Here is a 133,939-nt window from a genome sequence, read left to right on the forward strand (position 1 = left end):
TCACTATTAGTTTTCTGGTGTCAAACCCAGCCAGTGCTCATCAAATATCCAACTTCAGACATTTGCAGTCAGAAAACATTAATAAATATCTAGGCATCCTATAAAACAAAGTTCTAGGACTTCTTAATGAGATCAGAAGGACACAATTCAATGGAATACTGAGGCAGCAGCTAAAATTGTCATTGCTTCACCTGCTAAAGAAATACACTCATTAGCCTTATGGTTTCATTTAAAATTGCATCCAAATCTTGAACAATACAGCCCTTTTGACATTTCACTCTACTCAATTGCATATCAAATGTCATAGTTTGATATTTACACATAGGTCATAATCATCCCACAAAACCTGATCAAAAACAAAACCATATTGCAGCTCCTCCAGGCCAGCATGCTTTGGCTCATGTTTCTCTTTCCTGCCTTTTTGAGGAAGGCCTAAAAGGTTAGATAGTGCAGCAATGTTGAGCTGCAAATAGATCCAATCACCAAGCATGTCTCTGAACTGCAGTGGGAACACTTGCAGCATACTTCAGCTTACATTTGTTAATTGGGTCAGAGCAATGAGCTTTGAACAACTGCACATTTATGCAAGAGTTAAGACTTTCAATAAAGGCTGAAATCATCTATAACTATCCAAGATTATGAATATGTGCCTAACCACAAGCTTTGACTACATACCAATGATGCAGGTCTCCTAAGCGTTCTCAAGATATAGGAACCTTATTTCTCTGAGTCTTGTGTGGCTTGTCACAAGCATCCTTAAATATTGCTGCCTTGTAATATTTGGCTGGGAGCAGTATCTGAGTACATGTGCAGCCATGGTTTACCTTGGAGTGTATGCTTGTAAAGAAACATGTCGATGCATCATCCAAGAATGTGGCATTGATCCCTTAAGATAGATTGGGAAGCAAGTGCTGATATGTGGCCTTCCTGCAATATAAACATTAGATTCAGTTCAGGTGTCTGCATCCAAGTGTTCCTCAATGATATGTGTGCTGTGAGTCATTATTTGCACCTGGCTAATATACAGATTTAATATCCTATTTATGTATGTAATGGAGAGTGATTGGAGATGAGCTTTCTTGCTCATAGATGAATCTAGTACTGATCAATGGACAGAGGTGCAATAAAATCATACCTTGGCAGTTCTCAGACAAGCTCTGCTTTTCTTGGGGCCTGGGGCTCCCTACCCCAACAGCCATCCGATCCAGGACTCTATCCTCTACAGGAGTTAACCAGCTGTGCTTGGATGGTCCCCTTCCAGTCTGGAGTATTGTGAACCTGTTCCTGTTGACCTTCAATTGTGAGAGGTGGGTGAATTGATATGATATTCTTGAATGATTGTGTGGAATTGCCTAAGAAGCAAGTATTTTTTATTCATTCATTTGCAGAACATGGATGTTGCTGACAATGACAGCTTTCACTGTCTGTCTCTAATTGCCATGCGAGGCAATCACATTGCTGGGTTTGGGGTCACAAATGAGCCAGATAAGGATGGCAGGTTTCTTTCTTTATAACAATTCAGCAGTTTCATGATTACCACGTGAATTTAAATTCCTCAGTTGCTGTGGTGAGAATTAAACCCATGTTACTGAATCAATGGTCCAAACCCTGGCTGCTAATCCAGTATTTTACTGCTGTGCTACCATACTCCTTTGAGAACAGGGATTAATGGAATGAGGGACAAAGTGTACTGCTGAATGTGTGTGAATGACTGAGTGAGCAGTTATTTACAATTGCAGTTTTGCAATAATTTCTCTATGTCAAATAAAGAATTACATAAATGTAACATTTGAGCTCATTGGATAAAAGATTATGGGTACCAAAAACATTGTCGCTCTTCTACTTACACTTGGAAAACTAGCCAAACATCAAGGGAAACTTAGAAAACAGCTACAATTCTGATACCTGACTGACAAAGTAAAAAAAAAAGTTGCTTGGGTATAACCTGCTCAGCAAAGCAGAACAAATTCAATTTGTCCATTTACTATCTTAGCCTTTTCCCAAATAATTAACAATAATCATTTAAAGTTCCATTTGATTGCCCTGTTAAGTGACCTGCTCATTCAATGTTTAATTTTGGTTTTGCCAGACCCAATCAGCTCCAAATATAATTGCAGCCTTCAGCTAAACATGAGGAAAAGAGCTGAATTCCAGAGATGAAGTGAAAATGACTTCTTCACAGTTGCATTCAATCAAATACTACCTTCGTAAGGTCTAGTAAAACTGAAGTCAATAGCTGGATTTATAGCACAGCTTAGTACAAAGAAATATAGCTGAGATTGTTCAAGGCCAGTCACAATCCCAGAGCAATGCTGCAGCAGTTCCTCAGGGCAGAGTCCTAAAACCTGCTAACTTAAGCTGCTTCATCAATACTCAGCAGCTGGGGGAGGTGGTGGAGGTTGAAAGATAGGAGGAACACCACTGACCAACAACTTAACAGGACTAGCCATACAAATACTGTGGCGAACTATCCTGTGGTGAGTTGTCAAAACCTTTATCTACAAGGTAGAAGTCAGTGTGATGGAAAACCCCAGCGAGTGCAACTCCAACAGTGTCCTAAGCTCAGCACTATTCAAGCAATACCGATTGCTTGATCAGAACCCAAAGGCAATAAGGGATAGACAATGAATACTGGTCATGCCACCAATGTCTACTTATGAATTGTTTTTTTTTAAATTTATCTGCTAATAATTGTTAAGCCACAGTGCATGGCAAACACTGCTGGTCATATGAAATACAATTTAGCACTTTAGTAACTCCTGAATGTTGCCAAATAGAATCTCATGTTAGCACCTTTCACTCTTTTAGTCTGAGGTTTTTAAAAATCACAGCTCATATGGACAGCAGTTCATGGCATTTGAAGCATAAAATATTTATTAATGGTGTACATTTCATTTTTACTACAGTTCAAGGTCTTACATCATTTCTCTCTTTTCCATCACAAACTTTACCCATTTCTGAACTTCTCCTGCCTCTTCCTCTCTCACCATCACCCACCATCCCCCCCACATACACTTGATAACACAAACATCAGATAGCTGTACAAAATTAATTGCTGCCTTCCTGGGAAACTTAGAGTACAGCATAAAAGGAGACAGATCCTTTGAAAGAATATTTAACTAAATATTGATTTTAAGATAATCCACTTAAAAGCATCAACAGCCTTACAATCAAACCATGTGGACATTAGTCATCTTCACTGTCTTTATTCAGTTTCATTCGGATATTCTTCCGATTTCTTTTTCTTCCACTATGAAACACGACTGACTCATGCTCCTTCTCTTCTGTTGTCATCTGTTTCCTGTCCTTTGACAGCTCCCCTACATCTTTATCATGCCACCAAGCTTCTACATCCTCCACATCCTTGACTTCACTGTAATCCAAGTGTGCCAGATCCACCTGCCCAGGATCTACTGGACTGAGTTCATCTTTCTTTTCTCTCTTCTTGATCACATCAAGCTTATTGCCAGGACTGTCCTGTTCGGTCATCTCTGGTTTGGATGGCTTTGTGAAAAGGATTTTACCAGCAACACTGTCAGATTCTTGATTGCAACAGGAAGTGGAGCTTTCATTGAAGTCTGTTGTAAATTTTTCTTTTCTTTGTTTCTTCAAGACATCCATGAACTCGAACGCCACTGCTGTATTTTTCTTATTGCTGGTTTCTGGAACATCTTCCAAGCTGTATTTGGTCCAGCGTTCTGGATGCAGTAGATAGTCTGGGACAGAATGTGGCTTTTTACACAAGACACTGCTCTGCCTTTCTTTGGCAGGTTCCATGATTATCTTTCTCTTTGAAGGAGAACTGCTCAGGCATCCTGGAGGAGAACCCTCTATCAGCTTTCCCTGAGGAGCTGGATTTGGTGGACGTTTGAATTCTCCTTCAATGATCCTCTTGTCCTTTGGCTGAGATGCATCAAATTTTACTGCATTCTCCAAGCCACTGAATATATTGTGACTACGTGAAGTGAACCCGGAACTAGTTCCCCGTAGCTGAAACAGCTGCGATGGAGGACTGTTTCCAACAGTGGTCAGAGAATGATCTGACATGTAATCACACTGGGGTTCAACAAGCAAGTCATCTAGGTCCCAGGGATCTGGATCAGATTCGCCAAGAGGTGACATGGAATTAAGTGATTGTGGATTAGTCTCCGAGTCAGTGTCACTGAGGGATATTACATCACTGAATAATCTAGTTTCATGGTCTGGGTCTCTTAGAAGCAAGAGATCTGTGGAAACCAAGTTGGTCTCCCCATCTGCCATTTTATTCCAACAATGGACCGTTGTCTTCTGCAGTCACTGCAGCAAACAGGTGCTTCCAGATGTCCAGGGAGCTCACAGCCTGGTAAGGAAAGAACAAGGACGTTTCTTCTGAGTCATGAACCTTCATACAGCAAATACTATAGTAGTACAGTACAAAGCTCAGCAGATGGAAATTTTAAGTAACAAACTATTTACAAAATAATGTATTTGTATATTAAAAATAAGTAATAAATTTTAAATCTAAATATTAATGTGGCTGAAACAGTGATAAATAGTTGTTTCAGATTTGACTGATACATTGGGTGCCCACTATTTTGTCTCAATAAAAATCAGTATACTGATATTAATTTATTGTAACAATATTAAATAAAAGCTTAGCTAACCAGTAATTCATCAGTAACGTTACTCAAAGTCTGATAAACTCCCTTTCAGTTTGAGCACTTCACTGAGAAATATTGCAACCACGACCAAAACTCTCCCAGAATAACTGCAGTGAATCATTTGACAAAGTGATTTCAATTGAATATGGATGATTTTAAAATAAAGAGTAAAAAATAATTAAGTATATTTATAAAAAATGTTTACAGATTGAAGTACTAATCAGAGAAAAAAATCATTACTCAAATCTGATAGTATATACAAAAGTAATATCAATAATAGAGTTGTTAAACTTCCCCTACCTGAATGATTACTCTTATTTCAAAGAAGTCACAATTCTTGCAGGGGACACAGTTCTACAAGCACTAATTAGCACATTTCTTCTGAGTTATGAACCTTCATACAGCAAATACTATTCTTACATAGTATTTGAGTGGGAAATCACTGATCCACCAAAGAAAAGCAGAACCATGGGCTGAATTTTGATTTTCCCAGCCTAAAGGCACCAAAGACAATTATGAGGTTCCCAGTGCCACACTGGCTAATATTACTAGCTTTCCACAAACCTGTTGTTTATAGCCAGTGGCAGTTGTCTATAAATTGTCAGGCAGTCAAAAAGTAAAGTTCTCTGTGTAATTGGACAGAAATTTCTACTTTCAGAGTTATCAATGTAGCTGTTTAGGTTTGTCTCAGGGAGATACAAGAGACTGCAGACTCTGGAATCTGGAGCAACAAACAATGGAGGAACTTTAAGAGTCGAGCAGCATCTGTAAGGGGAAAAGAATTGTTCGCATATGGGTGAAAACCCTTCATCAGGACTCAGACTTCAGGAAAAATTAAATACCACGATGGGATTTTACTTTGCATATTCCTATTTGTGCTTCTTTTAGGGAGGGTCAGTAGTGCTAAGAATGGAACATGTTCAAATTTGGCATCATTTTGGTATCAGGTATAAAATAACTTATCTGCTTTTCTACAACCTTGTTAGCAACCTCTATTGCATACAATGTATTTTTTTTCCATGTCCTACATTAATCACCTTGAATGAGATTGCTCGTCATTGCTCTTGGGAGAAAACCTACTTGTTATCAACTTGGCAAATAAAACAGACAACATTGCACAAGTTTCAGGAATAAGATCTTTCTTTAAAGAACCTGCACAGTCACATCAATGTGCTGCACATAGCATCTCTAAGCCTCACTTTTCAACGGCCAGCATAATAAATAATTCACTGGAATGCCCTTCACTGACTGTAATAAGTATCTGCAACCACTTATGACTTGCATGCAGGGATCACTGACCGATTGATCAGCTTGGAGCCACCTGAAGTAGAGGAGTCAGTTCATTGCGAGAATTGTGGCCCGACAGGCTGGAGAATATGGTCTCCCACCCACCACCTCACCTGTCTTGTTTAGCCTGGCCACTATGGCAGCTTTTTCTGCCGCTGCCATAGGGAGAGCAATGCACGGGGCAATGGTAGAACAAATGCAAGTTCTGCATAGACACTCTGAATCATCAAGGTTTGCATTTAGTGCATTAAGTTGTGTGCTAACTGCCAAGACACTACTCTTCACATATCTTATTAACAGAAATGGAGTGGAGTAGCTTGATAATCAAAGAACATACTATGTCAGAGTCAATCGTTCAGCATGGACGATGAAGCAACTCATATTGTATCAGAAAATTTTGTATTAAGGCCCCGATAAAGGAATCTTAAAAAGATAGCACTTTTTGGAATGAAGTTGCAATTTTTGCCGGATGTTAAACAAAATATATTTGCACACCATCAATTACCCTTTGGATACAAAGCACTACAACACTATCTCCTCCAACATCAATCATTGGGGGAATTTACTTACTTTGTTCTGAGACTGAGCTAGTTTCCCTCCTTCTCGGTCTGTTAAAGCTACCAGGGTCCTGAGCTCACACACACTGCAAAAACAACATCAGGAGCTCTTAAAATTAATAATTTTATTTGTTAATTTCCTTTAGGACAACATCACCAGCACTGTGCAGATATCCAAATAAATGTAAAAAATAACATTTTTAAGTTTGAAGCTGCTATTTACCACTGCATTTTACAATGACATCTCATAACATCCATATTAATTATTGTTATATACAAACTACGGGTGAGCATTCAACTTCAGAACACGATTCCAAATGGCAGAGATACTCAGCATTTGGGCCTACATTTCTCCCCCCTCAATAAACACGACTAGAATTGATTCACCATACTCAAGTTATTTCAATGTAGTTTACTTTACATAAAATACTTTGAGATAGATAAAGTCATTTCATTATTTTATGTGATGTCAGACAATTAAAGGTAACCCTTTCTATGGCAAATAGTGATGAGTATACACAACTGTTCTTTCAGCGTATTGGACGCTATGAATGGTCTCTATGACTGCTTTCCTTACAGCTCCAGTAGTACTGCTGAACATTTGTGGAATATGTTTAGTGTCTATTAGGTCACCTATGGCACAGTGATTATTCCAGAATTTTGGAAGGCTTATTGGCTCCAAATTCCTAAATGTTCAGTTGTGGCAGAGAGATCTTATTTATTGGTAGTATTGTATGTTATAAAGAACTGATAGTTTTCCTTTTACTTCTTGTAACTTTGTGTTTCAGGTATTTAGCACACTTCATGATCTGGTTCCGAGGCCACTGAGGGTTTAGAAATGATCTGACTTTGATGCCTTTACCTTGTAGATCAACAAGGGATCAGCATGGGCTGAGGATCTTACCCACTGAACCCGAACCTGCTAAAAATTGTGAACTTTGCTTTGTGGATTGCTAAAGTTGGTTAATTAGATATTAGAGCACTAAGAAACCAAATATGCTGAGTTCAAGGATTTTTACTCTATCCAATACAAGGCATTTAGATGGGAGGGTCACTCCAGAGAGATTAAATTCCTTGTCCTATAACTGGACAGAATTATGTTGTCAACTTTAACAGAGCCTTCACTTTTAGCCCTTTTTTTTTTGCTTCTTTTCCACCTCTTCACTTTCCCAATACTCAGTCATGCCACATTTCATCTTCATTCTCATGGATATTTTCTTGTCCATCACTACTCTGTATCCTAATCTCCTCTTAGTATTCCAACCATGAATCTTGTTTACTTGAGCTCAAAGCTGTGTTAATGTTTTCTGAAGGGATAATCAATGTATTTGCAAAGCATTATTATGAGCAAAACCCAAACTGTTCCACCCTTTCTCATCAACTTCTAGCCCTGCACATATGCCGAGGACTAATCTCACCCACAGACAACAGACTATCATCTACATATGTACTTTTCTCCAGACTGTCTACCTGTTCACAAACTAATACATTAGCATGGGTAGGAGAGTGGCTAACTAATAGAAAACAGAGTTGGGACAGAGTTGTCATTTCTAGATTGACAGTAAGAAATCTGCATTAATATTCCTTTCTTGCCTACCACAACACCTGCACTGTAACATCTCAACCCTGATGATTTGAATCTTCCTTGCTGTTCCTGTCCTTTCTCTCTCTCTCTTCAAATTCACTGACCTCATTATCTTTCTAAAATCTCTTCTCTATTCACATGTTACTACCCAAAATTATGACCATCTCCTGTGGCCCCTCTATATCCTGGGTATTCCTTACAAACAATGAAATCTGCAATTATTCTCCAGCATCCCTGCTACATTTCAGATCCAAAAGAATAAGTTCTGTTTGGAACCTAATCTGTCCCTCATGTTGGAGTATTAAAGAATTACCGATATAATGAAGGTTCTTCAACCAGAAGAAATAATTCAACTTTCCGCAGTTGCTAAATGACGTGCCGAATATTTCCAGCATTTTTTTTATTTCTGCCCCGTACTTTGATTATACTTTTACTATTTGTAATTTTAATTAAAGTTATTTAAACATTATCCATTCAATTTCTATTCTCACTGCTTCTTATAGCTATCCATTCTAAATGTTCTCCACCAAACCATTACAGCGTAATTTCAAATGTTTGGTTGGCGACGACTCGGGTGTCAAAACCTTGTAGTCAGTCGCGATGACACCTTCAATGGCCTGCTAATACTTGATGCCGCCCGACCTGTTGAGAATATCCCACATTTTTAAATTTTTAAGTTCAGTTTGCCAGCATCTGCAGTTTTTATTCCACCAAAATCCCCGCTATCCTAAAAGAGACATCAAACGAATGGAACAAGGTTAGTCGTCAGGGCCCGGCCCTGGGTCACACTGCGCCCGGCGGCTCCGTCCCTTCACGGAACCAGCCAATCAGAAAGCACGTAAAACGACGCAGGGCGCGCCGTCTCTCGCGCCATTCCCTTCACCCTCTCCCCCCCCCCGCGCAAAAACTCACAGATTCCGAGTGGTGGACAAAATACTGTTTAACTCTAAAAGGACAGCGGTTCTATCTTCATTCAGCTGTGACTCCGGGTCCATATCCCCCTGGTCTGGGTGCGGCCTGACTCCCAGGTACGACTCAGCACGTTCCGTTACACAACCTTCTCCCACCTCTCACTGCCGCTCGCCGGAAATGACTGATCAAAAGGGGCCAGTTGGCACCTAGCAACGGTGCCCCGCGCGGTGCGCGCTGGGAGTTGTAGTCCTCAATCCACTGGCGGCTTCGGCGCCCGGCTCCCATGTACAGCTCCCGCAATGCCTCTCCAAAAACCTTCAATATTGCTCGGCGCTCTGACGCGGGGTGCCACGGCGCTTGACGATATTGTTGATCCGGTACAGTTATGTGTCTTTGACCTGACAATTGGCATTCCTGCCCGGCCGACTTGACGATGATTGGTAGATACTCGGACTAATCAGAGCCAAGCAGCGAGAACATGGCCAATCCGCGTGAAGATCTTGCTGTCTTTCAGAGTTAGACCCGCCTCCATCTCAGGCTGCGGGCTCGGAATGGGCAGCAGCCGCTTGTTTGGTTCCGGCGCCGAGCTCCGTGATTGGACCACAGCCGGCAGTGGCAGTGTACATAGGCCACACAGTGGTGACTGGACTGAACTTCGACTCGGTGGTTCTCCGCGATTGAAAGCTGTCAGTGAGACCGCTAATTGAGCTGCAAGTGGCCGGTTTTTAATTAAATTCTACGCAGAGAGTGAAACCTGTCTGTGCTTGGCGATAATGAGCGGTCATCAGAAAGATACCAAGGTGGACTTCATCATTCTAACAACTCACTTCAACATGGCTCTTTATTCCACTTGCTTCTGGATCCAGAACGGAATCATGCCGGTGAGTTATGAACTTGTTGAGAAGATCAGTTTTCCTAATAAATGATCTGTGATTAGCTAGTATACGGTGAATTGCGTTTCCTGGTTACGCAATACTTGAGCCGAGATTGAAAGTTTTTGCTGTAAGTTTATAATTGAGTTCATTTCAGTCTAATACATTGGTCTCTTTTGATCAGTTTGCTGAATAAAAACACATTGCGTTGCGTCTGCTATCTCTTAAGTTTCAAACAGCCGAGGACGCATCTCACCTGGGCGGAGATACTTTACTTTTTGCCAACCATTCAAGCAGTCCTCCTGTATTTTAATCCCATTTAATCTAGTTTTACTGCGGTTTTGGTAGATTCGTTTCCATGAGGACGGTTGCAAACCACTCATTTATTCTTTTTGCTAGTTGGTGTCAGCTTCTCCCTTGTAATGAATAGACTTGATTAGGTATCGTTGTGATTGAACGTTGACTATTATAGATATAGGATATTTATATATACAGTGGCATGCAAAAGTTTGGGCACCCCTGGTCAAAATTTCTGTAACTGTGAATAGCTAAGCGAGTAAAAGATGACCTGATTTCAAAAGGCATAAAGTTAAAGATAACACATTTCTTTAATATTTTAAGCAAGATTACTTTTTTATTTCCATCTTTTATAGTTTCAAAATAACAAAAACGAAAAAGGGCCTGAAGCAAAAGTTTGGGCACCCTGCATGGCCAGTACTTAGCAACACCCCCTTTGGCAAGTATCACAGCTTGCAAATGCTTTCTGTAGCCAGCTAACAGTCTTTCAATTCTTGTTTGGGGGATTTTCACCCATTCTTCCTTGCAAAAGGCTTCTAGTTCTGAGAGATTCTTGGGCCATCTTGCATGCACTGCTCTTTTGAGGTCTATCCACAGATTTTCAAAGATGTTTAGGTCGGGGGACTGAGAGCCATGGCAAAACCTTCAGTTTGTGCCTCGAGGTAGTCCTTTGTGGATTTTGTGGTGTGCTTAGGATCGGTATCCTGTTGTAGAAGCCATCCTCTTCATCTTCAGTTTTTTTTTACAGACAGTGTGATATTTGCTTCCAGAATTTGCTGGTATTTAATTGAATTCATTCTTTCCTCTACCAGTGAAATGTTCCCTGGGCCACTGGCTGCAACACAAGCCCAAAGCATGATCAATCCACCCTTGTGCTTAACAGTTGGAGAGGTGTTCTTTTCATGAAATTCTGTACCCATTTTTCTCCAAACATACCTTTGCTCATTGCAGCCAAAAAGTTCTATTTTAACTTCACTAGTCCACAGGACTTGTTTCCAAAATGCATCAGGCTTGTTTAGATGTCCATTTGCAAAATTCTGATGCTGAATTTTGTGGTGAGGATGCAGGAAAGGTTTTCTTCTGATGACTCTTCCATGAAGGTCATATTTATGCAGGTGTCGCTGCACAGTAGAACAGTGCACCACCACTCCAGAGTCTGGTAAATCTTCCTGAAGGTCTTTTGCAGTCAAACGGGGGTTTTGATTTGCCTTTCTAGCAATCCTACGAGCAGTTTTCTCAAAGTTTTTTTGGTCTTCCAGACCTCAACAGTTCCTGTTAACTGTCATTTCTTAATTACATTACGAACTGAGGAAACGGCTACCTGAAAACGTTTTGCTATCTTCTTATAGCCTTCTCTTGCTTTGTGGGCATCACTTATTTTAATTTTCAGAGTGCTAGGCAACTGCTTAGAGGAGCCCATGGCTGCTGATTGTTGGGACAAGGTTTGAGGAGTCAGGGTATTTATAAAGCTTTGAAATTTATATCACCTGGCCTTTCCTAATGATGACTGTGGACAAGCCATAGCCCTAACAAGCTAATGAAGGTCTGAGACCTTGGTAAAAGTTATCTGAGAGCCTAAATCTCTTGGGGTGCCTGAACTTTTGCATGGTGCTCCTTTCCTTTTTTCACTCTAAAATTGTACAAAACAAAAATAATAACTAACCTTGCTTAAAATGTTGAAAAGAATGTTTCATCTTTAACTTTATGACTTTTGGAGATCAGTTCATCTTCTACTCACTTAGTGATTCACAGTAATGGAAATTTTGACCAGGGGTGCCCAAACTTTTGCATGCTACTGCATGTGTAAATCTACGTTTTGCCTGGTTTGTAAAACAAATACAACTGCCGACGCTGGAATCTAAAACAAAAATAGAAATGCTGGAAAAGTTCATTTGTCAAGCAGCATACAGGGAAAGAGAAAATGGTTAGTGTTTCAGGTCAATGACCCTTCCTCAGAACTGGGGAAGAGTGGAGAGGTGTCAGTTTACACAAAAGAGGGAAGGGAAAGGAGTGGAGAAGAGAGGTGCAGGACAAAAGATTATGTGGAGACAGGTTAGACAGATCAGGTGAGGATTGACCATTAGCAAAGCATTTTAAAGAAACAGGTTGAGAAAGAGATTTAAGCATGATTGTGGGAAAAGTTGAGAGGGCAGTTTACCTGAAGTTAGAAAATTCAATGCCCAGAAGGTTGCAAAGTGCCCAGTTGGACAATAAGATGCTGTTCTTCTAATTTACATTGGGCTTCACTATGACAATGAAGGAGGCCGCAAATGGACAGTTTGTAATGTGTGTGGGATTGAGAATTGAAGTTGTACACACAAGGAAGCTCAAGATTGTCCCTGTAGACTAAATGCAGGTGTCTGAAAAGCAATCACCCAGTCTGTATTTGGCACGTGCAACATAGGGGAGGCCACATTGTGTGCATTGAATGCAGTGGGCTAGATTGGAAGAAGATCAAGTGAATCACTGTTTCACCTGGAATGTTTGTTTGGGTCTTTCCCAGTTTCTTCATCTCTACCATATTTGTTCCAATGATGAGGCATTCAGCCCTGGTACATCTGGAATGTGAGACAAGAGACTGCAGAGGCTGCAATCTAGAGAAACAAACAATCTGCTGGAAGAACTTCGCGAGTTGAACAGCATCTGGGAGAGCAGAGAAATTGATGACATTTTGGGTCAAAACCCTGCAACAGGGCTCAGTGGAGGTGGCAGTCCTGATACAGGGTTTCAACCCAAAATGTAATCAATTCATCTCCTCCCACAGATGCTGCTCAACCTGCTGAATTCTTCCAGCAGATTGTTTGATGCATCTGAAATGTCATCCTTCTTCCCCTTTGCTGTAGTGGATAAAGCTCTCAACTTCATTTCCTCTATTTCCCACATGTGTTCTCACCCCCTTCTCCCCGGGACAGAACAATGATAGTATTTCCCTGCTACTCATCTTCTACCCCTCCAGCCTTTACATTCAATGCATTATCCTTTGCAACTTCTGCCAGCTCCGAGATAATCCCACCAAAAGTCGCATCTTCTCCCTATAACTTCTCCTCCAACCCCTTTCCCCCCCCCCCGCCCCAAACTCTTCTGCTTGGTTTAGGCCCTAAAGTGGCCAAAAGCATCATGTGATCTGTGACTCAGGTGAATGAATGGTCTGCCTAGCAGAAATTGGTGACATTTTGTTTTGATCCCAATAAACTTTTTTGAACCTGGGCATATTTCTTTTCATTTAGGTTTCATATTTGAGGCAGAGGTTTGAACCTTTCTGCACCATCATCCATTACATGTCTAATTAACACATTGATTCCATAATTTGAGGCATTGCATGCCCAACTGGAGTGTTCTAGTCAGGTAATTGTGAGCAAGCAGCAAGTCACTTTTTACATACCTTCTGTTGGACTTTGATACATATCTATTTCATATCTTCCTTTCACAGACGATTGCAGTGTCATAGGCAACATAGATAGGAATTTTGCACTGTACCTCAATATCCTTAACAAGGAGCATAATTCTGAAACATATGTAGAAATCTATCATTAGGATAGCCTTGAATTTCTTCTTGACTGGCTGTAAATCTTACTGAGCTCCCAAATAGATCATTTATTTCTTAAAGGCACAATTGCCCCTTTCAAGTCACACCTGGTGTTTGTAGAGTCTCTTCAGGACTTGTTCCAGAAAAAGTGTTTTTCTTGGTCTGTAGCAGTTACGATTAAAACGGGGCCTTGATGGATTGACATTTGTCATACTTTATAGCTGTTCTATCGTGGCCTGAAATATCTTTGGGCCTGTGAGCTAAACCATTCCAAATCCATGTAATTGTCTTCAACTTCTAGAGTTCCTTGTTTATAGCTATTGTTGTCAGAAGCTTTTATTGTCTTAATCTAATAGTCAAAGGAAAACGTCATTTCTTCTGGAAAGAAATGTGTTGATACCCTGAAATAGCAAACAATTGCTTTTATGCACCTTGTGCCCACCCATTGTACTTCCTGAGTCAATGTGCAGTTCAAAATACTTGGGCAGAATTACCTGCACACATTCCAGAGTGCTGCAGGCCAATGGGCAAAGTTTCATGGCATTTTTTCACAGCTACCTCCATGGAGATTAGAGCTCAGTATCAAAGGTAAAGTCCCTTATTCCCAATGACTTGGACTGGGTCCTCTTGTAATCATAGACAAAAAAGTTCTGCAGTGCTCTAAGAACTCAAAAGTTGCATTGTTTGAACAGTTCACAGAAAGTGACCACGTAGTCAATCTTCCATTTAATTTATCTTCAGCTTAAATATCCAGATTTAATAGCATTCAGTAATCCTCTAGTGACTGGGGTGTTGTGTGAAATCATTCTTTTAACTGTCTTAAGGATCAAGGACTCTGGACTTGAACTTTGTAGACCAAAATTAGTTTAATCACAAAGGCAAACACAGGACAGAATGGATGGGAACAGACACGCGCTCATTCACGCACAGGATACCACAAACCCGAGAGGGGAAGTGCAACTGGGGTAAAATACATTCACACACAATAATACACACAAGCACACAGTAACAATGTACAACTTCAGGATATAACACTTCAATGCCCATCCCACACTAGCATTGGCCCTTAACGCTCCCTGACCATGTAGTGATGCATTCTTACCAATGATCTCTGCAGCATTGTCTCACAACTCCTGGGGTCATCAAAAGAGACAGGGCTAGGGGAGCCAGCCCTTTTTATGGTGCTAAGAGGCTGGGTGGAGCTTCACTGTTGTGATTTAAACGAGCCAATGGTGTGGGAGTCAAAGATTCCTGCCACAGCCAATGGTCAGCAGGTTCAGAGACAAAGGATACTGGTCAGGCAGGTTCAGATGCAAAAGGTACTCTCACACCTGAGGGGTAGGTGGAGCCACACCTTGATTGACAGTAGTATCACTTCCGATCAGAGGAGCAATGCTGTCCTCCGGTCAGCAGGGGTCAGTGTTGTTACTGTCACGTGACAACCATGTGGATTTCTCACAACATGGGGGTAGTAATAGTCAACTAATATACACGTGACAATTCTTTATGGGACGTTGAACTTTCTGTGGGCCTGTGAGGTTGGAAAGCATATGCTTTTGACTCGCTTTAATGAGTAATCTTGCCTGTTCTTCCATATTGGGCATTCTCTTGTTTCTTCCAGTTCCGTTTTATTAGCCTGAAAGAACAAATCCATTCTCTCATACACCGTGCAATAATTCTATGGTTTTGTTGAAGGGAACAAAGTTTCTTAGACAGGTATTTATCACTGTCACTGCCATTTTGCCTGCATTATCATGCCATAAACATTCTCTCCATTCCAACCCAGTGGTACCTTGGTTGTTGCTATAATTCACTTGTTTAACAATGTTAGTTTCCTGTCACTTCCCTGAAATGCAAGGGTCCATTTGTATCACTTTGCGTCTCAGGAATGCATTGTTTTGCATTTTCACCACAATCAAAAGGATTCTGTCTCTGTAGAATTAGATTTGCTGTCAGGTTTTTGTATCCTGATTCACAATTGCAGTTATTGGAAAGGAGAAAGAGTGTTATTTTAAAAAAAACTATTAATGCTCTGTGTAGCTCATGATCAATATCCCTGTCACTACCATTTATAATGCTGGTAAGTGTGAATTGTTCCCTAGTAATAGAGAAGCATAACCAGTCACTGTTGAAGTTTGACAATATTTATCATATATCCCGGTAAGCAGAACTCTTTAAAGTTTGCTGTACTTCATATAACTGGGCTGCTTGCTGATCAATATGACATATTATATACAAGTGGTGATATAATTAGTATTCTTAAAAAGACGTGCACACACCACATTTAGTATCTCAACTGTACCCTCTGCCTCTACAAAAACAGCTGCTGTTTTATGCCTCATCTTTTGTCATTTTTGTTTTTATATAAAAGACTAAGATACCTTTTAAATGTTACCGTTCACTCCATTCTCATACATTTTCCTTGGACCTTTTTCACTTCTCCTGTATAATTTTTCTATCCTGCTTGATCCTAATGAATTAGAAACAAAAAAAAAACTTTGTTTTTATTTTAAGCTCTATAACTTTGCTAATCCAGAAAGTTCCAGTTTTGGATGCCACTCCCATTTCTATAAGATATCTTTATTAGTCACATGTACATCGAAACACACAGTGAAATGCATCTTTTACGTGGAGTGTTCTAGGGGCAGCCCACAAGTGTCACCGCGCTTCTGGCGCCTACATAGCATGCCCACAACTTCCTAACCCATACGTCTTTGGAATGTGGGAGGAAACCGGAGCACCCAGAGGAAACCCACACAGACAAGGGGAGAACGTACGAACTCCTTACAGACAGCAGCAGGAGTTGAACCTGGGTCACTGGCACTAATAGCATTACACTAACCACTACACTACCGTGCCTGCCCCCTACACTTCTTTGACGTAGGAGGCCATTAGGCGCACTGAGTCTCTGCTGGCTCTCAAAGCAACCCCATTCCTTGTTTTCTTCTCCAGGGAACATATGGTCTTGATCTGGAAAACCTCCGAGACCCCCAAATAGTTATTTACATTTTTACCTGCTCAACTTGATTTCACTCCCACCTGGGACATATGCCCTTTCAGTTCACAAAGAGCAGCCTCCTGCAGCTGAGCATGTCACATCGAGTAGTTCTTTGCACTTTCCCACATTCAACTCAAATATAAAGGCATGAGTTTTGCTCATATTAAGTCAGAGGTTCAGTAGAGGTACGAGCAGTGTTGTTCTGGTCAGAGAGTTCCTAACATCTGCAACTGCAGGTAGCAGCTTACAGTTGAGATTAGATGCTAGAGCAATGGACTTCCTGCTCCATTGCTGGACTTGGCACAAGAAAATTGTCCTTTTCTATTATTTATATTATGTACGAAATGGGTGAATTACATCAGAAAATACCCTTGAACCCAATTCGAATGCAATTCATTCGTCACAAAAATAGCTCATTGCTTCATTCCACATTTTTATCAGATCACCATGCTCAACAATGCAGGACCTAGTAAATATGTTTCAAAAGGCAATGTTGAGGGGTCTACAAGCGTATTCAACTGGAATGATCAAATGTGTGGTCTATTTTTGCCCTCTGACAACTGGATTTATTCTGGGCTATCAAGAAATAGCTGAGCAGACTGGATTTAGCAAAAGGTACAAAACCAGACAATATTCTGGCTGTATTGATGAGCTGTACTCCCATCCTTAGTCAAGCTGTTTCAGCACAACTGTAACTCTAGCATCTACCCAGTAAAGAGGAAAGTTGCCAAGGTGTGTATTGTCCATATAAAGCAGGACAAATCTTTTACTGTCCTTCAATAAAGTGATAGAAAATATCATCATCATCAGCAGCACTATCATGCAGCAATGACTTGCCAATGACTTTCTCCTTGGTACTTTGTTTGTGATCTATCAAGTCTCTTGGCTGTAGACCTCATTGTACCCTTGATTGAAATGTGGGGAAAAGAATTGAGCTCATTTGAAGTAACAACTTCTCTTGACATCATGGCAGCCTTTGATAGTTTTGAGGAAGGACCCCTAGTAAATTGAAGACAATAGATATTTGAGGGAAAGCTGTTCACAGGCTGGAGTCATACTTAACTCAAAAGATGGTGAGAGGTGGAGATCAAGATTTCAGTTTGGGGATGTTGCTGCCAGAGTTGCTGGAAAGTGTCCTGGGCTTGACTATTTTCAGCTGATTTAGGAGTGACTTCTCTTTATAAAGTTGGCAGTGGTGATGTTTATTGGTGACTTGGCCAATGGTCAATTCCAGGGTTATTTTAGCTACGTCCCAGGTACTGGCACTCAATGACTAGCTTGTTTTCCCTTCTCACTGAGTGAACATTTAGAAGAAACATGTCGTTAGGAAGTTGAAATGGCTGCAGCTTGTACTGAAAAGTTAAACACAAAGTTGTCCAATAGTGTCAAAGGGTAATTTGTAGTGGAGCTGAATGGACTGATTATGCAGCAATATAGTGCCTCTGGTTCAAGCTGATAAGGTTGATGATAATCTTTTGCTGCCAGGAACCATTTGCATGAGATATGCCACAATACTTTTGAATACCTTGGCTAGGCTGTCCTATAGGGTGGTTATGATGAGTTGAGATGACGTTATACGTATGCAGTGTTGCAATTCCCAGTCTGACCCTCCCTCGAAAACTGACATGTACCATTAGTGTAGACCTCTCAACTACTGGAAGTGGCTTGTTTGCCATGCCTTCTATAGTTTTAAACATTTTGTTAAAATAACCCTTACATTTTTCTCTGTTTGAAGGAATCTATACTATGTACGTGTTGTTTTCCTCAGCCTGTCCAAATACCAGTGCACAGACCATGGGTAAAGGTAGTTGGGCAAATATGATTGTGTGATTCTTAATTCCTACCAATGCCCTAAGATTGAGTATGCAGCTGAATTAGTGGCTGTTTTTTGTTTTAAAAAATGTTCATTGTGGACGGGGGTAAGATTTGAGGTACAGATCACTGCAGAGAAACTATTGCTACCAACTAAGGCTTCAGACATAATAAACCTTAAAATAGAGTTAGTTTAATATAATCTAATATCTTCCTGATCTGTCATTTTTGTCAGCTGTCATCTCCCAGTAACTTGTTTCGACACTGCCTCAAGTCCCATTTCAGAAGACTGCAAAATCTGTGATACTTTAGTTTGTTACTGAGAGCATGCCAGCTTTGTCAGGCAAGGGCTGAAACTATATTTCCATCTATGTCCCATTGGGTACAAATTAGAAGTAGGAGTATGAAGAGGACAGTCAGCCCCACAAGCCGGCTCTGCCATTTAATATCATGGCTGATGTAATTGTAACCACAACTCTGCATTCCCATCTATCTATGATGACCTCTCACTCTCTTGCTTATCAAGTATATATCTAATCTGCCTTACAAATATTCAAAGACCCCTTTTTTCACCACCTTTTGAGGAAGACTCTCAATATTCAGGCAAAAGTTCTACCTCGTGTCATAAATGGGTGAGCACTCATTTTTAAACAGGCACCTAATTCCTGACAAAGGATCTTGGACCTGAAACATAAACTGTTTCTCTTTCCACAGATGCTGTCTGACATGCTGAGTGGTTTCAGAATTTTGTTTTTATTTCAGATCTCCAGCATCTGTAGACTTTCCATTTTCACCACATCCACTATGTCAAGATCCCTGAAGATCTTGTGTTTCAATCAACTTCCCTCTTCCTCTAAATTCTAGTGGATAGAACCAGTCTCAGTCCCAGCTGTCTTCAGAAAGAAACCTGCCCATTCAGGTGTTCATCTAACAAATCTTATCTGAACCACTACCAATGCATTAATACTCTTCTTTAAATAAGAGATCAATACTGTGCACAATGTACCAGATAAAGTCTCACCAAAACCCTGTGTTACTGAAGCTTGCCTTCTGAGCTCAGCAATCTGTCCCCATTTTGACCAATTTTGTTTTTCCTGCTAAAATGGACCATTTCACATTTTCCCACATTATGCCTCATTTGTCCCTTCTGTAGCCTCCCTATGTCTTCACAACTTAATTTCCTATTTATCTTTGTGTCATCAGCAAGCCTAGCAACCATACCCTTGGAGCATTCATCCAAGTCATTTATATAAATGTAAGTGTTGAGGCACACCATTTTGCTACATCTTGCCAACCAGCAGAAGACCCATTTATGCCCCCTCTGCTTCCTGTTAGCCAGCCAGTCTTTTATCCATGCCTATATCATGAGCTTTCATTTTCTACAATAAACTTTGATGTGTCACCTTATCAAATGTCTTCTGGAAATACAAGTATTCTACATCCACCAGTTCCCCATTATCCACAGCACATCTTACTTCAAAGAATTCCAATAAATTGGTCAAATGAGATTTCCCTTTCTCAAATCCTGTGATGCCAGTTGAAGAATAGCAGGGAAGGTTCTTGATGCCATTATTCCTTCTCCAGTGGTCAGATTATTCATTTACTATCTTATCCATTTACTGTTTTGGAAATTTTGCGTTGTGCACATTGATTAACATACTTTCCTAATAATAACAGGAATGTACTTCAGAGTAATTAGGATGTCCCAATGTAGTTTACAATGAAAAACAATTAAGGTTTTGAGTTGTTGACCTTTCCTGAGAATTGGATGAAGTTAGGGCTTAAATGTTTAAGCAAGTGCTGAGCCAAGCTTAAAAAGTGAGGAAGGAAAGAATGGTAGAGGAGATCTGTATCTGAGCAGGAGTGATTAAATAGCAAAAGAAATAATGGTGCAAAAGCTGTGGTATTGGGATGAATAAAGAAATTAAAGGTAGGTCCAGAGCCAATATAGTTATACCAGAACAGTTGTGCGATTGAAAATTGGAGCAGTGGTTACGATGAAAGTTATTACACACCATGTTGAGATCAGAAGCTTTAAATTGCCCAGTTGGAAAATGAGGGACAGCTCCTCAACGTTGCCTTGTGTGACATGTATGGCTTACAATAATGGATGAGTCCCTCTTTAAGAATTGTAGCATGTGACTAACTGCTCTGTTAGCACAAATGTATTGGTGTAGTACTGGACAGAACAGTCTGCCAGTGTTCCTCCCTGTGGGTGTTTCTTTCATTTAATAAAGTATCCTTGTTAATTTAAATCAACTGTTTTACATTATCTTTGATACATTCTGAATGGGGCCAAGATTGTTAACAGATAACTGCATTTTTGCACATTTGAAGAACTCTGTTATCGGCGATCTGATTATTTGTGGAATGTGGGAGACTTGGTTGAGGGAATGATTCTGATGTGAGAGAGTATATTATTGAAATGTGCATACAGACTTAAAGCTGCAGAGCTAATCCAAGCTGGATCAGAAATGCTGAACAACCAACAGAAGGAAGTGCGTGCAGTGAAGCAAGAGATCACAATAAGAATAAGTTCGTTTGGTGTTGTAAGTATTGTGGATGCTGAAATGAGAAGCTGAGAAAACAATATAAAGAAACAAGTGCACAAAATGTGAACTGGATAAATTTACAAAGAAAGCACATTGAAGCAGACATCAAACATTCATTCAGTGGCGAAGATGAGCTATGCAGGGACAGAGATGATGTCCGATCCAGAAGACCAGATGGACACAATGAACCCAGTGTCAATCATCATTTTTGTGGAAGGAATGCCATTGGATATATCTTCAAGAGGTTGATACAGGGCAACCAGTGACATTTCTGTTTGGGAGAATCATCTAATGCTCTCACAAAAGCAGCAGGCAACCTTGAAGCAGTTCAGTTGAAACCAATGAGCTTTGTGTTGTTGATGTATAACAGGACTGTGCTGAAGCTGACTGGGAGATACTCTCTTAAGGTGATGAACCACATTCAAGAGAACTATGATTTGAATTGAATTGCAGTAGACCAGAAAGATTGCACACTCTTCTTGAAAGTATTGTACTACTCTGTAGATAGGATTGATAAAGCCATGCCTTTTATAAATGCCAGGATCATGAAGGTTTCCTCAAAACAAGCAGTCACTTCAGCCACGCAATACAGATAAACATGCAGATATTGTTCACCAGACATGGAAACCAGAAATGCAGGAGGATAACTGAAGGCAGATGAAAGAAGATGAGTACACCAAAGACCATTAAAAGTTAGCAGCAGTTGAGGATGAAGCTTGCATCAACAGACTCCAGATGTGGCAGAAGATAATGATGACTTGACACACAGCACACTCCTCTTCATATCTTATAATTGCAGAGGAGGACATCCCATGAGAGGAACAGGCATGCGACCAGGTTTGGAAGGAAATTTCTTCAATCTGAATATGTGGAAGACTTTGGGCTAAAGTGAAACACCAGGACTAGACAGTTATTTTGAATATATTTTTCTTTATTAAAGGAAGAAAATAACATATGTGGTTAATGTAATATTGGGTGTTCACCCCTTTAAAATTGTAACAGGTAACTAGCTTCCCTCTCCACATTTGCTGCAAGTGTTCAATGAAGAACTGGGCAGAACCAGTCTGCTGGTGTGGCATTCTTAAGGGAATACATCCTGACCCCAACATTACAAAAGCCATGAGTTGCATCTTTCTATAATACTGGAAAACAGCCAAAGTAACTGCCTAGTTTCACAATAAGGAAGAAGTCAGCAAGAGCTGAAAGAAAAAATTTCTTAACTGAGAACATGGAACAGTACAGCACAGGAACAGGCCCTTCAGCACACACTATCTGCACCGACCACGATGCCAGTCCAAACTAATCCTGTCTGCTTGCACATGGTCTATATCCCTCCATTCCCTACCTGTCCAAGTGCCTTTCTAAACGCCTCTTAAACCTCGCTATTATATCGCTTCCACCACTTCCCCTAGCAGCCCATTCCTGGCACCTATCACATTGTTGGGGAGAAAAAACTTGCATTGTAAATCTCCCTTAAACATTCTCCTTTTCCCCTTAAAGCCATGCCCTCTAGTATTTGACAGTTCCACCCTGGGAAAAAGACTCTGATTACCTACCCTATCTATACTGCTCTAATGTTGCCCCTCAGCCTCTGCTCCAGAGAAAACCGAGTTTGCGCAACCTCTTCTTTATAGCTAATGCTCTCTAACCCAGGCAACATCCTGGTGAATCTCCTCTTTTGCATCCTGTACAAAGCCTCCACATCCTTCCTGTAATGTTGTGACTAGAACTAGACACAATACTCCAAATGAGGCCGAACCAAAGTGTAATACAGCTGCAACATGATTTTCCAGCTTTTATACTTAACACCTCGACTGATAAAAGCAAGTCTGCCATAAGCTACTTTTATCACCCTACTACTTTTGCCACTTTCAGGGAGCTATCAACTTGCACTCCAAGATCCCTCTGTACATCAATGCTCCTGAGGGTCCTGCCATTTGCTGTATACATTCCTCTTACATTTGACCTCCCACAGTGCAATACCTCGCACTTGTCAGGATTAAACTCCATCTGCCATTTCTCTGCCCACATTTACAACTGGCCATTTCCTGCTGAATCCTTCCTCACTAAGCACAACTCTGCCAAATTTTTAGTGCTTGCAAACGTACTAATCAGCCCACCCATGTTTTCATCCAAATCATTCATCACAAACAGCAGAGGTCCCAGCATTGATCCTTGCAGAACATCACTGGTCACACCTCCAGTCAGAATAACACCCCTCCACTACTATGGCCCAGCCAATTTTGAATCCAATCTACCAAATCTCCATGTACCTCAATTTTCTGAATCAGCGTACCATGTAGGACCTTGCTGAATGCCATAAAGTCCACGTATACAACATCCACTGCCCTACCATCATCAATCATGTTCAGCACCTCCTCAAAAAAAAATCAATCAAGTTTGATAAGATGTGACCTCCCCCACAGAAAGCCATGCCGTCTATCCCTAATAAATCTAGGCTTTTCCTGATGCAATTAGATCTTATCCCTAAGAATCTTATCCCTAAGAATCTTATCTGATAATTTCCTGTTTTTTCTCTACTGCCCTTAAACAGAGGAACAACATTTGCTATTCTTCAGTCCTTTAGGACCTCACCTGTGGCCAAAGACCATACAAGGATCTCTGTCAAGGCCCCAGCAATCTCCTCTTGCCTCTCTCAATAGCCTGGGATAGATCCCATCAGGCCCTGGGGACTTATTCACCTTAATGCTCCTCAAGTGGCCCAACACCTCCTCCCTTTTGATATCAACATGCTCTAAAATATCAGCATACCCCTCCCTGATCTCACTGTCTTCCCATGTCCTTCTTAGTGAATACTGATGCAGAGTACTTGTGTAATACCTCGCCTATTTCCACCGGCTCCAAACATAAATGCTATCCTTTGTCTTTGAGTCATCCTAATCTCTCCCTAGTGACCATCGTATTTTTACTGTACGTATAAAATGTCTTGGGATTTTCTTTTGATCCTACTCACCAAGGATATTTCATGGCCCCTTTTTTTTGGTCCTCTTTATTCCCTGTTTAAGTTCGTTCCTGCTTCCTTTATCTTCCTCAAGGGCCCTGTCCGAATTTGGCTTCCTAAACTTTGCATGTGCTTCCTTTCTCTTTTCGACTACATTTGCAACATTTCTTGTCACCCAAGGTCCCAAACCTTACCATCCTTGCCTTTCTTCCTCACAGGAACATTTGGGTCCTGAATTCTGACTAGCTGGCCTTTTAATGACTCGCACATGTCAGATGTGGACCTACCCAATCACAGCTGCTCCCAATCTCACTCTCGCCAGCTTCTTCCCACTCAAAAACATCCTTGACCCTGGCACCGGGGACGCAACGCACCTTTTTCGCAGCCACAGAAAAACTTATCTGTGCCTCTCACTATAGAGTCCCCTATCACTATTGTTCACCTAGACTTTGCCCTACCACTGTTCTGGCTGCTGCTGTCATTTTTCCCTGAGAGGCTATTTCCTGCCCCCCCCCCCCCACCCCACAACAGTATCCAAAAAGAAGTACTTGTTTGAGAGGGGAACAGCCACAGTAGATTCCTGAACTACATACCTAACTGATTTACCTGACTGAAGCATTGGTGTGACCACCTCCCTGAAACTCCCATCTAAAACACTCTCTGCTTCCAGTATGTTCCTTAGTAAGCCTAACTGCTGCTCCAACCGATCCATGTGGTCTGAGAGGAGCTGCAGTGGACACACGTCCTGCAGACATGTTATCAGGGACACGGCCACTCTCTGATCTCTCACAACTCACAGGAGGAGCATACCACTCTACTGACTGCTATTACTGCCCCTTTAGTAAGCTAGCAGACCTAAGAAAAAGCCTTGCCTTGCCTAGTTGCTGCTCGCCCTCCTCACCGAAGCCCGGTGTTCACCGAAGCCCACACTTTAACCAGCAGCACTTCCACCTCAAAGCAGCCCCTCTCAAAATGGTCACCTCTGCTAGAGACCACCTCCCTTTTATTTACTGTTTAGCCTGTCAATAGTAGAACCATAAGCTGCTCACCTGCAATGACCGTTTCAAACACCTTTGAGAGGGGAACAGCTGTGGGAGACTCCTGCACTATCTGCCTGTCCCACCTGCCGGTTGCCCATTTCTCTGACTGAAACTTTGCTGTGATGACCTCCCTGAAACTCCTGTCTACAACAGTCTCTGCTTCCTGAGAAGACAACAAATGCTTGGAATTCTCTACTCCAGAGGACTTCAGAGGCTCAGATGGTGTGTTCAAAACGTATTGAATAATTTCTGGATATTAGAGGAATCAAGGCTTATGGGGATAGAGCAAGACAGGTTCAATTCCACCACTGTCTGTAAGGAGTTTGTATGTTCTCCCCATGTCTGCGTGGGTTTCCTCCGGGTGCTCCAGTTTCCTCCCACGTTCCAAAGACATACAGGTTAGGAGCTGTGGGCATGCTGTGTTGGTGCTGGAAGAGTGGCAACACCTGCAGGCTGCCCCCCACACGTTCTCAGTAACGCAAAAAGAGGCATTTCACTGTGTGTTTCAATGTATGAGTGACTAATAAATAAATATCTTTTACTTCAACACCATTTTGTTGCTAACCGCTACACTACCGCAACAATCTTATTGAATGATAGAGTAGGGCTGAGGGATTAAATGGTCTACTCCACCCCTACTTCTTGCATTCTTACTGTAAGCTTCCCTCACTGTAGGTTTTTCTTTTGCTTCATAAAGTACCCTTGTTCGTTTTAATCACTGATCATTTTCTGATATTTTAGAGAGATCAGGGTGGCAGCGGAGTGCAACAAATTAAGTGGGAAGCAACTGGAAATTCAAAGTTAAATTCAAAATGTTCAGCATATCAGTTGTGTATTCACCCTAGTACTGAGGAATCTGCAAAGTGAACAGCATATACTGCATATACTAAATTGAAAGTACAAGCAAATGATCCATAATATCATTAAATTAACTTAATCCCCAATTTATTGCTACTTCTGGAGTTTTGTACTGCATAGATAAGGGTTAGATTTGATGAGGGGTCATTTGCCTGAAACGTGAACCCAGTTTCTACATTCACGGATGCTGCCTTAGTTGCTGAATACTTCTAGCATTTTTTTGTCTTTTTCACCAGCATCTGCAATGTTTTGCTTTTGAGTAAAGGAAAGGCCATTTTAGGCACTTGGTAAATAAAACATAAGACCCATGTTGAAATTTAATTATACTTATTTCCAGTCGCCAATTAGAGTGATAGTGAACTGGTTGTTAAACTACTGGACGAAATATCGATAGATATGAATATAAATAAATAATCTGAAATAAAATGCTACTATGTGTACAGGTCCTCCCGAGCTTATAAACGCCCTACTTAGGTACAGCCCTTATCTATGAATGAGCATTTGGGAGACCGATGGGATAGATTTGCCAGCTGAAGGCATCTTCTGCTGTGTGTGAACTCAGTTCACAGCCACATTTGTGACTTGAGAACTGTCCGGGTTACACAGGAACAGAGCTCTGCCGTAACCTGGGGAGGACCTGTAGAGGTGATCATGACAAGTGTTTCTGGTGTTTAGGTTACATCCCTAGTTGGGAGATTTCTTATGGGTAAGAATAGCAGGGTTGTATTTGTGGGAGATATTAATTTCCCCGGTATTGATTGGGCCACACAGAGTGTTAAAGGCCTGGATGGGGTGGAGTTTGTGAAACGTGTACAGGAAAATTTCCTGAGTCAATATATAGAGGAACCTACTCGGGAGGGTGCAATACTGAAACTCGTCTTGGGGAACGAGGCAGGGCAAAGCAACTGAGGTGGCAGTCAGGGAGCACTTTGGCTATAGTGACCATAATTCTATTTGTTTTAAGATAGTGATGGAAAGGAATAGGACAGGCCCACAGGTTAGGGTCCTAAACTGGAGTAGGGATAATTTTTGGGGAATTAGACAGGATGTAGCAGAGGTTGATTGAGAGAGCCTGTTTGAAGGGAAAAGAATGAATGGCAAGTGGGAGGCTTTTTAAGAGTGTGATATCAAGAGTCCAGGGGCAGCATGTTCCTGTTAGCGTGAAGGGTAAACCTGGCAAGTTTAAGGAACCTTGGCTGAGGAGAGATATTGAGACTCAAGTCAAGAAAAAGAAGGAAGCAAACATTGGGTTTAGGAGGTTGGGGATGAATGAATCCCTTGATAACTATAAAAAGATTAAGAATACTCTTGAGGGAAATCAGGAGGGCAAAGATGGTCTGAGATGGATCTGGCAGGTAAGGTTAAGGAAAAGTCATTGGCGAGGCTGCACTTGAAAAATTGTGTACAGTTTTGGTTGTCCTGTTATAGGAAAGATGTGGTTAAACTGGAAAGAGTGCAGGAAAGATTTACGGGGATGTTGACAGGACTAGAGGGCCTGAGTTATAGGGAGGGGTTGGTCAGGCTAGGTCTTTAATTCTTGGAACGTAGGAGAATGAGGGGGGATCTTATAGAAGTGTCGAAAATTATGAGAGGCATAGATAAGGTGGATGGTAGCAGACTTTTCCCCAGGGCAGGGGAGTCCAAAACTAGGGGGCATAGATTTAGGGTGAGAGGGGAAAAATATAAAAGGAACCTAAGGGACAACTTTTTCCCACAGAGGGTGGTGAGTAAATGGAATGAGCTGCCAGAGGAACTGGTTGAGGCAAGTACAATAGTATCATTTAAGAAGCATTTGGAGGGGAGGGGCCTGGAGGGATATGGGCTGAATGTAGGAAACTGGGACTAGCTAGGTGGACAATGTGGTCAACATGGACTTGTTGGGCCAAAGGGCTTGTATCCTTGCTGTATTGTTCTATGACTCTATTTAGTAAGAATTTTCCTTAACTTTGTGTACCCAATAATAAAAAGCAATGAAAACAAACTTTCTTTAAGTTTATAAGATTAAAGTGCAATATGATAGTTAAATAATTTTTATTATTTAGGGTGGACAGTCCACTGATCAGTGGCCTGGATTTTGCCACCAGCAATGAAGGAATAATGTTATTGGCTTCTCTCAGTCTTTTGGGGAGCTGTTTGTGACAATTCACTGTATATGGAGATATCTTAAGGTCTGGTGCCTTTTCTACAGTGGATCTACGGCACGTACAAAATGGCAGAAAACAGACTGGGCCTTTGCAATTAATCCATCCTCCATTCCAGTGGCAACACCTCTGTAGCTGGGGAGGATTGAAACATTTTTCTCAGTCCTTCTTGTAATACAAGTCTACCAGAACTCCCTTTTAAGTGCTAAGACTGATTTACCTTTAAGAAACTGTTTGTAGTCCACTTTTGTGAAATCACCTCTCAGCCTCCAGCCTTAGCCAAATTTAGAACCTTTATTCCTTTTACCTTTTGAACTTTCCATAACTATGCTAAAACTAACATGACCAAAAAAGTGCTGTCCCACAGATACTACTTCTATCTGCCCTGCCTCATTCCAAAAACCAAATCAAGAATTGCCTTGCACTTTTGTTGGGCTTGCTAACTGCTGGCTAAAAAGTTCTTCTAAATGCAATTGAGCAATTCTGTGTCCTCTGTACCAATATCTCTGTTAATATCAAGAAAGTTGAAATCCCCTATTACTAACCTTGTGCACTTTTTGTTCAGAAATTTGATTACACAATTGCCCTCCTACCTCTCTTGGACAGTTGAGCCCAATAGTACACTCTTGTTGTGTAACTGCCCCTTTTTTTTCTTTATTTCAACCCATTTCCTCATTTAGTAAATCTTCCAACATAATGTATCATCCCTTCAAGCTGTGACCATTTCACCAATATTGCCACTCCCTTTATCTTGTCTGAAAACTATATACTTTGAAATTTTAAGGATGTTTCCATGATAGCTATATCAAACTTCCACATGTCATATCAATGCCATCAGTGGATCGGCATAATTCATTAATACTTGCATTTAGGTATCTAACATTAAGTGCACCAATTTTTTTTTATTTTCTAATTTTATTTATGTCTTTCAAAATCTCTTAAATTTTCTGCTCCCTTAACCAGTTTTTTCCCTCCCTTCCCCTCCCCCCCTTCTGAATCTTTGCTCATCTTCCATTCCCTCAAGGCAAGTTTAAACCCCCCCCAACCCCGCACCCCCAACAGCACCCATGGAACTATTGGTTCTGGCCTGTTGAGATACAACCTGTCCAGCCTCTACAGGTCTCACTTTCACCACACCCATACTGCTTTGAGCACAAGATCCTCTCAACTGTCTGTTCTTTTGTAGAATGCAGAACTCTGTCTGATCTGGTGATTGTGAGATCGCTTGTCTGTGTCTAATTGCAGGCTGTTTGCCCTGTTTATCATATACGCTTCACTAGCTCGGCACATTACTTTTGGGTATGGCTGGTGCTGCTTCCAGCATACCCTTCTGCACTCTTTATTGAACCAGACTTCATTACATGGCTTGGTAGTGATGTTAGAGTGTGGGATATGCTGGATCATGATGTTACAGAATATAATGCACCTTGCCCCTCCTCAACTCAGTTCACCCCATACTATTTCCTACTTCAGAATATCACTTCCCACAATGCCATAAATCTCTAGATTCCCTATCTCAGGTTTCCAACCAGTCCCACATGTGATTATACCACAGGTATAATATGATTAGAAATAGTCAGCATGGCTTTGTCAAGGGCAGGTCTTGCCGTACAAGCCTGATTTGAATTTTTTGAGGATGTGACTAAACACATTGATGAAGGAAGAGTAGTAGATGTAGTGTATATGGATTTCAGCAAGGCATTTGATAAGGTACCCCATGCAAGGCTTATTGAGAAAGTAAAGAGGCATGGGATGCAAGGGGACATTGCTTTGTGGATCCAGAACTGGCTGGCCCACAGAAGGCAGAGTGGTTGTTGATGGGTCATATTCTGCATGGAGGTTGGTGACCAGTGATGTGCCTCGGGGATCTGTTCTGGGATCCTTACGCTTCGTGATTTTTATAAATGACCTGGATGAGGAAGTGGAGGGATGGATTAGTAAGTTTGCTGATGACACAAAGGTTGGAGGTGTTGTGGATAGTGTGGAGGACAGTCAGGGGTTACAGCGGTACGTAGATAGGATGCAAAACTGGGCTGAGAAGTGGCAGATGGAGTTCAACCCATTGTGTGAGGTGGTTCATTTTGGTAGGTCAAATATGATGGCAGAATATAGTATTAATGGTAAGACTCTTGACATTGTGGAGGATCAGAGGGATCTTGGGGTCCAAGTCCATAGGATGCTCAAAGCAGCTGCACAAGTTGACCCTGTGGTTAAGAAGGCATATAGTATATTGTCCTTCATCAATCGTGGAATTGAATTTAGGAGCCGAGAGGTAATGTTGCAGCTATATAGGACCCTGGTCAGAACCCACTTGAAGTACTGTGCTCAGTTCTGGTCACCTCACTACAGGAAGGATGTGGAAGCCATAGAAGTGGTGCAGAAGAGATTTACAAGGATGTTGCCTGGATTGGGGAGTATGACTTATGAACTCGGCCTTTTCTCCTTGGAGTGACGGAGGATGAGGCGTAACCTGATAGAGGTGTATAAGATGATGAGAGGCATTGATCATGTGGATCATCAGAGGCTTTTTCTCAGGCTGAAATGGTTGCCACAAGAGGACACAGGTTTAAGGTGCTAGGGAGTAGGTACAGAGGAGATGTCAAGGGTAAGTTTTTTTTACTCAGAGTGGTGAGTGCGTGGAATGGGCTGCCGGAAACGGTGGTGGAGGCAGATACGATAGGGTCTTTCAAGAGTCTTTTGGATAGGTACATGGAGCTGAGAAAAATAGAGCTGTGGGTAAGCCTGGTAATTTCTAAGGTAGGGACATGTTCAGCACAACTTTGTGGGCCGAAGGGCCTGTATTGTGCTGTAGGTTTTCTATGTTTCTATCATGCAACTATTTCTTCTGCTGCTGATGGTCCACAGCACTTCATGGATGACCAGTTTTGAAAGCCAGATCTGTTCATGAGAAAATAAGTAGTAACTACAACTCTGAGACAGATGTACAGATTGAAGTTCCACTGTAAAATTTGAGCATATAATGTAGGCTAATACTTTTGTGTTGTATTATAAGAGGATTCTTCAGTTGGATGGAATAGTAAATTAAATCTACCAATTCAAATTGACACAAAATATCCTGTCAAGATGAAAGGCTCAGCCTAATAACAAGTAATATCCTTAATATGTCTTGAGTTTTAATTTATGGGTTCAGTTTTATTTCCAAGTCTTGTACAAATATAGTCACTCAACAAAATTTGCTGTCATTTAGAACTCAACAAGGTCCTCCTTTTGGTCCCTGCTAAAATTTCAGTGCTTAGTAGTCTAGGCTGGCCCAGCGTGGTCACACTTGTGCCTTCTGCACCAATCACCTGGAGTTATTCACAGCCCAGCAGCCATGCTGTGGAATTGTTCTTCTCTGATTCCTATCTAAATTTGATGAAGGTCATTAACATGAAACATTAATCTGAGTCTTTTTCAGCAGGTGCTATCTGACCTGCTATGTATTTCCAGCGTTTTCTTCTTTTATTTTGTAGTTGAGGAAGGACGTGGGAGAAACATCCTTAGACAAACTGAACAGCAAACATGAATTGGAAAGATTGAAAGTGAGTCTGGTGCTGTGGCTGGACAGTAAAATAGTCTGTTTTCTCGTATACCTTTCCTTTCCCAAGGACCTGCCTACTCGTATCTATCCTTGTGTATTTACCATGAGTGCCTCCTAACTTGTCTCTTGTACATTCACCTTTTAGTGGTTTCTGACCACCTTGCTTACCCAAATGTTTAATCTCACGTACGTACTTGCCTGTTTCAAAAGTTAAGAAACCCATTTAACTCCTTTGCATTGTTGAACTAGCAGCTTATTCAGTTGCCATCAGTGTTTCTTGTCTGAATGCTTTCTGCTCACTGGGCTGTGTTGGGTGGACTAGGAAGTAGGTGAAGAGAGGGGAAAAAATAAAAGTGACAGCAAGGAGTGTGAAAGAAATAGAGAGCTGGACTGAGAGAAAGTAGAAAATGAGAGATTTGAAGGCTGTAGATTTTGCAGGAAGAAGGTAAGTAAAGGAAAAGACGAGGAAACCCATGCAGACAAATGCACAGAGAGAAAAAAAATAAAACGGAGGTGCAGGAAAATAACAAACATGTCAATGAGGACTTCCATTTGTTTTAAAGTTGAGGAAAGACTTGGAGAAACATCCTTAAACAAACCAAACAACAAAAGTGAATAGGGCAATGCTTCACATTTTTACACTGCTGCCACAACTACAGACCTTGTTTACTCTCCTACACAATTCACAACCAGCATTTCACATTCTTTGTGCAGATAGCTCTGGGACAAGTGCGTAGCTTCCCCAGATGACACCATTATAGTGCTTGGCTTTCAATGCAAACAAATTTTTAGCCCCTAGTTTCTACTGTGCAGTTCAAGTGCTGCTCGTGGCCTAAGTTAAGGAAAACTTAAAAATAGGCAAGAATTCCCTAATTTTGGAATCGCTTCTGAAGTGAAGTAATCTAAACTTGCATATAAAGAATGGATACACGTTTGAAGTACAATAGGATGGCAAGCACCCATGAAACTCCTCAAACAGCTAGAGTCAGAACTTCAAAGAAACTAGATAAATCATAAACAACTAAAATTCTTTTCAGTTTTCATTTTTAATGTTGGTAAGATAGAATGTAGTTAACTAAGTTCATCCTGACAGCACAGAGCTTTTTCACTCCAGGAGATGTTTTGAAAATCCCACAGAGACCAAGCATCAAACAAAGCGAAAGCTGGAGGAGGAGATTGCACAGATGATTAGTTTGAAGATTATGTACAGCACACAGACCTTTTTGCCAAACATGTTTACATCAATGTTTCTGCTCCACGCAGACCTCATCCCACCATGTAACATATCAGAATCACAGAATGGTTACATCATGGACCGATGCAATTTGGCTCAAATAATTAGTACCGACTATTTGAGAGCAATCTAGCTCGTGTGCCCCACCCCTATCCTCTCCTTGTAGTTTTGCAAATTCTTTCCTTTCAGATACTTATTCAGTTCTCTTTGGAACACTACAGTTGAACCTGCCTCCAGAACTACCCTTGCCTGCACATTCCAGACGCCAGTCATTCACTGCACGAAAATATTTTTCCTAATCTCATTTTTGGTTTCTTGTCCCATTACCTTCATTCTATGTCCTCTAGTTCCTAACTTTCCATCGTTGAAATTAGTTTCTCTCTATTTACTGTCTATACCCTCATGATTTTAAATACCTTGTCCACCCCCCTCTCTTGCACTGTCCTCGTTTCAACAATCCCAGCTCACCTGGTTTATCCACATTACTAAGGTCTCCCATCCCAGAATCATTTTGATAAATATCATCTGCATCCTCTTTAAAGACTTCATATTTTTTCTAAAACGTGGTGCCCAAACTGGTTACTTAACTCCACTTGTGGCCAGACGAATTTAATTTAAGCACCTCCCTTAACTGCACCTCCCTGAATATCATCTACTGCATTCAGTGCTCCAAGTGCGGCCTCCTCTACATTGGCGAGACCAAATGCAGTCTAGGCGACTGTTTTGCAGAACACCTGCGCTCCATCTGTAGCTGTGATCTGCATCTCTCCGTTGCCAGTCACTTCACTCCATCACAGATATGTCAGTCCTCAGCCTCCTCCACTGCCAGGAGAATTCCAAGTGCAAACTGAAGGAACAGCACCTCATTTTCTGCCATGGAACCTTTGCAGCCTAACAGCATGAATATTGTTTTTCATCTAGATTCCAGCATCTGCAGTCCTTTGTTTCTCTAATTTATCTAAACAAACTAATTCACTGTGAAGCACTACTTTCCGCTCCTGACTCTTGTCACTATTTTGCAATCTGTTCAGTATGGATTATTGGTACTGTTTGATGCTTTTTAAAGTACTGCTGGATGTCCTGCTGTTAATTACATCCTGAATTTAAACAATTTTCTGTGTGAGTCCACAGATCAAGTATGTGTTGGATTTGGTAGAGGTGATTTGATGGGTTACACATCCACTTTCAGTAATCGGTCGAACACCTGCAGCAATGTTTCCATTTAACAAATGTGGAGAGGGCAAAGTCTGTCAGAGCTGTAGTCTGCTTGGTTATAGTGTTTAGAACAGTACACAGTATTATCCCAGATTCTAACATTAATGTTTTGTCCCTAGTATTTGTCGAAGAAATTGGGGATGGATGCGGTCATGTTTGGTTATCTACAGACAACGTTTGCTATTATTCAACTTCTAGGAGGACCCCTGTTTGGCAGGTAAATGTTTTGGTCCAGAAAATGGGATTCTCCAGGGTAAGACTTCTGTGAAGTTTCAGTTTCGTTATGTAAATCTGCTGGATGATGAATCTTGACCTTCACGGGACTCTTGATTAACCCTTATAGTGTGTTCACCACCATTACATGGTGCCCTCCACCTTGAAACTCATGAGCTTTTAAGTTTTTTAGCTCGCACATGTATCAAAAATCTGAGACTGACACAGTTCTATTCTTGTGGTTTGTAAGGTATTTGGCTCTGGAAAGCATTTCATAATCTCAGATTACCTTAGTTTTTCCATCACAATTTGCAAATGTTCACCTTACTACTTTCATCCATCTTCCTTCTGGTTTATCACCCCTGCCTTGTTTATTGGAATTGTTAGTGAATAGTGAGTGGGTTGAGGAGGGAAGTTTGAAAAGGAACATAGAGCTAACACAATGACATCAATCCTCCTGGAACTTTCTCTTTAAAAACACTCCCACTGAAGTGAATCACTTTTGTCTGATTAAGAAACAGCTACTCAGAGAACCAAGATTTCACAATGCCCCCTTGCACAACATCTATTCCATTTTAAGGGTTACTCACTACCTTTAAATTTTTGGGGAGTCGCTTGGAGGCTGGAAGGGGACCATAGGAGCAGTGAAGGCAATGCCTGATGAGACATTCCTCCAGTTATTATCTCTCTTGCCCTCGACTCTTCAGTGTTGATCCCACAGGTTGAGCTGCATGAGCAGGAGCCAGAGGAGAGGAGAGACAGACAAGGCAAACACACCAGATGACCCCAAGAGAGGAGGGGAAGACAGGCTCATGCCTGCGGAACATATTCCACAAGAATATAGTGAGAACAACACCCTTAACTCCAATTTACTGAGGAGCAGTGTTTTCAAAGGCATGTGTAAGAGATGTGTAATCTTCTGCAAGCAGGGGTCCAGCCATGCATCTGTACCTGGACAGCTCTGCCTGTAAACATCAAGGTCACTATTACTTTGAATGTCTTAGTTTTCAGAATAATCCAGGAGTTGGTGGCTAATCCTTGCAAAGAATCTCAGTTTATGGCTCAACACTGAGGGATGTAACTAATACTGTACTCAAGAAGACTAGATTTCAGCTCCTCCTCCTTGGGTAGAGGTCATTCAGCAGCTTTTCCAGGGTGTGGATTTCCTGAAAGCCAGATTCCACTTGTGTGATGCATCAGGCTCCTTTGTGAATGTGGAGCTTTACAGTAATTGCATTGACCAACAACTAACGGATCTGTGACAATGAGGTGAAATTTCTCAAAGTTGATGCAAGATTTCTAGGGAGCTCTGATCTAATTGTTAGGTAGCCTGCAGTGCTTGCCACATTCCAGCTGCTGCGCCAAAAAGAGAGGTAACTCGTGAGGGACAGCATCAAGTGCAGTAGCTCATGACAAAGTCCAAATTCCATGTTGCAAGTGTTTTAGAAGCACATGACCAAGCAAAAATCTCAATCTGCTCAATCATATGAAACTGTGCCAATCCTGGAGCAATGGCATTATTTTCCAATATTTTTTACAGAAGAGGCACACAATAGTACTGCTTCTGAATTCAAGGAATTCAGGACTTTTGTGACATCCTGGCCTTGTGAAGGTTCCGTTCAGCTCCTAAAGGACATAAGCACCTAAACATTTGTAAACTGCTGGATACCAAGCTGCATGGTACATTGCAATTTGTAACAGCCAAATATCCCTCAACTCCATTTCCATTGTATTAAATAATTCACAACACCTCCTCTTTCTCCCATACAAATGCTGAAACATACCAACTGGGCAGACTTCATGAAAAATCAGTACTGCCCAACAATTCAACCATCAGTACTTGGTTCCCCTCTAAATATTCCATGGGGTTCAATCTTTCCAAACCCTTGATTTTGCCTTAGTTACTTGATGCTATTTTGAATGGTCTACACAAATAGCAGACCATTGTCACATCATCTCCGATTCTACATTTAGCCCGCTAGCTTATACACGGAGATACTTGTTTGATTTGCTGGTGACCACACATGCTGGTAATGAGATCACTTTAAGATACTTCAGTGATATGGGAAATGACCTATCTGATGTATTAAATTTTCCTCCATGATTTCATTAAAGGCCCTGTGCTCAAGAAAGATCTGGAACATGAGTGGTTTTACAGCAGGAGTAATCCATTTCACACAGCTGTCCTACTTATATTTTGAAACTTGTCTGCCCATGCTGAAGAAAGCCATGTCTCAGCTAATGTTCCTGTTCTTCTGCACAAGCACCCTGTAAATGAGGAGGGCAATAATCTGGTACATCATTCAGATTGAGACATAATTACACCAAGCTCACCTCCCTGATGTGATCGAGGTTAAACAAATAATAAAGGGGAAGAAGACACACACACACACACACACACACACACACACACACACACACACTCACTCACAATGACCATATTCACAACACAATATGTTAAGGCAAATGCCTGGAGTCTGTTAATGCAAAAGATTTAATAAGTAGATGTTGGAAACATTTGGAAAGCATAAGTCTTTGGCCCTGTTTCTAAGCCATCATTCCTAAACTATTGACTTCATCCTTGTCCATTGTAATTAAAACAAACAGACTTTGCAACACTGGTGACATTTTTATTGTGTAATAAGCTTTAAGATATCTATACCATCTCTCAGATTACCTATTCCAATCTCTGTGAAGCTAATTGGCCTCCCAACCTCGTACCATTGTTCATCAGCTGCTGAGACCCCATCCCTGCCTTTGTTATCTCTTGACTTGATTATTTCAACACACTTCTGGTCTTCCTCCTTCATTCTTCCCCCTATATACTAGATGCTGTCCAAAACTCTGCTACCCAACTCCTAACCCACACCATGATCCCTGCTTTCCCAACAACCTCTGTAGTGTGCATGGTTACTGATTAAGCAGTGTGTCAGTATTAAGATTCTCACCATTGATTTCAATTCTCTACATGGCAGTCCCTAACCCCATCTCTGTTACCTCCCACAGTCTCACATCTTTCAAAGATTTCTGCACTCTAATTTCTGGCGTTTTGGTCATAATTCTAGCCTCTCAATCATTCCCGAATTTAACTGCTCCATCACTGCGCCCAGCCTCGAGATTTCAAGCTAATATTTTCTCCTGTTCCTTCCTTTCCCCAATTGTGGAATGTCCTGTTTTCAGCACCCCTCTATGCTGACCTGACAAAGATCTAGGGGTTAAGCCTGTGGCATTCTCTTCGGTAGGTACATGCAATTTATGTACAGAATGAGTAATTAATTAATGATGTTTGAACTTTGTAAAATACTCTGATGATTTATTCTTCATCATGGAATGTTTGTCTCTACAGGCAGGAGAGCAAAGCCTAGAGATAGATCATTTATTGCAGAGTGCAAGGTTTAATATTGCACAGGTTAGTCTAGAAAGACGAACTGAAATGTGGTTATTATTTATGATTTAACTTTTCTCATACTACTATTGAAAGAAATAATCCACTTATACTAATCACGTAGAGCATGTGCTACTAATGCCTTCAAATTTATCACCCTGGCCATATCATAAAGATTAAAATTACTCATTGGCAACCAATGAGAGATTTGACGTTATATTTTTGCCACCTTCTCCCCCTCCCCCGACATCCATTAAGGATAACATTAATTTCTAGGCTCAAAAGAGAATGTATTAGAGTCACAGTAGAGGGGTTGGGGGCTGGGGTGAGGGAGTGGAAATTAAAATATACAATTAAAATAGGTGATGGCATCATTCAAACTCAAAACCCATCTAGTCTAGATGAGGTGTAACAAAGGAAGCTAGAGTGCAGATATTAGAAACTCTGATCACATTATTGCCTAACTCCTTGGAAGTGTGAGTGTTGGTAAAAGATTAGAGGATTGGGAACAGGATAAATCTGATGATAACAAAACAATCAGTCTGATGTCAGTGCAGGGGTCAGGACAGGTTCAAGAGTCCGTTGTCAAGAACAAAATGAATACTTACCCAGAGTTAATAAGGAATGATCAGTTTGGATTTGTTAAAGACAAATCAAATCTCACCTTTCTCATTGAAATTGTTGTAATAGGTATCGCAAATATGGACTTCCAAGAAGCCTCTAATGAAGTACCATGTAACAAATTTTTTGTAAAACTAAACTATGTGGTATTAAAGAGATAGTGGCATAATCTTAGAATAAGATATCGGCTACTTATGATTGAGATAAAGAGAGATTTTCTACCTCCAGAGAGCTGTGAATGCAGATACATTCAAGGACAAGATCAATATGATTTTCAGATTCTTTAGGAAATCCAATAAAACAGGAATTGTGTGAGAAAGTATTCTTGAGATTTTGAATAGCAGAGCAGGCTTGAGGTTCTATTTTTTATGTCATTTGTATACATAATTGCTCAAGGAGTAGTGTGCAGGGTGGAGTGATGAGTAGATGCTCTAGTGAGTAGAGAGAAGTGTGGTGGGTTCCTCAGTGTGCAGGGTGTAGTGATGAGTAGATGCTCTAGTGAGTAGAGAGAAGTGTGTAGTGGGTTCCCTCAAGGATGAGTATTGGGGCCATTGGTTTGGATTGTGCTGAGTGGAGCCCACTGCCTGCACTTGCTGCCTAGATGTCCGTTATACTGCACTTAAGACAAATCTGAAAAGAGGAATGTGAGACCAAGAGCTTCTTGCATTATGTTAGGGCCTTGTAATGTAATTAGGTCATGGGGGCAGGCCAGAACAAGTCCACCTTGTAACAGCTGAGCAAAACATTAATAGGTGGCAAAACCACACCCCAGCTTTGCCACTTGTCAAACTCTCAGTGTTTTCAATGCTTCTGAATGACTCTTTGACACCTCCAGGCACCTGAGGTTTGGTCCTGATCTTGGTTGCTATCTTTGTGGAGCTTACACATTCTCTCCATAACCACTGGGTGCTCCACTTTACTCCCAGATGTTGGTAGGTTAATCAACGGCTGTAAATTACCCCTATGATAGGTGACAAAAGAATCAAGGCAGAGTTGACGGGGATGTGAAAGAGAATAAGTTACAGGTTTACAGGGAAATCAAGGAGGAAGGATTACTCTATTGGGAGCTGGCATGGACTTGAAGGGCCAAGTTGCCTCTTCTTGTGTCATAGTAAGTGAGAAATATTATTTAACCCTAAAACCACTTAAGCAGTTAAACCCATTAGCGGGCACAATTAATTTAGAAAATACAATGTACCTTGCATTTGCCTTTCTTCCTTGCATCTGTGAAACATCCAAACAACTGGGTCACAGTTCCTGCAACAGGACTAACCTAGTGCAGGATCTGCAAACAATCTAGCAGGAAACTGCCCTGTTCTAGATTTGCACAGATAAACTGAAATTCCAAGCATGCGAGCATACATTCAAGAGAATGCAGTTTGCCACGAAATTGGTTGCAAAACTCAGCAAAATACAGGCTAATGATTTTCTTCTTTTATGTAAATAACCTGGATTTGGCCATAGGGAATAGACTTTTTGAAGTTTATGGGCAATGCAAAATTTGACAGCATAGTATATGGCAAGGTAGTCACAGGCCTCAGAAGGGTATAGACGCACTGGTGAAATGGATAGATAAATCACAGATCCAGTTTAATGTGGGAAGTGTGGTAGGGGAGAAAAGCTGATGGATGGTTGGCACTTCCTTGAGGGACGAGGATGAAAATTCATAAAACCTTTAAGGTAGCAGGATAAGTCAATAAAGCAACTAAGAAAGGTTATGGGGTACTTGATTTTCTAATTAAGGCATTGAATACAAACACTATATAGGTCATGTTAATCTTTACAAATCACTGGTTTGGCCTCAATTGGAGTAATGTGTAAAATTCTGGGCAGTGTGTTGTAGGAAGTATGTCAATGTTATTTTTAAAGAGGAAAAGGTATTTGATAGAGGAACTAGAACAAACCTTTTTACTTTTGCAAGTTAACCAGCGTTATAATTATTGCAAAAGGATGAAGCAGTAACAACTATGATCAGGAGAAACACCACCTGAAAAAGTGATGCAAGGGGATTCCATAGGAACTTCCGAAAAGCAATGTTAACCATATTTGAACAGGATTAATTTGCAAGGTTATGTGGGGAAAAAAAACCTGAGGTGTAGGGGTAAATTGGCCAGTTCCTTCAAGGGTTGGACCAAGCATGGCCAGCTGAATGGCCTCCTTTGCTGCAGTAAGATTCTGTCATTCCATGTAATGTGCTTCTTACCTGTTTGTTTGCCTTCGTCAACAACACCAATCCTTTCCATTTCCGTAGTTCTTAAGGAATTGTTAGCAATTTGAGCTTTCTTCCAAATAAGCTTTATCATGACCCGGTAAAGGATTGCAGGTTATAGAGATACCAAAATGACGTTTTAGGTTTACTCTGAATCTGTTTTTTTTATATATTCTGTTTATGGGCAAAAGGAAATTTGCAGAAGGGACGGACGTCATGTCTGATATTTAATAACATTGAATAATGGGTGTTATTTACAATATCCAGCTGGTCCAATATTGTCACTGCCACTCAAGACACATTTCTGCCTCCAGGTTTGTTGTGAATGAAGGTCAGTGCCTACGTGGGATAGAATGTCGAGAATGAACAATATTGAGCTCTCCACCATGATAGATACTCATCAAGTTCTCCTTTGAAAGAAAGATAGTACTATACCCTTGCTAGTGTATACATCCTGAAACTAATGGTGAAAAGTATTCAGCAGATTGAATACGTAAGGACGCAACAAACTTAGCCAAAATATTAAGTGCTCTGCACAATACATGAAGTTTTTCAAAGTGAACAACATGAGGCAGTCTAAAGTTCTTGTAGAGCTTATTAATAACTTCTGACCAAGTCTTTGAAGGCAGTTACTTGGGAGTTGTCCATTGTGTGGCTCCTTAGTCCCTTATCTAGGAGAGGTGAAAGGAAGCAAGGAAATGAGATCATGGGACTGTTTTTAAGGACATGATTGTCATTGCTTTGATGTTAAAGCAATCACATTTGATGTTAAGATTATTATTTTTCTCTCAAAGATCTGATTATTTAGATATTAGCCGTTTTTAATGCTTGGGTGGTTAAGCTACCACTTGTAGCTCCTTGGCGTTCGAGTAGTCCTTTTGCTTCTGATACTTACTGTAAGTTAACACCATAACTTTGTTTGATTGGCATGATCTGGAGTTGATCTTTTAAATGTCCATTCTGAATGGTTTGATTAACTTATGCAGAAACATTATTGTAACTTTCCAGGTAGGAAAGACATTCATTTTAATTCTAGCTATTTAATTTCTTTAAATGTTATTCTGCTTTTGTTACATCTGGAACATGCTTATATTTCAGCTACATTACCAGCCACCTCTGGTCAGATGTCAGGTGATTTACCCAACTACAGTACACAGTGTTTTCCCTGGTTGTCCATTGGTTATCCATGGTGTCTTAATTTGTGGCTAGGAAGGAGTCTTTTGTACCAATCCTTTGCTCTTGCCTCACTGCACTTATTTCTTCATACCTTGACTCTATCCTGTCTCCCTTTGTCCAGTCCCTTCCTACCTACATCCGGGATACCGTTCATGCCCTCCACCTTTTTGACAACTTCCAATTCCCTGGCCCCAACTGCCTCATCTTCACCATGGACGTCCAGTCTTTATATACCTCCATTCACCATTAGGAGAACTTTAGGGCCCTCTGTTTCTTTCTGAAAGAAAGACCCAACGAGTACCCCTCTAGTAACACTCATTCACCAGTCCTGATGCAGAGTCTCAACCCAAAACATTGACCATCCTTTGCCTCCATGGATGCTACCTAACCCATTGAGTTCCTCCAGTGGTTTGCTTTCTGCTTCAGATTCCACCATTGTGTGTCTCCAGGAATCTTTGAAATTGTATTCCTGCTTTTCTATTGACAGATTTGGTGACTTGTTTGGAAGCCGAGCTGCCCTCTCACTGGCGTACCTCTCCTCTGGCTTTACCTGTGTTCTGATGGGGCTCTCAACAAATGTGTCACTGCTTTTCCTATCCCGCTTGCCCTCAGTATTCATGCATGGGATGCAAGGTACAGTGTGGTACATTTTTCCTCCCATTTTTAAGCTCATTTGAGCCTGACTTTAAAATGCATTTATTTCTTTTTAACCCCTCCTAGCTGCTCAGATGGTTGTGACTGACCTCTCTCCTGAGTCAGAAAGGGCTGGAGCACTGGGGAAGCTTGGTTTCTCGTATGGTGTGGGAATAATCATTGGTTCTTCAGTTGGTGGTTTTCTGATATCCAAATTTGGGTAAGTACAAACTCAGTCTATCCATGTCTCCCACAGGAATCAAACTAACAGAAGAAAAGTGAATAATCATTTCTAACAGTCCCCTGTTTCGAGCAGCCCAGCAAAGAGCTTGACTGATGGCTCACTAGATGGGTGTTCCAAGTTGCGCTGAGTCAACTGAACAAAGGTTCTCATTTCCTGGGTCCTGCTGGAACCTGCAAAAATGCAAGTCAGGTTAAGGCCCAATTACATTTGGTTGTATGGTGTGCCCAAAATTTGCTTGGCCACTCACCGTGTACCTGAGGAGAATGACCATTTGGTGGTGATCTACAGGAAGAGATCCAGCCTCAATGGAACTGCTATCGAGCATGACACAGCAACTTGATAAGGGTATGGAAAAATTTGAAGGTCAACTTTGACTTTTTAAAAATAAAACTGAAGATTGCATCACTATTTCAATGAAGCAATGGTTTTAATTTTACCTTTCAATGTTGTACCCTTACTAACTTGATAGGAAGCTTTTTTCCATCTTCCTCAATGTGAGAGAAAACCATGGTCTATAAGTGAAGGTATTGACTTCTTGATGGGATGTATTTCATGTATCCCTCTGCTAACTTGAACATTAGCCTGAATGGTGTTTGTATGAGGGCAAATTGGCTATGGAAGAGGCACAACGTCTAGTTCTCTCCTTAGCTGGTGTGAACACATGCATTTTCTAGTTGCGTGCAGAGATTTTTAAAATTTTTTTTAACAAAATAAACTTTATTCATAATAAAAGAAACTATATACAATAATAAAACAGTGCAAACCTTTACGTTCTTGTACAGATCAATTCTTAGTGTTACTTTTTATAAAAACCACAGCACCAATGCCACTCGTGTGGCTCCCTGGGGTGATACCCCAATCCTATATTTACAATATTTGAGGGGCTTCCTCACCTGACCCTGCCCCTCCCTCTCCTGTGGCAGAAGAACCCTAGACTGTTGTCCTTCCCCACCGAGCCCTTGCATTGGCTACACCCAGCTTCAGTGCGTCCCTCAGCAGAGATGACCCACCACAGTGTGACGTACTGGAGTAGACCAAATTACAGCCACGTTGATCCAACTCTTCCTTGTATCCACTCAAATTCACCTTTTAGTGAGGCTCAACTGGAGGTGACACATGAATTGCTTACCCCATTCATATTTATATTTAGCTTTCAGTTTATAAAAAGCTTGCCCGGGCTAATAAACATTAGCTCGTTTTAGTTAAACTTTTTTTTTAATGAATTGGATATTACATGATACTTTTATACCTAAAACAATTTAATTTGATGTTACAAAGCACTTCTAATGAATTAAAATGTATAAATTGATCAATCCAATAAAAGTTTAGATTTAAACAACCATTCAGGTTATATTGTGTGCTTTCCTATTTGAGGTTAGTTGCTCCTGCCTTTTCTAACTGCATGCTTGTATGAAAGGCTATATTTTATATTTCTCACCTGACAGTGCTGTATCTTTATGTTACGAGAAAGGTCCGGTTTAAGATGAAAATTATATCAGTGTTGAATAGAAATAGTTTATTTCTACTGTGCCCCTATTACTATTGTATTGGTAGTCCACCACCTTGATCGGTAATCTCCCTGAGTCACTATTTTCAATGCATTTTACTACATGCTATAAACTTATTTTGTGATGAATACTTTTGTTTCAAGGTGCTTTCCTAACAATGTCAGTGTTAATGAACTAAGTTTGTTGCTTTCAAGGATATGGTTCTCGCTTAGACCTTACCTGTATATTAAATACCTGTGTGTAACAACAGAGGGCAGCAAAGGGCTACCAATAGAAGTAAAAAACCTGGCCAGAGCTATGGATCAACCCTGGGGTGTGCTTGGCTGAACTCCAAGATGGGGGGAGAGGGTGAGCCTGATTTCCCTGCATCTTCTCAGATTAGGGATACAACTGAACCATGAATCGTAACACATGTTCATGGCTTCCTCTTTGTTCTGTACCACAGCAGAATTATTTATTATGTAGAGTTCAAAATAAGTCTTTTGAGTGATTTTGGAAAAAAGTACTTGCAATTTATGAAATGCTTTTCTTAACCTCAATAAATCCAAAAGCACTTTAACTATGTACTTTTATCATGCAATTGGTATTCATCTGGTTTAATGATGTTGAGGGATAGGTTTTGACAAAGACATCTATGATGAATCTCCTGCTCTTTGAAACACTACCATGGATGAGATCCTCCCAAGAGGATTTAATGTCTCATCTAAAAAAAACAGTCTAGATTTTTGTGTTTGAGTCTCCAGAGCAGCAGGACTTAAGCCCACACCTTCTGATTCAGAGGTAAGAGTTGGACCACTAAGCCATGACTAAGATTACTAAAGAAGCAATCTGTGCGTAGGAGTTTGTATACTCAGCCATTGACTATACATCCCCTAGGAGTTGTTTGTGCTTGTTTTAAAGGATAAATGTGAACATCTGTCTGCTTCATGCAGTCTCTGAGGTGGGTCCAAGACAAGAACCATATTGTTTGTGCTATTAATAGTGAGTAGTCTTGAACCAAAGGAGCTTTCACCCATTTGCTGACTGGATATTTTCCCTAAAGGTGCTGACTCTTTCTTGGGGACAGTGATTTGCTTACTGATGACTCATTGAATTAATATGCAAGATTATGTAAGGATTTCATCAGGTTTGAAATGGAAGTAGGAGTGAGATATTTGCTTCCTCAACCCTCCTCTTCCATTCATTCTGTTCTGGGAAGAGTTAATGAAAATGTGGGGTGAACAAAATGTGATTAATGTAATGGTCAGGGTGGATTCAGTGGGCTGAAGGGCCTTTTTCCGTGCTGTATGTTTGTATGACTCTGTTTCTGATAAGACCATGGCTGGTCCTTTTCCACCCAGTTATCATATCCTTAGATTCCCTTGCTGTGCAATAGTCTTATTGGTCTCAGTCATGAATGGATTCGACGGTTGTCTATCCACAGCCCTCTGGATAGAGAATTTCAAAGATTTACAGTTCTCTGAGTAAAGAAATTTCTCTTCACAATGTCAGGCCCCTTATTAGAAGCCATTCCTCCCCTGGCACCCCCCACCCCCCCCCCCCCCCCCCCCCCCCCCCCAGCTCCTCCCAACACACACACACACACACACACACACACACACACACACAGTCTTCTAAAATAAAAACAGAAAATGCTGGAATATACAGCAGCACAGGCAGTGTTAGTGAGGGAGAAGCAAAGCATCAGAATTAAGTTATTGATTCTCTAGCTAGAGACTACCCTCCCTCTCAGAAGCTCTTACATTTCCAACAGGTCAACTCTAATTTTTCCTAACTCCAACACGTATCAGTTAACCCTTCTCCACCTCTTCCACAGGACAATCTCCTATTAGTGATTCTACAGTGAACTGCAGAGGCTTGTACTGTAAATCCTTTTGTTGGTGCGGAGGCCACATTTGCACCCGATGGTGTAACAAAAGAAATCCTGTATTTTGTTCCAGCGTCAACTGGTGGTACACATCCAGACCTCTTCAGGCCTCTCCCGCCCACCCAGATCAGAAATTAACTGTGGTCCTCAGAGGATGGTACAAAAGACAGAGGTTTTATTCACACATTTCTGGCATCAATACTGGGAGAAAAGAGCTTTTCTGTTGCAATGTGCTCCACGTAGACCAGATTAGATCCAGTGTCCTTGAAAATTGATAACAAGAGCTGTAACTAGGGCTTCATTTCTGGGGGGGGGGGGGGGGGGGGGGAGAAATGCAAGGGCTGGTTTGGGGTGAGGGAAGGTTAGTTAGTTTAAGGAAGCAAAGATACCCGTATAGATAACAGTCCAGGCCACAGTGTACAGAGCAGTTTGAGTTACAACAAGCAGAGAATGACAGGAAGGAAGGGAGAGGTTAATGAAATTTATGACATTGCCATTGCACAACCTCCACTGGTTTTGGTGACAGCTGCTTTGGAGGCACAAATGGAGGTCACGTGAGGTTTTGCTGCTCCTCTGCAGTCCCACGCTGATCCAGCTAGAGGTCCAGTATTTACAGTAGCAACAGTTTGAATCTCTGAAAGAGCAGAAAGACTCTATCAGTGAGCACCTTGATGTCTTTGTTGAGTGGGGAGACGTGAGCAGATAGCTGGCCCTATTCAAAGCAGGAATTCCACCTGTGAGCAGTTTGTAGTTCTCCAGGAGCAAAGGAATGGTGTATTTGAACAGCTAACTGTTCTGCACAGCTGCAATAAAAAGATTGCTGCCCTGCATGAGCAGAGGGAAGCCATGTGTGAGCAGAATACTCGCCTATCGGAGCAGAGATGTGGTATGTGGGAACTACTCTCTCTTTGGTAGGAGCAATGATACATTCTTCCCCCACCCCAGCCTCGCCCCCAAAATTCATACTCCTCATCATGGTGTAAAGAGTCCTGTTCAGATTTTGCAGAGAGCTGTCCTGAGGAGAAAACTGAAGACAGCAAGGACCAGACGTTGGTAGTTTAGGATCTGCCAGTTGGATCAGTTCTGGGTCTGGAGATTGAAATGATAGTAGAGTGGTCTGGGTGCCAACAAGATGTGCAGGTTCAGCAGATTAACATCTTCTCCCCACTCCCCACAGGGCACCATTTCCCTTTCTCAGGCAGCATGGTCACCTGTGCCCCACATCCCAGATTGTTCACTCATTTGGCCGTCGGTATCAGTTTGAAGTTGGCCACTCTATGGCTAGAGCTTCTCAGGGACATCAGTGACATCTGAAGACTCAAAGCAAACAAGAGCACCCTTCCAGCAGCTAGACAGGAGACACTGCAATGTAGCTCTAACACATTGAAACCCATCTCCAAGTCTATGAAAGTGGAAAGGAGTTAAAGTACCAACTGTTATGATTTAAAATTTTTGCATTATCTGAGTTATTTTGTAATCATTAAGTACTGTTAAAATGAACTTTAATTAAGGGAAAATTACATTATTGCACAAGATAAGTGATACTGGTATAGCAGTTGCTGGCATTGGTGCATGCTCTGCCTTGCCTCCCTTGGAAACGTTGCTCATAGAATGTTGTCAGCAGAGTCACTGTCAAGGCAGCCATTGAATGAGTGTTTGTTTTAATTCAGGCAACCCTGGCAGGGCTTGGATTTATCACCTCTTTCGGGGTGTTTTAAGAGTCAACCTGATTGTTTTGGATCTGCATTTGTAGGAAAGGCCAGACTGGGTAAAGATGACAGATATCCTCCTCTGAAGGACACTAGTAAGACAGATGGATGTTCACACAAATCCAGTGGCGGCTTCATCATCATTGCCAAGAGTAGCTATTTTGAACGTTTCCAGTGTACTGAATTTAAATTCCCTGGCTCTGGGGTATTTGTCCTGTAAAACAATCTGATGTTAGTAGTTGAACAAAATGCTGGAAACACTCATCAGATAAGGCAGCATCTACGGAATGAGAAACGGTTAACACTTGCAGTCAAAGACGCTTCTTTGTCACTCTCCGGCTGCCTCTTTAACAGCTCATCCCCACAGCGACTGTGAGGTCAGTGCATCACTGACATTCCCTTTGTCTCATCTATCGCTCCACCTACCACTGTCTTCTTGGCAACTTCAAACTAACTTGATCCTCTCTTTCCCAGTTCTGAAGAAGGGTTTCTGACCTGAAACATTCACTCTGCCGGAGCTGCTGAGTGTTTCCAGCATTTTCTGTTTCTGTTTCATATTTCAGCATCTCCAGTTTTTTAAAAGTATTTTCTTTGGTAACTAAATGATGAAGTAAACAGTCCCTGATAGTTTAAACCCCTTTGTGGACTTTGGAAGGTGTCTGAGCAGCCTACGGCCTGTGAGTCTGAAGCTGTTGAATTAGGTCTTCTATTTAGGCCTGTGGAGGGATACAGGCCTAATGCGGGCAAACGGTCGGCATAGCTGAGGTGGGCCAGAAGGGCTTGTTTCTGAGCTGTTTGATTCTATGAATGTCACCTGAATGTCCCTTTACAAATGAAAAATGCAACAAAATATCAAAGAAGTGGTCACAGTTGTTCTGTGCCTTTTCCACAAAGGTCTAAGATTGTGCCAATGAGCTCCAGGTAATGTTGATGAGGGCAGAAGTGAACCATAGAACCGTACAGCACAAAACAGGCCCTTCGGCCCACCATGTTGTGCTGTCCATCAGACCACCCTCACACTACCTAACCCCTTCCTCCCGCATATCCCTCGATCTCACATTCCTCCATATGCCTATCCAACAAGCTCTTGAACCTGTTCAATGTATCTGCCTCCACCACCACCCCAGGCAGTGCATTCCATGCACCAACCACTCTCTGGGTGAAAAACCTCCCTCTGACATCTCCCCTGAACCTCCCACCCATAATCCTTAAAGCCATGACCTCTCGTCTTGAGCATTGGTGCCCTGGGAAGGAGGCGCTGACTGTCTACTCTATCTATTTTATATACCTCTATCATGTCTCCTCTCATCCTCCTCCTTTCCAGTGAATAAAGCCCTAGCACCTTAAGCCTCTCCTCATATTCAATACCCTCCAATCCAGGCAGCATCCTGGTAAATCTCCTCTGCACCCTCTCCAATGCCTCCACATCCTTCCTATAATGAGGCGACCAGAACTGAACACAGTACTCTAAGTGTGGCCTAACTAGAGTTTTGTAAAGCTGCATCGTCACCTCGCGGCTCTTAAACTCAATCCCGCGACTTATGAAAGCCAACATCCCATTGGCCTTCTTAACTGCTCTTTCCACCTGTGAGGCAACTTTCAACGAACTGTGAATATGAACCCCCAGATCCCTCTGCTCCTCCACACTGCCAAGTACCTTGCCATTCACCCAGTACTCTGCCCTGGAGTTTGTCCTTCCAAAGTGTACCACCTCACACTTCTCCGGATTGAACTCCATCTGCCACTTGTCAGCCCAGCTCTGCATCCTATCAATATCCCTCTGTAAGCTCCGACAGCCCTCCACACTATCCACAACACTGCCTATCTTAGTGTCGTCCGCAAACTTACTAACCCAGCCCTCCACCCCCTCATCTAAGTCATCTATAAATATCACAAAAAGTAGAGGTCCCAGAACCGATCCCTGCGGGACACCACTAGTCACTGCCTTCCAATCCGAGGGCACTCCTTCCACCACAACCCTCTGCTTTCTACATGCAAGCCAATTCCTAATCCACACAGCCAAGCTTCCTTGGATCCCTCGGCCTCTGACCTTCTGAAGAAGCCTACCATGAGGAACCTTATCAAATGCCTTACTAAAATCCATGTAAACCACATCCACCACACTGCCCTCATCAATCTTCCTCGTCACCTCCTCAAAGAACTCTATCAGGCTTGTGAGGCAAGATCTTCCCTTCACAAAGCCATGCTGGCTGTCCCTAATCAGTCCATGATTCTCAAGGTGTTCATAAATCCTATCCCTTAGAATCCTTTCTAACAGCTTACCCACCACAGACGTGAGACTCACCGGTCTATAATTCCCTGGCCTATCCCTATTACCTTTTTTGAACAAGGGAACAACATTCGCAACCCTCCAATCCTCCGGCACCACCCCCGTAGACAACGAGGACTCAAAGATCCTTACCAGCGGTTCAGCAATCTCCTCCCTAGCCTCTCGAAGCAGCCTGGGAAAAATCCCGTCAGGCCCCAGAGATTTATCTGTCTTAATATTATTTAACAACTTCAACACATCCTCTCTCTTGATATCAACAACCTCGAGAACATTACCCCTACCAGCACTCCCCTCCGCATCATCAAGACCCCTCTCCCTGGTGAATACCGAAGAGAAGTACTCAGTGAGAACTTCTCCCACTTCCGCCGCCTCCAGGCAAATTCTCCCACCTTTGTCCTTAATCGGACCTACCTTCACCCTAGCCATCCTCCTACCCTTCACGTACGTGAAAAAGGCCTTGGGATTTTCCTTAACCCTACTAGCCAAAGCCTTTTCATGTCCCCTTCTAGCTCTCCTCAGCCCTTTCTTAAGTTCCTTCCTTGCTACCCTATATTCCTCATGGGCCCTGTCTGAACCTTGCTGCTTATACCTCACGTATGTTACCTTCTTCTCCATAACAAGTCGTTCCACCTCTCTCGTCACCCATGGTTCCTTCACCTTGCCATTCCTTCTCTGCCTCACCGGGACATATTTATCCCTAACATCCTGCATAAGATCCCTGAACATCGACCACATCTCCATGGTACATTTTCCTTCAAAAAGGACATCCCAACTTACACTCCCAAGTTCTCTCCTTATAGCCTTGTAGTTAGCCCTTCCCCAATTGAAAAACCTCTTGTCCTCTCTGCACCTGTCCCTGTCCATGACAATTTTAAAGGTTATGGAGCAATGGTCACTGTCCCCCAAATGCTCACCCACCAATAGATCCTTCACCTGTCCTGGTTAATTTCCTAAAACTAGATCTAACATGGCATTCCCTCTAGTCGGCCTGTCAACATACTGTGTCAGGAATCCCTCCTGGACACACTTAACAAATTCCGTCCCATCTAAATCTTTGGCACTAAGCAGGTTCCAGTCTATATTTGGGAAGTTGAAGTCTCCCGTTATAACAACCCTGTTATTTCTGCTTCTCTCCAAACACTGCCTGCCAATCTGCTCCTCTATATCTCTACTGCTACCGGGGGGCCTATAGAATACTCCTAGTAGAGTAACTGCTTTCTTGTTTAGTGTTGTTTGAACTGTGATGTCATTGGGTGTGCATCTGACAACAGGACAATGTCAGGTACACGAACGTGAATAGCGACCACAAATCAGAAGTCCTGATGGGCAGTGTGTAGAGTCGTAGAGTTATACAACATGAAAACAGGCCCTTTGGCCCAACTCATCCATGCTGACTAAGGTGCTAAACTAGTCCCATTTGCTTGTGTTTGGCCCAAATCCCTCTGAACCTTTCCTATCCGTGTACTTGACCAAATGCCTTTTAAACACTGTAATTGTACCCACCTCTGCCATTTACTCTGGCAGTCCATCCCACATACCCATCATCCTCCATGAGACAAACTTGGTCCTCAAGTCCCCTTTAAATCTTTCCCATCTCACCTTAAGTCTATGCCCTTTAGTTTTAGATTCCCCTACCCTGGGAAAAAGACTGACTGTCCATCTTATCTATGACCCTCATAATTTTATAAACCTCTATAAGGTCACCTCTCAACCTCCTTCGCTCCAAGAAAAACAGCCCCAGTCTACCCAGTCTCTTTATAACTTAAGCCCTCCATTCTCAACAACATCCTTGTGAAACTTTTCTACACCTTCTTAATCACATCCTCCCTATCCAAGAGGAGAGAGATAATAAGTGGTCCTGTTCAGAGAGAGTGCCAGGACTAAGGAACTAAGTTTAAAAAAAAGTAGACCCCAGGAGTTGTAATCAATGAATTATTAGCCATGATAATTGCTCATTTACAAAGGGATAGTGAAATTAGGGATAAGAACAGGGTTCCATTTTTCTAGGTCACTGACATCAACCTAAATGTTAAATAAAAACAGAAAACGCTGGAATTATTCAGTAGGTAAGGCAACATCTGTGGAAAGAGAAACAGTATCAATGTATCAGGTTTGAGACCCTTCATCAGAACTAGGAAGGAGAGAAAACAAGTTAGTTTTCAGTAGCAGGTCACCAGCAGTGATTGCTTGGGAGATTGGTTTTGGATTAAGTTTGTTCTTCCATGACCCACTCATGAGAAACGGATGCTAACTTATCCAATTTATTTGCTATATTGTTAAAAATACTCCATAAATCATAAGCGACTTCTATGTGGATTAAAGCATTAAGAACAGAAATAAGTGAAATGTAATTAGCAGTTAAGATGGCAAACGATATTCTCAATTTAAAAAGCAAATTTGTGGATTTCCTACTTGTTTGGTGCATAAATGGTGAGATCCACAGCATAAAGATTATCCCAGGTTGAATCCACACCTTATAGGATGAGCAAGCCTCGGCCAGAGCATTGACTGGGTCACCGAAGTTGGTTTTAGTTCCAAAGTTAAGAGAGTAAATTCCTGTTCCTAATAACTATATATTAACCACAGCTGTAGAGATGTGCATTTTTACATGTGAGTAAAAAACATTGTCATATGCTAATGTTGATTAAACTATATAAAAAAACTTAAAAATCAGCCCTTCTAGAAGAGAAGAACTGGAGACCAAAATCATGTAGATTCCATTTGGAAAGTAGGTCAGATACGAGTATGAAAGGGACATTGTATTTAGTGATCCCAGCATGGAACCACTGCATGATTTCAGTAAGTTTTACAATTGCACTCACTGTCCTTCTGCAACAACAGTCATTTCACTAATACAAGGCTGCCTTTAAGTAGATCAGATTGGTTTGGACAAGTCCCATCGTGCCTCCAGACTTCCTCCCTTTTGTTAGGTTTATTCTTCATGTTGATGTTTCCATGGTGACATTATCTCAAAATATTTCCCTTGATACTAGAACATGCCTCAGGTAATAATGGGAAATCAAAGATGTTGTGGGAGGTACAGGCAATGATGTAGAAAACAAGAGTGTTATACATACTGGGCTAAATGTTTAGAGGTGGCTTTGCAAGGAAACAAAAATGTAAAATATCCATAACCAGAAATCAACCTCTACTTGTCATGGACTCAATAGGCAATGTCAATACAGTACAGAGGCTAATAGTTACAGGCATGATTTTTTACATTTGTCCTGAGTTGGTTCATCTCAGTCTGAGTGTCTCAGGATTGAGGGGGTGGTGGGAAAGGGGTTCAGGTGGAACATTGAGCTTCACTCATGAAGAATGGCAATTAGATGAGGTACCTGAGAGATCTGACATAAAGAGACCCCAAGAAGAGTTGGAAGTGGCAAAAAACAAAACCAAGACACTGCTCAAATCTTCTGCCTCCAGATCATGAGCCAATATTTCTTATATTGTGAATATTAGTGCTTCCAATCCACTTAGTTGAACTCACTTGGCTGATTTTTTTCTCCCTTTTATACCATTCTGCTCCATTTGAAAACCTGTTGAATGCCAACTAGTAATTTGGATTTAGAAGCACTACAGAGAAAAAGAGAGCAGTGGGCAATGTCATTTATAGGGTACTACATTCCCTGTAGTGAGCCATATGTAGGTTAATGGTAAACTGCTGGAAGCACTCAGAAGGTCAGACTGCACTTGTGGACCAAATGAAAAAGAATTAATTTCTGATTGCTGACTAAGGAGCCCTAGGGTCTACCCCATTAATCTGAAACTTTTACTTTGTTTCTTGGAGAGATGTGATTAAACCCTAGGGTTAATTTCAGGATAATAACTGGCTATACAGTTTTTATTTAAATCCATTCACACAGGGTGCGGGTGTCACTGAAAAGGCCAGCATTTAGTTTTCATTCCTAGTTGCCCTTGAGAAAGTGATGTTGAGCAACCTCTTGAACTGTTGCAGGTCATATTACGAAAGCACTCCCACAGTGCAATCAGGAAAAGAGCTCCAGGATTTTGCTTCTTTGACAAAGGAACAGAAATAAATCTCCAAGACAGAAGTAGTCAGTCCCATTTGCCTGCTGCTCTTGTGGTAAAGGATGTGCGTTTGAGAAATGCTGCTAAAAAAGTGCAGCTTGTAGATTGTGCCCTTCGTTCATTGATCTTCATGGGAATTGGAATTAGCATGCACACAGGAATAGGCCATTTATCCATTCAAGTTTGTTCCTGTCTGCAGTAAAGTCATAGCTCTTCCATAATTAACTTTATATATATATATATATATATATATATATGGGAAAAAAATCAAAAGGATGTAATCTTGATATCTCTGGTTGACACAAAAAAAATCCATTCCATGTTTAATGATGACAGTTGACTGGCAATTTGTTTTTAAGAAGTATTTTCTAACCTTGCTCTTGAAAGGCCTGTCTCAAGTTTTTAATCTATGCTCTTTAATTCTGGACTCATGAACCAGAAGAAATAGTTTCCCTCTACCCTGTTAGTTTCCCTAAATAGGGAAAAGACCCTAGTTTATGTAACATTTTCGTACATTAATCCTTGGAGTCTGGTATCAGTCCAGTAAATTCCTGCCATGCTCCCACCAAGTGTCAGTATATTCCTCCAGAACTACATGCAGTATTCCAGGTATGTTTTAACCAGGACTTGGTATAAATACAGCATTTATTATAGCCTCTTGTACTCCAATTAATCAGATTTAAGGCCAGCATTCCTCGATCATTTCTTGATTGACAGGTCAGTAAATGGCTGATTTGAAATTAATTACAAAGTAGCAGACAACAGGAAATTTATATGTGTTAGTTTTGGATAACTGGCATGTGTTACAGAGAACTTGGCAGCTGTTGTTAAATTACATATAAAAAGAATTAGGATTATATTTCTCGGGTTATAAGCATGAAGGGTGTATAAATGGCAATTTCACAGGAATGAGGATGTCTGTGCACCGATCACAATTTGCAAATAAGCGATAGCACAAACTGAAAGAAACCTATCACCTGGTTCCTATTCACACAAGGTTATTGCTAAATAGGGAGCTTAGTGCTGAACAAGCCTCAGGGAAAGTTCAGTGGAATGCCACGCAATCTGCAAGTATATCTAAGTCACTCAGGACATACTTGTGTTGAACTCACCGAGCAGTTTAATTCAACAAACGATGAGAAAGTGAATACAAGTCCTTCTTCCCACTATGCTTTTCCCTTCTCTTTCTTCAGAGATCACAGAACTAACTCAACTGGCCTTTCTTTATATAGACCTTGCCAGTGAATGTCAAAATGGTGGAAGGTAGCATCACTTTTCTGGATGACTTCTCTGAGGTTCATCCACTTATCCCAATGATTAGAATTTCTTCTTTGTTCCAGCCTAATGTTGTCCTCATTTGATGCTGGCATGCAGGCTTTCTAGTTACTGCAGTCACCGGATCACAAGCAGGAGCAGGAACCCAGGCTGATTACTCTCACTGTTCCCTTGATCAATGGCACTGATGCCAATTATGCTGCCACGCAGGCTGAGTTAAGTTGGTTCAGCATATGTAAGTGGTTATCTGTGCAGTAATCACCAAAGTGGAATTACTGTCTTGAACTTAACACACAGAACGAGGCCATTGGGATATAGAGAGAACTGGAGCAGCTTGAGGAAAAGGAGAGAGAGTGCAAACTCCGCACAGGTGCCACCCAACGTTAGAATTGAACCAGGGTCACTGGAGCTGTGAGGTAGCAGCACTACCTGCTGTGCCATCATGCATTTGTTTTTAGCCTATGTGGAACAGCCTTGCACTGATTAATGTATTTACCCACTTGTTGTTGGAAGCACTGACACATATTTCATTAGGGATCAAAGAATCATTAAGCATAGGGGATGCCATTCAGCCCATCAATTCTGACCACTCTTTAGAGAAAGCCAGTCAATCCCATTAGCCCCATCTTCGTAGCTCTGCAAAATTTTACCTTCAAATATTTATCCATTTCTTTTTGGAAAGCTACCATTGAATTAGCATCCTGAAGCAGCGTATTCCAGGTCAAAACCATTCACTGTATTTGGTGGGGGGGAATAATTTTATCATTCCTGTACGTTTGGCCAATCATTTTAAAACTGTGCACCTTGGTCTTTCATCCCCCTGATAATAGGAACAGTTTTTCTCATATTTATCTAGTCTCAACTCAAAATGATTTTGTACCCCTTCATCAAATCTACTTCCAAGTCATTGATCTGAAATGTTTAATCTTTTTCTCTCTTCACAGACACTGTCTGCTGAATGTTTCTAGGATTTTCCAATTTTGTTTCAGATTGCCAGCATATGCACTTTTTTGCTTCAACTATATTCAACTTCTTCTGTTCTAAGGCAAACAACCGTAGATTTTCTAGTCTATTCTTGTAATTGTTCCTCATTTCTGGAACCATTCTAGAAAATCTTTTCTGCTGCCTCTCGGACCTCCATATCCTTCTTGGAAAATAATGACCAGAATTGGACACACTACTCTTGTTGTTGCCTAACAAATGTTTTGTTCATCAGAACCTCCTTGCTTTAGTGATTTATTTACAAAGCCTGGTATCCCATGTGTTTTTAATAGTTTTTTTTTCAAGTTCTGCTGCCACCTTCAACAATTTACACAGAAGTAAACACAGGTTCTTGCACCCACTCTAGAATTGTGTCATTTAGTTCTTATTGCCTTTCCTGCCAAAATGTATCGCTTTGCACCTCTGTGCATTAAATTTGCCACATATCTGCACATTGCATCAACACATCCTCTTGATCTCTACTAGTAATTTCCTCATTGTTCATTCACAAATTTTGAAATCTTACCCTGTACACCCACATCCAGATCATTAATACAAATCAAAAATAGCAGAAATTCCAGTGCACCATTGTCTGTCTCCCCCTCACCGCCCCCCCCCCCCCCCCCAGTATGAAAAGCTACTGTGGATCGTGGCTCTCTATTTCTGCCTTTGCCGTTACTCACCATTTTTAGCTAAAGTTTTGCTGATTGACTTTTTGCTTGGAGTTTTGTCAAGTGCCTTTTGGAAAAACAGTATTCTTTGTAACCTGTTACATCTGTTACCTCATCCAAAAATGCAGTCAGGTAAGTCAAGCATCATCTATCTAAAAAAATATATTAACTCAGACAACTGAGATTGCCTTTTTTTTTCTCTCAATTATTATTTCTGAAAGCTTCCCCACCTATGAAGTTAAGCTGACTGGCTAAGTTTGTCCTCGCACGTCTTTTTGAACACTAGTATAACGTCTGCCTTTGTATTGTCCTCTGGCAGCACCTCTGTTATAAGCTTGAAAAATACTGGCAAGCCCTTCTGCAATTATCTCCACCTGAGCAACCTAAAATGCATCCTATCTGGGCCAGGTGACATCCACATTAACTCTTTATAGTACTTTCCTCTATCAATTTTTGTACTTGCAATTTCTTCTGTTAGGATTTAGGTAGTATCTTTCTCTATAGTAAAAACAGATACAAAGTGCTCATTAGGTATTGGCCCTGCTCTGCACTTTCATGCTTGTATCATCTTTCATCTCTTACTGGCGCCACTCATTTTCTTGTCACTAGTTTGCTGTGCATATGTTCAAAGAAGACTTTTGTGTTCCATTTTATGGCTGCCAATCTATTCTCATATTCTTTCATTGTCCTTATTTCATTTTCCATTTTCCCCAAACAACATGGTTCTCACTAATTAACAAAATGATGTGTTTAATGTGCTCCTTCTTCAATCTTATCATGCTCTTTGTCTCTAATGTCATTCAGGAGACCAGGCTTTGGTTGTCCCACCTTCTCCCTTGTGGAAAGATACCTAAACTTCATCCAAAGCCATCTGCCCATTATTCACTTTTAATTCTGTCTGCCAGTCTTTGATTCCAGTTTTTTCACGCCAGAACCCTTTTCATTCAACTGACCATATTGGAATGAAGAAGTTCAACTTTTGGAGAGGATTCTTAAGGATAGGATAAACATTTGGAAAACCATGGCCTAATTAGGGACAGTCAGCATGGCTTTGTGTGAAGCAAGTCATTCTAGCTTGATTGAGTTTTTTGAGGAGGTGACGAAGGTGATTGATGAAGGTAGAGTTGTGGATGTTGTCTACATGGATTTTAGTAAGGCATTCGACAAGGCCCCTCATGGGAGGCTCATCCAGAAGATTAAGATGTGTGGGATCCACGGTGACTTGGCCATTTGGATTCAGAATTGGCTTGCCCATAAAAGACGCATGGTATATGGTATAGAAGACGTGGTCGATGGCACATACAGTATTCTGGCTGGAGGTCTGCGACTAGTGGTGTTCCACACAGATCCGTATTGGGCAGTCTGCTGTTTGTGATGTATATAAATGGATGAAAATGTGGATGGGTGGGTTAGTAAATTCGCAGATGATACAAAGATTGGTGGCATTGTGAATAGTGTAGAAGATTGCCAGAGGATACAGTGGGATATTGACCAGTTGTAGAGTTGAGTGGAGAAGTGGCAGGTGGAGTTTAATCTGGCCAAGTGTGAGGTGTTGCACTTTGGGAGATTAAATGTAAAGGGACAGTACACTGTTAATGGCAAGACCCTTAACAGTGTTGATGTACAGAGGGATCTTGGGGTCCAAGTCTATAGCTCCTTGAAGGTGGCCGCACAGGTTGATCTGGTGGTAAAGGAGTCACATGGCATGCTTGAGACATTGAGAGCTCAAGAGTCAGGAAGTTATGTTGCAGCTTTATAAAACTCTGGTTAGGCCTCATTTGGAATATCGCATTCAGTTCTGATTGCCCCATTATAGGAAGGATGTGGAGTTTTTGGAGAGGGTGTAGATTTACCGGGATGCTGCCTAGATTAGAGGGCAGAGAGGTTGGACAGACTTGGGTTGTTTTCTCTTGGGTGGCGGAGGCTGAGAGGAGACCTGATAGAAGTTTATAAGATTATGAGAAACATAGATAGAGTAGACAGCCGGTATCTTTTTTCCCAGGGTCGAAATGGCTAATACCAAAGGGCATTAAGATAAGAGGGTAAGTTCAAAGGAGATGTGTGGGGCAAGATCTTTTACACAGGGTGGTGGGTGCCTGGAATGCAGTACCAGGGGTGGTAGTGGAGGCAAATATGATAGAGGCATTTAAAAGGCTCTTAGGTAAGCATACAAATGTGCGGAAAATGGAGCAATATGGACATTGTATAGGCAGAAGGATTAGGTTAGTTAGGTGTTTAATTACTACTTTAATTAGTTTGGCACAACGTTGTGGGCCGAAGGGCCTGTTCCTGTGCTGTGCTGTTCTACAATATAACTCTAGATTGTTTCCCCCTTTCCATTATTAATCAGAACCTTATGATTACTGTTCCCTAAGTGTCACTATGACCTCCTCTCTCCGTAGAACTATATTACCAAAAAATAAACTGATCAAGAAAGCTCTCTTGAATACACCAGAAATTCCTCCCCTTCTTTGCTCTTTAATATTGTCCAAATCAATACTGGGATCAGTGGAATCACCATTATTGTCACTCTACAGCTCTTGCATCTCTCAATAATTTCCCTGTAGCTTTCCCTACTTCACCCCATTCTCTCCCTAGGGCTGAAGTGTAATCTTTAAACTGATCTCTGAACAAAGATTCAAGAATTGAAATTGAAACACAAAAAGACCCCACCCACCCCAGACATTCTCTCTTTTCTCCTCTCCCATCAGGCAGAAGATACGAAAGCCTGAAAGCACGTACCACCAGGTTCAAGGACAGCTTTTATCCTGTTGTTATAAGACTATTGAACAGTTCCCTAGTACGCTAAGGTGGACTCTTGACCTCACAATCCACCTTGTTATGTCCTTGCACCTTACTGTCTACCTGCACTGCACTTTCTCTGTACTGTAACACTTTATTCTGCATTCTGTTATTATTTTATCATGTACTACTTCAATGCACTGTGCAATGAATTGATCTGTATGAACAAGACAAGTTTTTCACTGTACCTTGGTACATGTGACAATAATAAACCAATTCCAATTCCAAATGTTGGAAATACTCAGCTGGTCAGGGAACATCTGTGGGCAGAAAAACAGAGTTAACATTTCATGTGGATGACCTTAAAGCAGAACTGAACAGAGCTAGAAATAAAACAAATTTTAATTTACAGAGGAGGGAGTGGGTAGAGAACGATGGGTAATAAGGTGGAGACCAAGAAAGACTGAATGACACAAATGGTGACAGTGCCAGCTAAAAGAGGGTGGTGAAGTCTTGATCATGACAGATGATGTGCCCGGAGGAGGTGTAAATAGGAGACAAATGAAAACAAAAAAAAGAAAGTGCTGGAACCATGAGATACAATCCAGAGAAACAAAATTCTGCAGATGCTGGAAATCAGAAATAAATATGGAATACAGGTAAATGCTCAGTGGATCAGACATCATCTGTTGATAGAGAAACAGTTAACATTTCAAGTTGATAATCTGTATTGGAATCCAACCAGTTCAGATACAAAGGGAGTTCCAGCTGAGGAACTGGGACATTTTGGTCCAAGCATCTTAATTTCTGTACATTTGCTGGTTCTCAACTGGGTCTTGATTTTATTTATTTCTCTGGAACGTTACTTGTGGCATTGATGTTTCAAGATCAAATTAGTGAGTATTTGCATGAAATTATATAAAGCTGTGTGCATTTGTTAAAGGCAGTTTCTGTCTTAGGAATGCAGGGACGTTTCTGAAGTGCCCCTAATTGCACTAACATTGTCGGGTTTAATCTTGTTCTGTGAGCAAAGTGTGAGCTGCTTACCAGTTGGCAGTCCTGATGGAATTCTGTGGCCTGGATTGAGCTTGATTCTGATAGCTGCCCACATTGTCTCAGTGTTTTTCCTTCAGTTATATTTACCAACCATGCTTCTGTGGTTCCAATGGAGCAAAGGCTTGGCAATACAGCCATCCCGTGAGGCAGAGCAGGCTGAAAGCAACTGCTGTCACTGGTCTTTTTAACAGTTTTTAAGTATTCTAATAGTCAAAGACCTCTTAAAAATAGTTCAAAGAGGTTTAAATAAATAAATAGGAATAGATTTACTCAAAAATAGCTTAAGATACCCGAAATGAATTTAAAAAATAAACAAACCACTTACCCACATTAACCTTTTTAATTAAGATTGGTTTCTCCATTCAGATGAATGGGATTGTTCTCAACTTAGCTGCTGTGGTCAGGCATGCTGGCATTTGTCCTCCAGCTTGTCTCTGACTTCCACTGTGTAATGTACAAGCACAGAAGTCAAATGAGCTGACCCACAAGGAGAACTTCACCACTAACCAGAGATGAATACATTTTGGCTTGTGGCCTTTCTTGAGGACCAGACTTCAGTAATGTAGGGCTATCAGCTTTGATGAGAGAGTGAGCTTTGAGCACTAAATGCTCAATTTAGAAGGTTGAGAGATTGTGCTGGATGGGAATGAGAAGACAGAGATTGGGAATAGCCTAAGTTAGTTTCGTGGAACCAGGTGAAGCACTTCTTCCTGGCTCACAATAATTTTTTTACTGTCCAATGAGTTCCTCCTCAAATGAACAAGCTGCTGATGCTGTGGCTGTACTCAGTTGAGTGCTGATAATTCAGACGTATATCAAAGGATACTTGTTTATATTTTAGAAGGCCTGTTAGCTGAAGTAGTTAGGTCCTGTGGCTGCTCAGCATTCCATCTGGAAAAAGTAGATGCAGGAAGGGGACAGTTAGCAGCTCCCCACAATCATTATAACATTCACTATCTAATGTGCAGTTGTTGCTAAATTTTCCTCTTTGTAGATTGAAATTTGCAGAAGACATTAGATAAGGTAATGCTTATAAAAATACCGTAATGAGGAAACGGATGAAAAATTAGGGTTGGGATGATACTTGGCTTGGAAAAAGATCGGAAATGGTATACTGTAGGAAATCAATGCTGTACTTCAGGTCACAGTTTATATACCTGATTTGGACTTGGCGTTAAATGATACTGCCATTTGCTGAATGGTGATACGGGAGTAGCATTTTTCCAGAGATATGGTGGAACTTGAAAACTGCCCAGTAGGACAGCGAGAGAATAACAGAATGGGAAGAAAGGTGGTTGATGCAATTTAATGCAGAAGTATGAGGTCATGTATTTTGTGATGAAGGGCTTGGAATTTAGATATAATGTGGGTAGAAAGGTATAGAAAAGGATGAAGAAGGAAACTTTTTGAAAGTACAAGAACAAATTATATTTTAGAAGTAGGAATATAGAAAATAAGAACAAATAGGAGAAGATAAATTTCTATAATGTAATGGTTAGACTATGAAAAGGACATTAAGAGCTATAGAAGACATGCACTTTAGATTCATTACAGTGCTACAAGAGATGAAAAATTGTCGTTAGGAGCAGAGGCAAGATATTGGAGCTAAAAGTCAGCTTAGAAGAAGTTTAATGGAGATCTTTAGAATCATAATTGTGATTCCCTTCTATGTGGAAATGAATGGTAAGAGTCATTGGTTTAAAATTCTCATTAAAGAAGTGAGGATCACATAAATGTTTATTCAGAGATTTGGAGCATTGAATTCTCTGACTTGGAGTGAATGAAGCAAGGACATTGCATCTTTTTTAAAGGAAAAGTGGATAAATATTTGAACTGGAGGAAAATACAGAACTGTGGGAGAATGAGGAAGTGGGATTAGTTTTGGATTGCTCTGATAAACACTTGACAGAGACTGGTATAGTGTATGGTCTCCCTCCGTACAGTAAACCTTACTAGTGCAACATGAACTGTGTGAATTAATTTGAAATGGCATAAGTGGGCATAAGTACAATTGAATGAAAACATCATTTGTTTGTGTTCAAAATACTGTTAATTTTAGAAACAGTTTATATTTGCACCATGTGATGTGCTTGTGGCAACTGAGGTATTGGGATAGGAGTCACAGTTGGTTTTGACTGCTGAGCAACTCACAGTTCATTGTATGTTTGTTTGGACTTGCACTGTGTCAGATGGCTAATGGCTTGTTGTCAGGTTTGTGGAAGCTGGGAGGTGGGGGGAGGAAGTGGTATATCCTGAACATGTAATGCTGTGCTTAGCCTGCACATAATTAGCTGCGGGAGGTTAATGTCAATATTAAACCACTTCCTGGCACTTACACACTAAACAGCAGGAGTATTTTTAAACGGTAGGAAACTGGCAGAATGAACTGTTTACCCTACATGTGGTGTTTTGATTTTTAAAGAAAATCCTCCTACGCCTGATGTTTCCTTCCTGAATATGACTTTTTCAGAAAATAAAATTATTCTTCTCTCACTTGTTTCCTCTGTCATTGCTTGCTGGAGAATCTTGCTGCTACCATGCCCAAGTAAACTTTCTTTACATAAAACTCAGAGACCAGTACCAGCCTTTTCCACCATGGGAGAAGGAGGGCTGGTGAAGCAAGGGACTTCTCAATGTATTTAATTTGATTATAAGTGGTTGGTGTAAATCTCATTTTATAGAAATATGTAGATGAGTTTCTGCTTTCTCTGTTGGAAAGTTAATATATTGGTGACCATTATTTATCATAGCCACTTTTTCTGAATGTATCTTAGTGATGAATGTCATAATTTCTGGTATCGTACTGAAGAAACAGGCACAAAAAAGAATCAAACTTTCATTAATACCAGCAATGTTGATGTCTTAAAATATAAAGACAACATCCTTGGTTCTTTCAGTTCCTCTGAGTTTCTTCCATCCCAACATTTTTTCTCACATTCATTTGAAAACTCATAGCATGAAAACTCCTGGTTGTTGAATGCAGAAGCAGAAAACAGAACAGTAAAATATTTTTTATTTACTACCACTATAAGAGGAAGGTCAGAGGAGAAAGGAAAACAAAGTTGCAAATATTGTTGAAATTTACGACGACAAGGCGCTAAATATTTTAAAACATTTCCAGTTATTTTCTAGGACCATATTGAGCAATATTCCTGCCCTTTAGTGTTAATAAGAGGATAATAATCAACCTTACATGAGACATGGGTGATTGTCAGTGGAAATCCAGGGAGGTGGTTGTTGGGAGGAGGGAATTGATTGGATGCTTAGAACTACGTTTGTCATTTATTCAGTATTTCCATATGATGTAAGCAGACCTTTTTTGTTCGAATCCCTTTCAATAACCTTTTATTTGAATATAGAGGAGCGGAGCTAACGACGTAATAATGTTTTTTTTAACCGATGAAATAACAGTCCAGGTTTTTTTTGAAGTTTTTGGTTGCTTTTGTTTATTTTTTTTTAATTTTGGGGTTCTCTTTTCATATAATCAAATTTTTTTTCAAATTCTTTTGTATCATGTTCACTTAGTAAGAGATCGGGAGGTTCAGATTATATATTTTACTCCCTGTGTTTGTATATGTCAACTGTTATTATTGTAATCCCGATCTCTTCGCACCATGTGTGTAATCACTATTGCTATGTGTATTAATTTGAAATTTAATAAAAAGATTGAAAAAGAAGAGAACTACATTTGCTGTAGTGATGTTCAATTTTCTTTAATACAGTTTTTGTTGGTCTCTGAGTTGAAGTAGCCACTTAACTATGGCTTGTCTAATTTGAATCCTGATGTGGAGTGGAGGTACAATGATTTATCAGAACTTCCACTGTCAACATTTCATGCCAGCAATTAGGCAAGTTTGACTATATTGGGTGTCTTGAAGAGAGACATGCTGTTGCTGAACAAGTAATGAATTGAAGGTATGATTTTTCTCACAATCTGTTGCCCGTTTAAGTGACTAAGCTGTAGAAGAACAACTTTGCAGAGAATATTGGCATCAATGGAAGGGAAGCGGGGAGCAATGTCCCTGATACAAGATGCATGGTAACATGCATTCAGCTTCTTACAGTTTAGTGTGTGGTAAGTGAACTCAAATAAGAGCACAGTATTCCACAACCAAATAGCAAAGAGCAAGAGTGACTAAGATTTCAGGTGATTTCTGAAGGCTTTTGGCCAGTCATGGGTGGAGAAACACATAAACAGAGTGATCATTTAGGACATTAATAAGATTGTGAGAGGCACTTGCATTGTGCAGGTGAGTTGAAAACGCAACTTCTGGCAGAACTCTGCCATAAACTATATATTGAAAGCTGCTTCCAGAGTGGAAAAGTCACTGACTTAAGTGCCAAAGCCGCTGTCATTTGGTCATTCCTCTCAATATTTGTTAAATGTTGCTGTGTGTCAATATTTGCTGTATTTGCCTACAACACTTAACAAAATAATTAATTGGCTGCAAAGTACCTTGTAATTTTCACATCTTTGACATCCTTCAATACAAATATAATTCTTCTTCCTTTAAAAAAAGGTTCATATCCTTACTTATCCTAATGTTAAATCGTATATCTTTTCCTCCAAGTAGTCTTTAGCTTAATATGTATGGGCTTCCATTGTGATTTTAAAAAAGAATTGTAGTTTGCCTTGTTCCTCATTATTCAGGAGGTTCAGAAGCTCTTGGGTTTTAGCCTGGAGCGGTACTGAATTGGTTGAGGACGGAAGAGACTGTAGGTGCTGAAATCTAGAACAGAAACAGAATGGTGGAAAACTCAGCAGGTCAAGCAGCATCTGTGGAGGAAAATGTGTAAGTCGACTTTGCATCAGGACTGAGGGGGATTGCCAGTATGTAGCAGTATGTGGGTGGGTGGGATAGGGGCTGGTAGGTGGAACTAGATGGGGAGTGTGGGGGGTGAGACAGAGTAGGTAGGTGATAGGTAGCGCAACTTGGGAAGGGGATGATGGGCAGATAGAACCAGGTGGGCAGAGGCGATGGTGTGTAGGTGAACACTGGTAGTATAGCTTTCCTTAAATTGGAAAATTTATACCATTGGCTTATAAGCTACCCAAGTGGAATATGAGATATTGTTTTTCTAATTTGTACTTGGCCTCTCCATGGCAATGGAGAAGGTCGAGGATAGACAAGTCTGTGTGGGAGTGGGAAGGATAGTCAAAGTAACGTGCACCAGTAGTTCAAGATGGCTGTTGTGGACAGGATGCAGCTGCTCTGCAAAATGGTTGCCTAGTCTATGCTTGGTTTCACCGATGTAGAGGAGGTCACATCGCGAGCACAAGGTTGGAAGAGGTGCAGCCTCACCTGGAAGGGCTGTTCAGGTCCCTGGACAGTGGTGAGGGAAGAGGTAGTGTTACACCTTCTACGATTGCAGGGGAAAGTGCCAAGGGACGGAGAGCTGGGATGGGGAGGAATGAGCAGGCCAGAGAGTGGTGTTTTGGATGCGGAGGCTGCTGGGGTGAAAGGTGAAGACTAAGGGAGTTCTGCTGCTGTTCTGCTTGGGAGAGGGTGGTGAGAACAGATGTGCAGGAAATGAAGGAAGTACATGTGAGGACTCCATTGACTATGGCAAAGGGGAAGCCATGCTTCCAGAAGGAGGAGGACATTTCAGAAGTCCTAGAGCAGAAGGTCTCATCTTGAGAACAGATGTGACGGACTCAGAAAAATTGAGGAAAAAGTGGATGGCATCCTTACAGCAGGCAGAGTGGAAGGAGTTATAGTCGAGACCTCCCCCCCCACCCACCTGGTTCCATCTAACTATCATCCCCTCTATATCTGATTCCACCTATCAGCCTCTATCCCACTCCCCTGCTATATACCGGCAATATTTCCAGTTCCCTGTCAGTCCTGATGCAGGGTCTCGACCCGAAACATTGACCTTTTGCCTCTGTAGATGCTGCTGAGATCCTCCAGCATTCTGTCTTTGTTCTGAATTGGCTTAAGCAGTTACACGACTTCAGTGACCTTGGAGTGAATGGAGATGTAATTACCTAGGGCCCCACCCCGAGTGATGTTCAATGGTCTGCACTGAAAACTATAGTCAATGACAAAGGACAGGATATGCCTTGCCTTGGTGGTATCCACAATTATAAAGTCTACTGATGCTCATTCTTTGGAGAAGGGCATGAAAAATCACCACTGCCTAAGTACTTCTGCTAGAAATGAACTCCAGCAGAGTTGGTGCCTTCAGGAAAGAAGGTGAAATATATACTGTCTCATTTCGTTACTCTAACTGCTGTAAAATCTGAGGGGTGGTTAAATTTGATGGCATCAGAAAGTGATTGCAGGGGTTTCGATCCACAACTAACTCTGCCCCTTGAATGTAATGTAGCTAATTCCATGCTGCCTGCACATTTGAATGATTGTCACATTCAACTTGTGGCAAGTGCACTGCTTGTAAATTAGATGGTGCAGTGGAGGGCCAGTAAAGTGAGAGACTAGCATTACTTGAAACTGTATGATGAACCTTGGTTGGGCAGATGGAAAGGTGGAGAGATGTCCTATATCACCAGGTATGACACGGTGATGCACAAATAGTCATACTATGGGAAGGGGTGTGTTTGCATGTGCTAACCCCAGAAGGGAGGTGATGCTGACCATTTGACCAGTTAATGAAGATGTAGCCAATGGCAGCAATGGAGCCATCAACAGTAGTGCTATCCTACTGCTCACATCACACTTACATCTCCAGAAACCAGGCTATTACTTTCCTGATCTCCAGACACCTGGTCAGAAGGCAGTGGAGACAAATAGCCCCAGAGATCAATGTAAGGAGTAAATCCCAAGTGAACAGTAGATACTGTGGGTGCAGTGCTGTAAGAAGTTTATGGATTTTGCACAAGTGGTCAAGGTGAGCAAGTGCATTTTCAAATGCATTGTCTTACCATGTGTATTTTTAGCTTCAGGCAGTGCTCAATTCACCACACCCACATCACTCACCTGCTGACAGTTGCTATCAAAATGACTCATACTTGGCATTCATGTGGTCTATCACACCCTCATTCTCAGTAATCAAGACACACCCACTTCTCACAACATATTCGACACTGCCAAATGTTCAACCATTCATTTCTCATGTTTCTCACCACAGAGAAGGAGGGCATTGGGTCCATTGAATTTGTGGCAGCTCTCCAAACATTTCCAATGAATCACATTTCCCCACTTATTTCCGTTTTCTCTCATATGCCCATTAACTCCACCCAAGTGATTTGTGGACCACACATTCCTTGTTGGACAAGGTGGTGCACAAATAGTCATGGAATGAGATCGAGTCCACTTCCATACACTCACCCCTGTGTGTGGGCAAGCCGACCATTATTGGGAGGCCAGTGGCAACACAGAATATCCTAGTATCACAGCACATCCACCTCTCCAAAACCCAGACTTTCTTTTGATTCATAACCTGCAGATGAGAGAACTATATGATTCTTACTTTCTCCATTGCCACTCCCTTGCATATTTTTTCATTTCAAAAACCCAAGAGCTGCAATCAAGCTAAAGACTGATCATCAAGGCACTCTGTCACTTGATTTCATACATCCAGCACATATATTCTTTGTTGACTCATTTTTGAGATCTGTGTGTTGCTGGCAAGCCAGCATTTATTGCCATCCCTTATTGACCTTAAGAACCTGGTGGTGAGTCATCTTCTTGAACTATTGCAGTCCTTCTGGTGAATTATTACACCACAGCAGAAGACCACTTGACCAATGAGTCTGTGCTGGCTCCATTTCCCTGCTCTTTGCACATAGCCATCCAAATTATTCTATCTCAAGTGTCTATCTAGTTACCTGCTGAAAGCTCTGATTCATTGATTCTGTTTCCACTACCCTCATAGGAAGTGAGTTCAAAATCCTAGCTCGTCACTGCACAAAAAAATTATTCACATCCTCAAATATTTTGCTCAAAATTTTATATATGTGGTTGAACCATTTGTTAATGGGAACTACTTCTCTTTGTTTGCCATGTCCAAACTAGTCATGATTAATAAGGCTTCTCTGTTTCCCCTCTTCCTGGGTTGTCAGTAAAATATTGACTTATGCTGGTGTACAAGTTCATAGTTAGCAATAGCCTTTTAGTAACTTGCCTAAGTAAGAATTATTCGTGTGTTAGCACAGAATGTGTTTCAGCAAATACAACCACATTATATGTCACATCCAAATGGTCTTGTTTTCTCACCTGCCACATACCTAGATTTTTCTGTGGAATTAGTATTATTGTGATCGTAGCAAATAATAATACACTGAAGCAAGCAAATTGATTTAATTGTGTATTAGATATTGAACTCTGAACTAAAGGTTTTAATCTATTTTTTTTTAAACCAGAGACACTTGATATTGCATTTAAGTTAACGCAATTGCTAAATGAGCATAAAATGTAGAAGTAAAACATTTTGTACGAATCTGTCTTCAGATCACATTCACTTTTTTGAGGTGTCTTGAAGTATTGAGATTCTTGGTTTTAAGTAATTGAATCCTCAGCTGCAAAAAACAATGGGTAAAATTCAAATTATAGGAAACTTCTGTTACTTATATCAATACAGTCAACAGCAATTCTAAAACAGCAAAACAATATGATCTGGATCAAAGACCCTTTTGCACATAGTAATCTAACCAATTTTGATAGATATTTAATTGATGACAGGTGTATGATGCAAATTTGTAAGCCCACATTGTTGATTTAACTTCTGTTGCCTCCTTCAGGGAGCCATTTGCAGCCTTCATTGCAGCAGCAGGATCTGTTCTGAACACCATCGTGGTGATGAAATACATCCCAGAACATACCAAATCCGTGAGACAGGAAAACAAGTCAGGTTAGTTGAGGTTTGTGTGTGTCACACCACAGTCCAGCCATGACTAACAGATCTTGTTGAAAGCTTATTCCTTCATATGTCTGTCCTATATTTTCTGGTTTAAAAGTTTTCTTGCCCTAGCCTTCCTGTCCAGAAAACTTTGATTTCTCAGACATTGAACACTCTCAGACGTTCCATCAAATCATTAGATGTTGTGGAATGCCATTTGACCAGTCAGGTCTGTGCTGCCTCTTTAAAAGGGCTGTTCAATTTAATCCTAGACCCTATTTTGTTCCCATAATCCTGCGAATTCATACAGTTAATATGTGTCCAGTTGCCGCTTGAAAGTTCCTGTGGAATCCGATTCCAGCATCGTGTTAGGTAGAACATTCCAGCTCCTGACAACGCCCTCTGTGAAAAAAGTTTCCTAATTTCCGTTCTAATATTTTTGCCGTTTATTTTAAATCTTTAACGTCTGGTTATCAACCCACTTGCCAGAGTAAACATTTTTCCTCCGTACTCTATCATGGAGGTCTATTGAAGCCAGATATGCAGCATTCAACTCCTGCCAAAGCAGTACTTGTAGGCATCCATCCACAGGAACTGTCCAACAGGGATTGAATAGTGCAGCCAAGAATATGATTACTGTCCAATTTTTTTCCACTCCTAAGCAATACTGAGGTCATGTAATGATCTTTTGATTTGAATCAGCTGCCTCAGTAGAGAATAGGATGTGAACTTGAGGTGTTTTCTCACAGTTGGTAGTTTGAAAATCTCTCCCAAATGGTGGACATTGAGTCAATTGAAACTTTTGAGACTGAGGTCTGAAGATATTTGTTAAGTAAAGCTATCATGGGTTAGGGCACAAAGATGAATTAAAGGAGATAAGTTATAGATCAGTATAATATACTTGAGTTTGTTAATTTAATTTAACTTAATTCACTTAATTTAGTTTGTGTAGCTCAGTATTACGTCAACATTTTAATGTACCAGATCACAGGAAAAGTCCATCTTTTTTATTATTAAGCAACAGTGGATGACTCCTGTGCAGGAATTGGAACATAGATGAGTGCCTGTGAAGTGGCATGAAAGTCTGCTTTCAAATGGTTGCTTGGTTCACTAAGGGGATTTGGGCATTGTCAGCCCAGTCCCAAGAGGGACATTATAAATTTGCATTACTTTGACAGTTTCATTTAGAGAGGTAATATAAAATATGTATTTAAGATACCGCTCTCCCCAATATTTCAGCAGAGTATGTAATAAAGTCATGAGCAACTTCCCCAGAGGATGTGTCGGTAAAGACACTAAAGCTTGTAGAATAGAATATCCCATATTAAATCATTGGATTATGCTGATAGAGAAGAAAATGAGGAAATCACCAAGGGATGAGTGATAAAAAATATATTTAGTGAGAGTATATGTGTGAAACAAGGAGCATGCAAATCAGTGAGCAGTGACATCCTCATTTTAATTCTAGAAATGGCTTCCAGTAGGAGCGTCTTCAATGTGAAAGAAATTTTCAGACTGTTAAACATCCCTGGAGCCACAGAAATACTTGCCATTAAAGCCATCACTGGACTGCCCATGGGTAAGTCATCTTTCAGTACCTGTTTGAATATGAAAGAGACAGCTGCTGAGTAAGTTTTTGCTTAATGCGATTTATTGTAATTGTCACCATTTCTGCAGTGGGTAAGTGACATTATATTTTGTATATTTATATAATGCACAGGCACTATATAACAAATATTACCATATACTGTTTCATATAATAACTGCTAATCAGATTATGATTCCCTTTTTTCTCCTCAAGAATATAGCTCAGCTGGTTCTGTTCATTACTTCACCCAAGTGAATGTATGTGAGCCCAAACATTTGCGTACTGGTGCCAAGAATGAGGAATGGTGTATCTGGGCCCTACTAGCCCTGGGTTGATGGTGTCAGGCAATCTTTTTAGCCAAAAAACTTCAGACAGATCCTGGTAGAGTTTGAATAAAAAATTCGTCTGTATCATCAGGAGTTGGATTGGCTGAGACCCAGGTTAGGAACCTTGTAAGGTGTGGCATAAATCTGTGAAAATTGAGGTAAAGAACACAGCAAACTCAACAAAGAAATCTGAAGGTGAATTTAATGTTTGGGCAGCTATTTGCAACACAGGACAAAATGTTTACTTCACAGAAAGACTGATAATCCAAGGAAATAATTGGCACTGCTAAACATAATTTGCAGAAATAAACAGGTTTGGGCCTATCTTGAGGCAGGTTTACTGATTAAAATATTATGAAGATTTGTGTAAAAATGCAGTTAGGTACATTTAGAAATGCAGAAGTACTTCGGGGAAATATGGCAGAGGTCTTCCGTGCAGTTTGGAAAAGGGTCTGGCAAACCAGATATTGAGTTTTTATTCATAGAATCATAGAATAATCCAATGAAATATTAGTCGGAAGCCATTCAGCCATCATGCCCATTAGAGCAAACCAATTAGTAACCCTTCCCAATTACTACTTATTTACTAACTAGGAGGAATTTGTTTAGTCCATCAGGTCCATGTTAGCTCCTGCAAAGCAATCCCATAAGTCCCATTTCCCCCTCTCCTTATTTTCTTGTATCCCTGCTACTTATTCTTTCTCACATTCTCATCATCACCCCTTTGATTCTTTTGCCACTTACCACCTAGACCAGCACATTTTTTAGGATGTAAGAGGAAACTGGAGCACTTGGAATTTGTCAATTGTGTTCAGGGAAGTTTTCTAAATCAATATATAGAGGTACCAACGAGAGAGAATGCAATAATTGATCTCCTATTCGGGAACAAGACACATCAGGTGACAGAAGTATGTGTAGGTGAGCATTTTAGGTCCAGTGACCATAATGTCATTAGTTTCAAATTAATTATGGATAAGGACAGGTCTGGTCCTCGAGTTGAGGTTCTAAATTGGAGAAAGGCCAATTTTGTGGAAATGAGAAAGGATCTAGGAAGAGTGGATTGGGATAAGTTGTTTTCTGGCAAGGATGTGTTCATTAAGTGGAAGGCCTTCAAAGGCAAAATTTTGAGAGTGCAGAGTTTGCATGTTCCTGCCAGGATTAAAGGCAAAGTTAACAAGCATAGGGAACCTTGGTTTTCAAGGGATATTGGTGATCTGGTTAAGAAAAAGAGAGAAGTGTAAAGCAGGTATTGGCAACTAGGAACAAATGAGGTACTTGAAGAGTATAGAAAAAGTAAGAAAATACTAAAAAAGGAAATCAGGAAGGCAAAAAGAAGACATGAGGTTGCTTTGGCAGATAATCTGAAGGTAAACCTGAAGGGTTTCTGCAAGTATATTAAGAGTAAAAGGATAGTAAGGGACAAGATTGGTCCCCTAGAAGATCAGAGTGGTCGTCTATGTGTGGAGCCACAGGAGATGGGGGAGATCTTAAACAGTTTTTTTTGCATCAGTATTTACTCAGTAAACTGGCATAGTGGATATGGAAGGAAGGGAAACAAGCAGTAATGTCATGGAACATATAGAGATTAAAGAGGAGGAGGTGCTTGCTGCCTTACAGCAAATAAAGGTAGATAAATCCCCCAGGCCTGATTAGATATTTCCTCGGACATTGAGAGAGACTAGTGTAGAAATTGCAGGGGCCCTGGCAGATATATTTAAAATGTCCTTAGCCACGGGTGCAGTGCCGGAGGACTGGAGGGTAGCTCATGTTGTTCTGTTGTTTAAAAAAGGATCTAAAAGTAAACCAGGTAATTACAGGCCAGTGAGCCTGACATCAGTAGTGGGTAAGTTATTGGAAGGTGTTCTGAGAGATCGGATATACAAGTATTTGGACAACCAAGGGCTGATTAAGGATAGTCAGCATGGCTTTGTGCGTGGTAGATCATGTTTAACGAATCTTGTAGAGTTTTTTTGAGGAGGTTACCAAGAAAATAGATGAAGGAAAGGCTGTGGATGTTGTCTACGTGGACTTTAGTAAGGCCTTTGACAAAGTCCCACATGGGAGGTTAGTTCAGAAGGTTCAGACACTAGGTATCCATGGAAAGGTTGGAAACTGGATTCGAAATTGGCTGTGTGGGAGAAGACAGAGAGTGGTTGTGGATGATTGTTTCTCAAACTGGAGGCCTGTGACTAGTGGTGTGCCTCAGGGATCTGTGCTGGGGCCATTGTTGTTTGTTGTCTATATCAATAATCTAGATGATAATGTGGTAAATTGGATCAGCAAGTTTGCTGATGACACCAAGATTGGAGGCGTAGTGGACAGCAAGGAAGGCTTTTAAAGCTTGCAGAGAGATCTGAACCAACTGGAAAAATGGGCCAGAAAATGGCAGATGAAATTTAATGCAGACAAGTGTGAGGTGTTGCATTTTGGAAGGACAAATCAAGGTAGGACATACACAGTAAATGGTAGGGCACTTAGGAGTGCAGAGGAACAAAGGGATCTGGGAGTTCAGATACATAATTTCATGAAAGTGGCGTCACAGGTAGACAGGGTTGTTAAAAAAGGCTTTTGGCATCCTGGCATTCATAAATCAAAGTATTGAGTATAGGAGTTGGGATGTTATGGGGAGGTTGTATAAGACATTGGTGAGGCCAAATTTGGAGTATTGTGTGCAGTTCTGATCACCCAACTATAGGAAGGATATTTGTAAGACTGAAAGAGTGCAGAAGAGATTTACTAGAATGTTGCCGGGTCTTCAAGAGTTGAGTCTCGGAAAGATTGAACAAGTTAGGACTTTATTCCTTGGAGCGCAGAAGAATGAGGGGAGATTTGATAGAGGTTTACAAAATTATGAGGGGTATAGACAGAGTTAATGCGAGTAGGCTCTTTCCACCTAGATTAGGAGAGATATGTACGAGAGGATATGGCTTTAGGGTGAAAGGGGAAAGGTTTAGGGGGAACATTAGGGGGAACTTCTTCACTCAAAGAGTGGTGGGAGTGTGGAATGGGCTGCCATATGATGTAGTAAATGCGGGCTCACTCTTGAGTTTTAAGAATAAATTGGATAGATAGATGGACAGGAGAGGTCTGGCGGGTTATGGACTGGGTGCAGGTAAACGGGACTAGCGGAATAACGTTTTGGCACAGGCTAGAAGGACCGAATGGCCTGTTTTCTGGGCTCTAGTGTTCTATGGTTCTATGGAAAAACCCGTGTGTTCACAGGGTGAACATGTAAGCTTCATGCAGACAGGACCCAAGGTCAGAATTGAACCTGAGTCACGAAAGTTGACTGGCAGCAACACTGCCTGCTGTGCCACACTGCTGATGCTGTGTTAAAGTTCAAAATCACAACAACCTGAAGAGACTGAATAATTAGACCAAGCCTCCAAATAACTCTTCTTCCTGTGCAATCCTTTGGGGTTGATGACTTACTTCTGTAGACTGAGGTGGTTGGTGGGATCCACAGACTTTGCCACAGGTGAGGCAGGAGGTGCTAGATGGGGTGGGTGGATGGGTTGTTTGAGAGGTTCTGCACTCCTGCCATCTTGCTTGGTCTCCATGTGCTCCTATTGAAGAAACTCAATGGTATTGGTTTATTATTGTCACTTGTACTGTGGTACAGTGAAAAACATGTCTTGCATTCCGATCATACAGGTCAGTTCGTTCACACAGAGTGCATTGATGTAGTACAGGTAAAAACAATAACAGTACAGAGTAAAGTGTCACAGCTACAGACCATTCTCCATATTGAGCACTCATAGGCCAGGGACTCCCACAAGTCGATATGAATGTTGCTATTTTTTTTAAGCGGTTTGACAATGTCCTTGAAGCAATTTCTCTGTCAAGCTGGAAATCTCTCACTGTGACAGAGCATAGAGTGCTTATTTCAGAAGTCTGATGTCAAGCATGCGAGCGATGTGGCCTGCCCATCAGAGCTGGCTAAATGTATTCAGAGCAGATGTTGGCCTGGGAGAGGACACTGGCATTGGTTCACTAGTCCTACTCATGGATATGGAGGATTTTGGAGAGAGAACATTGGTGGTACTTTTTTTGGTGCTTTCTGTAGATCATTAAAAGTCTATGACAATCCTCTGGAAAATGTGGACCATCTTTCATTTTTCAAGAGCTTCTTTCAATGAAGGCAGATATTGATAATTCACACACTTCCACTACACAAGCATTGCCTGTGGTTATCTGAGAAAAAGAAAGTTTAAAGATAAAATCTGCCCAGTTGGACCTAAGCTCATCGTCTACTCTGCAACAGTGATCCTGGCCCCTCTGTATGCTTTGGAGACACGAACTACCTAAGCAGGCACCTCCAAGTTGATACTAACATAAACACCAGACAACTGTACCTGATGTATTTCCTGCTTTTATACCGAATTATTACATTGACAGTCTATGTATCGAAAACTCTACAATGGTCCAAAGTTCAGCAAAGTAGTAGTTATGCACTTGTAACCATCAGAGGAATGGTCAGCACAGACCTGGTGGGCTGAAAGGCCTGCTTCCATGCTCTATCTCTCAATGAATGGTTGAGGGAGGTTTTGGCCAAGTTTAGAGATAATCTGTGCAGCAACACAGACCATTCATTCTTTGCATTCCTCAAAACCTGAATCGCAAATAAGTGGTTCAGCATGAAAGAATCATGAACTTCTGTGTGAGTGATCCGTGCATTTACAATGGCATTTTTGGATTCTGCTTGCTTATTCATGGAAGTAAATAGTTTACGTCTTGGATATATAGCAGATTTAGCTGTGGGGTTATTGCGGTTAAAAACCTTGCCTAATATAATGTGATACTATTCAATCTTGCGGGTCTGATTCTAGACTTTAAGAGCAATAAAATTAGCATGGTTGTCAGTTTTGGTGAGAAGTGGGGAGATATAAGTGGCAAGTGAGGGTATGATGAGACCAATGGTGGCAGCACACTTCTACCCCACGCTATGTAGATCTACACAACGAATAATCTCTGAATGAGTTTACTGGAGCAATGCTGATGTGCATAGAACTGTGCTGCAGTTGAAGTCTGAGGCCTTTGAGACAGAAAGCTTAAAATGTTATATGAAGTAAGGAAATGTCAAAAAACTTGCATTTTTCTTGCTTGATAGCAGTTGCATGTCTACTTGGGAACTGCCATTAGCAAATTCTGTGTGACCTGAATGCAGTCCTTCCTGCCTCACTGTTTTCAGTTCTTCTGTTTACTGGCATAGTCGACAGCAACAATATTCTGACGTGGAACATGAAACAGCGCAGGAGCAGGCCCTTCGGCCCACCATGTCTGTGCCAACATGATGCCAATTTAAACTAATCGCACCTGTCTACTCATGGTCCCTCCATTCCTTGCCTGTTCATCTGCCTAAGTGCCTCTTAAATGTTAAAGAGAATATCTTTAAGTGCTGTATACCCAAAAAATCCTCGTGATTATTTTCTATTAGTTTCTTCTCATTCTGTTCTTCCCCTTGCCTCCCTTTCTTTTATCACCCCCAAATGGCAAATCGTAATAGTGAGTCTGAACAATAAATGCTGTCAGGTTCAGTCCAATCCTGCCCTCATTCACATTAGTATACTTGCACAGGGCTCATGGGATAGTGATCAAAGGCTGGAAATTGAGTCTTTTTTTTCCACTTCCCTGGGATGGTGACACTGATCAGCTAACCTGGGAACAAATCTGATCTGTGTGATTCATCAGGTCATCCCACAAGATCGAGGAGACCCTCCCATTTTCTCTTTTACAGCTATTTCAACCTAAATAATTGGTGCTGTTCTTTTCCATTGAAGCATGATGCAGCTGCTGGAGACGCTGCAGACAATGTAGGGCCCTCCTGCCACTGCACACTGAGGGAGTGGAACCTGTGGGAAGAAACTTCTCCAACTTATCACTTATGTATGTAGGAAAATTGATATCTTGTTGACCTAATGTACTACAAAAGTTGACATACAAACGTACTGAATTAATTTGAAAATGTTATGAATAAGGTACATTTTGAGGGAAAAAATGGTGCTATTCCTAGTTAACATCCATTCTGCACATTGAAAACCACATGAGATTGATAAATAAAAATAGGATCATGCAAACTTGCCACGGTCATCCTTAAGCCCCAGAACAGTGATCATTGCAAGAATGCACAATTTAGAATTCATCCATGCCCCTTGTTTAACTCTTGTGTTTTACCGTAACAATGTGTGATTAAACAACTATGTTGGTGGCATACAAACTCTCCATTAAATCAGTCAAAAATTATCTGGGTAGTCTAAGCAATATATAGTATGTTGTAGTTAACACAAGTTTAAGGACTGCCTCCTATCTTACTTTGATTAAATAGAGAACTTGTTCAAGTTGATTGCATTGTACAAAGTATTATTACAAATTTTGTAGAAGCTTGCATGATATAGCTATCCTGTTCTGTTGCAGGGGTGTTCCAGAGTATGTTTCCGGTTGTTGCTATGGATTATTTCAAACTGGAAGCAGAGTACAATGGCTATCTCATGGCTTACATCGGTGTTCTGCAAATGGTAAGTGACATTGCAGTACGCTATCCAGCTATGCTGAGCAGTACTGGAGATAACTGCAAATATCAGAAGAAATCGCAATTCCCACAGCATTTGGCACAATATATAAGTAATACTGTATTTAAAATGTTCTTATTAAGCAGGTACAGGTTGTATTGCATCACACAATTCTTCCCTTCTTCCCCACTGACCAACATATGCACTGGAAAAGTGGATTGCAACTTGCCATTTATATTAAGGATTCAATGTATGATGTCTTAATTAGCTTGCGTTGAAAGATCTTTATTGCTTGTCAAGCCTAGTCTACAGAGCAGGACCTTAGCACCTTTTTACAACATGAAGTGGCAACTATAAACATCCAAGACTGTTGGGTGCAAACACAATTTTATTTTGCAATGCATATCACAAAACAAGAGAAGTATTAAGTATTTATGATGACAATAAAGTGGACTGATCTTTAATTAACTAAACAACCAAGAAAATCTAGATCAGTATAAGCTCAAACATCAGTTTACTATTTCTAAATATCTCTTCCTTGGTTGGGCTTTATTTGGTAACAGTCAAACCAAGTTATATTCAGTATCCCAAGATTATAATATAGACTTAGTTAGATTAAGTATCACGGTCTAATCAGTTGTAAATTTCCAGTTTTCCTTTGTGGTGTACACACAGGATCAGGTTTGGCTTTTCACTCTGCCTCTAGGAACACATGCATTGGGACCAAGTTTGCTGAGCGTTTCCAAAGCCTCAGGAGCAAATGAAAAGAGGCTTGACCTTGATCAGTATCAGGAGTTTATCTGCTTTGGTAGGAAAACTAGAAAAGCAGATTTTTTTGTTGAGAGATTAAAAGGTGTTGGTCTTGAGAACAAGTCATTGGAAGCTAACATACAAATACAACAAATAATTAGGAATGGAAGAGATATGTTGACCATTGTGAAAGAGGGTTTGAGTTCAAGAGTAAAGACTTCTTCCTTCACCTATCCCTGATGAGACTGCATCTGGAATATTATTGACTGATCTGGTCTCCAAATCCTTCCGAAGGAAGGATATATTTACAGTAGAGTCAGTGCAGTAGGTTGATGCCTAGGATGGGTTTATTATCTAATTGTCTAACTAATTCTATAATTTTGGATTTTTTTATTCTAAATTACATTTTCTGTGTCATGAAAGATGTTACATATAATTTGCTACGGCAACATGGTTTAGATCTGGTGTTTTCAGGGGAATTAAATGGAGCTTGGTACATTCCTCTCTCTCTCTCTCTCTCTCTCTCTCTCTCTCTCTCTCTCTCTCTCTCTCTCTCTCACTCTCACTCTCACTCTCGTTGTCGCTCTCTCGCTGTCGCTCTTGCTCTCGCTCTCGCTCTCTCTCTCTCTCGCTCTCTATCTGTCTCTGTTACAGTCTCTCTCCCTCCCACCCAACCTGCACCTGAAGCTTTGGAACTAAATCAGGTCATTGAAACCAAACATCCTGTGAAGTCATCATTACAATTACAATGTTTAAAAGACATGTAGACAGGCACATAGATAGAAAAGGCTTAGAGGAACATAGAACAGTACAGCACAGAACAGGCCCTTTGGCCCACAATGTTGTGCCGACATAGCTAATCCCTCCTACCTACAGAATGCCCATATCCCATTTTCCTCTCATTCATGTGCCCATCCAAGCCCCCCTTAAAAGCCCCCAATGAATTTTCCTCCACCACCCTATCAGGCAATGCATTCCAGGCATCCACCACTCACATCTGTAGAAAAAAACCTACCCCTCACATCTGTTCCAAACCTACCCCATCTCACCTTTAATGCATGCTCTCTGGTATTGGATCGCTCAATAATGGGAAAAGGATATTGCTTGTCCACCCTATCTATGGGCCAAATGCAGGCAAATGGGACTAGTTCAGATAGATATCTTGATCGCAGGGACGAGTTAGGCCAAAGAGCCTGTTTCTGTGCTGTATAACTCTATGACTGTTGTGAACATTCTAACTGCAGATCAATGCCTATGAGTTCTGCAAAGGAATTTCAGCAGTCTGATTGTCATTCATCTGTGAATAAGTAAATAGATGCTGCCGTTTCCTACTTGTCACCAGTACTAACAGTCAGCCTAAGCGTTGCCTAGGCTAACCTGAACACAGCAGCTGTACTGTTGGGGGACAGTGGCCTTATAATTAGATACGGTTGCTCCATGTTTTGGTTCACCCTGTGATCCAATTTCAATGAAAAATAAATAGTGAATGAAAATCTGTGGATCACAAAGTCCAGTTAAATCCAGATTATTTCTGGAGACGTGGATGTCACTTCCACAATTTTACTTTGTACTGGAGTGGCCCACACTGTCCACAGACGACTCCCTATAGAAGCTTGCCTCTATGGCCCAAAGGAAACTTCCCTGAGCATATCTTCATTGGCACCAAGGATCCCTGATTCTCTCTCACATCCTAGCTTGAGATCCTTGATCAGCCCATTTCTTCTCACCAGAGACCAACCCCAACACCCACATCCTATTTCCACAACCCTTAAGCCCACTAACTACCCAAATCTCCCCAATAAACATATACTGACCAAACCCGAGAACAATGATCGTGGTTCCTGACCCACACTCTGAACTGGCAATTGCAGGCTTTCTCCCACTGCTGATTGGTAGCAGCCAACCATTACTCCATCAACCCCACTCTACAAACACAAGCCTCCCTGAGGCTTTTCACTTCTGTGATCCCCCAAGTGTGGTCACCCCCGACCTCAGACATCACTCTGCACTGGACCTTACCAAGTGCAACCTCCTCTAATGGTGTGTACGAAGAACTGCCCTCTGGCATCGTCTTGCCCTTTGATCCTCTTTGATTTTAAGAATATGCCTCTGTTTTGATCTAGATTCCCCTACCCTACCTTTACTCATCATCTTTCTAACTTATCCTCTTAATTTAACCATCTGGCCCTTGTATCATTTGGGCTGCATGTACCCACCTGTTCCATGCCCCTCTCCACCACCACAATTCCCTTAATGGCCAGTGCATTTCTCTTGAATTCAGGGCCTGGAATTGAAGTATTCCAGACTGAGTCTGACCAAAGTTCTGCACAGCAGCAACATAACTTCCACCCCTTTGTTATTTCATCCTATTTCTGTGCCCCAGGCTGATTCAATGTTCCATTCTGCAAATAATTCCAGTTGGAAGGTATCAGTGAAATTGGAACTGCTCCTCTATTCCCCCTGTGCTGTCCACAGCCGATTGTGATCTGCATTACTCTTGCTGTAATCCTGCAGACATTCAAGTTTACCCTGCTTTTGATCTCCTTGGCATGTTAGTTGACATTTAGCCTGAATGTTCAAGGGTTGTAGGAAATGTGAATCTTCCACAGTAAATTATTGTGTAATCAGAAATCAACAGACCGAAAATTTCAGGTCTCTGGCAGTCATTACCTCCATGTCTTGTACTTTTGGACCACTGCTTCCTGCATCCACCACCTTTCTCGTTACTTCTTGCTCTCTGTTTCATTGGTATTAATGCCTGTTGCCTTTGCTCCACCAGTCCTCTCACTGCAGATGATCCTATTCATGTTAATGAGACTTTCTGATGGCCATGCTGATTTCAAACTTACTCATCAGTAAGTTCTCTATCCTGCTCTGGTAACAGCATCCTTGTTTTCTTTTTAAATGTATCTAACATGGTGTGAGGACTGGTGAAGAGGTGAAGAATTAGAGTAGATAAAAATCCATAACAATAGAAGCCACCATCTCCTAAAATGTTGCTTTGAAGATCAAATGAGATCTTTGGCTCTATATTTCTGAAGGAACAGAATAGTACCAAAGAAGATGTGGCTTTTAAATGCACTGTGCAGACTTGAGTGATAAAGTGGAGGTTCTAATGCCCTACAACACTGGAGGAGAGTTTGGCAGGCATGATAAGGTGTGCGTGGGGGTAAAGATTGTGGAGGGAGGGAGAGGAAAGCAGTGTAGCTAATAGGACTTGTGAAAGAGTCCTTTAGTCTGGGGCAATGAGATGTGCTCGGGTTTGAGAGCACAATAGAGAGAGAATCTGGTTTGACGGTCTAACAGAGAGAGAACCTGGAATTTCACAAAAACGGGATAGGTTGAAGGTGGGGTAATGGAATAGCATTTCAAAGAAGGGTTGCTTACCTCAGCATCGTGTGCTTTGGCAGAATCAGCTTCCGTGTAAAAGGATTGGCACACACAACAGGGGTTGACCTCTGCCTTGATGCCAAGGAACACTTCCGCTCCACATATTTGAAACATAGGGAAACATTCACTATAAGACAAAGAACAAACTTTGTTCGACTCACAGGAGCAACAGTGCTTAGTCACTTCATTTAAATAAACAGTTGCTCATAAATAGGATTATGGGCTTTCTGAATAACCAAGAGGGCGATGCTACTGATTGAAATCTCCATATATATTTGATGGTAAAAAGAAACCATGAATCATTTCCGCCTGCCCTAAGCAACCTTTGCTTTTTTGTGCATCACGTTACAAACACTCTCAAATCTAGTAGGCAAAAATACATGAATTAAAAACTTGGCCATTTAGGGAAAAAAAATTCTGGGAAATTCCTCTGTGAGGTGGTCCTTCTGCTGTTTATGCAGAACTTCTATGTGTTCTTGCTGTCTGGACTTGAGATTCTCAATATCATATCGTATACTCCTTCTCCACTTTGAGTGGTCATGGGCCAAGAATTCCCAAGAGTTACTGGGGATCTTGCATTTTTTCAGGGAGGCTTTCAGCACATCCATGAATCCTTTCCTCTGTGCTACTTTCACCAACTTTACTAATACCGATCCAGATAATCACAGTAGCTCTGTTAAACATTGCACATACATTCCATCTTCAGCTGCTTCATCAATGACCTTTCTTTCCTCAGTTGTAAGGTCAGAAGTAGGGATGTTCACTGATGATTGCACAATGTTCAGCACCATTTGTGACTTCTCAGATAATGAAGCAGTCCACATACAGCAGGATCTGGACAATATCCAGGCCTGGGCTGATAGCTGGCAAGGAACATTCACACCACACAAGTGACAGGCAGTGATGATATCCAGCAAGAGAAAATCCATCTATCACCCCTTGACGTTCAATGCCAACACAGAATCCCCCACTATCAATATCCTGGGGATTATCATTGACCAGAAACTGAATTGGTATTCTTGTCTAACCACTGCCTGCTTCGGGCTGACTGTCACCTACATGAAGATCAGAATCAGATTAATTATCACTGACTTATATGATGTGAAATTTGTTGTTTTGCAGCAGCAGTACAGTGCAAAGACATAAAATTATGAAAGTAAATAAATAGTGCAAAAAAAAGGAATAACGAGGTAGTGAATCATGGGTTCATGGAATGTTCAGAAATCTGATGGTGGAGGGGAAAGAAGCTGTTTCTGAATCATCGAGTGTGGGTATTCAGGCTTCTGTATCTCCTCCCCGATGGTAGTAGCAAAAAGAGGACATGTCCCTGGTAGTGAGGGTCCTTAGTGATATATGCCACCTTTTTGGGGCACCACCTCTTGGAGATGTCCTCAATGGCGGGGAGGGTTGTGCCCATGATGGAGCTTGGTATGGAGGCTCCACTGCAGCTTCTTGCAATCCTGTGCATTGGAGTCTCCATACCAGGCTGTGATGCAACCAGTCAGAATGCTCTCCACCATAGATCTATAGAAACTTGTAAGGGTCTTTGGTGACATACCAAATCTCCTCAATCTCCTAACGAAGTAGAGCTGCTGGCACACCTTCTTCGTGATTTCATGAAGTGTTGGGCCCAGGAACTTAAAGCTGCTCACCCTTTCCACCACTGACCCCTTAGTGAGGACTGTTGTGTGTTCTCCTAACTTCCCTTCCTGAAGCCCACAATCAATTGCTTGGTCTTGCTAATGTTGAGTGCAAGGTTGCTGTTGCGACACCACTCAACCAGCCAATCTATCTCACTCCTGTACACCTCTTCATCGCCATCTGAGATTTTACCAGCAACGCTGGTGTCATTGGCAAATTTATAGATGGCGTTTGAGCTGTGCTTCGCCACACAGTCATGAGTGTAGAGAGAGTAGAATAGTGTTGAGGTGCGCCTGTGTTGATTGTCAGCAAGGAGGAGATGTTATTACCAATGCACATTGACTGGGCTAAGGCAGGATTGCCCACTCTTCCCTGTCTGGTTTGTGTGCTGCATAGAACCCTTTGCCAAATCCATCAGGGAGGACACGGGCAAAAGAAGGGTGACAATCCCAGGCAATGGGGGCACTCAGATCAAAACCTCCCTGCACACGGACAATGTCACTATCATCCGCTCGGATCCAAGGATTGATCAGCATCTGCGACCAGTTTAAGTTGGCAAAGTCAACCACGGGAAGAGCGAGGCCATGCTGCTCGGCAACTCACCCAACCAGTTTTCCGTACTCTTCACTGTCAAGTCTGACTACCTGAAGGTGCTGGGGATCTGGTTTGGAGGGGCCAAGGTGTGTAACAAAAATTGGCTGGAGGGGATAGGCAAAGTTAAAGGAAATTTGGACTGTTGGAGCAGTGATCCCTCTCAGTGGTGGGCAAGGTCCTTGTCATCAGGTGTGAGGAGCTCTCGGTGTTGCTGTACTTGGTGCAGGTGTAGCTCATACCTTACTCCTCCACTGTGGCGGTTACCCGAACCATATATCATTTCATCTGGGGATCCATAATGGAATGAGTTCTGTTGGGTCGTGATGCATGTCTCCAGACAAGAGGGGGGATGTGCACTCAACATTGCCCTTTTTCTGATGGCCACCTTGGTGATTGCGTACTTCAGTTCTATGCACAGCTTGATGCAGCCACACACACAAGTGTCACTATGTGCTGAGGTTTTACCTGTCGCAACTGTTGTGAAGGATGGGCCTGTACTCGTTGCTGTGCAATGTTCCATTCATTTGGACCATGCCGCAATACCTGTTCTTCATGGAAACGTTTTTTGAGAAACACACCTGCTGTTTGGAAGATCATAAGCTCAGTGGCACATTCTAGATTGCAGGAGTACGTGCTGAAGAATACACTGAAACTTGGTGCAGCTAACACAAAGGCTTTGTGGGGAAGGACTGCAGTCTAAGGTCTTTCTGCCACTAGATACTGGGGGGCTAAGCCGTGTGTAGAAGCCGCTCAAAGACTTGAAATTTTTATTATCCCAGGATGCTACATGAGTGGCATTGGTGCTCTGTACACAGAATCTGCTACCACTACAAATGGACAGGACCAATAACACTGTGAATGTATGGAATGAATGACACTGAATGTAAAGAAAGCCATGCACTGTGTTTTATATTTCTTGTATATGATTTATGAATATGAAATAAAAAATTCATCTGATAAAGATGATAATTCCTCTCTCTTTGACAAACATTCAACTTGCTCTTTCCAGTGAAAACACATTATCCAAACATACATTGTAAAAAAAAAAGCAGTGGCAGCATTTGATAATTTAAAACAAATGAATTCTGGATGCTTCCAACATTTTCTGGATATATTCTCATTCAAAAATGTGGAAAGCTTTTTCTTGGGAACATACACATGCCCAAACTATAACATTAATCATCAGGTTCAGGTCAAATTGTATGAACATGTGGTGCCAGTAAAATCTGAGTACATAAGAAATAAGACAATTGAATGATAATAATTACAAAGACCACACCCTCACCCTAGGATCTTACTGTCACTTTATTAGGGCAGCTTTGCTGCATTATGGATACTCCCAATGAATCAGGGCCAAAATTCCTTTCTACAGATTCTACAAAGCCACTCATTTAATGATCATCATTCAGAAATAAATTGGTGATACTTACTTCTGTTATCTGCTTCTAATGTAGGTCTATGTTTCCAGGGACATTTGTGTATATTTCTGTACTATTTTTGAGTTGCTTCAGGAGAAACTTGTTCTTGTGAAGCACCTTGGGATGTCTTAATAAATTAAAGGTGCTAAGTGTAAGTTGTAATCTTTCACTATTTTGGTTCCTACAACTTGTGTGATTAGTGAGACCTTAGATACAAGATAGTTCTCCAAATCTTTTAATAGTTGTTCTGTTTTCTTCTTTCTTGCATTCTTGGCAGAAGCTGAAGACTTTTGAGTACAAGATTTGATTGCCTTTGTTATTATATCTTAGTGGTATTCTTCAACTCTATGCTCAGTAAGCTCTATTTCGTAGGGCACCATTGATTGTCTGTCACCTAAAAGTGAATTGCAAATCAATTTTGTAGAAATGAGAATAATCAATATGGGAAGGGATGAATGTTATAATAAAGAGCCTGGGACAAAAAGACAGACACCGACCGAGGCACACAAATTGGGGACCCAGTAAAATGCACCAGTAGTTCTGGCCTTAAGGAAATCCTGTGACTGCAATCAAAGTTTAGATTGTGATTTCAAAAGATCCATCACTGCCATTACCTTACATATATTGGGATGATTTGGGTTCCTCCCGAATGGTTCAAGGGCTAAAGGCACCATCAAGTATGGTAATGTAGAAAGCAATAGGTCCATTAGGGCTGCTATGGTTGGTTTTGACATGTGTAAGTTAGAAGGGTGAAAAAAAAATCAGCCAGTGTTTCTCACCCTGATTTGTATAGAGTGAACACTGTTGGAAATTGCATATACGAGGATATTGGAAGAGGACAGGATTAGAATTATCCTTAATAAAACTTAAAGTTAAAAATTACGTATCAGAAGCTGCCCTAACTCTTGCACGAGTATTGCACTTTGGATGAATAGCTGGAGGAATCAGGCTTGGGCAAGAACCATTGCAGTTGGGGAATTTGGAGAAAAAAATCAGAAAAATTCATTGGCTATTTTCATTTTAATGCAGCAGTTTTCTTTCTCAGTGATTATCTCACAGATAAAATGATACCCGTCACTGCTTAACATACCTGTAAACCTGACTCATCCTTTACGAACAATTATTTTGTTCTTGCATTTTTTTTTGTGTGTGACACATTCTTGATTTATGATTCATGCAGCTCTGAGATGTACTGTACTACACAGGTTTGCCTTTGGAGACAAATGCAACCATGTCTAATGCATTGCACATTTTTATCTACAGAACAGTATTGGAACGGGATTGACAGACATCTAAAATAAAAAGTGAAAAGCTAACATTTTGCACATCAGTTTGAACAGTGAGAAGATATTTCCACTGGATACATTAACATGTTCTTCCCTTTCAGGTGTTAATGATCTTTGCTGTGTTCTTCCACAGATGTCTGTTTTATTTTTAACTTTCTATTTTTTAATAATGATTTCCTTGCAACCTCTGTGTTTTATCTATACAGGATTTTGTTATTTTGGAGAGAAGATATCTTCAAGGAAAAGCAAATTAATGAGTTGTAAGATGATGCAATCTGTCATTGAGAATGACAGTGACTCTGCACATACTTCCTCTTCTGGTCTATCAGATCAGCGCAGTAGTGGCCTTAATCCTCAGTAACCTGGTCAAGTTTTTTCTCAGGTTGCTGCTTCCTGTCTTGGCATATCTATACTCTTCTTAGCTTCACTGCCCAAACTGTCTTACCCAATGTACTGGGTATTGTTGACAGCAACATGTAATCCTATACTGAAGAAGTGGGCTGCAGGTGCAGTGCTGTGTAGGTTGGTGGGTTAAAGTTCAGTTACCTGAGCAGGAATCCCTGAAAGAGCTGGGAGCAGTAAGTGAAAGCAGGTCAAATAGTTACATTTGAAGAGTTCTTTTTTAGGTAAGAAGTGAGCTAGCAGGACAAAGGGTTTAGGTAAAGAATTCCAGATGAGCTGGGCCTTGTTGCTGAAACCTCTTCAGAACGAAGGGCAGCCAGCTAGTCCGTCCTTTGACAGAAGCAATGAAGGGCGCAGGATGATTTATTTTCTAACTCTGTTAGAAATTAACATCCCTCATATCAGTGGTTTCTCCAAAGGGCTAAATCTAAAATAGCATGTCCAATATATTACATCACAGTTAAATTATAATGCAGATAAGATGCATTCAGTATGTATTCCTGGCCTTTTATGGATTCCATGTAACTAACCCAACCCTCGGATCACACGTCATAATTCATTCATCATATGCCTGCACATACATAATTAGAGGGAAGTTGAAGTTATTATATTCTGGATCTCATTACGGCTATGACCCAATCGTTGATCAACTGCTTAACAGGAGGGGAGAATGGTACAAACAGATAGATATTCACTTTGCTGATCTCTTCCCTTCATGGAGATGATTACGTTTCAGGTTCAGCTGAGTGAGAATCTGAGCCTGCCTCAAAAAACTAGATACGGATGCTTATTTTCTATTCTTTTCTTTTAACATCACCCACCACTGCATTTTTGAGCACAGCAGAATCCTAGTACAGACACTCCATTCCAATTCAATCTATTTTATGCCTCCTCTCTTACTATTATCTCTATTGTCAGTGGCAGAGCCCCCACAAATATATTCCTGCCTTTTTTGCCATAGACCCCACCAACTTGCTATTGTGGGTCTCACAGGCCCCAAGAAACCTACATCTTTAACGACGTTGTTATCTTCCCCAATAACGTCTCTCCATTCTAGTCCACATCTTCGACATGCAGAGACAGTTGTGGAGTTTCATGATTTCTTATTTCCTTTACTAAATGGACTGATTCTTTAGTAGTTACTTTTCCACAGCTGCCAACAACCTCCAATATCTAGTGCTGGAATCGATCTTTGCATACAAGCCTAGATAGGCATGAACACACCACATACATCTTCTCATCTGATTTCCACGTGAGTTTTTTTTTGGCGAGTCAGGAGTGGATGCTATGGCTGAATTTTTTTCCCCCAGAGAACCAAGAGTAGTCTGTTTGCTAACTCAGTGCAGACTTGGTGACCTGGCAGTTGTGAATTACCCTGAAGTGATAAAATTTCTTTAATTGTCTTGCCACTTACTGAAACATTTCTCCTTTTCAGATTATCTTGGTTTGTAGTGCTGATTATTCCATGGCATTTGTTCCTTTGAACTTTTGATGACATGTGGCATTAAATTATCAAAGGGGTTTTGAATCGCAAAAATCCAGGCTAGCTGAGTCTGTTTAACCCCAACACAATGCCTTTCATACATTAGCTGACAATTTTGATATTGCATTTAACCTGAAATACCTGCATTTCTTCTCTTTCACAATGGCTAATGCTTTGGCACCTATAAATTGGAAAGAGAATGCAGACTGAGTGGCAATGAAATAGCTAAGATTGCAACCGTGGGAAAGATGTGACTCTAAAAATGCCCAAAGGGAAAATAAACCACCTGCTGCAAACACATTCATATGCAAAGTGGTGTGGAAACAATTGTTGCACATTAAATGGATTTATAGTTGGGCTGGTTCCATTTCTATAATGTGGCTTTCTCAAATACATTCAGTTGCTGGACAGAGTATTCAAAACTTGCAGCAGGCATCAGGAAGTGGAAAGAGCAACTTAACTGCCATTCAAACAGCAGCATAGGACCAGACATCGCCAGGTTAATCACCCAATCATGCTATTGAGAGAGTTGTTTCAGGCTGAATGTAATGTGGAGTCACAAGAGACTGCAGATGCTGGAATCTGGAGCAACAAACAAAATGCTGGAGGAACTCAGCAAATCAAGCAGCGTCCGTGGAGGGAAGTGGAGCGAATATGGAAATCCAGATGAAGGGTCTCGACCTAGAATGTCGACTGTCTGTTTCACACCACAGATGCTGCTTAACCTGCTGAGTTCCTCCAGCAGTTTGGTTGAATGTAATGTATGTAGGCTGAAGGAAAAAAATATGTCCCAAAGGTATTCTTCTTAGTGTTTTGGATTAAATTACCTTCTCAATTTCAATTGCAATGACAGAAGGGGACTCAAATTCACATTATGATCAGACAGAGACAGGGATCTGGAGCAAAAAATGAGCTGCTGAAAGAACTCAACGGGTCAGGCAGCATCTATGGGGGGGGGATGCACGGTCAGCATTTCAGGTCGAGATCCTTCATCTCAACTGAAAAGAGTAGAGGAGAGATGAGATGAGGGGGAAGGGTGGGGCAAGAAGTGGTAAGTGATAGGTAGATCTAGGTGAGGAGCAATGGATTGGCAGATGGAGTCAGGTTGAGGAGGGAAGGCTGGAGATAGTGACAGAGGCTGGGAGGTGATAGGTGGAGGCAACAAACAGCTGCAGATTATGGAATCTGATAAGAAAGGAAGGTGAAGAGGAATCTGCTCCCCCTCTGTTCCTTTTTCTCTACATCTAATCTACCAGGTCCTCTCCAGTGCACCCTTCTTCCCAAACCTCCCACATACAGCTTCCAATCTCCCAGTTTCTTCCCCGGCCCCCACCTACTCCATCTGCCCATCACCCACACACTCCTCCCACTGGGTCCCCTCCCCCCACTGTTCCCATCTGCCTACCACACCTCCCTTATTTGGTTCACCTTCACCTTCCTTTCATATCACCTCACCTCTTTATACTGGCTATCTCCCCTCTACCCTGTCAGTCTAAATGAAGGGTCTCAAACCAAAATGTCGACTGTGCATTTCCTTCCACAGATGATGCCTAGCCGGCTGAGTTCCTCAAGCAGCTCATTTGTGCTCCACGTTATATTCAACCTGGGACATGGCCTCGAGTCAAAAACCTTGGCAAAATGACAATTTTTTAAACTGATAGATTAACATTGATTGGTTGCACAAATGTGTGCGGCAATTGGGCAAATCTGTTTGCACCTGACTGCTGCATTGTTTCATAAACTTAGCACACTCATTTCTGCAATCAACCATATTTTAAATGCCTCTCTTAACCAACTTCCTGCTTTGTCCTAAACCCATTGAAGATTTTTGGATAACCGCATTTATCATTGCTGCCTACACCTCGGTGTGTTACTGAGAGAGTGCTTCACAGTTAATAACTGAGGCTTCAAGTAGATGTGAAATATCACAGTCAACGAAGAGCATGGCATTTCCACAAAATCCTGGCCAACATTATTCCCTCAGCCAACACCCACTGGAAGAGCAGACTATCAATTATCTCATTGATGTTTATGGGCTCTTGCAAAATGCAAGTTGCAGAGAATTGCATGTAGTGTATAGCACAGAGTTATTCCATTCAACACAGTAAATTCCTATTGCTCTTTATGCAGTTTACAGTTATTTATGTTCCACTGAAACCTCCTCTGACTCTTTTCCATCTAATCTTTTTACATAATTTATTTTCTACCTCATTTTTTTTCAATTCATTCATTCACTTCCATCATTCATTCAACTACAACTGGTGCACATCTCTGGGCAAAGAGGTTTCCTTTGAAGACCATATTGTACCTACCTACTATTTATAACCCTTGCTTCTGGTCATCTCTGCAGTGTATCTCCTTCCTTCAAGAGCGAAGGGCCCAATCTGTTCACAATCTGATCTGTTACATAGCTTAACCGTTTAACAAAAGTTCCCTTCATTTCAATTCCGTTCCTCAAGAAATGAACAAAATTTTGTTTATTGTTACTTGTAATGATTAATTTGCATTGTTGCTTGTGATGCAACTTGCTTTGTAAATTGCAAAGACAACATAATTAGGCTATCAAGGAATATGAATATAAAAACAGATAACATTGGAGACACTCAGCAGGTCAGGCAGCCTGTATGCAAACAAAACAGTTAACGTTTCAGGTTGATGCCTATTAATGCAAGGGGTGTAGACATGATATGTGAGTGGACAAAGATCTGTCAAATGGATTATAATGTGGGAAAATATGGAAATGTCCATTTTGGCAGAGAAAAAAATTAGAAGTATATTCTCTAAATGGTGAGAGATTGCAGGGCTCTGAGCTACAGATCTTTCTGGGTGCTTTAGTGCATGATTCACAAATACCAGTATACAGGTATACCAAGTAATTTGATAAACAATTGGAATATATTGTTTATTGCCAGGGGAACTGAATGCACTGTTCAAAAATAAGGGGTCACCCATTTAAGACAGAAAACAGACATTTTTTCCCCAGAAGATAGTGAATCTGTGAATTCTCTTCCTCAGAGGATGGTAGAAGCAGTCTATGGACATTTTTAAAGGAGAGGTGGATAGATGCTTGATAAGCAAGGGTTGGGGCGTGTGGTGTTAAAAGGTTACTGTTGGTAGACAGGAGTGTGGAGTTGAGATTACAATTAGATCAGCGTGATCTTATTAAATGACAGAGCAGGTGTGAGGGTCTGAGTGTTTTGCTCCTGCCTTTAATTTGTATGTCTGTCACCCTTACCTTTCTCCTATCTTCAGAATTTCTGATCCATCTGGATCCCTTCTTTCAGCCTCTCGCTCTCTTCAGATCTATTCATCGCTAACTGCTGATATGACGTTCACCATCTTACTTTTGACACTGCCCATACTCATTCCAGCATGTGCATAGTCCAGTGACATGCTTCAACAGTTCCATGGGTGCCTGAGTGTGGAGCCCCATCCCTGAAATGCCCATTACACCATTTCACAGCTGGCGAAGCTGGGTCAGGACTTCTCAGCTGTGAAATCTGTGAGGCTTTTTAATAGTTTTCAAATGTCTCTGATATTACCTTGTGAGGCAAAGTCAGTCAGTGTGCTTCTGATGACAGGTCTCTGAGCTTACGTTTGGCAGCTCTGCTCACCTCAAGTCAATTTACAACCAGCAGAGTGAGCAAGTTCATTAAAAACACACAGACACATTTTAGGTAATCAAAAACATTACAGTAAAGCAATATAAATTTTAAAACTACCACTCTGTATGGAGGGCAGCAACAGAGCACAGTGACAGGGTGAGGTGCCATTTCATAAATTAATTCCTGAACTACTGCACCTGAAGTCTGGAAATTCAAATCGATGTGTGCTGGCAAAACTCAGCAAAATACAAGCCATTATGTTTATTAAGCAGGTAAATGAACAATACCTAGAAGTAACATATTAAAACCTTTACTATTATCTATTTATTATCTGTTTAAATGAGAAAAAGCAAAGCATCTTTTCCTGTTTTGGCTTGCAACACAATGATGATTCTTGAAGCATAGTTACTCACTTTTTACATGGTTTCTCTCTCTCTGCCTCCCTCCCTTCCTCCCGACTTCTCTTTCCGCCCCCCCCCCCTTCCATCTCTCTCACCACCCCCTCTCTCCCTCTCTCTTTCTCCCCTTCTCTCCCTCTTGGCTTTAAACTGACGGAATGCTCTGTTGAGTTGAGCAGTAGGAATCTCCTGAACATTGAGCTGTTGTGAGAAGAACCATGATTGACTCTACCTCACAAACTGACCAAGATAACCACTCCAGTAAATCACGTGACAGACAAAAATTTTAAATTGGGTCAATATTATTTGTTTTTTGTGGCATGTGGGCATTGGTGATAGGTCAGCATTTATTGTCCATCCCTAATTATCACGAGAAACTTTTGAGTGGTGGTGAGATGCTGCATTTAACTATTGCATTTCCCATGGTGCAGGTGTTTGCACATGGTTGTTGGAAAGCTAATCCAGCATTTTGACCTCACAGTCATGAAGGAACAATAATTTATTTTCAAGATGAGATGGTGTGGGATTTGCAGATAGAAGATCCTTTGTGACCAATTCTGTAGTCATATTGTACTATGCTTGACATGCTATCAGGTCTGCCAGTTCCCTAGACTCCAGATTTTACTTTCTGCCACTTCGCCAAGATTCAATGGCTTTGTTAAAACCTGCCCAACACTTCTGTTATAGGACTTCTGTCAGGGTCTTGTGCATGGCATTGATGTGACCTATAGGCCTATTGTGGCAAAGTTACTTCCCTTATCCCTTGGAAAACTGCCTCGTATTATCATGATTGTGGCTGCATTCACTCAAAGGCTTCTGTTCATAGAAAGCCAATTTTTTAAATCAAAATAAACTTTATTCATCATAAAAAACTATATACAACAATAAAACCATGCAAACCTTAACATTCATGTACGGATCAATCATTAGACAAAAGAGGAAGGAAGTGAACTCAAATGTTTATGCCTCTCGTTTAAGTGGGAAATTCCATCATTCTACAATAGGATTGCTCTACCTGTTTCATTCACATTATGGTGATGGCTTTATCACAATCATTTCAAACTACTTCCTTCCTCTAATCATCTCAGATTCCTGCATGGCAAACGAGCAGGACAGGCTGTGTGCATGATAACAGAGCTTCATTTTCATTCCTGATTTCAAGCATTTGCACTTTTTTTTTACATATTCAGCCCACTGCTAAGGAACTCCCTAAAGACCCTATGGGAACTGTGTTTGGGTATTTTAAATTTTTTCTTCCATCATCTTCCAAAGGTTCTGAGAATAATGTTCCTGAATTGGTAGTTCCAACAAGTGACCTTTCTTATTCTTTCAGTACAGTCAGTGAATTGTCAGTAACTTATTTCATGAATGTGAGTGGTATTACAGTGACCCCGATGCAGTTTCCAGAAGAGGTTTACTGAACAATTAAAAATGATTACCCTCCCTGATGTCCCCCATAATCCAAGAGCACACAGTCCAAATGAACTGTTGCTTGTTTTGCAACCATTATGGGCGCAATATAAATTCAGGTTATTGTTGATGCTCAATTGAAATTGGCAAACTCGTGTCAGCCTGACTAAAAGCTGGAATCTTCCGAACTCTTTGTCTCCAGCCCACAGCAGGTGTTGGGCTGATCTGAAGAGAGCTGGTTCTGACACATGCTGTGTAAGGGCATGGCCCTGTAACAAGAGGTCACTGAATGCACCTGTCTCATATTTCTTTTCTCAGCTAAAATTTGAGCTCACTGACACCAAACAAAAGAAGAAAGCGGTGGTTGAATGAGAGAGGAAGTAAACTCCCTGTTTGTGAATGAAGCAAGTGGACTGACTGTGTCATTAGTAAATGATTGAGTCACAGAAACACCCACCCTTCAGCACAACCTGTGAGTTCAAATAAAAGTGAATGCCAGCTTTGCATACAGCCAATCTCTGAGTGCAGTCAGCTCCACAGATATTTCCTCAGGCAGTGTATTTCCATACAAAATTGCGGACAATACAACATCGAACAAAAATAATGCAATTAGAACTAGCATCTGATATTCGTGTTTATATGTCCTTCAACATTGTCTGTGACAGATGTTTAATGAAGGAACTGTAGTCTTCAAATTGGCAGTAGCTCACACTGCATTTTAACAGTTAAAACTGTTCACAGAACACTATGAGACCAGTGAGGAAAATATTGCCTGATGTGCACTGAGCCATAGAATCCTGTTAGTCCTGAGGTCAAACACATCAATGAATGGAAACAATAATTGTACCTCTAGTGCTTTCATAACGTGAAAGTGGGGAAATTTAACCCATCAAACTCTGATAATGGAGCCCAAAGAAAAATACTCCAACCTGTCTGTTACATGTTTTGCATGTTCCGAAGTTAAATTGATGTCATTTAATGGTTTCCACTCTTCCCTAGGTTATGCAGGGGCTGGTGGTTGGATGGCTGACTGAACGACTAGGGGAGAAAACCCTACTTCCCTGGTCCATCCTGGTGATTTCTCTAGTGGGGTTAGTCACGGTAAGTTTTGATCTAGTGTCCATGCATTACACTGGATGGAGTTCTTCAAACTTTGTATTCAAAGCAAATACTACAAGAAAGTAATGAGAGCACATGAGCTTAGTGACCCAGTGTTACTGAGTCAGTGGAAGGGCATTGCACACATGATCTAAGTAGGATGCCACAGAAGAGAAAGCCACAATACCACAATTTTTTTTAAATGCCCCATTCTCTGGTTGCTCACAGCAGTGTCCTTGAGATTACCCTTAAATTTCTAGAGATTTTTAGTCAATTCTGGAAGGTTTGAACTCTCAAGACTTTGCAATATAGAGAGTAAAATATTTTAACCACTATTAAAGCAGATGTTAAATAAAAGCTTTTGCCTATCACTTCAATAACCCCCTCCCCCACAACCCGAACTGCATCACCGTGGCAGCTGTGTGCTTATGTCTGTGGCTTTAATGGCAGGATGCAGCTCGTAGCCTGAGGCTCACCCACATCCTCATGCTAATGTGAGGGAGGGTTCACAGGGTAAAGGTCAAGGATTTTGTCAATCTTTAAACATGCTCAGGGTGGGTTGAAACCACAAGGCCTGACATGCTTTCACAGTTTAGAACAGTTCAGGAAGGCTACAATTATGGAAATGAAAGGGTAGTGAGGCCGGATGACTTTGAAGTCCTTTGAATGCTTTGTTGGTGGTTTTTGACTATCATGCAGTCAAGTATGAGCCTGGGATGATCACTCACAGCTGAAAAAGACATCGGGGATTTTCTCTTGCAACACTCAAAATGCTGGAGGAACTTAGTGGGTCACGCAGCATCTATGGAGGGGAATGGACAGTCAAGACCCTTCATCAGGACTGGAAAGAAAAAGGGCAGTAGCCAGTATAAGAGGGTGGGGGAGGGGTGGAGCAAGAGCTGGCGGGGTTAGGTGAATCCAGGTGAGAGGGGGAAGATAGGTGGGGGAGGGGAGAGCGGGAATGGTGTAAGAAGCTGGGAGGTGATAGGTGGAAGTGCCAAAGGGCTGAAGAAGATGGATCTGATAGGAGAGGACAGTGGACCATTTTCTCTTACCAGTGTTTTCAACACCCACTCTCTGTTCTGGAAATATCAACTGTTGCTTGGGCACAGTTCGTGAGGTGTTTCCATCACATTACACCCAAGTGACCATTCTTCAACACTAGCCTAAATTGTGACATTGGCAACATAAAAAAAATCTGAGAAGGAGGAATACATTGCAACAGTTGGTACATCACAAATCAAATGTATTTTTTGTAATGCTATTGGTTTGATTTTATTTCTCTCTGTTCTAAGATTAATAGTTTCCATCTATTTTCCTCAGGCATTGATGAGCAACATCCTCCATTTCTGCCTTACTTGCATCCCCATGTCCTTGGGAATCTCTGGATTCTACCTCACCACAAATAGTATCTTAACCAAAATTGTTCCTCCTGCAGACACTGGTAAGTGAATAAAATAACGCTATAATTATTAACTTTTACTACCATTGAACTTCCGCTTTAAAACCATTATCCTCCCTCATGATACATTGTGAATTGCAATGTGTAGTGATTTACAGAGCCAGTAGGAGTAGAAGGTCCAAAGTTTAGCTGCTGAGACCCCTTGCTAAGTTAACTGATACCGACTATGGAGTTAGTGATATTCTTTCATTTGCCTCAAGCTCCCTTGATATATGAGAAAGAAAATGTCGTTTTCAGGCTTTGGCTTCCAGAAAGGAATTGGAGAAATATATGAAAGGGGAGAATATACAGGGTTCAAGGAAATACCTTGGTAGTGACACTAATCAGATAGTTCTTTCAAAGAACATATATGGAGAGGTTTGGAGGGATATGGGCCAAATCCAGGCAAACGGGACTTGTTTGGTGGGCACCATGGTCAACATGGGCAAGTTGGGCCAAAGGGCCTATTTCCATGCTGTATCACTCTATGACTCTGTAACTGACACAAACCACTGACATAATAGGCTGAATGTCCTATTTCAAGGCGCACAGATCCATAATTCTTCTCCACATCATTACTCATTGGGCCTTGCTATGTATGTATTAGGAAAGGTCAAAATCAACTGCCCTTACAAAATCCCCTCACCGCCTTCCTCCCTCAGTGAAATAGTTTGCCAAGACTATCTGCCTTGGCTCGCACATGATAAATAGGCCCTTGAATAGGCAGCCAGTCTCTCTTTTCCTGAGGCTGCAACTGTGGTGGCTTTATCACATTGAAACTCAACCTGCAGAATTCTCTGAATCATCTTGCCTTGACAAGTTTCAGCCATTGTATCTGCAGCCCACATTGATGTACCTTGACACGAGATATTCTGCAGCTGCTGGAATCTGGATGTACCCTGAAGCCTTTGCATAGTATCTTGTTTTTAAAAAAGTTTCATTTACATCTTTTGATTCGCCCCACTGCCCTGCCCCACTCTATCTGTGTTTTTCCATTCCTGTTTGATATCCAGTGTTTTATGCTCTGAATGTCGTGCCTTGAGATATCTTTGTGCACATCAAAGATGTCATAGAAGTATAAAATTACTTGTGTGCAAATATAATTTCCCCCAGAGCCCCCACATGATTTTTCTCCACTTTATACACAGATCACTTGAAGTTCAGAGAAGAGATGCCCTGCTCTTTCCCAGAGATCATTGATATAATTCAGTGGGAGGAAATTCAAATTAGGCTGCCATTGACCTTGTCCTAAATGAAAGGAAAGAACGAGTCTAACCCTGGGCTGGGTAAGCAAGATGAACTAGCTTACCGGGAGGGTTAAGGTCCGAAGTTTAAGCAAAGTTACTTTTGTCTGAATAACTGCCAGCTGGTGTGTTGTAAAGGCTGAGGAAGTTGGGCTGTTGTTGCTGCTGCCTGGCCTACTGTGCCCTTTGGGAGAGATGGCCTACAGAAGACAGGGTAGTTTACTATATCAACTAAGATAAATGGGCAGTGGGATGCTGGGTTACTGTGCTGCTGTAGGTATTGAGTGATATGGACCGGGTTGGGTTTCTATGCCAGTGAGGGATTTTGACCAGGGGTCAAGCTTGGTACTGTGATGTCAGGTAGAAAAGAGGATAGGTTCTTCTGCTGCTGGGAAAGTTGATCCAGTTGAACTAGATTGGGTTAAACTTGTTATAGGAGACTTGGATTATTGGGACTTGGATTATTGAGCCATGCTGAGGCACAGATAGATTTGGACTTTACGCACTAGGTCTGTTGAACCCTTTTCATTTTCCCTCATTCATTATTTGATTGTGAATCTTTCTTTCTGTAGGTGCGATGCTTGGGTTGAATATGTCCGTACACTCTTTCGTTCGTTCAGTGGCTCCCACTATTGGAGGTTTCCTTTACCAACTATATGGGTACCCATCCTTCGGATATTTGCAGTTCGCAGTCAGTTTGCTGGTCTTTTTCTATGTCTTTAAAAAGATTTCCAATTGAAAATGTTGGAGTGCCGTCAACTCTGGGAAGAGTCTTGGACCTGGCGGCTACTTACAGAATGAAAAGGCAGATTTCAGGTCCAGAATCTCAATAGTTTAAGAGAATTGCAGTACCCAATAGTAATCTAACGTGAATAATTTCAACACTTGGTGCATCAGCAGTTTGGTACTAGAGACGAGGAGGTATGGTGATAATGGACATATAGCACAGCCAGTGCCTTGATTTGAGTTGTGAAGATCAGTGCTGAAGAGTTCTTTGCTTATCAGATATTAGTGAATCCCAGACATTGATGTTCAGCTGATACATGAAGGAAGTCAATAACCAAAAACATGAAGAATATCACACATAACAGAAACTGCTAGTGTTTTCACATGAAGTTAATTTAGCTGAAAGATAATTAATTCTCCAGTTGGGCAGTAGCCTTATGGTTGCTATTGTGCTGCAACTTTACCTTCTGCTCCCTCTTCATCTTAGGCAATCTTTAGGCATTGAGGATGACTTGCCTCCCCTCCAGTAATGTGGATTCTGAGGCATCTGAGGAGGCCAGTGTGGGACTGATGAGGCAGGAGGCACATGATGAGGCAGGTGGCTGGGTATGTTGGGAGGTGGTGCACCTCTTCTGCCTTAAGCACTGGGCTTTTGAATGCTTCTGATTCTCAAAGCCATCCTGAATGCTCCTTCTCCATTTTATGTGGTTATGGGCGAGTGGGGGTGTTACCCCTTTTCAAGGAGGCTCTGAGAAGCCTGGTGATGGCTTTTCCTGTGGCCAGTGTCAGGGAGATCCATTGTAGACACAGTGCCTACCTGCCGAACCTAGATCATCACCATTAGTTGCCCATGGCCCAACCAGGCTGGTTCCCAAGGGAATGCTACTCAGTAATCCTTCATGGGTATTTTTCTTATGGCTGGAGAGTGAGGGAGAACTTGAGGAAGGTGAGGTGGGACGATTTCTGCCAAATAATATAGTAATTATGCTGCTGATCAAATAATAGATTATCAGTTTCTCTCCGACCAGGTCAAATTGTGAAAACGAATTCACTTTGTGCTAGCAAGATTAAAATATAGCCAAAAACACTGAATTAAAAACAGAAAATACTATAAAGACTCAACAGGTCAGCTAGTGAGAGATAGGAGAAATGACAGGTTAACTTTTCAGGCCTTTGGCCCTTTGTAAGAATTGTTGAAGACTCATTTGTAAACCTCTGGCTGGTTCACTACTGGGCAACACAAGCATTACCTGGTCAGTCTAACGTCTAACTACTAAATACTACAAAACCACCATAGAATAGCCCAGAATTGCCCAAATCCCAGAATCAAAATTCAAGCATTGCACTGAATTTAAAACAAAAGCAGATCAAGTTAACCTCATGAGGAAGTGTAAATGGTGATAAGAAATAATTGTACAATAAACAAAAGTATGTCAGATGTTTTCACAAAACCTTATAATGATCTTTTAACTAAATAGTAAATCTCAATTTTTTTATAGGTAATTGTAACCTTGACCATACTTCACACATTTCCAAAGTGCTCCTGAATTTTATGATTTTTGCCAATATTATCAACATTTTTTCCTTCTCTTTATCTTTTGCTTCTTGACAGCACTATGTATTTTATCCAAAGCATAGTATGTTCATTGCTTAGACCTATGTTCTTTTCATTTTAGAAGGATGAGGGGTGATCTTATTGAAATATAAAGGGAACAGAAAAATTGATAGATACAGAAGGATAGTGAGAGAGAGATACTAAGAGGCAGGTGCAGAATTGGGTAAGGGGAATGGAATTTGAACTAAAAGAAGAAAATATGAGAAAGAGCGAGGGTAAGGGGTAGTAAGCAATGTGTTAATTTAGTACCTAATGTGGCTTTTATGTGAAGGATTTTTTGCCAAAGTGTGTCTACCTGCCCCGCCCCCCCACTTGAAAGCTAGCAAAGGTTACTAGTCTAATGGCTTGTTTCAGTTTTGAAAAATGATATCTTTCTTCTAATCCTTTCATAGAGCTGATTTTATTAACAATAAATTTAGATGGGAATGGGTTGCTGAAGCACAGCCTAGGATGGGGAGGAGTTGGGAAGCCAGTAACAAAGTCAGAAGGAACCCTGATTTAGGACAAACATCAGAATTATTCCTTCCATACTGAACTCTTCTCTTCTGGCTCCTGTGCACAAAAGTACTTTCTTGGGACAATCCAAGAGGACAAAACTGCAGTCTGAAGACTCCGCTAACAGGGATAATGCATTTGTCTCATGTGAAACTCAAACTGCACTGTGAAGCCAGCACCTCTTGTTCTTCATAGTTCAAAGAAGTCAAATTTCATTCAGAAGCCTCCCTCCGCTCTCTCTGTTCTTCCCCAGAATCCCACTATCACAAACAAACCAATAGGGAGCATTTTATTTTGGCCTTTGTTGTTTTTTTTAACTTTAATGAGGGCATTATAAAGTTCTTGTTAATCATGAGATTAACTGACAGCTCTAATTTGTTTCAGAACATCAGACTTATTTCATTTGGGTAGGTTAAAGAAAGTAAGGATGTAACATACTGTAAGGCGTAGAGGGATATGGAATTAATGCAGGCAAATGGGATTAGTTTAGAGAGGCATGATGGTCAGTATAGATGCGGCGTTTCTTTGTTGTACATCTCTGTGACTCTATAAACGTGCTGAATTCTAAGACTACATGGAAACCTTAGTTAAAACAATTGTCTGAAGATTGGGTCTTCCAGGAGTCCCAGCTGTGCTTAAAATTTGTAGTGTGTGTCTGACTGCTGAATCCAAAATACAGGCTGTTTAAAAAGTGTGTTTTTTATTTTTCAATGTAGTTTTTAGAATTAACATTAAATTCTATTAATTCCCCTCCTCATTGATGCCACATATTAACTGTGGGTCATTGAGCTGCTAACTCCATTCATCTGGTTAAAACAGACCTTGGATGGAAGGTCATGTTGTATCTTCCAGTCATAAAAGTAAATCTACATGGAGAGAAATTTAGCTTAGGTGCTTATTTGCAGATTTATGGCCTCCATTTGGCTAGTCCTTTTCTGTTGGTATAATTGAATTGATTTTTAAACTTATCTGACTGCTTGCCCAGAGCTGTCTAATAGAGCAATGTGGCAACTCTGACCATGGCTTTATCACAAAGGTTACTGCTATAACTACTGGTTTTGGGGAGGAAGAAAGGGGACATAACACATATGTTTATACTTCTACCACATGCACCACACACCCCCACCCCTCCCCCAAACAACCAGGTCATGTCAGGGGAAGATCAATGTTGAAAGCTTGGAAAGCAAGGGAACAATCGACAAATTGATGTCTCTCGGAGCAGGCCTTCAGACCAGTTCTAGTTCAGGGAATCTCAGCCAATGGCTCTCTGTGACCAACTTCTGTACTGGTTTTCTGAGCTGCATTTGGAGTTATGTGGATAATCTTCAATCTAACAGTGCAGGTATAAAGTTGGCAAGTCCTTGTTTGCTGGGGGATGATCTGCCTTGGTTTCCCCATGGAAGTCAAACAGTAGCATGGAAAAAGTCCAGCCACCTCCGGTGGCAGGAGAGGACGCTGAGCCAGAGGCTAATGATATGCAGGAAGAGGGCCAGACAGCCCCTTACTGAGGACACTTTCACAGAATTGCGTGTGCCAAACAATCTTAGGCAGTTCCTCAGGTTTGAGGATAACTTGATTTGACTGAGGATTGTAAATTGCTTGTGTGTAACTATAAAAACACTTATTTGCAAGGATTAGGGGAATTACACATAAATAGCTTTCACACCAGAAATAAATATTAGAGGACCTGAAGAATTGTGGGACAGGGTGTTTGGTGTCTTTGGTTTGGGTAGGAGTGGGAAGTGGCAGGGTATATTGAGGAAGGTGAACAAGCAGATGGAGGTTGGACAGGCAGATAGGACTAAGGTGTGGTAAAGGGTGCAGAAACATATATGAAGGAGAAAATATATATTTGCAGGCTGGGTCTGTTATAGATGATTGAATTGATAAAAATGTTCTGATAATGCACAGCCTGGCAAAAACAGGGATTTTGTAATATCGTGAAACCAACAACAGACTGAAAACAGAAAAGAGATGGACATGGTTAAGGGATCTGTTAATGTGGCAGTGACAAATGTTCCAATGAGGTAAATGCTGTGGCATCAAGTAGTTGTAAAACAGGTTGGGAAAGGAATGGAGTCTACATAGATGTGCTGAAGGAATGGGAATGGGATTTATTAATCCAGTTGGCTATGTGCTGTCGCACCCATCGCCGTCTGGAGTGTAACCTCAAGGTTGAAATTTCAGCCAGATGGAGCCTGAATGCGATTTGTGATATGAATTACTGATCTTTGACAGTTATAAATACCACAGTAAAAAGTGAACCATGCCTTGCTTCTACTCGACAGATCAATGCTGCTGAATATTACCCGATTTTGTTGTAATTTTCTGTACATCCCTTTTGATCATTATCTTGTGGTATAAATTACAAATATGGTATTTTTGTATTTATTGTAAAATAGAAGAATAAAGAACTGAATTGATTTACAGTTAGGGTGTCAGTCAACCTTGTAGCTTTTAAAGTCTCATGCAAATAACGTTCGAATCATTCAGGAAATAGCTCCCGCCCCTCCCATATATTGATGTTTTTTCCCCAGTGACCACAAACCCCAGGACTGAAAACTGACTTTTGTTTAACGAAACATTTCAACTAAAGAGAATGCCAGTGATCTTTCTCTGCCTTGACAATGTGACCATGTGTAAACTTAGACAACGAAGAATATAACTTTAATAAAAATGAAACATGCCCACGGCTGTAATGATGCTTCACAGACAAAACGCTGGAGGAATTTAGCAGGTCAGGCAGCATCTGTAGAGGAAAATGAACAGTCGACGTTTCGGGTCGAGACCCTTCATCAGGACTTCTCTCTCTTCACCTCATGTCTTTTGTCCAGTAAGGCTGTAGCAGGGGCTTGTTTTAACGTCTGCCTTCTCAGGGTTATCAGGTTATTCTACTGTACGGCTATCACATCTGAACTCTAATCACGTTGATGCACTTCTGGACACAGTCAGAAGCTCGAATGAAGTTGCGCCTCACTTTCTGTGATGGAGAGTTTCAGACTTTGGTACATGTAAATCCCGGGCGTGTGCGTCCCACCTGGGTAGGGGGAACTTGGGAGAAGTGTGGCGGCAGATTTGATTTACAATGCGGTGTAGGGCTGTGGGGTATTTTTTAGCAGTCGGAGTAGCGGGTGCTGCTGCTGACCCCCGGCCACCGCCTGGTTCCCCGAGCCGCCAAGGTCACTGGGCTGACTGAAAGCCGGAGCTTCCGGGGACTGAAGGACGTGGGGTCGGCGGGAGGGACGGCCAAGTCAGTGGGGCGCCGGTGTTGTCTCTCCGGGCCGCCGCACTGCACGACCTGCCGCTGCTCCCTGGGACCCCTCATTGGTTCGGCCCCTCGGCCACCTGCCGACTGTTACCAGCGCTGCTCCTCATTACCCGGGCAGCTGGCGATCCGGGGCGTTGGAGACTGCGCGTAGCCACGTGTGTTACTGTCGGCTAGAACCAGGGCCTGGTGGAAGATGAGACGCCTGTCCTTCAAAATGCCCGCAGGAGACACAAGAGACTGCACAAGCAGCTTGTTTCTCTTCAAAATGCTTCCTCAGTACTTGTTGAAGCCAACTCCGACAACACCCACTGCGGGCATTATTCCTGTAAGTTACTAATTGTGTGTCAACTTTTTGTTGTTTCTACATTGATTTGCACTATTTTTCACTTTCTTAAAGCTGCGTAATAACTTTATATATGTCCAACCCCTAATTAAGAAATTACCTGTGTACTCGAAGTGGATGAAATTAAATACACAGCTATTAAGAAGCTTTTCAGAAAATATCCCACAGTACATGTTTAAGTTGGATTGTAGGAAACAAATTTTCCTGAGTTTGTGCTTGGCGTTAACATTACTCCATCCAACTTCTTTACCGCATCGATCATCGACCAACATGGTGTCAATGGGCAAAAGGATGTAAATTTAGAGCAAGAGAAACAGAAACTGGCACAGAAACACACAACCTCCAGTGCAAAAGGAGCCGAGCAAACCAAGGACGAGTGTTGAGTTGGTGCCTTCTGTTTACTTCATATAAATATAAAGGGTTATTTGACTACTTTTATAAGGCTGATTCAGCTGAAAGGTCAGGAAGGTTAAACATTTGGTGTCAGAAATTTTGATCAGATATCTTAGTGCATATTTATAGCATTTTTTTAAATTTACAGAAGCCCATTTTGTTGGCACACTGGCAGAGAAACCAAAGGAAATGCCATTGGCTGTGTCAAACATATCTGTAACTTACTGACTGCAGACACCACCTTATTCTGTCCTGCAATGAGGAGGCATCTCTGAGCAAAAAAAAACAAAGTGAGCAATGTTGGCCATAGTTGTTTTACTGTAGCAGAATAGGAAAATAGCAAGTTGTGGTGCTCAAATATTGCAGGGGTCTGTAGGATCAGTTTTGCCATCTATGATTCTTTTTGAAAGAATGCATAGAGTACTGCCTTACATTTAGGATTAAGCCAGAGCAATGACATTATTAGTCATGTTCTGCCGCAAGATACCACCACACCCACATACTCAAGAGTGCTGCAATGCAAGAGCTTAGCCCTCTCTGTGCTGTAGTTTGCACAAGGAGTGGTATGGGTTGAACAATGACAGCAGCACCCATCATTCCCAAAAATTACAGCAGTCAGGTGTTGCAACTTTATATCTGTGCTTGAGGAAGTTATAAACCAGCAAGTTTCACTCTCCTGCTGTAGACTTCAGCAGAGACTGGCTAGGATGCTGGAATTGTTCTCAGTGCCTGGGATAAGCAGGAGTTCCCATTCAGAATAATTGGCCTCAGCTGAAAACCACATGTGTGGAATTGAGACGTCCAGACTTGTAACCTTTCAGTCTCATTTACACAAAAAAAACTAGTTTTCAGAGTACTGGATGATGCCCCCTGTATATGGGACTATATTCCAGTAGTAATTATCACCTACAGGAACGAGAGAAAGGAACTACATAGTCAGAGTTATTGCTCCCAGATTAATCTCCCATAAGGTACTAACCAATTCCATGTATGCCCAGTCTGTGGTCAGAGATTTCAAAGTTCCTGATGCCTGGCCATGTAACCCTCAACGCCCAGATGGCAGCGTCAGAGCTGTGCTTGTTTGCTCGTGTCAGGATTGAATTTTGTTGGTCTGCAAGATTGAAAGGGACTATTTATTGGCCATCTGATCTCCTTCTGGGTAAGGTTGGCACACTTTCCCCCCTGTCTAGTTTATACGTGATCCAAACCCACCAATGTAGGTGCCTCTTAACTACCTCCTCAGGGCAATTAGAGATGGACAATAAATGCGGTCTTTTCCAGTGACAACCACCCCTCATGAAAGAGTAAATAAAAATCTGTAAACCTGTTTTAGGCAAATACAAAGACTGAAGAGACAGCAGATTGAGGTTCATTTTTTAAAAAAACACTTTAATAAATATGCAAAATTAGATTACAAAATAATTTATAAGATAACTTGATGCAAGATTATAAATGTTCTTGGATTCTGCAATAGATAAATAAATAAAGAAGCAGATTTCCAGTCAGCCCCACAGGCTCACTTCAGCCAGGCGTCAGATCCTGGGTGTCCGGTGGCCGATTACAGCAGCTTGGATCCATCCGGCAGAAGCAGCACAGAGGACGAAACTGAAGTCACTTAAAATGGCTCTCAATCTCCTGGGTGTCTTCATCCACTTGCTCACTCACAGACGTTTCTTCCACAATCAATATGACCAACCTAGGCAAAGGGGACAGTTGATCAGTGACCAGAGTATTTGAGTATTTTCTAACAGTCAGCACCAGAGACTATTTTAAAATGTTTGGTAGCTTTTACACAAGGGGAATTCTCACAACAATGTGAAGCCAGACTTCTAAGTTTTGAAAGTCTAACTTTTAGATTTGATATTTTCGTCCAAAACATATGAACTAACCATTGATTTCTTTCACCTAACTTGCCTATCCGCAGGGCACTGACTCATGCTGGTGTGTCATTCACATAAAGTGGGCAGGCACTTCCCTGTAGATCTTATCGTTTTTCAGGAATGAATGCAGGTGGTAAAGATGTTAAAGCGTGGGCGAAGCTCCAGAGTTCAGCCTGATCCTGCCCCTGCCAAACACCCAGACACCACCCACACATTCTGCTACGTGCGCTAAGAGGAAAACCACCGGACAACCCTGGCCAACTCTCCTGCCTCATCCTGTGCTGCCACGTTAAACCACCCTGGCGAATCTCAGCTGGCCCCTGCCGGGATGTGCCGCTGAACATCAATCGGCTAGATTCTGAACCCAAAGAACGGGAGTGTTAGGATGACTTCCTATGCAACTGGAACAGCCACAGTCAAAGTAACAAGGAATATGGAGCACGGGATGAGATGGCGGATGTGGGGAACACCCACCCCATCCTGGGATAGGTGCCCGAGGCTTGAACGTCCGCTATCCCTGATCCCGGGGTTCACACTTGGGCCAGTTTTCTGCTCCCAGAAATTCCGCCAGAACTTCACCAGAAACTTTTGAGACGGTCCAGGAAAATCCTCAAAACCCCTCGGGCTTTCTCTGCCACCCGCCAGTGGCCACCACCACGGACAGGGAGGGAGTGTGATGCGAGGGTCTGAGAAGCATTGACCCTGTCCCGGGATGGGTGACTTGAACGCCCGCTTTCCCTGATCCCACATTCCCATTAACAGGGCGACAGGGGTGGGTAAACGCTCCTTACCTGTGGAGCATGCGTTTAGGGAGCCCTTCCCAGCAGCTTCTCCTGCTGGCCCGCACTGAGCACCTCGGCGTCCTGCCGCGACCTGAAACTCTGTATGGCTTTCTTATTCTTGAACTCAATGACGGCCATAGTGATAGCCGAGTTCCAGCAGCCCTCCGCTAGGCACCTGAAGTCCATCTCCTTGTTGTCGGTGGTGACCACGGTGAAGTAGATGTACTTGCCCGTTCTCTCCACGCAGTCCACCGTCCGGATCTCCTGCAGGCTCAGGTCCTTGCTCCGGGACCGTTTCTGGGAGTCCGGGAAGAGCTGGAGGCAGTCTTGGGTCAGCACGCAGTACTTCTTCTTCCAGAGCTGGAGCAGGTTATCGCCTCTCTTCTCCAGCACGCCTTCCTTCATCACCTGGGCGCCATCCGCTGTCTTCTTCATCCTGAGGGCTTTGAATTGGAGCCTTTTTGCCTTGCCGTAAAGAAGGAGCTGAAGCCGGCTCTCTGACTGTGGTCTCTGCCCCTCTCCCCGGGAGATAAAGGCTACTGGCGCCCCTCCCATTTCCTGCCTCACCCCGCTGATGTCACCCAGCCTTTGAACAGGAGCTGGAGGAGGAGAGGCTGGAATCGGGCTCCGCGGTCCTGACGGTAAAAGGATCCGTTTCTTCCCATCGGATCTGATGCAAGCAGACCCCTCTCTTTGCTCAAACCCCGTTGGCTCCCTCGAGTGGAAGGGCAGGAGCGCAGCCCGCCCACCCGGAAAGATCCGCTGTTTTGAAAAGGCGTAATTTTCTTTCAGGGCCCCGGGGAGGTGCCGCCGCCACTGGGCTCCGAGCTGGGGGTTAACTCCCCGAGTGGGGTGGGGGTGGGTGGCCAGCGACGAAACACCCCGAAACGCTGAAGGCACTGGGCACCGAGTGCTGCCCACACCGAGCCTCCCCCCGCCCTGTGTGGGCAGGGTGGGATGTTTCGGTGCTTTGGATTATGGATATAAAACTTGAAGCATTTGAAAAAACCTCTCCGTAACCGGTCACTGGGAAACATTAGATAGGGTTTTGTGACAAATAGGAAAAGCGCTTTACAAACTCACTGGGGACAGTGGTCCTGTGGTGAGTTAGTAAAATGTAAGACGTCTTTGAAATTACTTCTAATTCATGGAGTAAGGAGGTTACAGGGGTCGACCACACTCTGGGATGAACACATTCCCCTGGCTGACACGCGGTCGGTACTAAGGGAGTGTCGCACTAATGCGGCCAGATTGGGTGCAACATGTCGAGACTACAGTTTAAAAGCAGATGCTTTCTGAAGGCACTGTATAAACTTTTCGTTTGGCAAGCTAAATACAAAGGGACTTGAATGAGTTTTGAGAGGAAGATTGCTGAATGGCAACGACTGATGTGGAGAAATACAACATAATACACTGAATAAAAATATATGGCGGGAATAATATACAAGCTTACAGAACACAAGAAGTGAATGTCTGAGTATTAAAGTCAGCTCAATGAGACTATCAGCAATGATAATCAGACCTTCAGATGTGTCCTAGAGGAACAATGTGTAGGGTCCAGAGTTGAAAGTCCGTGCTTTTCCAGGTGCAAGTAGATCCTATCCCTAAGAACCTTGTTGAATAATTTCCCTACTGTTGATGTAAGGCTCACCAGCCTATAATTTCCTGGTTTGTCTCTACTGCCCTTCTTAAACAGAAGAATAACACTAGCTATTATCCTGTCCTCTGTGTCCTCACCTGTAGTTAAAGAGTAGACAGAGAAAGATCTCTGTCACGGCACCAGCAATCTCACTCTTGTCTCACTCAATAATTTAGGATAGATCCACCTTAGTGTTCTTCAAGAGCCCCAACAGCTCCTCCTCCTTGATATCAACATGCCCTAGAATATCGGCATATCTCTCCCTGATCTTGCTATCCTCCATGTGCTTCCCCTTGGTGAATACCAATACGAAGTAGACGTTTAGTATCTCGCCTGTTTCCTCTGGCTCCAGGCATAAATTCCCCCCTCTGTCCTTGAGTGGTCCTACCCTCTCCCAAGCTACCCTCTCTTTTTTAATGTATGTGTAAAATGCCTTGAGATTCTCCTTAATCCTACTCGCCAAGGACATTTCATGGCCTATTTTAGCCCTCCTTGTTCCCTGTTTAAGTTCTCTCCAGCTTTCTTTATATTCCTCAAAGGCCCTGTCCAATTTCAGCTTCCTTAACCTTACATGTGCTTTTTTTTGGACAAAATTTGCGACAACTCTCATCATCCAAGGGTCCTGAGCTTTGCCATCCTTGCCTTTCTTCCTCACAGGAACACGTTCGTCAAGATTTCTGACCAGCTGGCCTTCAAACAATTCCCACATGTCAGATGTGGACTTACCCAAAAACAGCTGCTCCCAATCTACTCTCCCCAGCTCCTGCCTGATACTGTTATAATTAGCCTTTTCCCAATTTAGCATTTTCCCCCGAGGTCCTGCCTTATCCTTATCCATAACTATCTGAAAACTTAGTTATGATCACTGTTCCCAAAATGTTCTCCTACTGAAACTCTGATCACCTGGCCTGGCTCATTTTCCAATATAAAGTCTAACATGGCCCCTTTCCTGTTTGGATTATCTACATAGAGTGTCAAGAAACCCTCCTGGATGCACCTATTAAATTCTGCCCCACCTCAGGCTCTGGTGTTACGGAGGTCCCAGTCAATATTGTGGAATTATTCTACTACTAACCTGTTGCTTTTATATCCTCCTCTGCCTACATATCTGTTCCTCCATCTCCCTCTGGCTATTGGGAGGCCAATAGTATAATCCCATCATAGTGATTGCACATTTCTCATTCCTGAGCCTTACCCATACTTCCTCACTGGATGAGCCCTCCAGGATGTCCTCTCTAAGTGCTGCTCTGACATTCTCCCTGGTCTGTAGTGCAACTCCCCCATCTCTTTTACATCCCTCTCTAGTGTGTCTGAAATGACCTGAGCTCTGAGAATAGGATAAAAAAGCTGGAGTTGTCCATTCCAGGAAAGTAACATTAAGGATTCAGAAAGGAATAGATACATTGAAACAAAAACAGAAATTGCTGGAATTACCCAGCAGATTAGGCAGCATTTGTGGAAAGTGAAACAGAATTAACATTTCAGGTCAATGACCTTTCATCAGAACTGGAAAAGGATTGATTTGCTTTTTTCTTCTCCAGATTAGATGAAGGAGCAATGATATTCAGGTGCTGTTCAACCTGTTGAATATGTACAGAATTTACTGTTTTTATTTCAGATTTCCAGCATTTGCAGTGTTTCTGATTCTCGACAGAGAATCTTATTCTTTTGGAGATTACCACAGCTCCTAAACCAAGAGAAACAGGCTCAAGCTTACAAAAAAAAAAGCAACACCATTTAGATTTAAGCATGTTTTGAAGATTCGCTTAATGGAGAGTCAGATAGTATGGAAATATTTATGAAAAGTGAATCGTTATGGGTGAGTGTTCCAGGAATCAGAATCAGATAATTTATTACTGACTTATATGATGTGAAGTTTGTTGTTTTGCGGCAGCAGTACAGTACAAAGACATAAAAATACTATAAATTACAAAAATAAATAAATAGAGCAAAAAAAAAAGGAATTATGAGGTAGTCTTCATGGGTTCATGGACCATTCAGAAATCTGATGGCGGAGGGGGAGAAGCTGTTTCTGAATCATTGAGTGTGGGTCTTAAGGCTCCTGTACCTCCTCCCTGATGGTAGTAATGAGAAGAGGTCATGTCCCAGATGGTGAGGGTCCATAGTGATGGATCCTGCCTTCTTGAGGCACCGCCTCTTGAAGATTTCCTCGACGGTGGGGAGGGTTGTCCCTGTGATGGAGCTGGTTAGATCTACAACCCTCTGCAGCCTCTTGCAAATCAGTGCATTGGAGCCTCCATACCAGGCTGTGATGCAACCAGTCAGAATGCTCTCCGCCGTACGTTTATAGAAATTTGTAAAAGTCTTTGGTGACATACCGAATCTCCTCAAACTCCTAACAAAGTAGAGCAGCTGGCATGCCTTCTGCGTGATTGCATCAATGTGTTGGGCCCAGGATAGATCCTCCGAGATGTTGACGCCCAGGAACTTGAAGTTGCTCATCCTTTCCACCGCTGAGCCCTCAATGAGGACTGGTGTGTGAACATCCAAACAGAGTGCATTTGTTTTCTGGTTCTACACTTATGTAATGTCATATAATAGGTATTAAAGCCTTTTGAGAGTGCAGAGTAATCTCTGACTCCCCAAATGACATAGCTAATACCTCAATTCTTCAACTTTATAGATGTCCTATAAGATCTGTGTTAACTTTCAATGCAAAAAAATGGAGTCTGATGTATGCTATTGCAGTTGGGTTCATATTTGGGTATATTTCACAGGTTGAAGAATTTAAAGAAGTCTGAGAGAGATATTGACTTTAAAAGGGACACATGAAGTCTAGCACTGCAGATATAACAGCACAAGCAAGCATGCAGGGGAGGCCTGGTGGAAGAATTTCTCCCAACTCAAAGTGCATTGAGTTTTTATTCCCTTCAGGTACAAAGATAATAGCAGGTGATTAAATACAATTTCAATAGATACAATGCATAGTTTACTTCAATAATTTAGGTGTGGACAAATTGCTCCGTTAAATTGCACATTTACAATGGAAGATTTTAACTGACAAGCCCAACTCTGAACATTCAAACATCTTTATTGAGACAAGGTAGTTCACGCTGATATTTTAAAAGCTTCTGAGGACAAAGCTCAGACATCTTACTTTACCACAACATTGTGATCAGTTACTCTCTGGATACACAAGCATCCCAGGTATTAATTAATGATTAATTGAATAAATTGTTTGTGGTGCTAAGTGGCTAGTTTGGAACCTCCCATGATCTCATTCCAGGGTTGGAGACCCTGGCCCCTTTAACTGTGATATCAGCCTGTCTGTGTTACAATGGTGCAACGTTCAGGATGCTTTACTTCTCATGCCTGGTTCTAATGCACTGAACTTCATCTGTTGTTTCTCAGTTTCTGAAACGTATCTCCTAAGTGGCCTCCCTCTGTGATGCAGTAGCCTGCTCCCTTCGCAGACAGTGGTGTTTGTTCATGCAGCTATCCTGGTAATTTCACAAACAATCACTGCTTATAAGTTACATTTGAAAATAGTTTGAAGGCCGGTTCTTGCTTATATTAGAGGTTACTATACTTTACTATGGCTCCCTGTTTTCTAGTAGTCACATTCGGTTAATTACATTATGGTATTTGGTCAGTGAAGTTTTGAGGCCTAAATAGGATAGCCTCTGATTAAAAAAAACGTTGGGTTTGTAATGAATTGGTGTCTGTTTGACTCATGCAGAAAGCATATAAAGCTTGTAAAGATCTAATGTTATGGGCAGCACCAATACTGAAGGCTAGCCTGCATCTCCAGTGTGCGGACATCAGGACATAGGCAAGGGTAACCATCTCTAATAGTCCTTGTAAATTTGGGGATGAACTACCTTCTTAAACTGTTTCAGTGTTTCTGGTGAAAGTGTTCCCATTGTCTTGTTCCATGGGTTAACTCCCAGCTCACAGTCCAGGATTTTGACACAGTCACAATCTTTTTGGTGGTAGAGGTGATGGATTGGGGGTTGCCGATTTGACTACTACTTGTACACGCTGAAGTCATGGTGGAGGGAGTGAACTTTTAGGGTGATGGCTGGGCTGCTGTTGAGTTTCTTGAGCATTGTTGAGGCTACGCTTATGTAGCTTTGCGCCTTGTAGACAGTGGAAAGGTTTTGGGGAGCCCGGAGGTGAGTAACTAGCCTCTGGTCTGCTCCCTTTATTTATGTGGCTGGTCCAGTAAAGTTTCTCGTTAATGGTAACACCAAGGATGTTAATTGTGGGGGACACAGCGATGGTAATGTCACTGAACCTCAGAAGAAGGTGGTCAGACTCTTATTGGAGCTGGTCACTGCCTTGTACTTCTAGGTACTGTATAAAATCATCAGTGCCAGAAAGATCACCTGAATTAGTTTCAATTGTGTAAAAACTCAGAGGAAATCCTTCATTACTACTTATTGGATTGAGTTCTTATCTGTTTTCTTGGCTACCCCAGGATATCATGGGTGGGGTGTGATGTGGATATATAATGACACACCATGAATTACATTTGTCTGAGACAGGGTGACTGGGGCAGGGGATCTTTACCTGTCTGTCAATGTTCATGGGACTATTTTTAATTATATTGAGTGCATCTGACTGACTTTCTGCAGTGGCCTAGACCAGTGTAAGGAATCATCATCTTTTTGGGGAGGGGGGGGGGGAGGAATGAGTCAACTTACGTCTGTGGCGCTGGAAGTCAGAGGGAGTTGGTGGTGCCAGGAGAGACAAGGGTGGGTGTGGAAAAACATTAATTTAGTTATTAAGTAGTTAACATAAAATCTGTTGTATGGCGGGTAGGTGATAGGAACATCCGGAGTCAGGAATGATGTGGGAAGGATGACATGTACATAGTCTGTGAATGTTTCCCTGATGGTCTCTGCAATGTGTGTGGAAGCCACAGCCCTCAGGAAATAGCAGGGAGTGGGAGTAGGCGGCATTGCCTAAATTGTGACTGAGTATCTCCAGACCTTCCCCCAACTAATAAAGACCAGAAATATTTCCCGCCCACTCGCTCAGTTTCTACCAGACAGCTTGAAGAGCAGAAAGAAATATCCGGTGGGAAAATGAGACCAAGTGCAGGGAGCAGCCCCTGTCCCGGCTGCCGGCTGGCCTCCTGCAGTTTATCAGTGAACGAGGAATGGAGCGACCAACAACACTGCTGAAATCTGCGGGAACCGGATTAACGTGCAAATCCGGGTTCCGCAACGCACACAGGACCCGAATGCAACTTGCACGCCCTCCGAAAAAGCCCCTTTCATCTTCAGTGTTACCAATGTGTGGGCCGCTTGCCAACATTCAGAGTCCTGACCATAAAAAGTTTGGGGCATTTGTCAAGGTTAAATGGCCTCACTCAAGATTCAATCCCGCAGACACACAGGCATGCTAACCCAAACACAGAACCCACCGGTGAGCCAGCGGAGTCACCCCCAAAACCTCGGCTAAATAAATGTCTGATTTAAATGAACAGGAATTTCAGTGGTCAGGAGTTGGTAATGATTAGGTCTCATTGCACAATATAATTACTTTAATGATTAAATCATCGCAGCTGCATACTTTCCATCTGAAGGTCCGAACGAAAGCTCGGGAAGGGTTGGTAAACACATCGACCACAATTTCCTGTAATTCTTTCAAATGGGATGTTGCACCCGAAGTCTGTAATCTGGCAAAAAGGAGACGAGGATGCACAAGAAAATAGAGGTCAGTTGGGTTGCTGGCAAACGTAGCAGTCTGTGTTTTGGAGTGAAATTTACTGGGCACGGGGCGAAACACGAGTTGTTTGGTGGTCGTTGCAGTTCTGACTGGAAGAATAACTGATAGAACCCCGAGGATAAATAAAGGGCACTCGGCGGCCTTGGTTTGCTGTGAATTCCCAACATTGGTACACATGGCAGAGATAATTATGCAAGGAATGCGGGCATTCTGAAAGAGGGGAGGCAGGGAGGCTGAAAAGGAACTAGTTCAGGTTGGAAATGGTGTTCTTTGAGGACTTTATTGAAACAAGCCGACAGCAAAATGGCAGATTGCAATGGGCACTGTGAGAGTGGCAGTTTGTGTCTCTGTATGCAACATGGACACAGAATCTACTGATTGAATAACCGACGCAACGTAGAGAAAAAGTGAAAGGAAGAACTTGCATTTTATTTAATACGTACCATGTCTTCAGGTTGTCCAGTGTTACTTTTCAACTAATTGTGACCTTCACGTCGTAACAAAGGTGCTACACATATCAAAGCACTATAAACAGTAAATAAAAGGTCACATAATTCATTTGTCCTGGTATTGAAAAGGAAACATTATCCAAGAAAACAAATAGTTTTATGGATATAAAATATCTTTACGTGTATCAATGTCTATATAATCATGACTGGTTATGAAGCAAATGAGAGCTGTTACAAGAGATAAAACTACAGATGTGTTGCTGGTTTTGGTGAGATTGAGCATAGCTGAGAAATTTGGTTTCCCTGGGAAATCAATTGTAGAAGATCTTGGATTGAACTAACAATGATCTTGAAGTTCACAATTTCTTTCTTCCATATATATGAAGTGTTCATGCATGGAGGTGACTGGAGATGCACAATGGAACTCAGCAGGCTGAAAAGAACAGTGAGATGGTACTTCTGGGAAATTCATTCCTTGGATAGTGTTGCAGAATCTGGTCTTCACCTGGAATGTGAGGCCCATGGAGTTCAATTGGTATTGGTTTATTATTGTCATATATACTGAGATGCAGTGAAAAGGTTAGTTTTGCAAACCATCCGTACAGATCATTACAAAACATAAGTACTTCGAGGTAGTACAAGGGAAAAGCAATAATAGAATGAAGAATATAGTGTTACAGTTGCAGAGAAAGTGCAGGTAGACAATAAGGTGCAAGGGCCATGATGAGGTAGATTGTGAGGTCAAGAGTTCATCTTTAATGTACAAGAGGTATATTCAAGGGTCTTATAACAGCGGGATAGAAGCCGGCCTTGAGCCTGGTAGTGCATGTTTTCAAGCTTTTGTATCTTCTGCCTGATGGAAAGGTGGTGGGGGGGAGGGAGAGAAGAGAGAGTGTCTGGGGGGGGGGGGAAGAAGAGAGAGTGTCTGGGGGGGGGGGGACGAAGAGTGGGTGTCTGGGGGGGGGGGAAGAAGAGAGAGTGTCTGGGGGGGGAAGAAGAGAGAGTGTCTGGGGGGGGGGAAGAAGAGAGAGTGTCTAGGGGGGGGAAGAAGAGAGAGTGTCTGGGGGGAGGAAGAAGAGAGAGTGTCTGGGGGGGGAAGAAGAGAGAGTGTCTAGGGGGGGAAGAAGAGAGTGTCTAGGGGGGGGAAGAAGAGAGAGTGTCTGGGGGGGGAAGAAGAGAGAGTGTCTGGGGGGGGAAGAAGAGAGAGTGTCTGGGGGGGGGAAGAAGAGAGAGTGTCTGGGGGGGGGAAGAAGAGAGAGTGTCTGGGGGGGGGAAGAGAGAGTGTCTGGGGGGGGAAGAAGAGAGAGTGTCTGGGGGGGGGAAGAAGAGAGTGTCTGGGGGGGGAAGAAGAGAGAGTGTCTGGGGGGGGAAGAAGAGAGAGTGTCTGGGGGGGGAAGAAGAGAGAGTGTCTGGGGGGGAAGAAGAGAGAGTGTCTGGGGGGGGAAGAAGAGAGAGTGTCTGGGGGGGGGAAGAAGAGAGAGTGTCTGGGGGGGGGAAGAAGAGAGAGTGTCTGGGGGGGGAAGAAGAGAGAGTGTCTGGGGGGGGAAGAAGAGAGAGTGTCTGGGGGGAGGAAGAAGAGAGAGTGTCTGGGGGGAGGAAGAAGAGAGAGTGTCTGGGGGGGGGAAGAAGAGAGAGTGTCTGGGGGGGGGAAGAAGAGAGAGTGTCTGGGGGGGGGAAGAAGAGAGAGTGTCTGGGGGGGGGAAGAAGAGAGAGTGTCTGGGGGGGGGAAGAAGAGAGAGTGTCTGGGGGGGGGGAAGAAGAGAGAGTGTCCGGGGGGGGGGGCGGGGAAGAAGAGAGAGTGTCCGGGGGGGGGGGCGGGGAAGAAGAGAGAGAGTGTCCGGGGGGGGGGGCGGGGAAGAAGAGAGAGAGTGTCCGGGGGGGGGGGGGCGGGGAAGAAGAGAGAGTGTCCGGGGGGGGGGGGTGCGGGGAAGAAGAGAGAGTGTCCGGGGGGGGGGGGGGGCGGGGAAGAAGAGAGAGTGTCCGGGGGGGGGGGGGCGGGGAAGAAGAGAGAGTGTCCGGGGGGGGGGGGGGGCGCGGGGAAGAAGAGAGAGTGTCTGGGGTGGGCGGGATCATTGATTATGCTGGCTGCTTTTCTGAGGCAGCAAGACGTGTAGACAGAGTCCATGGAGGAGATGCTGATTTTCGTGATGACTGAGCTGTGTCCATATCTCTCAGCAATTTCTTGTGGTCTTGGTGCATCTATAAAAATTTGAGGGTCAGTGGGGTCATGCCAAATTTCCTTAGCCTTCTGAGGAAGTAGAGGTGCTGGTGAGCTTTCTTGGCCATAGCGTCCTCGTGGTTAGACCAGGACAAGCTATTGGTGATGTTTACACCAAAGATCTTGAAGCTCTCAACCATGTCCACATCAGCACCATTGATACATATGAGGGCACATACTCTGCCCTTTCGTTTTGCTGACGTTGAGGGAAAGGTCGTTGTCCTGACACCATGCCACTAGGCTCCCTATCTCCTTACTGTACTCTGTCTCATCATTATTTGAGATCTGGCCCATTATGGTGTCATTTGTGAGGACTGGTTGCTGGCTGGTGCCATTTTAAGTTATTTTTAAAAAAACTTGCTTCTCACTGCAGTTCTCTCTCTGGTACCCCAACACCTATCCCAAATGTGATTACCCTCCCTCTCCACTCCCCAAAAGCTGAGCCCCTCCTGTGCCCGTCCTCCACCCCCACTCTGCAGTCTGAGCCAGCAACCTCGTGTTTTCCTCTCATGGCAGAGTGAGGCGGGAAACAGCCATTGAGGCATTAAAATGCAAGGCCCATTCTATTACATACAATGCCCCTGTCCTGCTGCACCAGTATTTTGCAGTGGTGTGCCCTCGCACTGCACGGGTACCTTTCCAGGTACCAAAACATTTCTGACTGTTTATTTAAAAATCCAGGTGCTGGAGATGAATACGTAAAGATCCTGGCTGTAATAACGATAAACGTTAATTAACTGGCCTCTAAACTGATCATGGAGTAGTAAATCACACTGCTGCAGGTTAGTTGATCCATTAATTTTCAATCTAAGTGCCAATGTTATGGATGTTGACATTAAAGTAGGAATTCTGTAATTGATTCTAATGGAAATGAAACCAGAGGAATAAGGCAAATTATCCAAGAAGATATGCAGCAACATAATGAATAGCACGTCATTTATTCAATAGTTTCTATTTCTTCTTGCGCTGTTTAAGAGTCCCTTCTGGCATACATATCCTGTTCGGTTTAAATACACAAATGTATAGTCCTATCTGATTTGTCAGGTCTGAATCCAAGTTAAATTTAGCTTCTATAGAGTCATACAGCATGGAAGCAGGCCCTTTGGCCCAACTCATCCATGCCAACCAAGATTCTCACCTAAGCTAGTCCCATTTGCCTGCATTTGGCCTATATCCCTCTAAACCTTTCCTATCCATATACCTGTCTGTTGTGATGGTACCTGCCTCAACCACTGTCTCTGGCAGTCATTCCATGTACACACCACCCTCTGCATGAAGTAGTTGCCCCTTGGGTTCCTTTTAAATCTTTGCCCTCTCACTTTAACGTATGTCCTCTCCCCTGGGAAAAAGATTGTGCGTTTATCCTATTTATACCCCTATAAGGTTACCCCTCATTCTCCTACGCTCCAATGAACAAAGTCCCAGCCTGCTCAACTTCTCTCCATAATTCAGTCCCTTGAGTCCTGGCAACATCCTCGTAAATCTCCTCTCCAGCTTAATGGTGTCTTTCCTGCAGCAAAGTGACCAAAACTGAGCACAATATTCCAGATATGTCCTCACCAACATCTTGTACAACTGCAATGTAACCTTCTAACTTCTAGACTTAGTGCCCTGACTGATGAAGATCAGCATGACAAAAGCTGCCTTCACCACCCTGTCTACCTGTGATGCCTCTTTCAGGGAACCATGTACTTGTACTCCTAGGTACCTCTGTTGTACAACACTCCCCAGGGCCCTACTGTTCTCTGTGAAAGTTCTACTTTCATTTGTCTTCCCAAAGTGCAGTACTTCGCACTTATCCTCAGCCCACTTACCCAACTGATCAAGATCCCTCTAAATCCCGCTAACCATCTTCACTGTCTACAACACCACCTATTTTAGTGTTGTCTGCAAGCTTACTAACCATGCCTTGTATATTCTCATCCAAATTGTTAATATAGATGACAAACAACCTCTCACCATTACCCTCTGCTTCCTATCATCAAGCTAATGGAGTATCCAAATTAGCTAGCTCTCCCTGCATCCCATGTGATGGTAGGCTACTTTCCATAACAGCCTACCATGTAGAACCTTGTCAAAGACCTTAATCCATATGATGTCCATATAGATTATGCTGTGCTGACTATCCCTAATCAGCCTGTCTTTCCAAATACATGTATATCTTGTGCCCCTAGTAACTTGCCTGCCATAGATGTTAGATTTACTGGTATATACCCAGGTTTTTCTTTGCAGCCCTTCTTAAGTAAAGGCACAACATTAACCACCCTCCAGTCTTCCAGCACTTCACCTGTCACTAACGATGATGTATGTATCTCAGCCAGGGCTCCCGCAATTTCTTCTTTAGCTTCCCACAGTGTTCTTGGATATACCTAATCAGGCCCAAGAGATCTGTATGCCTTCATACATTTTAAGACATCCAGCACCTCCTCTGTTGTAATGTGGACTATCCCCAAGACATCCCGATTAGCTATCTTAAGCTTTGAAGTCTTCATGCCTTTCTCCATGGTAAAAACAGAAGAGAAATATTCACTGAGGACCTTGCCCATCTCCTGTGGCTCCAGACAAGGATGTCCACTTTGGTTTTTAAGGGGGCCTATTCTCTTTCTAGTTTTTTTTCCACTTAATATACTTTAAAATCTTTTTGGATTCTCCTTGCTCTTCTTTGCTAAAGCTACCTCATGCCCTTTTGTCCTTGTGTAGATCCTTCGGATAACGAGAGAGGGTTGGAAAAGTTCTTTGCATAGACAGGAGATTGAAAATGGAATTCCATGCTGCAAACTGAAGTTGAAGCTAAATTTACAAATTCTTTTAGAGCAGAATTGGATAATTGCTTCAAGACTTTGAGGAAAATGGAGTCTTAAGAAGAATGGATGATGAAACCAAATTGACATGGAGGAAAACACCAGCCCACATTTAACCAAAAGATTGCACAATTTTTCTTTCTTCTTTCCCTGAACAAACAGATGCTACATTTCTATATCGGCAGCTCTTTGAGTGCACACCCATGTCAAAGATTTTGTGTGCCAGATCAGATAAGAAAATAACTCTCATTTTAAAAAAAACAACCCTTTGACCTGCGGAATATTTCCAACACTTAGTCTTTACTTCGGATTTCTAGCATCTGCATTTTTCACTTTCATGTCCATAGCACTTATTGTCAGAACACTCCATAGTACTTTGTCACCAATAAAGTGCATCTAAAATATGATCGTTATTATAATGCCTTTGTTATGGGAAGAGTAATTTTTAAAAAAATTCCTTTCTTTCTTTCTCGTATCTTGAAAGGCCTGGATAAAGTGGATGTAGAGATGATTACTCCATTATTAGGAGAGTCTAGGTTCCGAGGGTATAGTCTCGGAATAAAGGGACGTCCCTTTAAAACTGAGATGAGGAGGAATTTCTTCACCCAGAGGGTGGTGAATCTGTGAAATTCGTTGCCACGGAGGGTTGTGGAGGCCGAGTCATTTGGTGTATTGGTGTATTTAAGCCAGAGATTGATAGGTCTTTGGTAAGGGGGTTAAGGGTTACGGGGAGAAGGCAGGAGAATGGGGTTGAAAAAATAATTAGCCATGATTGAATGATGGAGCAGACTGGATGGTCGAATGGCCTTATTCTGCTCCTATATCTTATGGTCTTCTAAGCTCTAGTGGGGTGAGCTTAGTCTGTCCAACCTTTCCTCTCGGGACAACCCACCCATTCCAGGTATTATTCTAGTGAACATAAGAATGTACTAAGTAGGAGCATGAGTAGGCCATCCAGCCTTCCGAGCCCACCTTGCCATTCATCAAGATTCGGGGCTGAACTTCCACCCCAGTGCTCTTTTCCAGCTCCATCCCACTTCCTTTGATTCAGTGGGGACACGAGACTGCAGATGCTGGAATCTGGAGGGGAAAAAAAACAAACTGCTGGAGGAACTCAGCAGGTCAGGCAGCATCTGTGGAGGGAGCTGGATAGTCAACGTTTCGAGTCGAAACTCTCCACAGATGCTGCCTGACCCACTGAGTTCCTCAGCAATTTGGTTTTTTTTTTGTCCCCTTGATTCAGTATATGTCTTGAAAGCTTGGAGTGAACACAACTGAGCATCCACAACCATCAAGGAAGAAAAGCTCGGTCCAATCCTGGCCTGGCCTGTAAGCTTTGGGGAACCGATGCCTGATCACCTACCAGTCTAGAGCATAGAACGTTACAGCACAGTACAAGCCCTTCGGCCCACAATGTTGTGCCGACATTTTATCCTGCTCTAAGATCTACCTAACCTTTCCCTCACACGCAGCCCTCCGTTTCTCTATCATTCATGTGTCTATCTAAGAGTCTCTTAAATGTCCCTAATGTATCTGCCCCCACAGCCTCTGCCGGCAGTGCGTTCCACACACCCACAATCTGTGTTTTTAAAAAAAAACTTACCCCTAACATCCCCCTTATCTTCCTCCAATCACCTTAAAATTATGCCCCCTCGTGTTAGCCATTGTCACCCCGGGAAAAAGTCTCTGACCTTCCATTCGATCTATGCCTCATCATCTTGTACACCTCCATCAAGTCTCCTCTCATCCTCCTTTTCTCCAAAGAGAAAAGCCCTAGCTCACTCAACCTATCCTCATAAGACATGCTCTCCAATCCAGGCAGCATCCTGGTAAATCTCCTCTGCACCCTCTCTAAAGCTTCCACATTCTTCCTATAATGAGGTGACCAGAACTGAACACAATACTCCAAGTGTGGTCTAACCAGAGTTCTATAGAGCTGCAACATCACCTCACGGCTCTCGAACTCAATACCCCGCTTAATGAAAGCCAACACACCATATGCCTTCTTAACAACCCTATCTACCTGCGTGACAACATTGATGGATCTATGGACGTGGACCCCCATTGATCACTGTTTCTCCACTCTGCTAAGAGTCCTGCCATTAACCTTGTATTCTGCCTTCAAACACAGTCTGTGTCTGAAGACCTTGGGGAGAGGAGTTAACATCTTTGATTGTAAAAAGCCTTTTGATGCAGTAACGTATTGATGCACATTGTCCAGTTGTCATGAATGCTGCTATAGGTGACCTAGAGGATGTTTAAGTGAGGTACTGTCCGGTTGCCATGGAGCCTAAGAATGAATCTTCAACAAGAAAAGATTAATGGGAGAACAAAAATAGCGAAGGGAAGCAAAATTAGTCATATGCATATGAACTTGTCTGCTCCTGATTAATTACAACAGGAGTGGATGTATAGTGGGTGTGTCCAGCATTTTGCTGCACAATGAGGCCAACAGCACAACCTACAACAGATCTCAACGACAGACACTTCCAGCCTCCAACACTAAAAGTTACACTTGCTTGATGACTAATTGGGTCTTTTGGGAGCAGAGCCTGGAGTCAGAACCTCTGTTTAACTAAGAATGGTCAGGTAATCCACACCAATGGAATTGTTCAGAGATGTCCCAGCATGAATTAGCAGCTAATGCAAGCAGTAACAAAAATTCAAGACTTTCAAGTTAGCTGAATTGTTAAACACTGCCACAACCAATCTCTGTCTCTCCTGCTCTCACTATCCATCTGTTGATCTCGCATCTATTTGCTCCCACATCCATTTTCTGCTCTCACATCTGCCCAGACGTTGATCTTGCATCTATTTTCTGCTTTATATCTGTCATTCACTTTGCCTTAGTCTCCTGCTCTGAATCTCCTGACTCTGATAAACCCAAGCCACCTTTCTCTGGCTGGCGGACAGCCAGGTCTAACACATCAGTCTGCCATTGTCAGCCTCCTAACTATGCTACTTGGAAGTTTAAATTAAATTGGAAACTGCTGGAAACACTCAGCAGGTCAGGCAGCATCTGTGGAAAGAGAAGCAGTTGATGTTTCGGGTTGAAGACCTGCTTCTGACCAAGTCTTTGACCTGAAATGTTAACTGTTTCTCTTTCCACAGATGCTGCCTGACCTGCTGAAAGCTTCTGATTTTATTTCACATTTCAAACGTTTGCAGGTTTTTCTTCAAACCGAGAAGTAATCTTTGCCCTCAAACATGCATTAATCCAGAATTGAATCGAGGGAGTTAAACACCAGTTGTATCTAAGATTGCGAATAATACTCGGCATTATTAACCTTTCAGGTGATTTTTTTTTGCCAGAATTGCCTGTTTAAAAAGGTTATTTGAAGCTTTTAGCCCGAGGAATTCCAGTGACTCCTACCCTCCAGCCACCCATTACTGACTAGTTTGATCATAAGTATTGGTACAGAACTGGTGTAGGCAGGTGCTGGCTCGCAGAGTGTGGCTTCAAATAAACCCTGTTGATATCGTTCTCCATGGTTAGTGGTTGAGAGCTGCTTGTCTGATGGTTAGCTGCAGGATGTCTGCCTGTCGTCCACACATTCAGTGATGGACTAAACACTTGTCTGGTAGTGAGCTGAGTGCCTGCCTGGCAGTTGCCTGTGTGTCTGGGCCAGCTCCAGTTCCATTCTTTAGCTCAGCCTCCTGATGGCTAATGAGGAGCTGTAAGCTTATAATTAAGGGCTGTACACTGAACATGCTGATTTTTTAAATCTAAAAATTGCTGCTATTGCACCACAGTTAACAAATACGTAGATAATGTCATTGCAGCCAAAACTGCATAAATCTCTCACTGAAACCTAGACGAAAGATCTTTGTATTATTAGAAAATTCTGGAAATTCACTCCAGCTCAGTTAGTAAAGAGGAGTTAAACTGATGTAATTATGGGTGTGTGCCTTGTCTGGTTGAATAACAGTCATCCATTTATTTGCCTTCACACCTCAGTCAGGAGATTCTGAACTGGGCTTGTAAAGAGAAAGCCCTCTGTTGATTTGTTACTTTCCAGCAGTGATGGGAAGCAGATTGTTCCACTTCAGAGAAGGCTCCGCTTGCATCAGCTGTATATCCTCCTTTGTCAGCCTCTTTAGTTCAAGCTCAAGTTACTTTATTGTCATTCATCCATGCTATAAAAGCACATGGTGGATCGAAATGTCGTTTTTCCTCAGACTCTCACAACAGAGGACATACATAGAACAGAAGACATACAATAAACACAAACAAAAAACAATCTCTCTATCCATCCTTGCAACCACTGTTTGGGGGTGGATGGGGTGGGATCTGTACAGACAGAAACTTAAAAGGTCCTGCCATGCCCATGGGTAATTTTACTCATTGGTTTCTGAGAGACTAATTGCTGAAAGGGTCTAGTTTATGGTTCAAAACTTAGATATTAAATCAACTCCCTAATCTTGGCTTGTGCAAGTCATATAATGCAGTGGCAGAAATTCAAGGGCTGTTCTCCAGTTTGAACTCCTGTACTAAGGTTTGTTGAAGAAGAGAAAGAATTGTCAGAGTGCAAAAGCTAAGAGAATGGTAAAATGGCCAGAGCAAATGGCCACAGGCTTTTTCCCTAAGGTTGGGTGAGACTATAACTAGAGGACATGGTGAAATATATAAGGGGAATCTGAAGGGGAACTTCTTCACTCAGAGGGTGGTGTGAGTGTGGAACGAGAGGCCAGCAGAAGTGGTAGATGCAGATTCAACTGTAAACATTTAAGAGAGTTTTGGATAGGTGCGTGGATGGGAAGGGTTTGGAGGGATATAGTCTGGGTGCGGGTGAATGTGATAAGGTGGAAGGTCAGGTTGGCATGGACTAGATGGGCCGAAAGGCCTGTTTGTGCTGTAGTGCTCTGACTCTATGAGCACGACTAGAATCGGTGGTGTTTAAATTGCAGTTCTGTACTTGAACCTGGGAAGTGGTGCTGAGGTTTCCCAGTGATGCATTTGATAAAAACATTGCCCAGAATGGAATTCAGCCACACCTCCCGTGGGTCCTATGTTTAAGATGGCTCATTCTGTGCTGAGTTAGCTGAGATCTACAGGAAGAACCACAGGTGCTCTATAAAAGGGATCACCAACCCTGATCTCCAAACAGCCTCGGTGCATCTCCCTCTCACTTTCCAGTGACCACCTGTTAGGAAATGTGAAATTGGTAAGAACATGATCAGATTCATCTGTGGTGCTTCTATGATTGAACTATCCAAGAATGATTATCTGTTTATGCAAGTTAAAAGTCAACTTGGGAATGGATTTGTTTGCTCCCAGCACAAGGGAATTGTGTGGACACTCTCAAGACAGATACCCAACACTGGGCACCTGATATTCTCTTTGAAGCTGGAAACTGCTGAGTTAAATGGATCAATTTGACAGGGTGACTGCAACCAATTCACTCTTTATGTCTTCACAGAAACAGCAATCGCCATCTCATATGCAATGTTAGTTCATTCTTCGTATTTCTGAACCTCTATTTTTCTCTCAGGAACTTGTTCTATCAATTGAAGTTCCAAAATCCTTTTTGTTTTACTTCTTTCCCATTTACTCACCACTACTGGAGACAGAGTTGGAACTATGTGGTGAGTTTTCTGTGCTATTTTGGCACTATGTAATTTCAAGGCCCTACCTTTTTATTATTAGTGTGTTGGGAATGTAACAAATCTATACTATTAGAACCATAGAACAATACAGCACAATACAGGCGCTTTGGCCCACCATGTTGTGCCGACCTTCAAACCACACCTAAGACTATCTAACCCCTTCCTCCCACATATCCCTCTATTTTAAATTCCTCCATATGCTTATCTAACAATCTCTTGAACTTGACCAACATATCAGCCTCCCACCAACCACCCCAGGCAGCGCATTCCATGTACCAACCACTCTCTGGGTGAAAAACCTCCCTCTGACATCTCCCTTGAACTTCCCACCCATTACCTTAAATCCGTGCCCTCTTGTATTGAGCATTAGTGCCCTGGGAAAGAGGCACTGGCTGTCCACTCTATCTATTCCTCTTAATATTTTGTATACCTCTATCATGTCTCCCCTCATCCTCCTCTCCTTTAGTCTCTCCTCATAATCCATACTCTCTAATCCAGGCAGCATCCTGGTAAACCTCCTCTGCACCCTTTCCAACGCCTCCACATCCTTCCTATAATGAGGCGACGAGAACTGTACACAGTACTCTATTGATGCCTACTTTGACTCATTTGGCTAAATCAGTGTAGTCGTGAATCTAGTTGTCATACAAGTAAGCTGGTTAATACCCTGACAAAGGACATTTGGAGCAATGTTCTTTCAATATTAATTTCACATTCCTGTAACTAGACAATGTAGAGGAGATAATCTAAACTAATCTTTTGAATCTAAAACGACAGATCAAAAAAAAAGGTGCTCTGCAGTCTTAAAGATGTACAAGATGCCAGGAATTCCATGGCTCACCAATGCCTCCGAGCCACTGAAATGGCTTCTAGGCTTTGTTTTGTTGGCCTGCAAATTGACACAGATTCCATGAGTTCCTTAACAAGTTTAAATTACGATCAGTAACCTCCTATTGCTGTCCCTGTGGAAGTTGCATAAATGTAATTTGAATGTATGTGAGTGAAAATGATGAGAGTTGGTTATTTGCAAAATCCAAGGCAACAGCCCTAGGTGAAGTAAAGGTTAACTTGCTGTGAAATACTAGAAATACTTTTGCAAGCATTACACCAAACTGGTCCATGCATTTTTAGACCTCGAACTCTAGAAAAACTTTCATAAAGATTTGCATTTTTATTCCACGCAAGGTTGCTGGAGTTGCAAACTTTCAATGTTTTTATCCCCTTTTATTTTGCACTAAGATGGAAATGGCAACCTTGTTTCTGTGAGCCCACCTATATTTATCTCTCCAATGAATTCTCAGAACCAGCTGTAGGATTTTCTTTGGACTGTTTTCAATTTTGATAGATTAAAAACAGGTTAGGATGGTGGAGAGAAGTACATAATTGGAGGAGGTTGGTCTGTGAGATATTATTCTCCAAAGAACTTGCAAGCCATTCACATTGTTGGTAGATCACTTCTGGTGTCAACTAATCAGTAAATACCAGTGTCAGATTTACGGTTATCTGTTCCTCCACACTCTCAGGAACTAACATCATGGTTTTCATGTCTTCTATTCAAATAAGACCATATGAACGAAGGACTTTTTTTATTCACTAGAACGTTAGTGTAGACTTGAATGCTTTGGCAAGGTAAAGAGTTTTTGCACAAGTATACATTGCTATTACAGTCCCATTCAACCCAATTATCCAATACTGTATTATCAGCTGATAGCTACAAACTGAAATTCAACTGCGTTCTGAGATTTGAAAGATCACTATATGAAGGCTCATGCTGTAATTACAGGAATTGGATGCAATTTGACTGCACCTTGGACAGCACAACAAATGAGGCAATGCCCTCTTCCAGTAACAGATAAGAGAAAATGGCTCTCTTCATAAGTTGCAATCAGAGCCATTGGCTCTGTAATATCTCTTACAACTTGGGCTATTCAGCTCATTAAGACCATGCCTATATCCAGAGCAATCCCATTACTCCCCACTTGCTTTCATTAGCCACTCCATGATTGTCCCACCAGCCACCTGCACTGGGGCTAAATCACAGTGGTCAATTAACCTACCAACCAGCAAATGTCTTTGGGATGTGGGAGGAAACGGGAGCACTTGGGGAAAACCCAAATAGTTATTGGGAAAACATGCAAACTTCAGAAGGACAGCATAGGAGGTTGGAATTAGACCCAGATGCTGGAGCTGTGAGACAGCTGTACTAACTGCAGTGCACTATGCCACCTTGGTGATGATGCACTGTGATGTTGCAGTTACTGAAGTCTCAAAAATGTAAAGTGCAGCAAAATGGCTGTAAGATACCCGGTGTAAATAGCAAAACACTTCTGAAATTGATGCATCACCACCACTCTTGATCCATTCAAGGTACATGTCTTCCTGACTCAATCCTCTTAAACACATTGATAACCCACTGATAACTAAGTCCTGCTGAATATCTGCAGGCAGTAATAGGTGATGGACAGGCAGTGTAAGATGTAATTTCAAAAGTAAAATTATCAAATTGTAGCCACCATTTTGGTATTCCCCATAGTGTAAGTGAATGAAGGTTTTCATGGCATAATTTGGGCTCTGCTTGGAGAATCGTAGTGAGTAGAAAAGTGACTTGCAAGTGGTTAACATTTGAATGTCTCAACAGTGCTGATTTACACTGAAATACAGGTAAAAGCAGTAGTGATTCTGCATACAGCAAGTTCCCACGATCAGCAGAATGCCCAGATACAAATCTTAGTGGCATTAATGGGAATTACTAACCAGGGCAGTTTTCTTCTAATGCCATGGAATTTTTAACTTTGACGTGGAAAACGCAAATAGTTGAGCAGAGAGCAAATGGCTTTCAATTCAGATAGGTGCAAGTGTTGCATTTTGGGAAGTCAAACAAGTACAAGACTTGTACAGTGAGTGGTTGGCCCCTAGGGAATGTTGTGGAACAGAGGGACCAAGGAGTACATAGTTTGCTGAAATTGGTGGCACAGGTAAACAGGGTGGTAAAGAAGGGATTTGGCACGCTGCCCTTCATTAGTCAGGGCATCAAGTAAAGGAGTTGAGATGTTGTGTTGCAGTTGACTGCTCTTGGAGTATTATGTACAGTCTTGGTTGCCCTGTTATAAGAAATAAATCATTAAACTGGAAAGAGTGCAGAGATTTACAAGGATGCTGCCAAGACTCGAGGGTCTGAGTTATATAGAGAGATTGGGCAGGTTAATTCTTTATTCCTTGGAAAGGAGATTGAGGGTTGTCCTGATAGAGGTGTACAAAATCATGAGGAGTCTAGGTAGGATGAATGCATATCGTCTTTTTCCCAAAGAAGGGGAACTAATAATGAGAGGACATGGCTTTAAAGTGAGAGGGGGAAGATTTAAAAGAAATATGAGGGGCAACTTCTTCATGCAGAGGGTGGTGTGTACATGGAATGAGTGCCAGAGATAGTGGTTGAGGCAGGTACAATCACAACATTTAAAAGACATTTGGATAAGTACATGGCTAGGAAGGGTTTAGAGAGATGGGCTAAACATGGGCAAATGGGACCATCTTGGTGGGCACCATGGCTGGTATGGACCAGTTAGGCCGAAGGGCCTGGTTCCATGCTGTATTATTCCATGACTCGAGACGTGAACCTGAACAAGTTACTACATTTTTTTAAAAGCGAAATGCCCAACACCAGGTGCCACATGGAACTAAACTGGCTTCCATGGATTCATCGTAGTTAGAATGTTAGTGCCATCTGATGAATTTATCAAATTTCTATCTTCCTTCCTGCAGGCTCTGGCATTTGGTTCCCCAGGCATTGAATGTACTCAGATTCATTACAGCGAAGACATCTTTAATATAGATAGTTATTTATTAGTCACGTACATCGAAACACACAGTGAAATGTGTCTTTTTTGCGTTACTGAGAATGTGCTGTGGGCAGCCTGCAGTGTTGCCGCTCTTCCAGGGCCAACCTAGCATGCCCACAGTTCCTAACAGTGTGGGATTCCTCTAGTTCCTCCCACATTCCAAAGACATACAGGTTAGGAAGTTGTGGGCATGCTACATTGGCGCCGGAAGCGTGGCGACACTTGGGGGCTGCCCCAGAACACTACGCAAAAGATGTATTTCACTGTGTGTTTTGATGTACATGTGACTGATAAAGAAATCTTATCAGTCACAGGACTCTTTTTCAACATTTAATCTGTACTGTTTTGTACGTTTATTTCAGTAAATCCATTAAGGATTGCTGTAGTTCATTATTATACAAAACACTTGCACATTCCTGCAGTATTGGGTAATGTGTGGGCTCTGATAATCTTTCCATATTCATGAATGCCTGACCTCAGAAGGAACCTCTTTTGACATTTGAAATGTGTTATTTCATTGGATGATTTCTGTTACCATGTAATTGAACAAATATTTTTATAAATAGATTTCATTAAAGTGCTTGATAAGAGCTGGCGACTACATCAGGATGCAGAGAACACTGTACAGCTCTTTTACAGATATGCACAACTGGACCACTGCAGTCCTCACGTGTTTGTAACAGAGGATGTGGTGCTTCCTCCATTCCGCTGCAACAATCCTTTGATTGCTTTTGCAGTTGATTGTTTCATGATTACATGCAAGAAATTATGTGATTGTTTTTGGATAGTTGACAAGGTAACATTTATCACCAATTCCTCATTACTTTGGGAAAAACTAATTGCTCTGTTTTAGTTCTGGTGTGGACAGTGTTCACGTGACTGGCTTAAGAAGGGAATGCTGACCACAACAAGGAAGGCACTGGAATAATATATCAGAATACAACTCAATTTTGATAGTGTTTCTGTGGCATTGGTGTTGATCTTTCTTGGTGCTGGAAGTGTCAGCAAATTAACTTCAAGTTGTTGTAACTTGTACACTGTCAACAAGCACCTATCCTACATTGAGTGAGTCAAAAAATCTGAAATGTTAGGGGTAACTGCAACTAGCAATCAGCAAATACTTGAACCATGTGAATGGGAGGGTATTTAATGGGTTTGGACACGAGTCACCTATGACCTATCACCTACACTCATGGGCTGATATTACAGTTCTAGCCCAGTTGTTATTGAGATACTGATTTACTGTGCATGGCCATGAGGGTTTTATTAATCATTCATGATGTAAGAGTCCCTTGTTTGTGATTGTTATTTGCCATCACAAGGTTGAATAACAAAGAATTACTAGCAACTTGCACAGGCTGTTGTATTATCCAGTTAATTAACAGATTACATAGACTAGCACCTTTGTTAATTTTATGATAGAGGGTTGATAATAGCTGACACTGTTTACTGATAAGGAGCATGTTCCTGTGTGGCCAATTGCCATTCTGTATTTTATGAATAAACCATAGCAAAATCCAGCACATCAAATGCTGGCACCACTTTTTTTCCCTGCATAAGCAGGCTAACGGGAGCACCTTGGCTGATGGGCAGTTTCTTGGCAATTCCTTCTAAGTCATTGCCTGGCTGTGGTCTGGTTGCAGAGCTTTGTGCAATCACTTGGTTGCGAGGAGGATCAACTTTGGTGGTAGCTTGTTTTTAAACTATCACATGCAAACCTGCTGGCTGATGGTAAAGTGTGAGCAATTGTCCCTGTCCCATCAATGACTAGCCCCAGGATATCCAGCTTTTCACAAACCACTGCCCTTCTGAAACCAGAGAACATACACAACACAAAGCTCTCACCCTCCACTAGTACTGCCCTCACTGTCTGGGTTTAGTTTTATTTCATCCAGTGCTTTGGCATTTTTTCCTCCAAGTGGCAAAAACTTCTGAATACAAACACTTTCCCAATATTTCTTCCTCTTGACATTTCTCTAACTCAACCATCCTTCCAGTCACACCAGTTCCATGTTTTTATCCCAATAATCAGAACCTAGCCAAGGCCTCAGCTTTTTCACTTAATGATTTTGAACTCGACCGAGGATGTGTTGTTTTCAATGCCTCTTTACTGGTCAGTTCCTGCACTTTCATTTTGCTTAGGCCACCTTACCCCACCCACCCCCTACTTCAAAACATTTTTTCTCCCATATTCAGAATTTCTCTCCTCTGGTCCCATCTTCTCAGCATTGTACAGCACAGAAACAAGCCTTTCAGCCCACATTAATTCCTTTTGCTGCATTAGGGCCATATCCTTATGCTTTGCCTACTTGTCTATCTAAATGCCTCAGTAATTGGACCTGGGATTTTCCTCTTGGACAGTCTTTCTTCAAATTATTGAATTCTTCAGCCAAGTTTTTCCTATCCTCATGAACTAACATTCCTCTGTGCAAAGCATCCAGCACCAACATTGTCATTAAATCTGACAAAAGGAAATTGAAGTTGTTTAGTGAACTAACATCTACCTTGCAGAGGCCAAATGCCAACTTCGGTATTATCTACCACCTCTCTTCAACCTTGACCCCACTACTGAAGGTCTCCCCCTCAAAATCATAGCCCAACAGCCACAACCATAACCATCCTACAGGACCCCTGTACAAGCTGGTTCATACTTCAAGGAACTTTTTCTATCTTTTTTTCTTCCCCCCCCCCCCCCCCCCCCCCCCCCCCCCTTCCAAACCACCTCACCTATTTATCTTTCTTACAACTAGTTTCCTGGTCCTAAACAGTCTCATTCTCACCAAGTATATCCAATCCTCCTACACATTCACCCTCAAGACTGCCTTACAGACTTTGTTCTTCTTTGAACAAAAGTTCAGACATCCTCCTCCTGGTTAAAATTGTTTATGCACTGAAGAACTTGCTAATACTACTTTCCTCCTAGTAACAATTGGTGGGGATATAGTGCAGGCATTAGCCATGCCTACCTTTGTTTCGAGTCATTTCTTTCAGACACAATGAAACTGAATATAGTTTCTTTTCCCCCCCCTGATTTTCCCGGTTCAGGGTGACAATGTTCTGCTTAATTTCATGGGTTAAAACCTCTCTTCCTTTTCAATGACCTCCGTGGCCAACATTACACTTTCCAGCCATTACTAATTTCAGCACAATGCGACGACCAACATGCACACACCCATTTAACATTTTGAAAGAGCAGCTTGCTCATGACGGCCTTATCCATCACTTTTCTCTTCCCCATGTCCAGGCCCCAAGCACAGGTGAAACAGCAAAACAACTTGTACTTTTGATTTCCAACTCACTCCTTGGTAATTTCCCTTGCACATTATTACAACATAGTTCAACATAGACAAGGAGCAGCACCTTGCTTTTCAATTCAACAATTTCCAATTCTGCTTTTCCCATTTAACCTCATCTTTTAGTTCTTTGCTTGTTTCATTTACTATCCCCTTTTGCATTGAACCATCATTGCTTGTATTTCTTTCCTAGCTTCCAGCCTCCTTCCCCCCCCCCCTCCAGTTTTCTGTGCAAGCTAAAACTTTTCCCAGTTATGACACAGATATTGAACCAAAACATGAAATCTCTTACAGGCATGAGCGAACCTTTCGTGGAGAAAACAATGGTTAAAGGCAGGCACCACATTTCTGAAGCAGTTAAGGATGGGCATTAAATGCTGCTCTCTAAGACAGGCATACCCCATAATCAAAAGAATGCCAGTGGAAGATTATTTTCAACATTTTATGCTTTTTATACTGGTGCCCCACTTGACATTCAGATGTGTTCCCAGGAACAAGAGCACGAAGAGAATTGGGAGCTTAAAAGGAGGAACCTGGCACAAACCCTCTGCCCTCTTTGGCAAGGTCAGTGGTCATTAAGTTTGTTACCATTGAGAAATCTCTGGGCTGGGGTAAGCTGTGCAGCCAGACAAGGAAAGGGGGAGACAACAGCAGCAGCTTTCACATCCAGCATCTCAATATAAAGTAGCCACACCACCAGACTGGGTCAGCCCAAGTATGGCCCTCTCAGGCAGTGAGCTTGAGCTATTCATAGTTCTACCAGCACTGGAAGGCAGGGATTCAGGCCAGGTTCCCAACACATGGTGATTTAAAAAAAAAATTGAGGGGGATAGGGTTATGTACCTGTGAATGCTCAGACTGGAGAACCAAG

The 133,939-nt window shown here is 41.9% G+C and overlaps 3 protein-coding genes across 4 annotated transcripts; 1 reads left to right on the forward strand and 2 right to left on the reverse strand.

Moving 5' to 3' along the window:
* Positions 1-2,856: 2,856 nt before the first annotated feature.
* On the reverse strand, positions 2,857-9,383 carry tssc4 (tumor suppressing subtransferable candidate 4). 2 transcript variants are annotated; one of them, XM_052029047.1, is made up of 3 exons: positions 8,982-9,383; positions 6,498-6,570; positions 2,857-4,339 (listed from the first exon to the last, which is right to left on the reverse strand). In XM_052029047.1, exon 3 carries the CDS (start codon positions 4,258-4,260, stop codon positions 3,187-3,189), a length of 1,074 nt encoding a protein of 357 aa, XP_051885007.1. In that variant the 5' UTR covers positions 4,261-4,339; positions 6,498-6,570; positions 8,982-9,383; the 3' UTR covers positions 2,857-3,186. The 2 variants fall into 2 exon arrangements, with proteins under 2 accessions (XP_051885007.1, XP_051885008.1); XM_052029048.1 differs by lacking the exon at positions 6,498-6,570.
* Positions 9,384-9,548: 165 nt separating this feature from the next.
* On the forward strand, positions 9,549-103,288 carry slc22a18 (solute carrier family 22 member 18). Its single transcript, XM_052029046.1, has 10 exons — positions 9,549-9,862; positions 34,149-34,246; positions 42,121-42,266; positions 42,354-42,486; positions 69,343-69,452; positions 70,909-71,019; positions 77,769-77,869; positions 95,240-95,341; positions 96,662-96,782; positions 98,596-103,288. Exons 1-10 carry the CDS (start codon positions 9,755-9,757, stop codon positions 98,760-98,762), a joined length of 1,197 nt encoding a protein of 398 aa, XP_051885006.1. The 5' UTR covers positions 9,549-9,754; the 3' UTR covers positions 98,763-103,288.
* A 2,943-nt stretch (positions 103,289-106,231) lies between these two features.
* LOC127577779 (pleckstrin homology-like domain family A member 2) lies at positions 106,232-108,095 on the reverse strand. Its single transcript, XM_052029331.1, has 2 exons — positions 107,535-108,095; positions 106,232-106,559 (listed from the first exon to the last, which is right to left on the reverse strand). The coding sequence occupies exon 1, from the start codon at positions 108,078-108,080 to the stop codon at positions 107,550-107,552; it is 531 nt and encodes a 176-aa protein (XP_051885291.1). The 5' UTR covers positions 108,081-108,095; the 3' UTR covers positions 106,232-106,559; positions 107,535-107,549.
* Positions 108,096-133,939: the final 25,844 nt, after the last annotated feature.

The sequence above is a fragment of the Pristis pectinata genome, chromosome 14 (assembly GCF_009764475.1).
Source record: "Pristis pectinata isolate sPriPec2 chromosome 14, sPriPec2.1.pri, whole genome shotgun sequence".
In the NCBI taxonomy this organism is placed as follows: domain Eukaryota; kingdom Metazoa; phylum Chordata; class Chondrichthyes; order Rhinopristiformes; family Pristidae; genus Pristis; species Pristis pectinata.

Coding starts and splice junctions, on each gene's coding strand:
- slc22a18 (XM_052029046.1), top strand. CDS start 9,755: ATGAGCGGTCATCAGAAAGATACCAAGGTGGACTTCATCATTCTAACA. Junction 42,267..42,353: donor ATTCATGCATGGGATGCAAG/GTACAGTGTGGT, acceptor AACCCCTCCTAG/CTGCTCAGATGGTTGTGACT. Junction 95,342..96,661: donor CTCTAGTGGGGTTAGTCACG/GTAAGTTTTGAT, acceptor TATTTTCCTCAG/GCATTGATGAGCAACATCCT.
- tssc4 (XM_052029048.1), bottom strand. CDS start 4,260: ATGGCAGATGGGGAGACCAACTTGGTTTCCACAGATCTCTTGCTTCTA.
- LOC127577779 (XM_052029331.1), bottom strand. CDS start 108,080: ATGGGAGGGGCGCCAGTAGCCTTTATCTCCCGGGGAGAGGGGCAGAGA.